Consider the following 144,179-nt stretch of genomic DNA (forward strand, 5'->3'; position numbering starts at 1 on the left):
TTACTCCCTTGGATTAAAAAAAAATCAATTTTTTTCCTTTAGTTATCCGATTATATTTCTTTTAAGCATGTATATAATCAAAAAAATGAAAAAAATATTTTTTTCCCAAGCCAAAAACCAGAGGCAATGTTCCTCAAAATGAGTATAAAAAAAGTAAAAAATAAAAACGTTTTTTTTTCTTTTTGTCGAATGGACAGTCGAACTTAAATTGATTGTAACTTTCTCGTCCGATCTCCGATTAACTATTATAGCATATCGATTTGGGGTAGAACGAAATTTTCTTTCAAATGTAATAAAGTCAGCAAGATTTTGACAAGTCGGAATCGATTTTTGAGTCTGTTTACTATCATTTTCGTTAACATTTCTGTTTGCCTTCTTGTAAGGATACAAAATGAGCAAAAAAAAACATAAGAAAATTTTTGGCCCAAGCCAAAAACCAAAGGCAATGTGCCTCAAAATGAGCACTAACAAAAAAATTATAATAAAAAAAAAAAATTTGTTTGCTCAGTTTGTTCCTTACGTTAGTCTTGGCAACTTTCCTCTTGGACTTCATTTTTTTTTGAGTTTTTAAACTTCAAAAGATCAAATGAATCACTTTTCATTAAACTTAGGGTGTACCGCTCGCCATTTTTTTATTGATTAAAATGAAAATTCAAAGCGATCATCGGTTGGACCATAAAAAAATAAAAATAAGAAGAGAAGTCCTTTTATAATTAGTTCATTCGTAAAAAAGATATATAAAAAAAATATAAAAAAATGAAAAAAAATTGATTGGTCAATGTTTAACTATGAATGTGTTATCCTTGTGGACTAATTATCTGAAAAGTCATGGTTTCTATAGATATATTTTTAACAGGCTTACATGATCTTAATGCAGATGTAATGGATTTTGTATTCTTTGAACTATGTGGCACCCATATAGGAATGGTTTGATTTGGCCCACGGGCCCACTCATCTAAAAAATGCCCCGGGTACACCCTATTCTATTTGCACACACCACTAGCACGTTTACTTCACTGCATTACATGCTTGCATGTCCCTAATAGCCAACGTGGCACTAGTACGTGATCCGGTCTCCTCGGAGATGCAACGTCATTCATGAAAACCACAACTCCAATCACGTACCGTAAGGTATATAAAATGGGGGCATCAGTACCGTTTGATCGGGTGATTCTGAAAGGTATATCGATGCACCCATGTTGGAGCGACCTGAGCCTTTGTCCTATTGTAAGTCATACAGTCACATGTCCCGATTGCAAACGTAGTACTAGTACGTGGTCAGTCCCCTCGCGGGATGCAAAAACCATTTATGAAAGCTACAACCCTAGACTCGTACCTATACGGTATATCAAAATAATATAAGTTCACCAATTGCACTTCTTGGTCAAAATTAGTGCCTAAGAGAAAGCCTGTCCCTCTGTACTATGGTACTAGAGGGATAGACGACGTCTATTCTAGACGAAAAGTGACTTAAGAGTGCCCTTGCTCAGTATCGTGCGCCACTCTCAACTGGGGATTAAACTGGCTGTTTTTTACTTCAGAGATTGTGAGTTGGAACCTTAGATTATCACCTATTCGGTATATCAAACCAAGTCACCGTGTATCGTCTGATTGAGTACGCTCGAGAGGTATATAGGTGCACTTGGGCAAGGGTGGCTAGATAAATTACATTGCACGTAGTAAACCTAGAGTCTAGAAACATTCCTATAGGTCACTACTCGTGGGTGTTCCCGGGTTGCTTTTCGAAAATTGACATTACAAATTATCAGGAAGTTACAATGTTGTCCTCAAGATAATCAAATTATGGGTGCACCAACCCAATAAATAATCCATTTTAAATATGGTAGCGATTTATAAATGACCCAGTTCATCTCGATTTGAACGATCACGATAGGCCGGACCATTTAAGTCGAAATGACATTCAAGTTTTTTTTTGTCCAAACCCATTTCAAAGAAAAATACTTTCCAAAAGAAAAGAAAAGGAAAAATGATTTACAAAAAAAAAAAAAAAAATATGACTTACAATGATATGTTTTGCATGGACCTTGGAAATGTACTGAAATATTCTTTTGTATCAACTCAGGATGTTAGCTGTAGGTAATAACCCAATCGACCAGTTGGTCAAAAAAACTATCACGGGGATGCATACCGTAGAGAAATTCAACTTTGAAAAATTCATGTTGAGGTATGCCTTGTGCTTCCACGAGTTTGAAATAGATTGGAACATTTTGTGCGCTATGGCTAATCGTTGGAACCCTTATCTTCACATTTTCCACATTGGGTATATGCACTTGTGTCCTACTTATGAAGATTATTGCGGCATCATGGGGATATCTAGTTTAGGTCCTCTAGTCAGGCCTTCAATGAAGACAGGATATTCTGGTGACCTCGCCACAGGCTTAAACATTTCAAAAGAAGAAGCCAAGGCTTTAGTCCGTAACGGGAGATTGGATTTAGTACCCTTATTGAATACATACCGCTCCCGCAGTCATCCCATCAATGTAAAACCAGAAGATTGACGAGCCACCAAAGACAACCGGTTGTATTTAGGAATCTTAGCCCAATACATACTGACCTCCAAAAGTGAGGGTCAAATTGTCCCTAAGTCCTTCATAGACATAGCTTCCCAACTCTCAAGGAAAGTCAACCCTATACCTCTCATTCTAGCTGAAACCTTCTCAGGTTTGGATGCCATAAAAAATAGTGAGGGAAAAGGTTTCAAAGGAAGCCCTCACCTACTTTATATGTGGCTTTACGACCGTCTTAAAATTGTGGACATTCCTTCAACTCTCGAGTATAGGCCAGAGCACTTTTCCAAAAGAAACATGTTAATGCGTCACAACTCAATCAAGGCCTCGAGCAAATGGTTGGATTCTCGCCTTGCCCATCATATTGGTTTGAGATGCCGTTGGTGGATGGCTGACTATCCTGTTTTAGGTACTAAAGGATCCTATTATGTTCGCTTGATTGGGCTGAAGAAGACATCTTTTTACCAACTTGCTTTGATCCCAGAACAGTATGGAGTGCCTATAGAGTTTTCGCTGCCTCAACACAAAGAATTATTTCCTCCCGATCCATTGACTGAAAAGTTAGTGCATCTCATTGAGAAGGCTTGGAACAAGCGCACCTTAGGATATCCAGATGGACCAGCAGAGTTCAAAGAGGTAGTCATTAGAGCCAAAAGAAGCAAGCCTAATGATCCTAGCAATCCTAATGAAGATCAAAACAAATCCAAGTATCCATGTAAAAAAATCAAAGTCAGAGTTATTAAAAGTTCTTATTCAATGAAAATCTTATCTGTTAAACAATTTTCAATAGTTCAATAAAATCTCCTTTAGTTTCTTGGTAAATAATCATTGCATAAATGAATTATTTAATGGGTTGGTGTACAATAAATCTCAGGATTCACTAAAGTATTGGCAAGGTGGTAACACTGAAATTGATAATCCACTTCGAAAAGGGTCCATAACTCATATCCATCTCAGATTGGGTCCACGACCTATATCCGATTTCGAATCAAGTCCATGATCCATCAAGGATCTAACAAAGATGACAACCAATCAAACAACTGAAAAGAATTCAATCTTGGTTCAAAAAAAATATATTATTTCGAGAAAAAAATGTTTTTCAACTCAACTTGTTTCAACTAATCTACTTTTACAAAATGTCATACCGACTCTGTGTCGATGCCAGCTCCGTGCTGATGTAATTCTTTTTTCAAAATGATTTATCGACTCCGTGTCAATGCCAGCTCCGTGCTGATGTAATCTCTTTTTAAAAATATTTTACCGACTCTATGTCGATGCCGACTCCATGTCGATGCCAGGTCCGTGCTGATGTAATCATTTTTAATTTTATCAATTTCGTGTCGATGCCAGCTTTTTGCTAATGTAATCATTTTAATTTTATCGGTTCCGTGTCGATGCCAGCTCCGTGCTAATGAAATCGTTTTTAAATTTTACCAACTCTGTGTCGATGCCAGCTCCGTATTGATGTAATCATTTTGATTTTTATCAGTTCCGTGTCGATGCCAACTCCTTGCTGATGAAATCTTTTTTTAATTTTTACTGGCTCCATGTCGATGTCAGCTCCGTGCTAATGAAATTATTTTTAAATTTTACCGACTTCGTGTCGATGCCAGCTCCGTGCTGATGTAATCGTTTTAATTTTTATCGACTCCGTGTCAATGCTAGCTCCGTGCTGATGAAATCTTTTTTTAATTTTTACCAGCTCCGTGTCGATGCCAGCTCTGTGCTAATGAAATCTTTTTTTAATTTTACCTGCTCCGTGTCGATGCCAGCTCCGTACTGATGAAATTTTTTTTTAATTTTCATCGGCTCCGTGTCGATGCCAGTTCCGTGTTGATGAAATCTTTTTTTTTTAATTTTACCAACTCCGTGTCAATGCCAGCTGTGTGTTGATGGAATGCATTTTTAATACCGACTCCGTGTCGATGCCAGCTCTGTACTGATGAAATCATTTTTAAATTTTACCGATTCTGTGTCGATGCCAGCCCCATGTGGATGTAATTCATTTACCGACTCTGTGTCGATGCCAGCCCCGGCTGATGTAATTCTTTTTCAAAAAGTTTTGCCAACCTCGTGCTGATGCCAACTTCACGTTAATGTTGGCTCCGTGCCGAAGAACTCTTTTCTTTAAAACTCGTTTACTTTATCCGACCTAATAAAACGTCATGCATTTTCCTTTTTGTAAATGAGATAGTAATGTTTGGTCTTCTGTACGAACAAGGTGGCCAAACGAAAGAAATATAAACAGCCAGAGGAACCTCTGTATTTTCTTAGATTTTCCACCATCACCATGAGTTCTTTCGAACCGGCACAATCCACAATAGCTAAAACGTCAGAGGTTGATCCCAGAATAGCATCGCTACTAAAAATGATTGAGAGGCAAGAAAAGATGGTAAATGTCATATTAGCCAACGCCAGCATCATACAAGCCCAAACAATGCAGCACCAAGCGTTGGGTTCAAATCAGGATCTACCCGAGTAACCCCCGCAGGGACCCCATACCACTATGCCTCCTACACTACCAGAATACCAAGGACCCCCATTTTATATTCCACAGAATCGATCACCCCCTATGGTCATTCATGATGACGAATGCAAGTATAAGGCCATAGAGGCCAAAAGTGTGACTGATGTAAATTGGCTCAGCAAATCGAGTCTCTACAGGAAGAGATGAGAAGAATGAAAGGTCTCAACACGATGAGCGGGACTCGATTTAAAGACCTCTACTTTTACCCTAATGCACAATTGCCAGCCAAGTTCAAATGTCCAGAGTTTGAGAAGTACAGTGGGGTGTCCGCTGTCATAATTGAAATTATATTGTGGATCTATGTGCCAAAATGGCGAAGATGATAGGCTACTGGTACAGTTATTCCGAAGAAGCTTAACGGGGCCGGCCCTCAAGTGATTTTCAAGATTATATCACACGCTCATCAAGAACTGGCAAGACCTGGCTGAAATATTCTAGCACAATTACTGATTCAACACAGATGTAAGTCTAGACCAGAATGATATGGCTAGAATGACGAGGAAGTAGAGGGAAACAGTTAAAGAATACGCCCAAAGGTGGCAAGAGTCAGCTTCTTAGGTACGACCCTCTATGACCGAACAAGAGATGAACACCACGTTTATCTCTATATTGGGACATTCGTTCTACACCCATCTAGTAAGGCATACCACGGGCACTTTCTCCAATCTTGTTCAAGTGGCAGACCGGGTCGAGGACGAGATTCGAACCGATTTAATATTTGACTTCACAGCCCTGAGTGTTGCAACAGGGACATCGGCACAGAAAAAGTCAATACCTTTTATCAAGAAGAGAGAGGAAACGCAAGTCAATAATGTACAACCTAGTCAACCTCTCTTTATTCAAGCACCAGTTCAGAGGCCACCGGCGCCACACAGCCCACACCACAATATGGATAGAATCAGCAAGCACGGCCTAATAGAGTTAACAGGGTATTTACCAGATTGCCAATATCAGAATTACTCCTGATCTTGTTCAGGGGAGAATATCTCGCTAAAAGGCCACCAAATTCAAAAATTGATAAAAGACCAGGATACAACCCCAACTTGTTTTGTGAATTTCATATGGATGCTCCAGGGCACTCTACAGATCAGTGTTGGCAACTCAAACATCATGTACAAAACCTGATATATAAGAAGGCTCTCATACTGGACGGGCCCGTAAACCCACCTCAACAACAGAATATCAACCAAAACCCCCTACCTACTCACAATGGAGGGGGAAGTGGGCACAGAGTAAATGTCATTCTTGGGGAACCCGATTTTAATCCATCAACTTTGATAGCTCCTATCGGGTCGAAGATTAGAATCCACCTAACAAGGGAGCCAGAGATGTCAACAGTCAGCATCGTCAACCAATACATGACAAACCAGCATCGAAATACAAGACCACCACTCATAATGCCTAACCTCACCATCCATCCCACTCATCAAATTCCCAGTACTGCTTCTTGACCTCCTCTCATTATACCATATACATCGCCAAGTTCTCAATATACGACTCAACCACCCCTTCATATACCTTACACTTCACGACCACCACTAGTCATTCCTTATACTTCACCAATCCCTTAAGTAGCTCCTCCCATCACCACAACAACCAAAACACAACCACCATCCCTCATCCTCAATGTAAAACCTGATCCATTTCCAATAACCATACGCTCACCAAAACCTTTTCCATATAACTCTAACCAAGCAGTCCCCTGGAGTTACGAGACGACCATCACCACATCAACAGGGGTCGAGACGATGAAGAAGGCAATGGTAGTTGACATTGGCCATATGACTAAAACAAGAAGGTAACAAAGAGTGCCAGTAAAAGGGATAAGCATCAGGAAAGAAACAGTGACTGAGGAGAGAAAAGAAAGGAAAAAGGGAAGGACAAGATAAACGAAGAGGGCAAGGAAGAGAAAATGGCGAAAGTGACAGACAGTGAAACAGCAGACTTCATTAAGCTCATTCGCAAGAGTGAAAATAATATCGTGGATCAGCTGAACAAACAGCCGGCTCAGATCAGCATTCTGGGTTTGCTACAAAAGTTAGAAAAACATCAAGAAACACTGCTAAGACTTCTGGAAAAATCACATGTACCTTCGACCATTTCGCCAGCACAGCTAGAACAAACAGTGGGTCAGATCATGGCTCCCAACCCCATCGTTTTCACAGAAAGTGAATTCGTGCCAGAGGGACGGGGGCATGTTGAACCGTTAAATAATATGGTCATGTGCAAGGGCATGATGGTTGCAAGGGTGTTAATCGATAATGGTTCGGCCCTCAATGTCTTTCATCTCGAAACATTTCGCAAACTCAATGTTAACTGGTCACATATCAAACCTAACAATAAGATTGTCCGAGGTTTCAACAGTTCGAGAAGGGACACTCTGGGAGGATAGATTTACCAATCACTATAGGACCTTGTACCTTCGAAGTAACGTTCGAGGTCATGGAGATACCAACGACATTCAATTTACTACTAGGCAGGTCATGGATCCATATTGTTGGGGCAGTGCCTTCCTCTTTGCACCAAAGAGTCAAATTCATCATGGGGCAGAAGATGATATCCATCTTGGCAAAGAACCTAAACCCAGCTGGGAGAGCCCCAGACGTTTTCTTCATTGATATATAAATGACAAAGGACAAGGCACTATACCACTCCTATCAGTTCACTGTCATTAACCATGTCGAAAAAGGGAAAGAGAGGGTAAAGGCAGAATTATCAAAAGCAAACCTGATGATCGGTCGGGTCTTAAAGAACGCGGGTTACCGACCCAAGCAAGGGTTGGGACCGGGAAGAAAAGGGAAAGCCACACCAGTCGAAGCGAAGAAGCACACTCCTTATTTCAATTTGGGGTTCAAACCTACAAAGAAAGACATTGCTGACATGAACGACAAGAAGAGAGAACTTCGACTAGCAAGAAAGTAAAATCGTGAACTAAATGTTTGGAATCTGGACGAGATTCCTCACATCAGCATCAGCTTCCCGAAATCACAAGTTAGACCCGACAGTTTATCAGAACCACTGTCGACAAAACCAGTAAGAAAGCCAAAAGGGGTAAATCTTAAACCTGGGCACATTCAAGAAAACTCAGTTAACTAGTCCCAACCATCCTTCATAGAAGGCATTGATATCCTATTCAATGGGGATTCCGATAAAAGTCTATCAGAGACTACTTTAGAATCCAGCAAAGTAGAAATCACCACAAGCCAGGAGAAAGAATCACCCTTCCCCACTAGCATCGACTGGGAATCAGTCATCATCCCACCAAGTTTGGGGAGAACTATGCCCAACTCTGATAATAATCAACCGGAGATCATGGTCATCTCCGAACCACCGACCAAACTACCCAAAGAACCACCATCTCACCTCATCTACCCCATCAAGGAAGGGGAGATTTTGAACAATTGGGAAGAATTCCCTCTAACCATTAAGGCCTAAAAAAATGCCTTTAGGCAAAATCAATTTGCCCGAGGATCATAACGAGCCCTCGTCCTCGGGTAAAGACTGTTTTGAGGGCTCATTATCTTTACTAATGCATGATTGCTCTTCTTATTTCAGATGTCCGAAAAATAGCACCCAAAATTCAAAAAAATCAAATAGCATTCAAAAATTAAAAAAATAAAAAAGTCTTCAAAAAATTAAAAAAAAATCAAAAAGTTTTCAAAATCTCAAAAAATTAGATATATTCAAAAAATCAAAACAAGAGTTTTCTCAAAATTTAAGGGATTTGTCTCAATCGAATAAACCTTTGGACATGACAGAATATAAAAGGGATGTATATGACTTCGATCTCATGAGAATCGAGAAAGAGTCTGAGGACGAAGTGGAATATCCCCCTAAAGAAATCAAAGACCTTCTAGAACGACATGAAAAAGGTGTTCAGCCAAACATTGAAGTTACAGACTCAGTTAATCTCGGCACTGAAGATGACCCACGTGTTGTAAAAATCGGAGCCTTGTTAACTTCTCAGCAGAAAGAAAAAATGATTGGACTACTACAAGACTACCAAGACATCTTCGCCTAGTCTTACAGAGATATGCCCGGCTTAGACATAGATCTCGTTGTTCATAAGCTGCCGATTGCTCCTAAGAGCAAGTCGATCAAACAAAAATTGAGAAGACTCAAGTCAGAATGGACACTCAAAGTCAAAGATGAAGTGATGAAACAATTCCAAACAGGATTTCTCGCAGTCTCCACGTACCCCGAATGGCTAACCAATGTCGTTTCAGTACCAAAGAAGGACAGGAAAGTACAAATGTGTGTCGATTATCGAGATTTGAACAAAACCAGTCTTAAGGATGATTTTCCACTACCCCACATCGACACTCTAGTCGATAGCACAGCAGGGCATGGTATGTTCTCATTCATGGATGGTTTCTCAGGCTACAATCAAATAAAAAGGCAGAAGAAGACCAGGAAAAAACAACATTCATCACACCCTATGGCACTTTTCATTACAAAGTCATGCCATTCGGACTCAAGAACATTGGGGCAATCTATCAACGCGCAATAACGATTTTATTCCACGATATGATACACAAAGAAATGGAGGTTTATGTGGATGACATGATCGCAAAGTCTAGCTTAGAGGAAGACCATCTGATAAACTTGATAAAGTTGTTCAATCGATTAAGGAAGTACAGTCTGAGGCTCAATCCAGTAAAATGCGTCTTCGGGACAACATCAGGAAAATTGTTAGGCTTTATCGTTAGTAGAAGAGGCATCGAAATAGATCCAACAAAGACCAAGTACATTCTCGAGATGAAAGTGCCAATATCAGAAAGGGACGTTCGAGCATTTATGGACAGAATACAGTATATCAGCAGGTTTATTGCATAACTCACGCCTATTTGTGAACTAGTATTTAAGCTGCTCAGAAAAGATGTACCGAAAGCATGGAACAAAGACTGTCAAGAAGCCTTCGGTAAGATAAAGAAATATCTGTTCAATCCGCCAGTCTTGGTTCCTCCTACACTAGGACGACCCTTACTAATGTATATCTCAGTACAAGAAACGTCTATTGGCTGTGTACTAGGGTAACAAGACGAGTCAGATCGAAAAGAAAAAGTCATTTACTATCTCAACAAGAAGTTCATCGATTATGAGGCAAAATACTCGACACTCGAGAAGACTTGTTGTGCACTGGTCTAGGCATCTCAACAATTGCGCTACTACCTCCTCAGTTACTCAACTATGCTTATCGCTCGAATGGACCCTCTCAAGTATCACTTTGAGAAGCCACGTTGACAGGTCACACTGCAAAATGGCAATTACTATTATCTAAGTTCGACATCACCTATGTCACTCAAAAGGCCATCAAAGGGCAAGCCATTGCCGACCACTTAGCTGAGCATCCCTTACCTGACTATGAGCCATTAAAGACAAATTTTCTAGATGAAGCCATCATGTTAACAGAAGTTGAAGATAGTGACGAAGAACAAGGTTGGAAGATGTATTTCAACGGAGCTGTAAATCAGAAAAGAAATGGAATAGGGGCAGTTTTGATCAAACCAGATGGATCTCATGTTCCGATCGCATCCGATTGAAATTCCAATGTTCCAATAATGAGGCAGAGTATAAAGCATGTATCATAGGGTTAAAAGTAGCAATCAACTTAGAAATTGATGAAATTGATGTATTTGGAGATTCAAGTCTAGTGGTCTATCAGACAACTGGAGAATGGAAGACTCGAGAACAAAGATTAATCCCTTACCATGAGTACTTGGAAGAAATGAGCTCAAACTTTACTAGGATCTCATTTACTTACACTGCGTTTGGATAGAGCTTCTTGACGACTTCTGCTCTTGCGGGGAGCTAGCAAACATTTGGATAGATTTTTGCTTTGGCGTGGAGAGATTTTTGCTCTTGCGGGGAGAGGTTTTTTACTCTTTGTGGAGAAGCTTCAAAGACCTGCTCTTCCGCGGAGATGTTTTTTGCTCTTGCGGGAAGTGATTGAGCTTTTCCTCTTGCACGGAGAGGTGTATCCACACAGGCCCTTATATGCCACGAGCCAAAAATCAGTTTGTAGAAGCATTGACCACGCTTGTTTCCATGATCAGTATTTCAAAGGACCTAGTCATCGATCCTATCGAAATTAGCATCCAAGACGAATCAGCCTATTGTTTACCAGTGGATATAGCAAAGCCCGAGGAAAAATCGTGGTATTCAGACATCAAGGCATACTTAGAAGATCGAACCATCCCGTCAGATATAACGGTAAATGAACGAAGAACCATCCAAAGATTGGTAGGTCAATTCTTCCTAAGTAACGGGACTCTATTCAAAAAATCACATCACGAGGTTCTTCTCCGTTGCGTTACAGAAGTAGAGGCTAAACGATTGATCGAGACTATACATGGTGGAGTTTGTGGACCTTACATGAATGGTCACATGCTTGCCAAGAAAATCATGATAATGGGATATTACTGGACTACAATGGAAAGCGATTGCTATCAGCACGTTCGTAAATGTCATCTCTGCCAGATATATGCCAATATGATTAATGCTCCACCTTCAGAATTACACAGCATGACTACTCTTTGGCCCTTCTCACTCTGGGACATGGACATTATTGGGTAGATTTCCCCAAAAGCTTCAAATGGACATCATTTCATCCTGGTCGCAATTGATTACTTCACAAAATGGGTAGAAGCTGCATCATATGACAATGTCACAAAAAGCAATGTATTGAAGTTTGTCAAGAACAACATCATCTGTCGATATGGGCTTCCCAACGGATTAGTAACAGACAATGCCAAGAACTTCAAGAATAAGGATATGATCAAGATGTGCAAAGACTTCCAGATCACTCATCACAACTCGGTACCTTACAGACCAAAGATGAACAGAGCAGTGGAGGTTGCCAACAAGAACATCAAAAGAATAATCGAGAAGATGGCAGGCACATACAAGGATTGACACGATATATTGCCTTTCGCCCTTCACGCCTATCGGACCTCATTCAGAACCTCAACTGGGGTAACTCCATACTCGTTGGTATATGGAATGGAAGCAGTCTTACCCGTCGAGATTGAGATTCCCTCCCTCAGGATCTTAAAATAAGCAGAGTTAGACGAAACAGAATAGGTTCAAGCCCGGTTTGATCAACTAAATTTGATTAAAGAGAAGCGACTCGCAGCTGTTTGCCACGGACAGATTTATTAACGACGAATAGCTCATGCCTATAACAAAAAGGTCAAACCTAGAGATTTCTCACCAGGAGACCTTATTTTGAAGAAAATTTTACCGATCCAAGAAGACGTTAGGGAAAATTTTTGATCGAACTACGAGGAACCATTTATTGTGAAAAAGGTAATGACGGAAGGAGCTTTGATTCTCACAGAAATGGATAGACAAGTCTTCCCGCAACCGATCAATGCTGACACTGTCAAGAAATATTACGTTTGAGATCCGACCCTGAGATGACGAATGGCCATCTTTACTATCCTGAAAATAACTATCTAACCCTAGTCAACCCTTTTGAGCCATCACGTTCATTTTTTAAATTAAGTTGGGGCAAATCAACAGTACAAAAAAAAATCAGAAAAATCAAAGCATCAAAGTACTCCTGGCCCGCATGAGGATAAACTATGAATGGCTAAAAATACAAAAAAATCAAAAAAGTCAAAAATTGAACACTTGACCTTGAGCTCGATCCAAATCTCCAGTCTAAACAAGTTCAAAAGACACTGGGAGGAGACATAGATCACCTTTTCGAAACAAAAATAAATAAATCCCATGTGTAACCCACTCTAAATAGATCCAGATCTTAAAATTTTTGTATCTTTTCCACTACCCTTAACCTAAGCCAACGTTTTGTCCTACCAAAAGTCCTTTCGAATCAGGAAATGTTCTAAAGGCTTCACAATGACAATGGTAGCACCAATGATCTTGTAACTTGATCTGGACCTCAAGTCTTATTAGTCGTAAAAAGATTTGAGAGTGGAGTCTAGATCGAAAAAAAAAGAGTACTCAAAGTATAGAGTAGCCGATCTCGCGGTTCAACTTGAGTTGCCAACCACGAATAGTCGTTAGCAAACTCGATAGGAGAATCTAGATTGATGACTCAAGAAAGAACACGACTATAAGAGTAGAATCGCCAATCTCGCAGCTCAACTTGAGTCACCAAGTCACAAAGATACAGAGGCTCCAAGCAAGATTTGTAATGTAAAAATTAAAAAATACAAACATAGTCTGAAAGGGCATAGTGAAAACCTGAAAGGGTACTATGAGTAAAAGAATCAGACTATGGCAAGATCAAAGCCACCAGCACGATGAAAACCTAAAAGGGCGTCGATACGCAACAAGGTGAAAACCGGGTCTGGTGAAAATCGTAACTAGCACCAGGGGTAATAAGGGAAAGTAAAAAAAAAAAGATTAACTCCTGGCCCGCATGAGTATAAACTGTGAACGGCAAAAAAAATTTGAAATCTCAAGTCTCACGCTCAATCGATATTCACTTAGTACTGGGGCATTGGGGATGACTCTAAAAAAAGCAAAGAGCTACTGACATTTATATCCTCAGTAGTTGGTAAAAGCACATAAATCATCAAAATAACAAAGGTTTTCTAAAAAATGTTCATATTTTGCATCTTCAATATTTATTCGACAAAGACAAATCATAAAAATTCAAACGTTTTCAAAATTACTATTTTGGTCGAAGATGAAAAATCTAGGACTGATTCAAACTTCATGTTTTCAAAGCAATAGATATACCTGAGGCCAAGTAAGTAAAAAACTTATTTTTTTTTCAGTTCAAAAGTTTCACATTACAAAAAGAAAATACAAAAATATATGGTGCCAATCACACGTTTCGATCAAATCTCTCTTCCAAGGCATGAATTCAGGCAGCTTGCCCCATCATCACCACCTCAACATCTGAAGCATCATGACTCACCAGGTGATATTGCGAGAAAGTAGCATCGATGCAATGGGCTCGTTTGTAGTTTATGTTCCTGTTGATATTTTTGCAATGAATGTGGTTCTAAATAGGGGTGACCCAGACTATATAGCCCTCTTGCCTTCAGATCTTGGTTGATTCAACTCCAATAGCAAAAACTCCATCTTGAATCGGTGGCAACTGCTAACAACCTTATTGCTTGCACCGTTGAAAGGATCAAAGGTGTTATTACAATGGACAATGCATGAATTTGGAGGATTAAGTTATGGTAAAAATAAAGTAAAATAATAAAAAAAACCTTTTCGAGTTGCACTCAACTCCGATCTACCAAAACATGACTGAAGCAACTATTGAATTTTAAAACTCATCAAATCTTAGTCAAATCCAAGATCTCACACGAGCTCCGCGTCATCGAGATCAAAAAATCAATAAGGCAAAACTCTATTAGACCCCGTGCTTGAGTCGCCATTTTCCATAAAATTTATCAATTCAATAGGTAATCCGAAGTCGTGTTTTTACAAAGTTTTTCCGACCCGTACAAATATTGGTTTAGTCTATTCTTTGCACGCAATTCCTGCAAAGAAAGGCAGCTGTAGACATCCCAATTTGAACAGGCCCCCACTCAAAAAGGCCCAAAAATAATAATCTTTCAATAAAATTGGCCAACGGGCCTCAAAAACCCGAATCACTCAAATATAGCATTTTAATCGAATCGAGGCCCTTGAGACCTCCTAGTGGTCTAGTGGGCCTACCAAAAGGACTTGACTTACCCTACACCTCTTCAACTTCCACCGCTTCGCTCTCAAAACAAAAATACTTGATTTTTCGATAAATTCACCAATGGGCCTAAAAAGCCTGATTTGCCAACACGTGGCGTTTTGATCAATCTAATGATCCCCAAAATCCCTAAAAGGATAAATAAATGCAAAATGAGACTTGGGATACCCACCACTCTCCATAACCTTCATCACTCCGCTCCCGAATCAAATTATCTAAAGCCCACGAACCCTCAACACACACACAAAATGCGTTTCTCACCTTAACGTCTAACCTAAGTTTAATCCCACATCACCTAAAACATACCCACCCTTGAAAATTTAATCCAAAATGACTCCAACCAATTCCTAAAATCCAAAACCCTTCCAAAAATCCAAGCCCAATACCCCTAAACCCTTATCCATATCCAACCCATTAACCCTAACCCACAAACCACTACCCACATCAAACCAATCATCACTTTTTCATCAAAAATGACACATGTCATCACCCCATCTCACCTTCCTCATCCCCAAACTCTATAAAACCCCCCTCATCCTCAACTTTGACTACCTAATGAAAATTTGATAAAAATACTCTCTAAAAAAAAAACTCTATACTTACCTCACTATCTCAACTCTCAAATTCTCAATTCTCAACTCACCTCCATTACCTTTAACTCTCAACTCTCAACTTCTTCTCAAGCAAATCCAAGAAGGTCAAAGGGATTCATCAAGAAAAGTCAAAGAAAGTCAACAAAGGAGCAAGGTGGGTTTGGACAAAAGAACACTCCCTCCAACTCTCCTCTTCTACTCATCCCTTTCTATATACCTTCACACACACCACCATGGTTTGAACCATCAAAGAGCCCATTTTTCAATAAGGGTGCCCTCAATGGGTTGAACAAATATCAAAGCCCCTCATACTTTAGGGCACATATCGAATTTTTTGGTTATTTTTCTTATTTTATTTTTATTTTCAAAATAGACTGAATCCAATGTTACCACCATGGTGGATGGAGTAGGATGCCTAACACCTTCCCTACTCCATAAAATGAGCCCCCTTACCTAAAATCAAAAGTTTGACCAAATGAGCCATATCCGTACAAGAGTCATCAAATACCAAAAAATATGATTTTTCAAAAAAATGCAATCCGGGTGACCATTAACACCCATTTCAAATATGAATGGTGGTGACTCCAAAATCCCTCAAAGTGGATGATATATTTAAAAGTGAATAAATCACGTGTCAATAGAGGTCTGATAAGCAAGTGAACAACTAAGTCCAACTTCATGAAGACAACGTTGAGAGTGAAAATGAGAATAAAGGGAAGGCATCCCAAAATATGGGTAAAAAGAAAATAGATTCAGAATTCATCGAAGAGCCCCATGTCCAAACAGACATTCCTAAAGCTCTATTTCCTTAGTGTCTCTAGGACAATAAGGAGAATTAAGGGCGTACACGGTTCAAATTGGGGGAAAAATTGTAATAGAACCGAACATGATTGACTCTACAAATCCAAAATCGAAAACAAACCAACTACTCCCTTATAGTCGAACCAACCCAAACCGACCTTAGTTTGGTTTAGTTCTCCTAAACATATATATCAATGCACCAATTTTGGGGGATTTTTCTTTCAAAATTTATAATTTTTTCTTATTTGGATTATGTTTTTAGATGCCACAAGTTCAACTTAAGGACCCTTAGTGATCTTGGTAACTTGGTAAGGCTAATTAGACTCTTTTATAGCAGTCATCTTCATTGATGTTGAAAAGAACCATTTGATACCTATTTGGCTACTTCAACCATCTCATAGAATGTCTCAAAGCCCTTATCAACAAACCCATTCTACAATGTCTCCCTTGAGAAAGAGATATAAACCAGTCGAGAAAATACCTCTTCAGATTTTTGGCGAGGTAATGAATCTCTAGTTCAAGGGTATGGTTTCAGGTTTTACACAGATGGGGTAACATATAATTGTAGACACCCCATTTTCGTATTCGCCTGATTAATCAACTCGTCAACCTGATTGCAACGGTTCCCAATGATGGATAGTTATTCTAATGTTCTATTTTATTACCAGATATGTTTTAAAAATTCAGATGAGGTATCTCAAACTAACAAAACTGTAGAAACCACGCTATGCTAGGAAAATATAACTTCAAAAACATATAAATCATCTTGTAGACAAAAAGAAATTTCACGATAAAAATCACTAAAAAATGATCAAATTACCAAAATACCCCTAATCTCAAAACATCCTTAGAGCCCACATTACGCTTAGGAAAATCCTTTCAAACATATAAAACAACAAATCGAAACCAAATAAACCATTTTGCCAATTTTCATAAAATTTGACAAAATTATGAAAATACCTCTCATAAAAGTTCACAACCATTTCGCACAAAAATTTTTATAAATGACACAAACCAATATTCCCATTGAATTCCTTACGAAAAATCGATTCTAAAACATCCTGGAACATTGAAAAACAACTTAAAAAGTTAAAAGTCATCTCCGAGGGCAAAACGGTAATTTTACAATTTTAATAATTAAAATTTTCAAAATTAATAATTAAAATATTAATTAATATAAAGTGAAATCCTAATTAAAATTAATTTTTTTAAGTTAAGTCAATCAAGTAAGACTTAAGTCAAAATCCTAAAGTCAAGTCAATCAAGTAAGACTTAAATCAAAATCCTAAAATCTAGTCAACTAAGTAAGACTTAAGTCAAAACCCTAAATTCTAGTCAATTAAGTCAGACTTAAGTCAAAATCTTAATCAATCTAATGAGATCAAAGTTAAAATCCTAATAGAATTCTAATTAAACTCTAAAACTATCTAATAAAATTCTAATTAAACTCTAAAACTATCTAATGTAATTCTAATTAAACACTAACTCTATCTAAAATAATTCTAATTAAAAACTAACTCTATCTAAAAAGCACTTAAAAAATCTATAAATAAGGGTCCCTACAACCTATTTTCATATAAAAAAGAAAACTCTAAGAAAAGTAGGTCAAAAAGCTTCCCTAGCCTCCAATAAACCCTAATTTTGAAGTCCTAACTCCTTACCTAACATCCATACCCCAACTCTTGCTCAAAAAACACCTAGAAATCCTTCTAAAACACCGAAAAATTCATAAAAAAATCAATCTGAAAACTCATAGATCTAATAAGAAGATACTTCATCTTAGAAAATCAGAAGTGGATCTAGTGACGAAAACGAAGCAATGAATCACAATCAATGGATCTCTCTGCCAAATCTTAGGGAACCAAAACCATTGCATTTGTAAAGGTAAATATTTTTATTTTATTTTTAATTATTTAGGTCTTTTTAGCAATGTAGTTTTGTTTGGGAATTAGTATAGACCGGCGTTTGCCGGGCGAGGTTGGTGCCTAACACCTTCCAACCCCGTGACGTGATCCCCGGACTCAGTATTTTTTTAGTAGATTAATTGTTTTTATCAGTTTCGAGTCGATGTTCGATTCCTAGACCGTAATAACTAGGTGGCAACTCCTAAACCTCGAAAATCAAAAGTGGATCCGTACACCCCACGGATCGAGGGCGCTTTCAATAATCGAAAATATTTGTGGGAAAGAAGGAAAAGAAATAAAAAAAATTGGTTATATTTAATTTTCTTTGATAAAAATTGGTTTTATATATATATATATATATATATATAATGAAATTTGGTTATATTCTAGGATTCCCTTGACCCAAGAACCGAATCGAATCAATCAGTTTTTAAATATAATAAACCAAAATCAAACCGATAAATCAAACCAATCCAAAATGACTTTGTTTGGTTCAGTTTGGCCCAATCCAATTTGCACCCCTAAGAAGAATAGTCACTTTTGATGAAATCTTAGAGTTGTTCAAACATGTCCAAATTAACGTTCCACTCTTAAATGTCATCAAACAGATTCCTTCTGTCACGTCCCGAAATTCCAACACAAATCCTTATGATTCATCAGTCAGAATCTCAAGGTGTGAGGTAACTAATTACACAACCTGCTAGAACATTCACAAGCAATAATACTTATGGAAAAAAATATACGCAGCGGAAAAACATTTGACTAATATTAATACAAGAATTTAAAGTAAGCGGAACAATTTTCAAACACTTATATCATCAAAATCCTCAATCTCATAATACATTAGATTACAAAAATTTATAAATTAACATGTTCCTTATCTACAAGCAAAAATCAGTAGGACCCTCTACTAATCCTTAAAGACACAACAGTGGCAAGATATCAATCTAATCCTCTTCAAGGACCTTCTCAAAAGACTCCTTAAAGAACGACTCCTCAGTAATTGAATAATCTGTAAGGGGAAGGATAGTGTGAGTAACAAGGGAATGTTACTCAACAGGATGAACGTCGTTCTAACAGCGAGTCATTCACGCACGAGTAATTAAATGAACAGTTAAATAATGCAAGTTTTTCATAATGTAATCATACAATAAATGTCTAAGCAAACTTAGTAAATAGTTATCGTAATTTCAATCTATCATTTCTATCATTTCTATCATTTAAAGTAACCTATACATATTTCAAATAAAAAATATCTATCAAACATTACAAAATAAGGAAAAAAATACATAATAAGAACACGACGGTGTAGTTAATAAGAGAGTAGAAGAACAAGCCGATATAACTGTATTGGCTAAGGCAATTAGTTATTCCAAATTTCCAATCCGACGTGAAATCTCATCGTTATAATTTGATTTTGTGGCCGGTCTGAAAGCGCCCTCGATCCGTGGGGTACGCGGATCCGTTTTTGACCCTTGAGGTTTTGGAGTCACCACCTAGTTATTACGGTCTAAGAACCGAATACTGACTCTAAACGGATAAAGAGACTAATCTACTAAAGAAAAATTGAATCTAGGGATCACATTACGGGGTTGGAAGGTGTTACGCACCAACCCCGCCCAGCCAATGCTGGTCTCTACTTATCCCAAATAAGATTACATTGCTAAAAAAACCTAGATAAAAAAATAAAAGAGATTTTACTTTCGATACGCAAAGATTATATTCCCTCAAATCTGATAAAACTGCTTCTTGTACCGTACTCCTTGCTTTGTTTTGCCTCCGGATCTGATTTCTGATCTCCGAGGTAAGGTATCTCTTTCTTGGATCTTGATTCTTCGAATTTATTATGGATTTTAGGGTGTTTTTAAAGGCTTCTAAGTGTTTTTCAAGCTAAAATTGAAGTATGGGTGTTAGGTAAAGAGTTGGGACTTCAAAATTAGGGTTTGCGGAAGGGTAGGGAAGCTTTTTGACCTACTTCTCTTAGGGTTTTTCATTTCATACGAAAATAGGGTGTGAGGACTCCTATTTATAGATTTTTTTTAAAGGGTTGATTTAGATACAATTAGTGTTTAATTAGAATTCTTTTAGTTAGAGTTATATTTTAGTTAGAATTGTTTTAGGTAGAGTTGTATTTTAATTAAAATTGTTTTAGGTAGAGTTATATTTTAGTTAGAATTGTATTAAATAGAGTTATTATTTAATTAGAACTCTATTAGGGTTTTGACTTTTGGTCTTATTTGATTGACTTTAAGATTTTGACTTTAGTCTTACTGGATTGACTTTAATATCTTGACTTTAGTCTTGCTTAATTGACTTTAATCTTACTTGATTGACTTTAATACCTTGACTTTAGTCTTGCTTGATTGATTTTAATTTTTTGAAGAACCCCCCTCTATTATATCTTTAATTCTTTGGACCCCCAAATGGAGGGGTCCTTGAAGAAATATCTTGGAAACCCTCAACAATTTTGCTTGAGAGCCTAATTGATCAATTTTTTTAGTTCAAATTTTTAAATTAATTTTATTAATGTTTCACTTTAATTATTTAATATTTTATTTATTAATTTCAAAATTTTTAATTATAAAAATTGTGAAATTACCGTTTTACCCCTAGAGAAGACTTTTCGCGTTTTAAGTCGATTTTTTATGTTCTAAGATGTTTTAGAATCGATTTTTCGTAAGGAATTCAATGGGAATGTTGGTTTGTGTTATTTATGAAATTTTTTGTGTGAAATGGTTGTGAACTTTATGATGGGTATTTTCGTAATTTTGTCAAATTTTGTGAAAATTGGCGAAATGATTTATTTGATTTCGATTTGTTGTTTTATTTGTTCGAATGAGTTTTTCTAAGCGTAATGTAGGCTCTAGGGATGTTTTAAGGTTAGGGGTATTTTGGTAATTTGGTCATTTTTTTGTGATTTTTATCGTGAAGCTTCTTTTTGTCTGAAAAATGATAAGTTCTATGTTTCTGGGGTCATATTTTCCTAGCGTAGCGTGGTTTTAAGTTTTGTCAGTTCGAGATACCTCATCTGGATTTCTGAAACATATCTGGTAACAAAATAAAGTATTGGAATAATCATCCATCATTTGGGAACCGTTGCGATCAGGTTAACGAGTTGATTAATCAGGTGAGTGCAAAAATGGGATGTCTACAAATGCCCCTCTTTGGCAAAGGGTTGAAGCAAACTAGATAGCAAATCTATTTTGGTAGATAGTGCGATATCTGAATGCCAAAGCTAGTGACAGTTCATTTTGCAGCCTGATTTAGCAATTCGTCGGGGTGTTCAGATCCTTGAGGGTAAAACTCTCCCCGAATTGAAAGGTTGCCAGGTCATCAAGTGAGAACTCTCACTGGCAGTGTTAGATCCTTGAATTTTAGAAAATTCTCCTTGACTGATGTAACAACTGTGCAAGTGTGTGACTTAAAATCTGTGATAAATTTCAAAGAGTTTAAGTTGGAACTGAGTAAAATCTGAGCATAAAATGAATTGAGCATAAATTGAGCATAATTCAAGCATAATCTGAGCATAAACTGAGCATAGACTGAGCATAAACTAAGCATAACTGAGCATAATCTGAGCATAATTTGAGCATATACTAAGCATAATCTAAGTATAATTTGAGCATAAAATGAGCATAATTCCAAGATAACCCTTGGCGGCATCTGAGCAAAATCCAAGATAACCTTTGGCGACAACTGAGCAAAATCCAAGTTAACCCTTGGCGGCATCTGAGCAAAATCCAAGATAATCCTTGGCGGCATCTGAGCAAAATCCAAGATAACCCTTGGCGGTAACTGAGCAATATCCAAGTTAATCCTTGGCGGCATTTGAGCAAAATCCAAGATAACCCTTGGCGGCATTTGAGCAAAATCCAAGATAACTCTTGGCGGCAACTGAGCAATATCCAAGTTAACCCTTGGCGACAACTAAGCAAAATCCAAGATAACCCTTGGCGGCATCTGAGCAAAATCCAAGATAACCCTTGGCGGCATCTGAGTAAAATCCAAGATAATCTTTGGCGACAACTGAGCAAAATCCAAGATAACCATTGGCGGCATCTGTGCAAAACTGGTAGAGGAATGAAGGAATTTTGGGAATGAATGAATGAATTTGGAGAAGACAGATTAAAATGAATCGGGGAACGAATAAATCTAGAAGATAATGAATCTGGAAGAAAATGATCAAATCCAAGTATGAATGGATCTGAAAAAAGAATCTAGGAACGAAAGAATGCCATATCTCCTACTCTAGGTAAATAAATTATTAGTTAATCTCTGGGCACAGTCAAATGTGAGATTCGAAGTGCTTTTGTTTGAACCTCAAGATTTTATCCAAAAGTTTTATGAATTTAAAACCTGAGTTTTTATTTCTTTTGAACCACAAGGGTTTTTCGAAAAATTGTTATCAAGAGGTTAACCTTAAGTTTGGGGCTCCCATTATCTTTTAGGATTAACATTGCTCAAAACCAAAATGCCCCTAGTTTGACAATAATCATGGCATTGAAGATAATTGAACACATCAATTAAAAAATGCCCCTGGTACAAAGGGGGAGATTACATACTTAGAGGAAAAAAGAAAATACCCCTTGTATGAAGGATTGAAATATTTGATTACCACAAGCACAATAAAGATCCAACTTTTAATTTTGATTAATTTTATTGAAGATTTTGAGTCAGGCTCAAGAGAACAAAATATTTTCTTTTGAGACTCATCATAGAATTCACCCTTCTCTCTATTGGTTCACTTGGGGAAGTAAAAAATTTTCAGATCGATTGTAGACGAGATACTTGTGGCTGCTGAGTTTGTGCTTGGTTTAAGATAAGTATTGAACTTGATTATTCGGACTTCTGATGTTTCGGCTCGGACTGCTCTTTGTTTTTTTCTTTTACTTTGTTGCTCTAACTTTTGCCTAGATCGTCTTTTCAGGTTTTCAATCTAGCAAGCTTACTCTAACTTTTACCTAGATTGCCTTTTTCGATTTTCAAACTAGCAAGCTTTTTTTTTTCTTTACTCCTATTGTTGCCAAGACCGTCCTTTAGGATTTTCAACCTTGCGAGCTTGCCTTAGTTTTTGCATAAGTTACCATTTTCGGGCTCTCAACCTAGCAGGCTTTTTTCTTTTTCTTTTTTCTTCCTGTTGAATTTCTGGAATTGCTATCTGATTATGCTTTGCTATCTTCCTTGACTTTTCGCACGGTACTTTGGAGGACTTTTATGAGTAAGCTTAGGACTGGATATAAAAAGAAAGGAATTTTGAGGCTCAAAAACCTGAATGGCCCTTTTGTGGCATTTCTTTTTCTTTGAATTTTCTTCCCCATTTTGAAGATATTTCTTTTTTTTCTTTTGAACTTTTTCTAGATTTTTTCCGAGGAATCTATTTTTTTTATGTGATCAGGCCTGAAGTAACTTCTCAGGTTGCCTACGTACCCCAGAATTTTGGGATCAGACCAAGACGTAGTTCGAATTTTTCCCTTCCCTGGGTTAGGTGATCGGGTTCAGAAATAAAAAGGTTTTTTTTTTTAACTTTATTTTTTGAAAAATGCTGCAAAGGACTGATAAAGGAGATATTGAACTTTTGAACTGGGTAATAGGAAATTGATTCGGCCAAAGATGGTCTCCTTAAATGTAGTACCGTTTGATCTGGTCAAGGTTGGTTAGTTCTGGTAATTCGATTCCATCATGATCTTGAACTCTGATAGTTTTTCCCAGTAATATTTTTTTTATGATGAACGGACCTCCCCAATTAGGTTTAAACTTCCCCCTAGGGTCAAAAATAGTACTCGATTCTCTTTGAAATCTGATGATCTTCCAAAGTAGTATTTTCTTGTTGATAGATGAATTTCTCCAATTAAGTTCAGAGTTCCTCCTATAGTCGATGAGGAGTACTTAGTTTTCTTTGAGTCTGATGGTTAAATCCTTGACTTGTAAGTAACGAACTTTAACCTTCTTGTCAAACGTGTGAACGATTCTTCTTTGATAAGTTTGCACCCTAAGTTATTTTTCTTCAATCAAGTTTAGCTCTTCGTACCCAATGGCGAGTCTAGTCTGTTTCTAGCAATTGACTTTCCATCAAGACCTTGAGATACAAGATTCTCTTTCAACTGGTAAGACTGTTTCTGTACCCCTATAATATGAATGGTAGCTTCTCTGACTAATCCTGGTGCGATTGACACATTTTCACAATGGTTATTTTGAGACTCTTATTAGTTGTTTGCTTCAACCGTTTTATTAATCTGAGGACAATAGGGAGATGATGCCAAATCTTGAACTTTGAACATAGATCAGATATCAATTTCTTTTCAACCATTTCATTGGTCTAAGAATGTAATCTATTCTAGGAGCTCTACCATGTTGAGAAGTCTAGCACTGAAACATTTTGTAACATCTTCTTTGATCTCTTTTTATCAAGTCAATATCTAATCTGTGTCAGACAATACCCAAGCTTGCACCTAACATATCCTCATAGGCCGACGCGAATAAGTCTTTTGAAATTTCTGAGAAAATTCATTATCCCCTTGTGTTCCTGTAGGGATAGGATGGTTTCTATTTGAATTTCTTTAGAAATTAATTTCTACTTCAAGGTCAATGACCTTTGTTTTCTTGATTAAACATTGAGCCTGACTCTTATCTTCTTCCTCGGAAAAGAAATCTATCCTTGAAGCCAGATTAGTAGTTAATTTCTTAATGCGCTCGAGGTATTCAGAAATTTCCTTTATCCAATCAAATTCAGATGGGGGCGACAAATACCTCTATGACTCGACAAACTAACTCGACTCAACAGAAAAAAGAGTAGACTCGAAAAGAAGACATAACCTTGTTGGAAAAAAAAAACTCGAACTAACCCAAATGACTCATGAAAACTCAAGACTACCCACAACGGGCTTGATTAGGACTGAGGAATGAGACATTGCTTACAACCAGCATGACTGAGGCACTGTGATCTTCAAAGAACATCTGGGCGATGTAGAAAATTTTGAGGTCATTTCTGACTGTTGACTTGATATTGACATTTACTCTAACTAACCGGATTTACAACCCTAGCTAGACGATGGACGATTGAGCTTAAATACAATGATAAGCTAGTAACCCCATCAAATGTGGATTATCAATTCCAGTGTTACCCCCTTGATAATATTTTAAATGAACCCTGAGATTTTATTGAATTATGTACACCAATCCATTAAACAATCCATCAATGAAAGGAAAATAATTTTATTGCACTCTTGAATAATAATTTTCACAAACATATTTCAATCATTTTTTCTTTGAGAAATATTTTTCTTCCTTTTTCTTTTTTTTTGGAAAACATTTTACTTTTGGAAAGCATTTCTCTTCTAGAAAATATTTTTCTTCTTTTAAAATAGGTTAAAAATCCAAATTAGAAAAAAGTTTGAATTTCATTTTGATTCAAATGACTCAGCCCATAATGATCATTGGATCAAGATGGACTGGGTCAAGTTTAAAATTGATTTTTTATTGGGTTCGTGTACCCAGTGATACTGTAATTTTAAATCAGGTTAAACAACAAAAAATTTATCCTTGAGGACAAATCCGCACATTCCTGATCTCATCATTCACATATATTCATCATTCACAATGTCTCATTCAATGAACAATCTGGGAACACCTACGATAAGTTCGAGTCGTGACCTACAGGGAAGGTTTCTAGACTCTAAGCTTACTACGTGTAATGCATTTTTATCTGGCCACCCTTGCCCAAGCACACCTATATACCTCTCGATACGTGGTGACTTGGTTTGATATACCGTATAGGTGATAATCTAAAACCTCAACTCACTTCTCTGAAGCCAAAAACAGCCAATTTGATCCCCAGTTGAGAGGTGGCGCACGATGTTGAGCAAGGACCTACTTAAATACCTCTCATCTAGAATAGTACAGTAGGGTACAGTGAGGCAAGATCTCACTTAGGCACAGATTTTAACCAAAAAGTACAATTGATGTACTTGGATTATCTTTAATATACCTACGGGTACGAGTCAAGAATTGTAACTTTCATAGATGGTTTGGCATCCCACGAGGGTACCGACCACGTACTAGTACTACGTTGGCAAACGGGACATGTGACTGTGTGACTCACAATAGATCAAAGGCTCAGGTCGTTCCAGCCTGGGTGCATCGATATACCTTTCAGAGTCACCTGATCAAACGGTACTTATGCCCCAGTTTGATATACTCTAAGGTACATGACTGGAGTTGTGGTTTTCATGAATGACGTCGCATCTCCGAAGATACCGGACCACGCACTAGTGCCACGTTGGCTATATGGGACGTGCAAGCGTGCAAAACAGTAAACGTGCTAGTGGTGTGTGCAAAATAGGGTGGAGTGTGCCCGGGGCATTTTTCAAACAAATGGGCATATAGGCCAGATCAGATCATTAAAGGGCCACAATCATATTGAATACAACCATCAAATATTATAAAGATCAAAGTCATGACATGCAAATCAGGAGGAATTAAAATCAACCAATCAGTCAAAACCAATCAATTAATTAAAACCAATCAATCAATATGTTAGAATTAAAGTTCCACCAATCAAGATATCAAAAGGGTATCATCATATCAATCGGGTATCGAAAGGGAAATCATGCACCCTAATTTAGCACATAACCTATTCAAACATGAATTCATCGAGTTAACTCATCTCATAGCATTCAATTCTCATATAACATGGAAATAATATCATCATAACATATCAAGGGAATGTATAAGAACAAGTAACAAATTGCATGAAACCAATAAATTCAAATGAATTGACTCAACTACATTCAAAATTTGGTATCATAGCAACACATTAGGGTGAAATCACTCAAAGAGAATTAGAATAAGTAGCATACAATTAATACCTCAAGTGATGTAAGACGAGTTCAACTGAGTTGACTCACTTAAGAAAATTCACCCCTATAATTGATTTTTGAAATTCATTTTATTTTTTATTTTTACAAGAAAAACTTTTTTCTTTTTTTATGGTCCAATTGAACATCACTTTGGGCGACCCAATATGATTCAAAATTTTCAAAGAATATTGAATTGGGGATTGATCGATAGTTATAGAGATAAGGAGCGATGAACTTTTTGTTTTTTGAAAGACATGCGTGGCAAATTTTTTTTGAGAACATAGGCTAACTTGAATGACTCATAAGGTTTCATGTTTTACTAAGAGTCATCAAGCCAACGTGATCGATAATCCGATGTCACGGCCTTCTAGATCTGATAGAAAATTTTGGATACAAAAGCCAAATTGACATTTTTTTACTTTGATCCAATGCTTTGTGAATGGGCGACTATGAAATCAAACCAAAATTCGAAATGAAATTTAACTTTAAAAAAAAAATTAATAAAATTCTTAGAATTTCATCCGCCATACACACGTGGCATTGGATCATTTTTCGAGTGTCACATGGCGAGGTCAATGACCTTTAGCAAGATTTGAAAATCTTACTAAATTAGTGAGGTTAGCCTTACCTTTACATCATTACTGACAATCAAACCATCCATTCCGCCAGTTGTCAAGATGTGATTGTTCCAATCGAGTGACCCCACTCGTGATCGATGTCCTCCTCGCAATGTTCTTAGTTGTCAATTGGTTGTTGAGTACCATAGCTGAACCTCGGAATTGTTCAAGTTGACAGCACTGTGACGGCCATCAGGAGCCCAACTCACACTCAATAGTGGGTGGCTTGTTCTTGAAAGCTAGGATTTGGGTTCTGTTCATGTTGAATGTCTCGGCAAGTTATTTCCTGTAAGCCTCTTTTGATGGAGAACTCGCGACTGGGTTTTCCTTACCTTTCCTTGCCTCGGTTAGCATGTATTGCGAGTAGTCAAAATCCATTGCAGATCGGTTCGGGATGAATCCGTCCAAATTTTTTCTGGAAGTTTTTCTGTGGTGGATCTATTCTTGAAGAGGGTATCGAGATTGGGTCTTGTTTGAAGAAGTAAATGATCCTCCTGTGTCCATAATGTTAACAAAGAAAAAGAAAACAAACAAACAAACAACCAACCAGCAAAGAAAAGAAGAAGAAAGAAGAAAACCTGCAAAACAGATAAACAGATCAAACAGAAAGAGAAATAAAAATAAAGCAAAACCAGAAATAATTATAGAAGAAAGAGAAAGAAATAGAGATGATTGATGGCATTTGTGAGCTTTGAGCATTGTTGAGAGAGAGAGAGAGATGTCTCTCTGTTGCTGATTTTCATCTTCTTCTTTGTGGAAAAGAAGATAAAAACAGTAAAGACTGTTTTCTGCTAACGGCACACCATGTAAAAATATTTTTTTGATTTTTTTTTCTTGGAATCCTCTCTTCATCACGAACAACATTAAAAAAGCCAATTTTTTATTTTCTTAGTGCATCACTCAAAAATATTTTTTTTTTCACAACTCGCCGCATATGCCTAGTAATGCACTAAAAAAAGTCATCCAATTTTTTTTTCTTTTTAGAAAAAAAATATAAATAAAAATAACTCTCATCCCAACCACCATAATTTCATCCTCAATTTATGTCAATTTGAATTTTTCATTATTTAGGAATCATCAACCACCATAATTCCATCATCAATTTATGTCAATTTGAATCTTTCATTATTTAGGAATCATCAAAAGGTGACCCTTAATTGAATCATAAAAAAAAAGTGCCAAAAGTATCCAAAATTGAACCAAAAAATACTAATAAAGGATAATACAGACCCAAAAATAATTCAAATAAAAAAAATGCGTCATTCCCTATGTCATTAACCTTTGATATCCTGCATTATTTACGGTCATTCTGAACGACCCCAAATTGAACCATAACAAAGATGAGCCAAACAAAAATATTCAATATCCCAATCAATGATCACCAACAGAGCCAAAAGAATGATAAAAATAAAAAATAAAAAAATAATAACTAAAAATAAAATAAAAAACTATGTCCTACTAGCAATGCTCCCATACTTGGGACTTTTCAAGTCTGATCCTCAATAATCCCCAGTGGAGTTGCCACTGAAAGCGTCCTCAATCCGCGGGGTGCGCGGATCCACTTTTGACCCTTGAGGTTTAGGAGTCGTCACCTAGTTATTACGGTCTATAAATCGAATACTGACTCTAAACGGATAAAGAGACTAATCTACTAAAGAAAAATTAAATCCGGGGATCACATTATGGGGTTGGAAGGTGTTAGGGTTTGGGAAGGCTAGGAAAGCTTTTTGACCTACTTCTCTTAGGGTTTATCATTTCATACGAAAATAGGGTGTGAGGACTCCTATTTATAGATTTTTTTTAAGGGTTGATTTAGATAGAATTAGTGTTTAATTAGAATTCTTTTAGTTAGAGTTGTATTTTAGTTAGAATTGTTTTAGGTAGAGTTGTATTTTAATTAGAATTGTTTTAGGTAGAGATATATTTTAGTTAGAATTCTATTAAATAGAGTTATTATTTAATTAGAACTTTATTAGGATTTTGATTTTTGGTCTTATTTGATTGACTTTAAGATTTTGACTTTAGTCTTACTTGATTGACTTTAATATCTTGACTTTAGTCTTGCTTATTTGACTTTAGTATTACTTAATTGACTTTAATACCTTGACTTTAGTCTTGCTTGGTTGACTTTAATTTTTTGGAGAACCCCCTCTATTATATCTTTAATTCTTTGGACCCCTAAATGGAGGGGTCCTTGAAGAAATATCTTGGCAACCTTCAACAATTTTGCCTGAGAGCTTAATTGATCGATTTTTTTGGTTCAAATTTTTAAATTAATTTTATTAATGTTTTACTTTAATTATTTAATATTTTATTTATTAATTTCAAAATTTTTAATTATAAAAATTGTGAAATTACTGTTTTACCCCAAAGAGGACTTTTCGCGTTTTAAGTCAATTTTTGATGTTCTAAGATGTTTTAGAATCGATTTTTCATAAGGAATTCAATGGGAATGTTGGTTTGTATTATTTATGAAATTTTTTGTGTGAAATGGTCGTGAACTTTATGAAGGGTATTTTCGTAATTTTGTCAAATTTTGTGAAATTGGCGAAATGATGTATTTAGTTTTGATGTGTTGTTTTATTTGTTCGAATGAGTTTTCCTAAGTGTAATGTAGGCTCTAGGGATGTTTTAAGGCTAGGAGTACTTTGGTAATTTGGTCATTTTTTAATGATTTTTATCGTGAAGCTTCTTTTTGTTTGAAAAATTATAATTTCTATGTTTCTAAGGTCATATTTTTCTAGCGTAGCGTGGTTTCTAAGTTTTGTCAATTCGAGATACCTTATCTGGATTTCTGAAACATATCTGGTAACAAAATAAAGCATTGAAATAATCATCTATCATTGGGAACCGTTGTGATCGGGTTGAAGAGTTGATTAATCAGGCGAGTGTAAAAATGGGGTGTCTACACGGTCTAGCATATCACAATTGGATGACCATTTATCCAGTTCAAACTGGTCGTTAACTAAGAACTCAATACTGAGTTCAACTAACGGCGAGGTTGACCGTTTGACGAGTACATACTAATAGTGATCACTAACTAGCCCAAGAGACCCATCACATCGAAACTTATTAAGAGGCATTGCATGTGAACCCCGCCTACGTCTACACTATACAGAGACCACATTTACATATAATGTTCATTAGAAAATAAGTAGGAGAAGTTTCTGGATCTCATAAGCTATAATATGCTCTAAGATATCCCATACTATCAAAGAGCATATAACATCTAGCGTTATCCTAGATTGACTCATCGCTTTCAGATACACAGCAACGCTTCACTTTTTATGGGTTTTCTACGAATTTTTTCTAGTAAATAAAATAATTTATTTTATATATAGTATATCATTTCTTTTAATAGAAATACAAACAAGGTCTGGTAATGCCCTCCAGTGACAATCATCTATCATTTCCATCTATCAACCATCCCATCCATCTATCTATCTATCACGTTTTACGTGGCATGACCACTACGTAAAATTGGAGGCATTGTCCCATCAATCAATCGAGAACATACGTTCTCTCTATCCATCCATTAGTCAAATCGATCAATCTATTATCTAATTTCCTATATATCTATCAAAGTAATTTCACCTTTAAAGTAATTCAAAACTCATAAAGCATCAACCAATTCCATTTGATGGCTTTGATTGATTCAAAAGACTCAGAAAACACGATAAAACCATAAGATGTAAAAGCTAAACATCTGTGAAAATTTGGCTAAGTGTTGAAAAAAATGATTTTTCAAAATTGTCGAAATTGTTATCGTTATAGAATTGGAAGCAATCCTCAAAGGTTTAAAGTATCTTAAAATGCAGGGGCACGTATAAATTATCGTGAATTCAAATTCGTTGTTGGCTGTTAATTATATTAAGAAGGAATGAAATATGCCTTGGAAATTGATTAGCATATCCAGAGATATTAGAAGAGAAATGCAGTGGTTCAAGTCAGTTACGATAGAATTTATTTGACGAGAGATAAATACAACAGTTGATTGGATAGCTAAAAGAGGAGTTTTGTATGAGAAATTTTGTATTTTAGATGTTTTAAATGTTCCTATAGACCTTTACCATATCCTTCTTGAGGATATAAATGCTTGTTATTTTCAGCATTAATAGATTTTAATAAACCAGGGTGCGACCCTTTATAGCCTTTAACTTATCGATAAAAAAAAGTTTTTGAAATTGAAAAATGGATTTTTGTACATGAAAGCCCTCGACAACATGAGAAACACCATAAAAATTTTATTACTTAATTCAAAGGAATGTTTAAGATATCACGTTTTGAAAATCAGGTGAAGACATCGAATTTTACGTTTTGTTTTTTAAATCAAAAATCACATTTTGATACGATGAGATTTGGATTTTAAAACCATTTCCAACGTTTCGAAATGGAAGGTAAAACCTTAATATCATTAAAGAACATAAAGTAATTGAAAATTACTTAAATGTTTTTAATGAAATAAAGGTAGGAAATAAGTATACATACTATATGAAAGCAAAAAAAAAATTTAAACTCAACATTTGGATTTATTTATTTTTTTTCGAATTATTGTTTTTTCATCGAAACTTGGACCAAAATCGATCCAAACCTTATACTACTCATAAAATACATAAATAAATAAAAATAAATAAAAAATAACCATGCAAATATGGTCCAATATGTTCAAATATTTATAAATGTAATGAAACAATCAATCTATTAAATATCGCATGAATTTTCTATGAAATTATTGCATAACTAGAAGGTAGAAGGGAAGATAACCTATCTCGAGTTATTCTCTACGGTTCAACGGAGTCTAAGGATTACCTCCTACCGATTTCAAAGATTTTCTTTGACGAAAATCAACGTTTCTAGCGTCCACGCGTAACCTTTGATGAGAGGAACAACTTTCTTTCTTGCAGTAAAGCTCGGATCATTCTCGTTTGGTGTAGATCTGAGTTGCCAATCACGAGGAAAATATGTTTAGTTTTGTTTGGAGAGGAGAATAAAAAAAAAATCATAATTTTTTAATTAGAGACTGATATTTATAACTTAAGTTGGGACATACGTGCCATTTCAGGAATTATTTTTTTCAAATGTTGATTTGGACATTTTTATACTCTATTTTGAGTGATTTTTCGACACGAATCTAATGGTATGATTGGATTCCTCAAATAATATTTCTAAAGTGTCATTTACTAATTTAGTAATTATTTGATGCAAAACTCGAGGATTTAGTAACTTTTTCGATTGACTTCTGATTAAATTATGCTTACAGGCTAAAGTATGTTTCTCGACCATTCTAAATCTATTCGTGAAGTTAATTTTTTTTAAATATTGAAAATTAAGGATCCATACTTTTGAATCAACGTAAAAACTTAAAATTCTTTCCTCGAGATATATATTAAGATTTTTATGTCATTACACTTTCCTAGTCCAAATTTTTTAAGGACCTCACTATGATCAAGAGAAGAACCCATGTCCCTCGAAAAGTTATAATGGCAACTGAAGTCTCATTTTTTTAACTGTATGGTTGTTTTAGTCTTTTGACAGCTAGTTGTCCCCCCAAACATGATCTGCTATTGGTCTCTCATATTATGGACAACAATCAAAATTGATCAATACCATCATTTTTAAAATTTGGTGGGTATCTCTAATATTCATCAAAATGTAGGGGGTATGTAAAAGTCACCTTGGACATTGGTAGGGGTGTCAATGGGTCGATTCCGGTTCGATTCCTATGATATATATTTGGAACCATTACCTTTATATTTTATCGGTTCTGATTTTAAAATAAGTGAAACCAGAATCGGAACCATAAAAAATCATGGGTACCCGTCGGTTCCGATTCTCAATATCGAATGAGAAAAATTATTTCAAAATCATTATAATAAAAAAATTCTTCTAAAAAATAATATATTATTTGTAAAGTATCAACTTAATAATAATTTGTTCTACTAAAATGATGATTTAATGACTTTTATTTTAAAAAGAAATGACTCTTCTTAAACTCAAAAATTTAGTTTATATGAAATTTGAAGAATTGTATATCATATATGTTAATTTTAAAATATAGGATTACCTTGAATCATGTATAATGTAAAAATAAATGACAAAATAAATCGGTTCTGAGTACTCACGGGCACCATCGGATAGAACCTAATGGTTCCGGTTCCTATCAGTTCGGTTCTAATAAAAAGGGAATCGGAATCGGGGTTTTCGATTTCGGTTTCGGTTCGGTTCTGGGTAACTGGTTACCCATTGACACCCCTAGACATTAGACAACAGGTAAGGGGTCATGTCATCCATTTTAAACTTTAGTGGGTACCTCTAATATTCATCAAAATGTAAGGGGGGGTATGTCAAAACCACCCTTTACTTCTTTTGGTACGGACCGAAAATACAAAGTAGTATTTGCTTTTAGAAGGCCAGAGTAGAGGATTAGGAACGAGGAGGGTAAGAGCTTCAGAGAAGGTTGTAGCGGCGGCGGAGGCTAAGGTGATCTCTCTCTCTCTCTTTAAATACCGACAAATAATGAATGTAAATCTCTTTCAGTCATTTTATCAAACAATTTATGGCTAAAGCCTAGCTTAATTTGGTTCCAAGGTGATAGTTGGTGTTGGTTTTGGTGCTGGAGTGGAAGGAAGTTAGGGTTGCTGTTGGTGAAAGAAGGGATTTAGAGGGTTTTCAGAGGATGTTACGAAGAAACGTAAGACTAAGGAGAGAATACCTTTACAGGAAAAGCTTGGAAGGGAAGGAGCGTTTACTCTATGAGAAGAAGCGAAAAATCAAAGAAGCTTTGGAAGGTTAAAAAACAAAAATTCTCAAATTTGTTTACTTTCTCACAGATTTCATTTACACGTTTATCTGGATTTTGTCTTTTCAGAGGGAAAACCAATTCCCACAGAACTCAGAAACGAAGAGGCAGCCTTGCGTCAAGAAATTGATCTCGAAGACGAACAAACCGCGGGTCAGTTTTATTCTGGGATTCCACACACAAAAAGAAAAAAAAAATTGAAACTTTTTACCAATCATTGCCTAGTAGTAGTGTCTTCTAATCAAATTTACACTCACATAAGTACACATTTGATTGGCATAATGGATGATATGGTGTTATTAACTTATTGTTGCTCTGTTTGGATTTAGTACCGAGGAATCACATCGATGATGAGTATGCAAATGCCTCGGAAAGGGATCCTAAAATTTTGATAACCACATCTCGAAATCCAAGCAATCCTCTTACTCAGTTTGTGAAGGTTGATAATCTAACACCCCTTTGTCAATTCTGTTGGCTTTATTGAATTCTTCTGCATGGGTTTCTACTTTTGGTTTTGAGCTTTGATTGTAATTGAGATATTATTGTTATTCATCTCAGGAACTAAAGATTGTCTTTCCTAATGCACAACGGATGAATCGTGGTGGCCAGGTTAGTCTTAGTCATCTTTTCGGTCTGAGTTTTTTGTTAATTTTTTTTTTTTTTTTGTGGATACAAGTTTTAGGTATGATGAATCACTAGATGACATCTTCGCTACCGATCAAAAAAAGACATCTTGACTGAATGCTAACTGATAATTTTTTTTTTTAAAGAAAAACAACTGGTACTTGGATAAGTGTTCAAGCTGATTTGTATGTTGTTTGAGAAGTTAGCTGATTTGTGTGTTCAAAATCTAGGATTGGAATCCAACAACAAAGCCTTATCACAAAGATTTAGGGTTGACTAAATGAATCGCATTCCTGCATGCCACTGTGTCCAAAGCCACAAAATGGAGTCCAAGCTCCATAATTTTGTTATTACTTTGAGGTCTTAGTCTGAAAGAGGCAGCCTAAGTAGTAAGTCAATTTTATGAAAATTGGCTGATGTATTTTGTGCTATTTCATAAAATCAGTAGATTTCTTATTAGTTGCTTGAGTTGAAACCATTTTCACTAGAGAGGGAAACAACTGGGAAAAGAACATAGGAAAATCAACTGCGAAACTGGCCCAATTTTTTTTAACTGATGAAGGAAATGAGATATGTATGACATTATGAAAACATGAAGTTCTGGGGAAATGATAGAGGAGCATGTGTTTCACCCAGCATTTCCTAGACTTTTTTCTTTCCTAACTTCTGGGAAACCAGACCACGCCACTTCCAATATGCTTTTCCCTGGAATCACTGGTTCTAATAGGAAAAACATTTCATAGAAAGTGTTGTTGAAATAGAAAAAATCAAACCAATTCTTAGTCAAGTATGAGTTATATGAATATGCATCTCATGTCATTAGAGAAGGACACTATGATCTTGCTCCGACCAATAAATAGAGCTGGGGTTATAGTTGAAGCTGCCAGTAGAAAACTGAAATTACTCGTTATAGTAGGCATGAAGGAGCTAAATGGGTGGTGGACTATTTAACAAGTCCATACCTTCTAGCGCATTTCCTGACAACTTTGGATGAAATAGAAAGTCAAAGAGTAATAATGAGTCAACTAGAGTTTTGAAACATGTGTCATATCATTGGGGAAGGAAACCATGTGGTGGACCATGTTACAAGTCATAGAGTTGGTTAGACAGTCATGCCCTGATACAACCCAATTGCTAAGGATATGATGCAGCGTGGGTTTTAAAATAAGGATTCTTTTCATGATATCCTATCATTTATAAATCTTGTTGAATCCAAGACAAAGTAACATTTTAATGAAAATTTAATGGATTGGCAGATGGAATGTTAGTATGAAATAAATAGGTTCAAGCAAGCATGAGATTAGTTTTCTGCATATGTTGTACCCTTTGTAAATGAATTGAATGTACCAACATGTTACATCAAATTGTTGGATATTTTTCCACGTCAGCTTGTTCCCTTGAGTATTTTACACAATGTAGCTAGGGGAGAAAAACTATGAATGGTGCTGATTTGCTCATTTGCAGGTTATCTCTGAGATTATTGAAACTTGCCGGGCTCATGATTTTACAGATGTTGTGCTGGTGCATGAGCATCGTGGTCAGCCAGATGGTTTAATTATTTGCCATTTGCCATTCGGTCCAACTGCATACTTTGGGTTACTCAATGTGGTGTGCAATCTGAACCTCTCTTGTTTTTGTTTTGACTTCTTTTTGGCATTATCTTGTTCGGTATTGGAGATTCTGATCTATTATTAATTCGCAGGTCACAAGACATGACATTAAAGACAAGAATTCTGTGGGAACAATGTCTGAGGCTTATCCCCATTTAATTCTTAACAATTTCACTAGCAAGGTAAATGTTATTCTTTGTCTATTGATTGGAAAGAAAAGGTTCAATTCTTATGCTTTATACTTGACAGTCATTCTAGTAGGGTATTAGGGTATTAGGTAGTTTGGAAAGTTTCTTATCTGTGCATGAAGGTGACTTGCATAGTTCATGTCATGGTTCTAACTTCTAAATCTAGGTCTGTCTCAGCCAAGACATCTTGTTACAGTAAGGTACTGGGCTTTACCTTCGGGTGTCTATCCCCTTGTTCCGAAACCTTAAGTATAAAATGGTTTATTATCTTGTTTTTGTAATACTATTGTCTTTTATTTTTTATGATAAGTGTAAATTTTATTGAAGGAAAAGTGGCCAAGGTGGCCCATAGTACAAGAAGATAAAGAAAAGAAAAGGAGATAGACAAAAAACAATAAAAAAACAACTAGCCCAAAGACTTTACTGCACATGGAAAAGATCATCCCTTTAAAAACAAAATCCTCAAAGAAAACCCCTTCAAAATCCTTGCTTAATCTGCTCCAATGAAAAAGCCAGCCCAAAATATCCAGAATGACCTCTTGGATAGTCTCTTCTCTCCATGGAACACCCTTCTATTGTCTTTTTTATAACATAGATAGTAAGCAACTCGTTGTTAGCATAATTAAGTGTTGATAATGATTTAATCTTATTTATCGATAAAAAGAAAAAAAAATGGTTTAATCTTATCAGAACATGAGGTCATTTTTAAATATGCCTTCTTCTTTCTAAACCACGACATTTTTGTTTGTCAGCTTACGAGGTGCAGAAACAAAACAATTCTTTGAACCTTACTTCATGCTAATTACTTCAACTACAATATAGATACAAGGTGTTTGATACGATTCTTTTGATTAGCTCGAAATACATCCTTAGACATGTGTCAAATAATAATATATTAGTAGTATTTAAGGGTATCCTAGATAAAATTAAGTAAAGGAAGAAATATATAAAAGGTAAAATAGAAAAAAACTGTATGTGATAGAGTTATCCATATATGATAAAACACGAGTGTAGGGCCCACTCTAGCGACAATTATGGGGGATAAACGTCCCCTTCAACTAAGTTCTTGAGTGAGGTCCACCTTACTCACTTTATTGCATTTCCTTTTCACCCCTTCAAGTTTGTTGTCTTTCCTCTCCTTCTCCCCAACTTTTCAATAATATCCCTTCAATTTGACTATCGTTCCACTTTTACCCTCTTTTTCAAACACTATTATTTTCCTCTTTTACCGCTTCAACTTTATTGTATTTCGTCTCCTCCCCCCTGTTTTTAATAATATCCTTTCAATTTTACTATCTTTCCTCTTTTATCCCTTTTTCAATCATACTCCTCTAACTTTTCTATCTTTCCTCTTTTACGCCTTTAACCCATTTTATTGGTTTTCCTCTTCTTCCCCTTTCTTAATAATACCCTTCCAACTTTTATTATTTTTCCTCTTTTACTCTCTTAACCTCAAATACCCCTCCAACTATATTATTTTTCCGCTTTTACTCCCTTAACCCCAGAGAGGATGCTTGTGTTGTAGTCATGGGTGAACTCTAGTCCAATAATATAATGGATTGGGATCCGCTGACTCATGGAAAAAACACACGATCCCAACCATGTAAACATAAAATCTAACGATTGGGATATATCATTGAAAAAGCATCCTCGAGATTTGTGTTATTTGGATACTTAAAATTTTTGACCGTTGGATTTCATGTTTACATGGTTGAGATCATGTGTTTTCTCGAGTGTCGTTCTTCATGAGTTACCAGAGCCCCACCCTAATATAATTAATATACAAATATTTACAATAGGGAACCAGCTGACCTCAAATTTCTGGAGTAAGTCTTTGATGATTATGACATTTAAAATGAGTTTATCTAGAGTAAAAAGATAGAAGCCAATGACGGTAGTGGAGTGGGGCAGAGCTTTTTTGTCTTTACTTTTTAAGGGGTTGTGTGTTTTATTGAAGTTGTATAGCTTCGCTTTTTGGATTCACATCATTCATGGAGTTCATTTCTTATTCCAATTAATGGTTTCAACTTCTAACAGATTTCTTTAATTGCTTGATCTTGAATCCTCAAACTGTGGGGCAGTGCATAACATCTGCTTTATGACTTGTGACAAGGACATCCATTTTTATGGGGATTTGTCTTCATTATGTCGTTCTCACATCTTTTCAAGACAATTTTAAATATTTATATTATTTTATTTTTAAGCTATTATTCTATATTATTTCTATGTTTTTAATATATACCAGCTTATTTAAGTTCTTTCAATAATTATTTACGTAACACAAACTAAAGCGTATTTATAAAATGTCTCGATGTGTAGAACAAACTGTGTGGACATAGTGACATATTGGCTTTTTAGGGGTGCTTTTGACACCAAACACATGCCTGTGGCATTTGTTACGGTCTTAAGGCATTGACTCCCCTGATGGAATTATGTTGTTAACTTGATATTTCACGCGTATCTCTATTACTGTATATTTACACGATTATTATACGCTGTAATCCATTTTGTGTTGATTGATGACAGCTGGGTGAGAGGACAGCAAACATTTTAAAGCATCTGTTTCCAGTCCCCAAGCCAGATTCAAAACGCATCATTACATTTGCCAACCAGTCTGATTACGTCTCATTCAGGTTGGTTGATTGCTGTGTGATATTTTTTTTCTTTTGTTAATGTCATTTACAGATTTGAATACGGTTTAATTAATGCGGAATATTCTTTTCTCATTTATCAAATAAATTTGAATATTCTCTCTGTTTATAGTTAGAATGAACCCTATTTTAATGTTTATCCAGTTCAGTAATGGAATTCATGCTTGCATCACCAACCATACATAAAATTATTCCAGGATGCATTTCATCATAACAAATGTGCTACATTGTTCTTGCATGTAATTTTAATGGAGTCATCCATTCCAATGTGTAGCTGTTGGATTTTCAAATTTGACAGTTATAAAATACTTAAACTTCTTGTTGATTGCTTCTGTGTTTTGTCATGTGAAGATATTCTAGGTGCTGCATGAACCACGGTAGCATTCTTGGCATACATTTGGCTCAGGAGCTCAATTATGTCCATAGTTTTAAACTCGTCTGAGATTTGAGACACCTCAGTCGAGTTATCTCGGTCTCGAAATCTTCTGAGCGAGATCGTCAAGGTGAATTGATCATCACATTGACTCATCCAAGATTTGAGTATCTCGGCCGAGATTCTGAAAATCTTGGCTAACTCTTCCTTTTTTCACCCAAGATTTGAAAAAAAAAATGTTCTTGATCTTTCCTGAAACTAACTACTCTATCACTTATAATATATGTTAGGAGCTCCTGTTTTGTGCCATAGCAGCCCCTAGGGCTGTGTTTGTTTTGTGCGACAACAGCAGCCCCTAGGGCATTCGTGGTGGGCGCTTCTTATGTAATGGGCCCCACATACATTTTATTTGGTATTGTTTGATATATAGGAAGAGAGCAATGTTGTCAAATGTGGTCACATATGCTATTTCAAAAACAAAAATCGCATATGTTACCATCGCATATAAAAAAATTTGCTATCTGACAAATATGCGATGGCATATTGCCCAATCTGCTTGAAGGATATTTAACTCGTAAAGACCACTTTATTTTCTATTGAGGAGCAAGTAGATTAGTTTTCTTCATATATATATTTTTTTCCAAATTATTGAAAAAAATAATCACCTTGTTCTAAGGGAAAATGTAACACCCCAGGCATACGATAGTATAATATTGTTCGTTTTAGGCTGAAGCTTGCACGACTTTAAAACACATTGTACTACATAGGTTTTGGTTTGTCCTTATACACCCAGATCTAAATATTCTCTTGTCTGATGTTGGACTAATCGCACTCCCCCCTATTATTTCGTCTTGCCATGTGACGGCTGCACTTTGACCCCTCGGTCTTTGCAATCCTTTTCACGTCCAGCCAATGGCATACTGGTGAGGCCATGACGATCTCCCCACCAAACAAGAAGTGCCATCTTCGGCTTTGATATCATTTGTAATGCCCCAGACCCACAATAGTATAATATTGTCTGTTTTGGGCCGAATTCTACATGACTTTACGTAGGGTTTGGTTTGTCCTTATAGACCAGGATTTGAACGTTCTCTTGTCCGATGTGGGACTAATCGCACTCCTCCTTGCCATTCCACCTTACTATGTGACGACTCCAATTCGACCCCTCGGTCTCCGCATCCCTTTCCACGTCTAGCTAGTGGCGCACTGGTGAGGTCGTGACAAAAAATTATCTTATTTAATTAAAAAAAAAATAACAATTTTTTAAAAATTACCAAAAACAACTCACTAAAATACTGATATCGTCCCTTTACTATTAAGGCTTTTAGGTCATCTTCGTCATTCAAATTCATAAAATACATAAAAAGTTGGATTGTCCAACGATTTAAGTTGTTTTTGGTAATTTAAAAAAAAAAACTATTTTTTTAATAATTAACTAAGACTTTTGACCCTTTTTTTGTTGTTGTAATTTTCCGTCGTTGTAATCGGGTTGTCTCATCCAAGACAGAGATGACTTGTTTGAGTCATCACGTACTCCATGGGATCTGAGATGAGATGGGATATCAAGTTTACAAATACAAATAATTGTATCAAAATTTAAACATGCATATTATTTTCTATACATCAAATTTTTTATTTTAATTTCTTGCATAGGTCTATAATATTATTTCAAAGTTCCTCAATCTCTCTTCTTTTGCCTTTAGATTTCTTTTGTCCTTCCTTTATACTTGTTTTAGGAGTCCTCGTCTCCTTGTACCATATGAACAAGCTGCAACCATTTTTCCCTTTTTGGAAGAAGAATCACATAAAAAGGCATAAGCCAACCCCTAAGATATAATTTAAACCACGTGAATTGTGTATAATACCCACATATTCAGAATGTAGGTCTATTAAGACTTGTAGTTTTTTTTTTCCAATGACTTTGATGTTTACTTCAATGTGCTAAGGAAATTCTTTTAGTTTTATTCTCTGTAGTTTTTGGACTGTAAGATTGGATGGCGATTGAAAATTCTGATTTAGAATGAAGAAGAAGTAACTTGGATTGGCATGTCTGCACTAGAAATATATATAGGCGGATCATGGTACATAAGTAGAAACATATGTAAAAACAATGATTTTTCAAATTATGGGTTAGAAGTTTTGGATTGAGCTGATTTTTTGTGAGGATGATCTTTATGATGAGATCACCCTCACAAAAAATCAGCCGAATCTGAAACTTCTAAATCCATCAAGAGTGGTTTACAAATTATTGGTAAAAAACCGATGATCAACATTCTAAATCACTTTTGATGGGGTTAGAAGTTTCAGATTGGGCTGATTTTTTTTGGATGATCTTTTCATCATAGATGTCATCCTCACAAAAAATCAGCTCAATCATTTTGAAAAATGATTGTTATATTGTTTTTACATATATTTTTACTTATGTCCCATGATCCGTCCCCTTATATAAATAAATATATTTATTTATTTATTTAATTTTAATTTTTTCCTGTTATTTCTTCTGTTGTTGGTGCATGGAAAAGCTAGAAAAGTATTCCTTTCCATTTCTAATGCAAATATGACATCAAAACGGAATGTAAAGTTATGAGGGAGAATGTCCTAATTCTCGGTGGGGCACTTGATATGTGTACCTGCCGTAAATATGGACAGATAGTGATTTTGTTGGCTTTAGGTGGGCATTGGGTGAGTACTACAATGCCCATAAAGGACCCACACACACACACACACACACACACACATATATATATATATATATATATATATATATATATATATATATATATATATATATATATATTATTTTTTTTCCTGTTATTTCTTTTGTTGTTGGTGCATGGGAAAGCTAGAAAAGTATTCCTTTCCATTTCTAATGCAAATATGACATCAAAATGGGATGTAAAATTATGAGGGAGAATGTCCTAATTCTTGGTGGGGCACTTGATATGTGTACCTGCCGTAAATATGGACAGATAGTGATTTCGTTGGCTTTAGGTGGGCATTGGGTGAGTACTACAGTGCCCATAAAGGACCCACATAAATGGAGACACAACTAGAGATGATTATTGATGAAAGTATTTTTTTTATTCATAAGTATCTAAAATTTTATTAATAAAGAAGAAAAAGGGGTCGGGATGACCTACCACCCAAATACAATACAAAGACAACACAAAACAAATATAAAAAAATGTTACAGGGGGCACAAAGCATCCCATTTGAAAACAAACTCCTTGAAAAAGACTCTTTTAAATGCCACATCCACCTTACACTAATAAAACAACCCACCAAGAACCTCCAAAAATCCTCCTGTTCCTTTCCAACCACGTCCCCCAGCAAATTGTGAAAGGGAGAAGAGTCCAAAGAGTTTTCTCCTTCCAAAGAACAGATTTGAATTCTAGCTCTTGAAAAAGAGTAAACAATCATTTGGACAAACTCAATAGAAATTAAACAACTGTAGGACATGATACCAGATTATCAATGGAAGTTTTGAACTTCAAGACTACTTGAGGCACCTGGTATCCATTTAAAATTTAATGGAACAATGACTTAGAGAAGAAACCACTAGCTGCACAAGTGTACTTAAAGCAGGTATACGAGACACAAGATATAAATTTCCCATAACTAGCAACACAAAGAACAATAGGAAACGTGTCTTTACCTCAACTACTTCTTTGGATAGGTGCACAATTTTCTTATGGTTCATTACCCCCCAATGAATTGGCCAAGTGCGATCCATTCAAACCTTGATGAGATAACCGTATTAGCAAATGACCATCATATGAATGATGTTGTTGGTTGCTCCAAGAATTTGCTATGCTTCAAGATATCATACTACCTTCTCTCCTTTGCAAAGGTCATCTGACTCTTCACAAGTCTATTGCTGAAAGAGAGTCTATGCTTGATGAGAAGGCTTGACGGTTTTCCATTGTGTGGGTAGGCTAATTTAATGAATATATATGCCATGTGGATTCACTATGAGTGTAGCACATGCGGATTCACTACGGGGTGAGGTAGCCGGTGTGGGAATCTTGATTCTAAGCAGTTATAGCGGTCCTTATATATCGTATTAACAATCGAAATATGGTCGAAAGAAAAAATCTCTATTTGATGGGGCTTCTTCCTATACCTATGAATTCCATTGGACCCAGAAATGATACATTGGAAGAATCTTTTGGGTCTTCCAATATCAATAGGTTGATTGTTTCGCTCCTGTATCTTCCAAAAGGGAAAAAGATCTCTGAGAGTTGTTTCATGGATCCGAAAGAGAGTACTTGGGTTCTCCCAATAACTAAAAAGTGTATCATGCCTGAATCTAACTGGGGTTCGCGGTGGTGGAGGAACCGGATCGGAAAAAAGAGGGATTCTAGTTGTAAGATATCTAATGAAACCGTAGCTGGAATTGAGATCTCATTCAAAGAGAAAGATATCATCTCAGTTCCCTATAAAATCTTCTTATTTGTTTGGTTGGCTTTCCTTGGGAAAATTCTTACGATGGACAAATTGATTACTCGGGGTTGGATCACTCCTAATTGTTGTCCCCTTTGTCAGAAGGATGGGGAATCTATCGGCCATATTTTAATTCACCTCTCCTTTCTCATCATATTTGATCAACTTTCCTTGGTATTTTCCGTATTCAATGGGTCTTTCCTAGTAAGTTCTCCTCATTGGTAGAAGTTGGCCCATTAATGCTTTCTCGTCCAAAAAAAGACTCCTTCGGGCTATTCTTCCCTCGGCTATTGCTTGGAGGTTGTGGAGCGAGAGAAATAACAGGGTGTTCAATAGTAAGATGAGAACGCTCATGGCGGCTACTTGGAGATCTTGGGCTTGTTATACCTTTGGTCAAAACAACATATAGAGTTCAAGGGAACTATTTTTAATGACTTTGTGTTTAGATGGAACTCTTTGTGTAATCATTGATGCTTTAGCTTTTCTTTGTTTTGTTGTTCTTTGAGAGGCTCCCTCGGCCTCCTTGTACTTTGCTATTCTCTCTTTTTCAATATATTATACTTATAAAAAAAAAAAAGATATCAAATATCTAGAGTTTCTTTTGGTATCCTATACGAATAATCCGATCCGCAAGGACCATGATTGGGAATTATTTGATCGTTTTTCTTCGAGGAAGAAGCAAAACATAATCAATTTGGAATTCAAGACAGCTATTCGAAATCTTAGTAAGACTAGATTTGTTATCTCATGTCTTCAAACAACAAGGAGCTGAGTCAACTATTCAATCAAATGATATTGAGCATGTTTCCCATCTCTTCGCGAGAAACACGTGCGGTATTTCTTTGCAAAATTGTGCTCAATTTCATATGTGGCAATTCCGCCAAGATCTCTTCGTTAGTTGGGGGAAGAATCCGCACGAATCGGATTTTTTTAGGAACGTATCGAGAGAGAATTGGATTTGGTTAGACAATGTGTGGTTGGTAAACAAGGATCGGTTTTTTAGCAAGGTACGGAATGTATCGTCAAATATGCAATATGATTCCACAAGATCTATTTTCGTTCAAGTAACGGATTCTAGCCAATTGAAAGGATCTTCTGATCAATCCAGAGATCATTTCGATTCCATTAGTAATGAAGATTCGGAATATCACACATTGATAAATCAAAGAGAGATTCAACAACTAAAAGAAAGATCGATTCTTTGGGATCCTTCCTTTCTTCAAATGGAACGAACAGAGATAGAATCAGACCGATTCCCGAAATGCCTTTCCGGATATTCCTCAATGTCCCGGCTATTCACGGAACGTGAGAAGCAGATGAATAATCATCTGCTTCCGGAAGAAATCGAAGAATTTCTTGGGAATCCTACAAGATCAATTCATTTTTTTTTCTCAGACAGATGGTCAGAACTTCATCTGGGTTCGAATCCTACTGAGAGGTCCACTAGAGATCAGAAATTGGTGAAGAAACAACAAGATGTTTCTTTTGTCCCTTCCAGGCGATCGGAAAATAAAGAAAGGGTTGATATATTCAAGATAATTACGTATTTACAAAATACCGTCTCAATTCATCCTATTTCATCAGATCCGGGATGTGATATGGTTCCGAAGGATGAACCGGATATGGACAGTTCCAATAAGATTTCATTCTTGAACCAAAATCCATTTTTTGATTTATTTCATCTATTCCATGACCGGAACAGGGGGGGATACACGTTACACCACGATTTTGAATCAGAAGAGAGATTTCACGAAATGGCAGATCCATTCACTCTATCAATAACCGAGCCGGATCTGGTGTATCATAAGGGATTTTCCTTTTCTATTGATTCCTACGGATTGGATCAAAAAAAATTCTTGAATGAGGTATTCAACTCCAGGGATGAATCGAAAAAGAAATCTTTATTGGTTCTACCTCCTATTTTTTATGAAGAGAATGAATCTTTTTATCGAAGGATCAGAAAAAAATCGGTCTGGATCTCCTGCGGGAATGATTTGGAAGATCCAAAACAAAAAAATTATTTTTCCTCTCTGCAGGGACCAAGAGATTGGATCTATGGTAGCTGGTGTGGGATGACAAAGTGGATGTAAGTTTGTAGGCCAAGAGATAACCATGATCCATATTACAACACATTCGACCCGTTTCATCTAGAAGGCATCAACTCTTCTGAGTTGCTGGATGAGAGATGCACATTTTAGTCTTTTACCACTCATCTAGCCTTTAGATAAGGGGCCCTAGTGCACAAAGAAAGTGGACTAATTTTCTTTACAAAAGCGGAGCTCCTCTTAACCTCATTCTCCCTCTAATGGGCCTCTCCCTCCATGACATTCATTCCTTTTCCCATCCAGCCAGTACAACTCCTCAAAGAATCATCTACCTATTTTAGGTGGGAAGATGGAGTCACTTTCCTGCTACTCTTTGACATGCACATGTCCATGCCTTGTATGTGCAACAATATTTGGAATCCACGGGGGAGATCAATACACTGACCACATTGGTAGGCCTTCTACTATTTTACTCCTCCAAGCTAGGTTACCTCAATCACCTTGGTGTTCAATAAATCTTTTCTAGTTCTTTCTCTTTTTATCTATAAGTTTTTTAACTTATTAAGAAAAATATTATAACTTGATTTTACTTATTCAGAATTGAATGAGTTGATTAAATTGCACTCAAAGCATATTCCATTTTATATATTATTTCTGGTTTAAAAATGAAAGATGTAGAATTTAACATATTCGCCAAATAATACTTTTCCTTTTTATGGACAATCAGGAGTTGTTACCTCTTATCATCCTACATGTGATAATAGGTAGAAAATCCGAGATCCATTCTCCCTTCTTTCTTTACTAAATGCTAAATTTCCATGGACTTCACACTGAACCCTAGATTATGGAAATGTTAAGAAAGGGTAACATGTATTTAATTGATGTGGTGCCCTGCAAAAGAATCTAGTTGCTTTTTGTTTTGGTGATATTATTACTGTGTGTAACTTCCCTAACTTCTCATCAAAGGCATCTTCATTTCTACTTTCTGCCTTCCTACTTCCATTTTGGCGGCAGTAGCATTAAAATCTGACTGTTAAATATAGAATCCAAACTGTTGTATTGTACCATGATTTTATTTTTTTCTTGATTGCTTTGACTTTGGTGTACATATTTGTTTGATTTGGTGCAGTATAACTGTTTGCCTTGCTTCAGTTTTAACATTTCTTGAGCATACAGGCATCATGTATATGAGAAACACGGGGGTCCTAAATCAATTGAACTGAAGGAAGTCGGTCCACGTTTCGAATTACGTCTTTATCAGGTGATTATCTGGCTGTTTAGCTTGATTGACGTGTCTTTTGTTTCCTGGTACTTTCTCATCTACTATGTTACTTCTCTGCCCTTGGTAATAGTTTTTTGGTCCAAAAGATCTTTAGAACAAATTGATTCCTGTAGATACGGGTATATTTTCTTATGTTAGTTGTTAGCTTGTTGCTAGCATTGTTAATTGGGTATGTGCCATAGCCACATAGATGCCAAGTTTCAGTGACAATAGGTGTCCACTACATTATTCTTGAGGTAATTATAATGATGTTATCTGTTGAAGTATTATAATAATCTCTATTAGGCTAAGGGCAGGGAGGACCATTGGAAGTTCATAAACCTTATTTTGATAAGTTCATAAGTTGCTCCTTTTTACTGGTTGTATTTTCTTCTCAGTGGGTAATTTTTTTAATGCTTCAGATGTTGATTCTCCAATGCAAATTCCTTCAAATAGGATTATTTGTTTTATGTAAAAGAGGAAAAATAAATGTTTTGTGCTCATATGGTTTCTGAGTTCTACTATTGCTTTTGCAGATTAAATTAGGAACTGTGGATCAGAGTGAAGCCCAAAATGAGTGGGTTATCCGGCCGTACATGAACACTTCCAAGAAACAGAAAGTTCTTGGAGATTGATTGACCCAATCTCAGTAATTTAAAGCTTTTGACATTGAAAATCACATTTTTGAAGTTAATTTTATATATTTTGTGAGGATATGATTTCGTCATAGTTAAATTAATGATTATTGTTGGTTTCTTGACACAATGATTCAGTGTGTGTTGTTAGTGGCTTAGTCAGTTATTGTATTTGCTTAGTTGTTCAGTTATCTTCTTTCACTCATCACCCATTCCTCGAAAGGGAGACTGGTCAATTGCAAGAGGTACCTATCAATTTGGTATTAAAGTCCCTCGTGGAAAGGGAGGTAGCTTGAGTTGCACAGAACCTGAGGCCAATGTAGACACATTGAAAGCTCCCACCAGTGAACAAATCAAACAATTAAAGCTATTTTGCAACAATTAGCAGCTCTCAATGTGAGGTATGACCAAATGCTTCGACAAGTTGTGCAGTCAAAGGAGGGTCTGAGATGTTGATTGCAGATTCACAATCTAGAGTCAAACCCCGTCAAATTAGGCTTCCCTCATTTTGAAGGAGACCCTTCGGGATGGGTCTATTGTGCTGAACAATTTTTTCAATTACTTCTAGACAACATCTGATCAAAAATTCGTCATAACTTCATTCTGTTAGGAAGGGGAAGCATTTCAATGGTACTGTTGATTGGATAAAACCCAAGTAACTCCTTGGGAAGAGTTTGTATCTTCAATTCATGCTCGTTTTGGTCCAATTAAATTTGAGGATTATGCAGGGGGCACAAGCCAAGCTGCGACAAAATGCGTCTGTTAAGGACTATACATTGCAATTTGAACGCTTAGCCAATTGAATTGATGGTTTGGTTGATGCTTTTTTCATTAGCATCCTTGCTTGTGCCTCAAAGAAGAAATTTGGATGATATGTGCAGATTTTCCACCCAACCAATCTAGCCATGGATATTGATCTCGTTAGATTGCAAGAAGAGAAGCTTAATGCCAGACACGTTTGACAAGGCTCAAAGCTAACAAGGTGCCACCTCCACAGCTCAGTATTTCACCTAATTCTGCCAATCAGAAGGGATTGTGGTTTTTTGTTTTAATTGCGATGAAAAGTTCCATCTTGGTCATTGATGTAAAACTAAGACTCTTCCTTATTGATGGGAGTTGGTCAGCTGATGGAGAGGACGGGGGCCTAATGACTTGATGGAAAACAAGGGTAATGAGAATTATGAAAATTTGCTCAAAGGACGTCTAGTTACTATTCTAAGTGATTCAGGGAGTGGCACAACTTTAGTGGACTCTTCGATCCTTAGAAAAATGGGTATGAATTCCCAGTCTGGCGATAAAATTCAAGTAGTTGTAGCCAATGGCGAGATATTGGCAAGTGAAGGAAAGTGTGAAAGTTTAGAAATAACATGCAAGGGATTACTATTATAACTGGAACAAATATTAGATTCGGCCAAGTCTATAGCTCGAGATTCGGAGTTGGGACATTATTCTCCAATGATATCATGAATTTTTTTTCCTCGACCTCAAAGCCCAGACCATAGGTCTTAGCCCAAAGGTTCTCACACTTCTCCAGTTATAATTAGAAGCCCACATGTTCTCACATGTTGAGCAGTTGAGAAACTCCTCACACATGATCTCCTTCGTGTTAATTTGTTTTGTTGCATTTATATATACATACCCAATGAGAATGTAAGTCAGTCCAACAAATCAGAAAGTTCTAAATTCAATACTTTCCTCTACTTTAACTGCCTCCACCTAGAAATCATCTTATCAATAGAAGGCAAACCTGTAATTGTTAGACACTATTGGTATCCATATTATTAAAAAAAAATGAAGTAGAAATGATCTCTCCTCATGTATTACTGGTTTGCAAACATGATGGGTGTTCGTGCTTATGTATCTATTACCATGCCCTTAACGAAAGAGACTGTAAAAGACAAATTTCCGACCAGTAATAAATGAACTAATTGATGAGTTGAATGGAGCACAATATTTGTCTAAAAATTGGACTTGAGATCTTTGGTACCGTTGGGGTCAGGTTAGTGAAGATGTCCCTAAAACTGCATTTCAGAACATGAGGGATACGTTGGATTCTTAGTCATGTCCTTTGGGTTCACTAATGCTCCCTCCACTTTCAAATCTCATGAACACAAATTTTCAACCTTTGCGAAAATTTGTTTAGTATTTTTCAATGACCTTTTGATCTACAATAAGGTCTTGGGAGGATCATCTTAACCAATTAAAGATGGTCTTGGATTTCCTTCAAGCTCACAAACTACTATCCCACAAAATCAAACAATGCAGTGCAGTAGCCTATCAAGCACGATTTGCGAAAGGCTAAAAGTGCACAATTTCGGACTACTGAAATTTTTTGCGATTTACTACAGGCAACTCTCTCAAGAATGGCATCTGTAGAAACTTCAAAATTGTGCATTGGTCTTTGTCAGTACAAAATGACAACACTTTGGCAGGTTCCATCTATCTGGTGAGGACCGAAAGCAGAGAAGAAGTCAAAAACCTACTCCTTGAATCACTTCTTAGAACCCCTAAATCTAACCCTAAAACCTCCTAGAAATCCAGACACCAGAATCCCATCTGAAAGAGAAATCTTAAACCCTACTTGACACACTCTTGACCCTTCTAAAAGCCTGAAAACCCTTCCAGAACCTCAAACTCCCCTCCCACTCCCCTCGAAACCTTAATGGGACAATTGGACCTTTAAAGCCTAGTCCACGCACCAAGTCAACCTTCTACCAACTTGTAATATCGGTTTGGTCAGTCCAGAATGACAGCCCAACCACCCCAAAATGTCCTCAGAGCATACTTTCAAGCAAGGCTAACAAGACAACACACAGACCGAGATTTAAGGTCGGTCTGTGCTATGCCCTATAATAATGACACTTCACCCCTTATTTTCAACACACCTCTCTCACCCTCTCAAGCCTACAACTCACTTGAGCTCCCATTTACTCCCTTGATACTTTTCATTTTTCAATGACTCGACCCGATATCCCGACAAACCAGAAACCCTAATCCCTTTACCTTGACCTTCATTAAAATCTTCCCCCATCACCCACGTAGTCAAAACTCTACCCGAATCGACCAAACTAATTCCCATTTTTCCTGAGAGTATTGATCAGCTGCCCTATTCCTGATCCCACTTTGCCTAACACTGCGGAAGCTCCGCCAAAATCCTGACTCAGATAGAAAATCGCATCGGAGCTCTGCCAGATCATCCGATGAGCGCACGTGTATAAAATTGTAAATAAAGAAGTGGTTTAAATTTATAAATTATAATTCCCAATACGAGTTCCTAGTTTTAGTTCTTACTCTAGCGGAGTAATTTGGAACACTTCCTTATGCATTGTGTACTTGGAAGGACTAAACAAAACAACTAGAGGCCACTCCGAAAAGCGTTTACTTCGCATCAATAAATCAAGATCACTTTAATCATCCCTCTTTCCCTTGCACAAATTATCATTCAATCACACTCGTTCACCAATCAAACTATCAAATCTGCAAAGCAAAACACGAGGCATAAATCAAAGCAAATATAAAGTAGTCATCCCTAAGGACGGGGAATCGGGGTGCCTAACACCTTTCCCTTTCTCAACCGAATTGCTTACCCACATCTCTGAATCATGCAAACCAAATTGAGAGACATCTTAATTGACGAGTGATTATTCACACCCCTTGAACCTAAACAGTGATGACTATCAATTTCATAGTACATCGAGCTCCCCCTCTCCCACCCCCCTTTTCAACTGAACTTTGGGTGGAGTAGGACCCCAACCCAAGGAAGTGTTAGGTCTGGCCGAAATGTCAGATCTGGAAAGAAGAGAAAGAGAGGGTGGGGACCCATCACGAAGGCAGACGCTATAATGTCATTGAAATACCCAAAGTGCCCTTTTCTCATCTTCTTCACATGGTTAAGTTTTCCAACAACAATTGCGATCATTTCCGATGACCTGTGATCATTTTTGACGATCTTTGATCATGAATGACGAATGGAGAATGATATTCTCTTAACATCTAGATGCATTTTTTTTTTTTATAATTTCAATGATTTATAATAATAAAAAATGAAGAACAAAGTTGAGAGTCAAAAAAAAAAAAATATGATTATATGGTAACTTTTGATTTGCGACTATGATTTATGCATTTGGGTATTTTGAGGAGATTTACCAAGTATCGAAGTTGGAAAAATGAAAAATCTAGTTCACATTACAGCGTCAAGTTCACCATTTAATTGTTGTCGAGTTCAACGATTTTTTTCTTATGAAACTATTGTCGAACTCGACAGTAATTAAATAAAAAGATCACTTTTTCACTTAATGTAAGTTTATCACGTTTTAACTTAGGTGGTGTTTGTTTGCGCTATTTTTCAGTGCTTATTGCTGAAAAAAATTAAATTTAGCACTTTTGTCAAAATAGCGCGTTTGTTTACTAGTGCTTATTGCTGAAAATAAGTGGAAAAAATTCAGCACTATTTTGATGCTGAAAAAAAGTGCTGAAGCGGTAAGCACTTCGCTTTTTCAACACGGACAAGTATGCCCTTTGTTTTTTTGAGCATGGACAACTATGCCCTTATTCTTAAAAGGATATTACCTCTTATATCCCATGGATAAGTATATAGACACCCCACAAATTAATAAGCCCACACCATAGCTAAATTATTTTGTCTTATATGGGTTAAAATTTTTGGAATGAGTTGATTTTTGGTGAGGATGATCTCTACAATGAGGAGATCATTCTCACAAAAAATCAGCACATCTTGAAACTTTTAACCCTATCAAAACAAGTTCAAGAATCGTAAATTGTCCATTTTTTTTTTTTTTTGAAAACTATTTTTAACGAGTTAGAAGTTTCAAAATAAACTGATTTTTGGTGAGGATGATCTCTAGACCATATAAATTATCCTCACTAAAAATTTGGTCAATCCAAAAATTTTAATCCATATAAAACAAAACAAAAAAGGCTATAGTGTGGGTTGCCCTTATTAATTCATAGGGTGCTTTTATAATTACACATCCTTCATTTCCATCGAAAATTATTCATAAAAAATTAAGTTCTTTTTAAAGTTGATTTCAAATTTTGGTGACTTGTATGACATTATTATTTTTAATTTGAAATTTTTGGGCTTTTATAAATAGAAATTATTATTTATAAATTGAAGATTTGAGTATTATTTATTATTTAAAAATAAATTGTATTTTAATTTTATAAGAAATAATATATTTTATTGTGTTTGATAATAAATAAGCATTTAAAACATGCAAACAATGTATAATATGATTGTAAGGGTAACAAAGACAATTTATCAGTTTCAGCAATGTGTAACAAACATGATTCAGCATCTAAACAAACAACTTTTTTAGCACTTAAATTCAGCGCTTATAAGTTTCAGCGCTTAATGCTATTCAGCACTTATTTTTTTCAGTTTAACAAACAGCACCTTAGTGTAAAGTTTACCACTTAGTGTCAATTTTACCACTTTTAATTTAATTACTGTTGAATTCGTCAATATTTTCAGAAGAAAAAATAGTCGAACTCAACAGTAATTAAATGGTGAACTCGACACTATAATGTGAACCTGATGTTTCATTATTTTTAGTTTTTCCAACTTCGATACTTGGTAAATCTCCTCGAAATACCTAAAATGCAAAAATCATAGTTTCACATCAAAAGCTACAATGTAATCCTTAAAAAATTAGAATCTCAATTTATTTCTTCATTTTTTTATTATAAATCATCGGAAAAAAAGAAAAAAAGAGAAAAAATCTAGATATTCAAAATTAAGAGAATATTATTCTTCAGTTGTCATTCATGATCAAAGATCGTGAGAAATAATCGCAATTGTCATTGGAAAACCTAATTATGTGAAGAAGATGAGAAAATGGTAGTTTGGATATTTTAAAGACCTTATACAGGTGAGATGAGGTTCAGGGTTAAAAAACAAAAGTTTACTAATTTTGTAAGCGACCGACCAAAACTTAGGGACTAATTTAGAAAAAAAGTCCCTCCGCCAAGGTCATTTTCCCTAATTAATATTATCATGATCATTTTCGACAAAACTAAAATTTTAATCCCACGATCTCAGTAATCACTCTAGTTAGATTTTTTAAATTATAAAAATATCCCTATTTATATTAACTACAAATCCCCTTTATATAAATAAAATTATAAAATTCCCAAATTGGTCCAGGGCCTCCAGGCCCTATCTATGATAGTCTTATTTTAAGCCTTTACTAATCGTCGTTTTGCTCAAATGGATGGCCACATCATCAATCCAACACCACAGTGCTCTAAGTTTCATCGAAAAACTCAGATAAAAAAAATACATATCTTTTGAGCTTGATCCAAGGTTTTAAAAAAGGATGGCTATCAATCCAAACTTAAAATTAAAATTCAACAATGAAAAATAACTTTTTTTTAAAAAATTTTTTTTCAAAGTTCCTAGAATTTTGTCCCCCACAACCCTGAAGCATTGGGTCATGTTTTTGGATGCCACAAGGTGAGTCCAGGACCTTTAGTAAGGGTGAAGACATTACTAACTCAATAAGGATAGTAAGACTCTGATAAACTATAACTCCCACAAACAATCATGAAGTTCATTTCCAAAAGAGTGTTGATAATCTGACTTAGGCACATGGCAACTCAATCAACTTACCTAACATGACAGGCTCAAGAACCATAGATGTGCTCTCTTTGGGATACAAAACTACGATTCCCCATAAAAAGGTGTAATTTCGTATCCCAAGAATAGTAGATCTATGGTTTTTGAGCTTGTCATGTCAGATAAGTCTATTGAGTATACCATGTGCCTAAGTCAAATTATCACGACTCTTTCCAGAATAACTACTTACCTACTCTCAATACTCCCACCTATGTCGAACTAGATTGGTCAGGTCCACTTGATTTTTCTCACATTTATAAAAGGTATTTTTTATATATATTTTTCAATGATTGGAGAAATTTATATCCTAAGGGACAACCATTAACTATGCATTAAAAGCATTTTATCTTATTATTATTTAAAAAAAAAAAAAAATTCCTACAATCATTTGGAGGTGGCACTTAGTCCGTTCGGAATGGAAGTCATTCAAATATTTTGTCATAAACAATCCTACACTTCAAATCTTTTATTTATTTTTGAATAATGTTGAGGTCACATTGAATGACCTCAACATTTTATCTCGTATCGCTCATCCTGACGTGAAAGTGTATGGGAATCATAGATTCTTTTCATCGAGATACAAGTCAAAAAGTATTTTTGGTTCCTACACACTTTCACAACAGGATGTCCAATATGAGGTACAATCTTGAGGTCACTCCAAGAACGGTAGCCCATTCCTATAGCAAAATGCGGTGTTTATGAGACACATGTTTATGGACTGCGTGTCTATTAATAAAAAAATGTGCTAAGCTGTTAAACCAACGACATGATGCCACCTGTATTGAATTGCATCTCCTGATTGATTTAGTTGGAGAGAAAATAACAGGAGAAGTGGTTATGAGTTAAGATTTTATATATCAAACGTGGCATTCTGCGATGGGTTTATTAGTTTAAAACTTTTTCATTAATAGCAAATTCAGATCAAACTCGAGAAAAATGGCTCAATTAGACATGCCATCAAGTTGATGACATATCTCTTCATCAAATACCCTCATATTCAGTCTCTTGCCAAAATTCCAAGATTTTTTTTCCAACATCTCTTCCTCACCTTAGATATTGGAGACAAGATCATCATTAAAGATTGATTAATGGGTCTTGTTAATGTGTGCCCTAAGGGCACACATTAAAGTGCAATAAATATACTTTGGAAATTGAATTTTGCACCGAAAATACCTTTCAAAAAAATGTTTTTTTACCAAAATACCCTCACATTCCAATTTCCAAAGTATATTTATTGCACTTTAACTGCACACATGTTAACAAATCCTTGATTAATTACTAGATTTTTTTCTATTGTTTTATCTTCTAAATCAATGGTAATAAAATAAATAAATCAGTCTAGATGATTTTGTCAAATAAATCAAAATTTATATTCTAACAATTAGAGAAGTTGAAGAACATGGACATTTGGTGAGAAAATTAAGGAGTTTTGCAAGATGTTGTTTAAGTCTTTCTATATTAGTCTCTCATAGAAGACCATGATCAAATGGTATATTCGCAATTTGAAGACATAGCTAATAGAATATCCAATTAAACGTTCCCTGCAATTATTTACTTGCCTCTCTTTAACTTTTTTCCGCACGAACCCATGGAACAACCGTTCCCAAAACCTCTCCGTACCCTAAACTTTAAGGTGATTTAGAGATAACTCCTCCATGTTTATGGAAATATTTGACCTAATTATATTTTCAAACTGATGAGCTGCCCCTTTTACCAAAGTCTACTTAAGAAGAAAAATAAAATAACCTAAAAGCCCCCATCTTCAACCTTTATTCAAAAGTCCTTATTTTCACCCCCAAAACCAATCATCTTCAACTACTATGGTAAAAAGAAATTCTCTCATGTATCTTCAACCTTGAGAACCTACCTCTTCCAACCTTCAAACCTTACCGACAAAATAAGAGTTTTGAAAATGTAGAAGATGATTGATATTTAGTAGAAAAGTCAAAGGTACTCACCAAGAATTTAAAAATGGAAGTTTGAATATGTGGTTCAAATCTCATCCAAGTGTATCATTCATGGATGAGGAATTCAGAATGTAAATCCCATCGCACGATATCTCATTTGAACACCAAGATGATTCAGTCAAGATATTTCAGGTGAGATTTTGAATATCTCGATCGAGTCAGTAAAGTTCAGATGAGACAATTAGGATTTTGTATTTTTTAATTAAATCTTTTATAATTTTAATATTTATTATCTAAATAAAATATAATCTTTCTACTAAATACATCTAATATATTTTTTTTATATAAAAATTATAATTATTTATATATAAATAAAAATTAATTGCAAATTGAATTAAATTGTTTATCTCATCGAGATGAAATGACTAATTTGAGACATGTCAGTCTTGTTCATAAACAAGAGGAAATCTCAAACCCAAATTTGAAATCATGTTTGAATATGAAGTTAAAGAGGCTAAAAATAATTTACTATTGAAGTTGAACAACATGAAGATAGTAGATTTTTTTGGGAGAAAAGTCAGGGAATTTTTTTTCAAGGGGTTGAACATGAGGGTTTTTCGGTCATTTATTAATTTTCCTAAGTTGACTGGGGTCAAGAGGGGCATGCCACCATTCTAAAAGCATAAGTGAAATATCTCAAATATTTACTACATCTCAAATAACCAAAAATATAAGACAAAATTTGGAAACAGTAAGTCCAATTCCGTTCCAAAAATAGCAAAAACTCTCTAAATATGACCAGAACCATTGAATCTCACTTCCATGGCCACACCTTAGTACTTAAACGTATAAAATCCCAACAATTTTTGCTCACAATCTCCAACCTCCAATTTCTTCAACGATGGCACTCTCTGGTTCATGTAATCTCACTCTACCGTCAACCGCCATTAAATCCACCTCAAGAAACCTCTCATCCAAGCCTTCAATCTTCGCAGTTCATGCAGCCGAGCCCACAAAGAAACCCACTTCGTCTCCTCTGTCTGCTTCGCCGAATTGGTCTATCGATAGTTGGAAATCGAAGAAAGCTTTTCAAATCCCTGATTACCCAAACAAGGAAGAACTTGATTTGGTTTTGAAGGAGATTGAGAGGTTCCCGCCATTAGTATTTGCTGGAGAAGCTAGAAAATTGGAGGAGAGACTCGCTGACGCGGCAGTTGGAAAGGCGTTTTTGCTCCAAGGTGGTGATTGTGCTGAGAGTTTCAAGGAATTTAATGCTAATAACATTAGGGATACTTTTAGGGTTTTGTTGCAGATGGGGGTCGTCTTGACCTTCGGAGCTCAGATGCCCATCATCAAGGTTCGATTTTTTTTTCCTTCCATTTTTTAAACTATCTTCTTACTCTGTGCTTGCTAGATTTGAATCTGAAATTAAGTTTGCTTGTTTTGATAGATAGTATGTCTTTGGAGATCCAAATAATCGAAAAATCTTGTTTTGTAGCTTTTGATGGATTTATTTGTCCTTTTTTTCCTCCTAGTTGTGATTGTTGTTTGACTCTTTGATTATAGCTTTAGCATTAGCATTCGGCGTTTTTGTTATGTGTTATTGTGGATTTGAATTTGATTCTTGATTTTTTATTATTTAGAACTCAATTGGGTTATTTAGTTTTTAGATATGTAAATGGTTGTATAGAAGACATGAGTTTAGACAGAATTGAGTGGAGGAACGGAATTCGTGTTGGCCAACACAAAGTTTTGGGACAAGGCTTTGATGATGATGATGATGATACAGAGTTTGGACTGGGAGAAAATAAAAGGAAATCTGTTAATATGTTAGAGAATGTCTGATGTATGTGCCCATGATGTTAAGGTCTTGAATTACACATAGATTGGGCTTGTTACCGCTAGATAACCCACCACCATAATTTCTCAGAATTTTTATCTCGAGATATTCAATGGGTGGGGCCAAGGAAGATTATTAAAACATTTGTGTGAATGAGAAGACTCCTTCCTCCAAACTAGTCGAAATTTTTTTGCTTTTTCTCAACACACTTAGGGAAAATAAAAGGCAGAGTATCTTTAGAACACAGAAGGGAATTTCGTACCATAGCCTTTTCTTTGAAATGAACTTACCTACCCTTTTCTAGATAGATTAGTGATGGTAAATGTGTTGACCTATGGTTGCTTAACTTTTACCTGCACGATGGGCCAGATCACAATTTCTATAGTAAACTATCTCTCTAGTTGGTTTTTGTACGTGTTTGGGGTAAAAGATGAAAGAGTTCTAAAAGGTGTGATGGAGATGGTGTCCGAATCTATAGTACATAGAAATCAAATCCCCCCCCCCCCTTTTTTCCCCTAACCTTCACTTTATAGTCAAGGAAAAGTTTGATCGCTGTGCTGTGCATTTTGAATTTTTGAATCAGTGAAATCTTAACAAACTGTGGCTTCCAATCTTGAATCCAGGATTATGATGAGATGTTGTTTCTTTGACTGAAAAAGAGACGACTCTGCTTCTTGGTGGAATAAATTATTCATTGGTTGTATTTGAATTAGGGGTGCAGTTTGGGCAGGTCAAACCAATGGGTTCAACCCAACCTTGTGCCGCTCTTGGGGTGGAATTTTTGCCTTTTTGTGGTGTTCAGATTGAAATTTCTGGGCCTGACTGAAAATTGGGTTGGCTTTGGCTAAGGCCTCAGCAACCCACCATCTTCAAATTGACCCTTTTGGCCATAAAGGATGAAGATTTAGCAAAAATAGTTGGAGGAGGATTGAAGGGAAGGAATTGTTGGTTAAATTCTATGAATGATAGTTCTATGAGAGGATTAGTTGGGCTTACCTCATCATCAGTTCCAATTGTAACATTCTGCATGTTGATTACATTTTCAATTATGAGAATCATGAAGACTGATCAGTATTAATCGGCAGTCTCTCTAATTAGGCTTTCCTTCTACTGCATAACAGGTAGGACGGATGGCAGGCCAATTCGCAAAACCTAGATCCAGTGCATTTGAGATCAAAGATGGGGTGACGCTTCCCAGTTATCAGGGAGACAATATCAACAGTGAAGCCTTCGACGAGAAATCTAGAACACCAGATCCTCAAAGGCTTCTCGGAGCCTATGCACAGTCTGCATCCACTTTGAATCTTCTTAGATCATTTGCTACTGGTGGATATGCAGCTATGCAGAGAGTGACAAGGTGGAATCTTGATTTTGTAGAACACAGTGAGCAAGGAGACAGGTAAATCAAATGAAAATCACCTAGATTTTTGTTCGTTCACTTGACTGCTTTCGCAATATAGACTCGTTGTTCAACTGTATCTGGTTAAGGACAGGTACATGGAACTTGCACAAAGGGTTGATGAAGCTCTGGGGTTCATGGCTGCCGCTGGACTCACTACCGAGCATCCCATAATGACAACCACCGAGTTCTGGACATCTCATGAATGCCTTCACCTGCCATATGAGCAAGCATTGACGAGGGAGGATTCTACGAGTGGCCTATATTATGATTGTTCTGCTCACATGGTTTGGGTTGGTGAAAGAACTCGGCAATTGGATGGAGCCCATCTTGAGTTCCTCCGTGGCATATCCAATCCTCTAGGAGTAAAGGTAAGTGATTCCTCTTAGAGTCGGGATGATTTGGCTCATCTACATTCACTTAATTTATTTTTTAGGGAGTTTCCAACATGGGCATTGGTGCTTGTGATGCAGGCGAGTGACAAGATGGATCCAATGGAGCTCGTGAAGTTGTGTGAGATTTTAAACCCTCAAAACAAGCCTGGAAGGCTAACAATAATTGTCCGAATGGGAGCTGCGAACATGCGAGTTAAACTCCCCCATCTGATTAAAGCTGTGCGTCAGGCCGGACTCATTGTCACATGGGTGAGTGATCCCATGCATGGGAACACCATCAAGGCTCCGTGTGGCCTCAAGACACGCTCATTTGACTCAATCAGGGTAAGTAAAACCAATCCAACAAACGGTTATTCAAAAACATTTGATTGGGGCTGATTTGTGCTTGAGATCCATGCTAGATCCTCAAGCGCACGGACACCCCATATGACTTCTCTTACACTATACAAGCTTTTTTGTATCATATTCCTTTACACCATTATATATCCCTAGTGGCTGATGTCAGGAGTTTTGTAATTGTCTCAGTCGGAGTTGAGGGCTTTCTTCGATGTTCACGACCAAGAGGGAAGCCACCCGGGAGGAGTTCATTTGGAGATGACTGGGCAGAATGTCACGGAGTGCCTTGGAGGGTCAAGGACGGTGACTTTTGATGATTTGAGCTCTCGGTACCACACACACTGCGACCCCAGACTCAACGCGTCACAGTCTCTGGAGCTTGCTTTCGCCATTGCAGAGAGGCTGAGGAAGAAAAGGATGAGATCTGGTAATGCCTTTCTCAAAGACCAGCAGAGTAATGGTTCTGTTGCCTAAGCATTTTAAACCTTGATTCATTATTTGTTCAGTGTTGTGATGCTAGGCAGCAATTGAATAAACAGTTATGTATTCAATTATGAGGCGCTTTTCATTTTTAGTTGTTCAGAAGTAAGGAACTTTTAGTTTGAAACTCCTTTCTCTCTCTCTCTCCCTCTAAAACTTGAATGAATGAGCCAACTTGAAGGAAAACTTAATGATTAGGGCAAGCATTAATACGTTCAAAAAGACATGGAACATGGGTCTTCATTTGGGTTGGGCCCAAATGATAATTAAGCTCTCTAGTTCAAGGCTTAAATTAGGTTAAAAAAGTTTCAAAAACAATTTAATGGACTACCAAATTAAAAATGAATTTTTTTCCAAATAATTACTGATTTTTTTCATATATAAAGAAAGAAAAAGTGTTGCAAGTGTTTATAGAGATGTTACATATACGAAAGTTCTCTAGAACATTTAGAGAATGATTTGTTAACATTATGTAATAATTCTATCAACATTGTAGTACTTATGGTATTTATGATAATATCGATAATTATTTGAGAAAATTTTCATTTAAAAGGCGTCAATCAACACTGACATTTTTTTTTTTCTGAAGTTATTAAATTTTATGCTTTACATCCATGTGGCATCCCATATAGATAGGTTAGCCATGAATCTCTCTCTCCACAATCACGCACATGCATTGTCCTACAATACGGGCATCATCTTTAGGGTTAAAGACGTAAAAGAGGAAAGATAGTAAAGAGTAGAGATGTATTATTGAAAAAGAAGGGGGGGGGGTGAGAGAGAGAGAGAAAAGATTATAAAGTTGAAGGGAGAAGAGGAAAGTCAATAAAATGAGGTTGTGTGGACACAACCCCACTCCTTTATCTCAATCTTGACATCCACAAAATTATAGCTGACTAGGGTCTATTATTGTGTTTTGTTAAATACTTTGCTCATGCATACAGTACGAACATCCTCTTCGGGGTTTAGGGATAAAATAGGAAAGATAATAAAATTATAGAGTATTCATTGAGGGGGGAGGAGAGGAAAGATAATAAAATTGCATGGAGAGAAAATGAATGGCAATAAAGTGGGATTGTGTAGACCCCACTCCTTTGTATCAATCTTTAGACCCCCCCCCCCTCCCAACCCAAAATTGAAGTAGAGCAAAGTCCACCATTGTGTTTTATTATATAGTAGAGTTCACTTGTACTTATGACACAAGCATCCTCTTTGGGGCTAAGGGATAAAAGAAAAAAAACAAATAATATTAAAGTTGGAAGGTTATTATTAAAAATCTTTGAGGTTAACGGGATAAAAGAAAATAATAATAATAAATTTGAAGAAGAATTATTTAAAAAGGGGAGAAGAGAAGAGACAATAAAATGGGTTAAACGGGTAAAATAGGAAAGATAATAAAGTTAGAGGTGCATTGTTGAAAAAGGGGTAGAAGAGGATATTAAAATTGGAGAGATATTATTAAAAATGAAGAGGGAGACAATAAGGTTGAAGGGGGTGAAGAGGAAATACAATAAAGTGAACCTCACTCCACGAATGCACTATAACTAGAGGGGACATTTATTTCCACACAAAATTGTAGCAAAGTGGGTCTTATAGATTTGTTTTATTATATGTATTAGAGTTCATACATGCCTATGGCACGGGCCTCCTCTTTGGGGGTTAAGGGGGTAAGAGAGGAAAAATAATAAAATTGGAATGATATTATTAAAAAATCTTTGGGGTTAAAAGGGTAAAAGTGGAAAAATAGTGGTTACAGGGATATTATTGAAAAAAATGTTGGAAGAAATGAGAAATGAGAGGAAAGACAATATAATTGAAAGAGGTGAATAGTGAAAGCAATAAAGTGGGGACCACACAAAAGGGGTGGATGGGATGTTTTCCCCCCATAATTATAGCAATCGTGGGCCCTACAATTTTGTTTTATTTTATTTTATATATATAAGGTTGGGTTCAACCGACAAAGTGTTTTGTCCATATGGGCTAAAAGTTCTGGGATGGGCTGACTTTTTATAAGGATGATTTCTATGGTGAGGGGATCATCCTCACAAAAAAATCAGCCCCTTATAAAACTTTTAACCCAAATTTATAAGTTGAAGAATCGTGGATTGTCAATTGTTACCATCAATGTAGCTTTTGATAGGGTTAGAAGTTTCAGAATAAGCTAATTTTTTGTAAGGATGATCTCCTTAACATAGAGATCATCCTCACAAAAATCAGCCCATTCCAAAACTTTTATACCATACAAGACAAAACTTTGTCTCCCATTTTGATAATCGAACATTGTTCACACACACACACACACACATATATATAGGAAAATGTTCGGCACCCTACTATTTGCCCTACGTGTTTTGTCCTACATAGGTTAGAAGTTTTGGAATGAGCTGATTTTTGGTGAGGATGATTTCTATGGTGAGAAGATCATCCTCACCAAAAACTAGTACATTCCGAGACTTCTAGTCCCATGTTTACAAATTAAAGAATCGTGGACTGTCCACTTCTTGGAAATCATTTTTTATGGGGTTAGAAGTTTCGCAATGTGCTGATTTTTGGTGAGAATGATCTCCTCACCATAGAAAACATCCTCACCAAAAATCAGCCCATTCCAAAACTTCTAACTCATGTAGGACAAAACATGTAGAGCAGAACGTAAGTGCCGAACATGCCCTATATATATAGGATCAAGATCCAACGTTTTTTTTTATCGATAAGCATGTTTTTAATGAGTTCAGTAACTCGATGCTTGCAGATTTGAAAAGATCATCCTCACCATAAGAATTATGTTGCTTAGTATAAAAATAAAAGGATCATGGGCTCATGGCTCATTTTAATATTAATTAAAATTTCAATTCATGGCTTATTTGATGTGTTCCATCACTTGTAAGTTATTGTTGATAGCATTATCTTTGAATTTGAGTTGAAGCTGATTTAAGCCAAAGGAGAGATGATGAGTTTCTCGATCTTGGAAAAAGAAGATTTGGAGTTGGAAAAACAATTCAAGAGTCTCAAGAAGCCTCCCATCAAGATCGTTCAGATACATTATTGAAATCGTCTCGACCCGTTTTCACTAAATAGTAAATAGGGTTTAATTGGTAAATTGAGAATTTTTTAAGAACTAGGAGTCGTCACATAGTTTAAGTCTAGGAACCATAGATAACTCCAAAATGGATCGGGTTTGTCCACGAGTAAGAGAAATGGGTAAGGGGTTAGATTACGGGTTTCAGAAGGTGTTAGGCACCGAAACCACCCGATTGAGATGATTGGTTTCTACTACGATGTAAAACTATCTTACGGTCAACGAGTAAATATTAAAGTCAAGCTATGGTCCCATCATCATCAATTTATATCGAATGTGCTAAATGAATCTTACGACCAATATTCTCCCAAATATTACATGATTTCTTGAATTATGTACAAAAATGAAAATATTTGAAAAAACCTTAATTCCAACCTATATTTTAAAATCCACATGGTAATATTTCAATTAAAAATCCATATACCCAAATATTTTCCCAATCAGCAAAAATAGGAAATTGTGAAAATTTTCTAAGTTAAAAAATTGTGAATATGAAATTTCTAATTTGACAATCTATAGAGTTTCTAAACTAGAAACTTAAAATTTCTTAAATTAGAAGTTTATGAATACATGATGATCTCTCAAATTAGAAACTTGAAAAAATAAAATATAAATTTTCAAATGTGACGAGTTCCAAATTAGAAATTTATAAAAATGATTTTCCAAAATAGAAAGTTATGAATATTAGATTTCCTAAATTAACAATTCACAAATATTAATTTTTTAAAATAGAAAATTATGATTTTAGAAAAGTCACCAAATCAACGAAAAATCTGAATCTACATGAATCTCCCAAATTGGCAAACTATGATTTTTTCAAAATTTACTTTTATCTCGTGAATTCTTCGAATTTTGCATAGTGGAATCCCATGATTATCAATGCTTATGTGGCATAAAAATTAAGTGAATTTATTAGGATTTATTTTAATAATAAATCAAATTAATTTTAATCCCTCCATGTGCACAAAAATGAATGACTCAACTCGCTTGCAAGTTCTATAAAGAAAAAAAATCTATTTTAAACTTAATATGTACGTAAAAATTAGTGAGTTGACTCACATGTCAATTTTATCGAAAAAAAATCCGATTTTAAACTTCTTATGTACACAAAAGTTAGTGAGTTGACTCACGTGTCAATTTTATCGAAAAAATCCAATTTTAAACTTCCTATGTACACAAAAATCAGTGAGTCGACACATAATATTCTTCAAAGAAAAGAAATTCTGAAATTTTACTTGGATATTAATGAATCAATTGGGTACTCATGATTGTCATTGTCTTAACTATACCTTAAGTTAACATGAAATAAGAACATCGCTCAATAAGAAACATCCTTCGATATTAAAGACGATACCATGCGTCAAGGATGTGTTATGATAAAAAAGTATGAATGAATGAGAATGACCTTACCTTGTTCACAAACCTTTTGAGATAACATAAAGAGTGCCCCTACAAAAGATCATCTCCTTCAAATCGGAATAAGAAAAATGTGAGGGCTGAACTGGATCCCTTCAAAAATCTTGTGATTGTTGGATCACCAATTTGATCTGATCATGTACAAAGAAAGAATGATGAAGATGGAAGCTAACAGAGAAAATGTATTCCTCTTCCCTAATCCATCCGTGAATAGCAATTACTCTTTCAAAAATCTTTGTTAGATGAAGATCAAAAGGGATAAATAAAAGAGACGTGATAGAGAAGGTTGTTTGAGTAGGAGAGGTCAACCTTCCTAAATGACTGTGAAGAAAAGGAAAAATGAGAGGAGTGCCTCAATTAAAGAGGTGGGGATGAAGGTGGATGAGATGTTGTTGTAGGTGTGAAAGGGTGTGAGAGGAAGATAGAGAAAAGGATTGTTGGAATGTTGTTGTACACGTTAGTGGCTGAAGAAGATGTTACTGTAATGGGCTGTTCTGGGAAAGAAATTAAGCTGTTGTGATGGGGACGTTGAGAAGAGGAAGTAGAGTGAAGAATGGTTACAGGTTTGTGGACGTTGAGAAGAGGGACGAGAGTAAGGAATGGTTGCATGTTTTTTTTTTCTTTGTCACTGTTGTCCCCAAAAGAAGATGATAGGAGAGAACGTCATTTTTTCTTCCTTAGAGAATGACTATAGCCCCCCCCCCCCTCTCTTTAAAGAGTTTAGTTTCTATTTTTTATATTATCAATTTTCCTTTTTATCTTATTTTTCTTTCCTTTTTCTTTGCTTCTTACATTTCCCTTAGAAGAATGGGGGCTGTTGATCTCACGTTACCCACACCTTGATAATCCTCCTTAGTCTAAGTGGCGATTGATCACTTTTTATTATTATTATTTTTCAATTTCTAATGTAATTAAATTTTTATTGTTATTTTCGATTTTGATTGATCGATTAAGTTAAATTTAAATTTAATTGGTTAATTGATTTTAATTTAAGTTTTGATTTTGGTTTTTGACGAAATTTGAATTTGAATTTGATCGTGAATTTTAATTTGGTTGGTTAATTTCAATTTGATTGGCCGATTCAATTAGTCGATTGATTTTAGATTTAATTTGATTAATCAATTTAATTTTAATGTTAATTGGTCGATTTTATTTTTGATTGGTTGATCAATTGGATTTTAAATCCAATTTGATTCAAAATCTTCAAGTTGGTGTTTTGTTAAATAATTTTGATTTCGACTTTCCTCAGAGTCAAGGTCTTTATGTATAAGTCGGATATCGAGAGGCATTTCGGTTATTTTTGTGATTTTTCATAAATTTCTTTGTTTTTGTCGATTTCGATCCCGTTTGACTCGGAATTATATTCTAAAGGCAATGAAGGTACTTTCGAGAGTTTTCGGAGGTCCGAAATTCATGAGAGGTATTTTCATCATTTTGGTGATTTTTATAGATTTTTCTGAATTTTGGCGTGAGATTTCTTTCAGTCCTAACGTGATTATTTCTAAGTCTCAAGGTCATATTTTCCTAGTGTAACGAGGTCTCTAAGTTATCGAAATGTATAGCGAACCTAAACATGCGTGCTTGCTAAATCGGGTATAAGGTGTAGCAATACTAAGCGTGCATAAATTTTATGTCACGTGACAAGAAGAAAGAATAGAGTAGAATTAGAAGAACTGAGAGGAAAATGGAGGGAATTGGAAGAAAGCCTCTCATAAAGTTTTGAGTTCTTTGCGTTCATCATTAGGAATCCACAACAACCTAATGACAGATTGTCAAATCATGCGGATGCAAAAATGGGGTGTCTACAACTATAAAGTTGTTATTTTACAAGTTGAAAGTCATGCTTACACGAAATCCTAACTAGTAGTCAAGATTTATCTTTAGAATACATAATGTATTCATAGATGTATCTTTTATCCCAATATTTAGATTTTATATTCACGGTTGGGATTAACTCTTATTTTTATAAGAAAAAATTCATTGGATTTTGCATTTACATGATTAGATTAATCCTTATTTTAATAAGAAAAAAGTTGTTTTTTTATAATATCCTATACCTCTTTGGTAGGCTTGTGATGTATTATTTCTTACTTTTCCTTATTATTTACTAAATGTTGATGTCTTACTTCTCACAAGAATAATTCATTTGGTCATTTTCCATCCATCCTTAATTTATTGACATTCTTTATGTGGTAAAAATCATTGATTTTGTTGAAATATTTTCCTTTTTATTGCAAACAAAAATAGACATGTTCAATTGTATTGACATAGGCAATCAACATGATCGGACCATCTATTGCTAAATAATCATAAAATCCAAGTTTGTTATTGGCTTTCCTGTATTTCTATCATTAATAATTTTTATTTTTCCTAGATTTTTGTTTTTGAAATCATTTATCAATTATGTTGACTCGATTATGATATTTGTATGTATTTTTGCGTTTTATGATATGTAGAGAACATGAACATCTCATCTAAAATAATTAATAGATGGAGATTCATCCGTAAGAAAATTTCTTAGGACTATGTTAAATAGCATAGATTGCCCATGAGGAATGATTCTAATTTGAATAACTCAAAAGGAAGATCTTGTAGATACGTGATTTTCGTCATTACAACGGTCACATCTACTAAAGATTGGAGTCGTCACCATTCATGTTGTAAGTGAGTGTGAATGGTCACCCAATGTACATTTTTCGAAAAAATGACATTTTTGCATTTTAGTGACTTGCGATGGATAGGAACTAATCAAACCTAGGGATCGAGGTAAACGACTCAATTGGAGAAAAATGGAAGGTGTTAGGCAGCCTTTTCTCCCCGTCAAATAACGGTAACCTCAACGAACTCGGTTATTTTGATTTAAAAACAAAAAACAAAAAATAAAGTGCCACGTGTTATGCATTTGTACCCTAAGTAGGGATTCACTTTCGGCTCGATCATATGATCAAATCATTGATGGATATGATCCTAATAGATCTAAGCCTTAGAGATCATTTATCCTAAGTCCATTTAAAATAAAGTGAAGAGGATAGGAGATAATAGAAGAGGGAGGAAGAGAAGGTTAGAGAGAGAGAGAGAGGGAGGGTGTACTTTGAACCTACCTTGATGCTTCAATATTTTCTTTTCTTTTCTTTTCTTTCCTTCCTTCTTCTTCTTTGAGTCTTCTTAAGTTCTCATTGAGTTCTTAGTAGAATGTGAGTGAAAATTTCTTTTTAAAAGATAATATGAGAGAGTAATAGAGATAAGTTGAGAAAATAGATTTTTTTTTCTTAGTGAAACTTGAAAACCATTTTTGGAGGATGTTTAGGGGTATAATGAGGCAAAGGGTTAGGAAAATGGATAATGGCATTGATTTTAGAAGTGAAGGATATGAAATTTAGAGTGTAAGTGATGGTAGTTGTGTAATGAGGGAAATATGTTGTATTTTAACCCAAATGATTTAGATCCTACCCAAATCCATTTGGGTAGAATGTTTGGTGGGATGAGATGAGTGATGGTTGATGAGAGGAATGGGGTTGTAAGGGAGTTGTCTAGAGAATGAGTGTTAGGTTGGTTGAGGAGGTGAGGTATGTAGATTTAGGAGAATGAGTTATGTAAGAGGTTGGTAGATTAGTTTTTGGGAGAATTAAGGGGGTGAAGACATGTGACAATCATGATGAGAGAGTGAGGTGATGAGATTGGTTGATTGGTTGATGGTGGTTGTTTGATTAGAGAGAATGGTATGGGTTAGTTAGTTGATGATGATGGGGGTATGGGTTGAGATGATTTTATTGGAGTGTTTTAAAGAAAGTGATGGGTATAGATATGAATTATGATGTGGGTGGTTGATGGTGTTAGAGAATGGTGATGAATTAGGGTATGGGAGGTATGGGTTATGATGTGGGTAGTTGTTGATGTTAGAGAATGGAGATAGGTTAGGTTAGGGTAGGGAATGGGTTGAGGTGATTTTAGAGAAAAGTGATGTGGGTTAAATGGATTGTTTAGAGAATGATGATGAGGATAGGTGATTAGATGAGGGAGGTAGAAGGGAGATGATGACATGTGTCACTTTTTTATGTTAGGAGGGTGATTGGTTGATGTGGGTAATGGTTAATGGGTTAGGGTTGTGAGTTGGATAAAAATTTAGATAATATCTTGTGAGCTTTTAATGTATTAGGCTTGGTTGTGGGTTATGTTGATTTGGGTAGGGTTTGTTTTTAGGTTGGATTTTTAAGGGTGGGTTCACTTTAGAGCTTAGGTGATATGGGATCGATTTTAGGTTGAGGGTAAGGTGAGAAATTATTTTAGGAAAGAGTTGGTGGTTCGTGGGCTTTAAACGAACTTAGGGTGTTTGCGGATTCGGAGGCGAAGCGGTGGAAGGTAGAGGAAGGGTATGTATCCCAAGTCTCACATTTTTTCAGTTTATTAATTTTTTTGAGATTTTTTTACAATCGTTGATTTGATCAAAAATGTCACGTGTTGACAAATCGGATTTTTTGGGCCCGTTGGAGAATTTTACCGATTTTTTAGATGCAAGTGTGGCGCGATGAAGATTGGGACAACGTAGGATGAGTATGGTCCCTTTGATGGGTCCCTTAGACCATTGGGTAGTCTTTGGGGCATTGATTTAATAAAAAATTGTCATTTTTAATGTTTTGGGCCTTAGAGGCCCGTTGGCCTATTTTATTGAAAATCTATGTTTCAAGTGAAGCGGGGTAGATGGGAGCATACCGAGTCCTTTTAGTGGGCTCAATAACCTGTTGAGAGGTTTTAGGGGCTTTGATTTTGGCAAAGATGCCATATTTCAATGATTCGGGCTTTTGAGGCCCGTTGGCAAAGTTTATTGAAAAATTACTATTTTTGGGCCCTTTCGAGTGAAGGCCTGTTCAAATTGAGGTGTCTACAGATCTAGTGAAAGCCAAGTATTTCTTTAAATCAATTCCTAGCTACATTTCTCCACAAACGATTAATTTTCTTGATTAACATATAAGCTATGATATAATGTATTTATCAAACACAACATGCGAGAAATCAAAATTACCATTCTATATAAGTTTCAAAAATATTTAGTATATAAGAGATATCCCTTGCTTGGTAATAATTTTTTTATCAAATAAAATGCCTATTATATATACTAGCATTTAACTACTCTTAACATGAGGATTTAATTTGAAGTACAATTTTTTTTTTTTATATAAAAACTATTTCAAATAAATGCAAATACATACAACATGATTTAATTCAAAAAATCACGATTTATTTTTGTTTTTAGCATTTTAAGTATTATTTTTTCCATTTAATGTATAAAACACCTTTTTTTTTTATTTAAACTTGTTTTTTTTTTTTATCTGATGTTTTTCCAATTTAACTGACTTTTGTTGACTTCTTCCGAAGTTTTTTCTTGTAAATCAGTCCTGAACCCCTTTTTCAATATAAATGTATCTTGTTTGATGAGAAAAAAAAATCATATTATCCCCTATCTTCTAAATATTTTAAAAAATGTGTATGATAGTGATTTTGGCTTCTTAGGTCTTGATTTATTATTATTATTATTATTATATTTATCAAATATATTTATGATGCAGCAAGTCATTCTTAGATTGAAAGATATTCATGGTCTATCATATTATGGTGTCCATGGTTGCATCTATATAATAAAACACCACAGTGGACTATAGTCCTTTTATACCCCCCAAAAATGTAGTTCGAGGTTGAGCTACAGTTTTACAAGATATAAAGATTGAGATAAAGAACTTGGATCCACGAAACCCTACTTTATTATCTTTTATCTTCTCTGCTCTTTAAGTTTATTATCTTTGCTCTCTTCCCCCTTTTCAAAAATGGCCATTTAACTTAAATATCTTTCCGTTTTTACTTCTTTGATACCTTACATGTAAATGCTACTTGATCTATATAATGTAATAGTGGTAGTTTTCTTCAATTTAAACGTGACTTGAAAATGGTACAATCGATCAACATAGTAGTTTACAAGCTAAAGGGATGATTAATCTTTTTAGAAAACTTCTATTAAATTTTGTTGATTTAAATTATTTTCACATTGAAATTATTTTTACTTCTCTATTTATTCTTTCAAAATTATAATTGAATATTATTATCTGATTATTTTTTTTATTTTTTGAAAAAATTATCAGATGAGCAATAAATTACAGCACAAAAAATCACAAACCTTTAATCAATCAAAAGTATCAAATAAGTTTAAACATATTTTAAACTTAATTAGGAGATTTTTAACAAAAAAAGGTAATTAATCGCACATGAACATTGAATGATCGTAAATAATCATTCACTAAGCACATATGACCACATATCTATCATTAGTCATAGATTAGTCACAAAATAATCAAAGATCACACATGATTTGGAATTTTAAAAAATATAATATAAAAAAATGTTTCAAGTAATCACATATTAATCAATGATGATTGATCAATCGCAACGCACGTAACGCTAGATGAGTGATTGGCATTGATTAGAGCTTTGATAGATGATCGCTTGATGTTGATTAGAGACAAAGACATTAATCATCACTCATTTTCACGTAAGAAAATAATATTGGTACTTAACCCAATCAAAAACATTGATTAATGATCGACATTTATCAAAAATTTCTATCCACGAAAATGATGGAGTAATGAAGAAGAGGATGTAAAAGGAAAAGCAGAGTTGATAAAGTTTAAAAGTTCGAAGGCAATAATTTACATTTTATAAAACAAACAAAAACCTCTTTTTTAATGATTCATAAAAATCCTCTTCCAACTTATCGTAGTCTTGGGAAGCAAAATCATTTCTTTTTATCAAACTATAATTGGCGAAAGCCAGCTCATTTTCATCGTTTTGTCAAAATGCTCTTTCAGCTTCTCGTACATGTGAAAAGCAATGTTTAATCAAACTATAATTGACAAAACTCATCACATTTTCTCTAAAAATTTTTATAAGAAGTACATCCTTAGCACATGACCAAACATATACTTAGCTTTTACTTCATTGAATATAGCGAAATTTAATTTAGCAATTCGGGAAGATTATTATAATTGATCACTATATAATTATGATTGAAGAGTCCCTTGACCAACTATTCAGGGTTGACTTGCTTGAGTCAAGTTGGAATTCATACACTTAAATGTATTCATAATGAACAAGAAATCAACCTTGTTCTTGAAGGATTTATGAGATGTTTCTCCAACATTTATTTTCAAAAGTTTGTAGTTGAACTAGCAACTCCAAAAATCTTGAAGAATACTTTGGTAAAACGTTCTAAATATGTGTCCAATTTTTTCATGATATAAATTAATCAAAGAGAGATTTAGTAGTACACTTCAGTGTTACATTTATTAAAAAAAAATCCCTTGGAGTTCTCAGTTCTAATAATTCCAAAATAAACTTACTTTATCAAATTTGTTAATCAACAAACCTTGTAAAACCCCAAGTTCTCAATTTGTATCTCGATGAAAAATAAATATTAGAATTTTGAGAAAATCTTGAAAGTGAGACATAAGGATAAAATTTTAAGATGTTTCTAATCATTTTTAATAGAATCTGACCTCACCATTAGATTCAAAATGATCGAAAAACATATTTTAGTCTGTAAGCACACTCAAATGCGAGTCCGAGCATAAAAGTTGCAAAATCTTCGATTTCCGAGTCAGACGAGGCAAAAATAGTAACTTTTTGCTACAGTAAGAATTATTAAGATTTGATTATACCATTGGATTTGTAACAAAATATTATTTAATAAGAACTATTTATTTTTCATTTTTGGAGCACAAAAAGTCGAATTATCGTTAAAAATGAAAATGACGTCAATTTTAAGGGTCACCTCAGGGTAAAAATGTAAATTTTTGTTAAAGACAAAATTTGTAGAAATTGACAATACCATTATATCCGAAACGAAAAATTAAATAAAATAGAGTATCTATTTGTTAGTTTTGGAGTCCGGACGGTCAAGTTATTGTCGATCGAAACAATATGCAAAATACCGATTTCATCCCAAGATATATATAAATAAATTTTTTTTACTATTCACTTTCGTTTAAAACGACCCAAAACCAGCCAACCTATTTAAAAAAAAAATTCATTTTTTCTTCGATTTTCAATCTCGGATTCGTCGCAAACCGTTCGCCATCGATTTTTTACGCAGAAGAAAGAAATGTCCGCAGCCTCGACATCTACAAAACCCACCCAAGATCTCTTTGTTTTATCTTCTCTTTCACCCCGGATCGTAAAAAATCAGTCATATTTATATATGGGAGTTTTGAAACTTCGACCTCGGATTTCATTCGTTTTGGAATCAAATTGTCTTCCGTTGTAGAAGGGAGAAATGACGACGGCATCGAGATCTTTGAAACCACCGAGCCAGATTCAAAAATCAGTCACCTCAAAGTTCGAGTCATCTCGATTTCCACGTTGTTCGCCTTGATTTTTGCGCACGTACTTCAATCCTTTCGCACAGAGATTATAAGGAACTCTCAATTTCTATTAGTAATCGTAGATTGTAAACATTGTATTTAGAATTTTATTAAAAATTTATGATAAGTTTCCAAAAATATAGAATTCAATTGATTATTTCAAATTCACGCTAAAAGTTGCATATTTGATATGTTTAATTGTATTTTATAACAAATTATACGTGGGTAGGATATTTCAACGGGTTATTTCCATTAGTTGGGTCCTATGTTCTGTTCGGACCCCGTTTTGATATAAATTTTGTTCTTTTGCAATATTATTGCTAAAAATAAATTCTATAGTTGGAAAAATAATTTAATACTCAATGAACTCATATTGAGTTGATGAATATAAAAAAGTGGATATTTTATTTGAAAGATTGAAAACTGTAAAAAAAAAATTGAAAAAAAGGAAAAAGGGTATGAAACGGTAAAATGTTAGAGTCACACCCGAGGGGTGATGTCTGCATTTTACATTGTTGTGTTGTGTGTAGGTTGGTGAACGGATATCTAAGGATAATGTTACTGATTGAATGTTTATTTACTTTCTATTAGTGCGATGCGCTATTTACGTTTCCGTTCCGTTATTTATTTTAGGCCGGCTGGCCATAGTTTCATGGTAGGAAACTGGGTATCCATTCTCAACCTTGTATTGTTAATTTCTCTATTATTTTCAAATGAAAATAATATATATATATATATATATATGGGGGTGGTTCAAGGGCCATATATATATATATATGGGGGCGGTTCAAGGGCCATATGAAAAAACTTTCGTTTTTCAAAATAAGGGTTAGATGTTTTGGATTGAGCTGATTTTTTGCAAGGATGGTCACTATGATGAGGAGATCATTCTCACAAAAAATCAGCTCAATCAGAAACTTCTAAATCCATCAAAAGTGATTTACAAATTAGTGATAAAAAATCGACGGTCCACATTCTAAATCACTTTTAATGGGGTTAGAAGTTTCGGATTGGGCTGATTTTTTTTTGATGATCTTCCCATCATAGAGATCATCCTCACAAAAAATCAGCTCAATCCAAAATTTCTAACCCATATTTTAAAATTTTTTGAAAAACGAAAGTTTTCTCATATGTTTTCTCATATGGCCCTTGAACCTGACCCTATCTATATATATATATAGCTATTTTGTGAGCTGTTAAAGAGTCTGTGAATACTTGAACGGATAGTGCGTCATATCATCCGGAGTGGTGTACTATCCTAGTATGTACGGTAGGGACCACCAAGCTCATACGTGGTATGGGACGCGTATGAAAGTGGAGTCACAACTGGAATCCGGGTTATTCATTTCAATTTTTACCAGTGAACTTGTAATGTAAAGGTAGTCGTATACGAATGGTTTGTATATTTGGAAATTACATACACCCCTGATAGGCATAGACGAAGATGATTAGTTAGTGATCACTAACAATCTATAGTAGTCAAACGTTCTGATATATCGAAAAGAGACCCATTGATTATGGTCATGTCAAACGGCCAGCCTGAGCTGGATAAATGGTCAACCAAGCGTGGTAAGTGCATCGATCGGCCACAAAATCAGAAACTAAAAGCCAGAGAAGAATTGTAACATCATGTCCCGACTGTGAGAGATCCAGTCGTGAATCCCATCTTTCTAATTTCAATAGTCTACCATAATGTATTATGTATCTGTTGCTTTTCTTTGATATATAAAATGAAATGCATGTTTAATGTTTCTATTTGGTCAATTAGATTTGTATATAAATAAAATGTTATAGTGAATACTACTGATCGATGTAATGTGAGTTTTAAAACGTTTAGTTGCTCATCCCTAGCTATATGTACCAATTAATCGTAATTTCTTTTGTAAAACTTTGCTTATTTTAAAATGATTTAGTACGTTTATTCGTTTATGTTAGGAGAGGTTATTGACAGAAATTGTTGGCTTTTCTACTGGGTAACTATTGTTACTCACCCTTTCCTTCTCCATTTTTTTAGTTTCAGATTCAGAGCTTTGCGAGGCAGGTATAGAGTACGAGTGATGATCATCTGGTGGGTCAGATAGACAATCAGAGTTCATTACCTGGTAAGTATTGGGGCTATACCCCTTTAGTGGTGTTAACTAGTCTAGGTAGTATTATAGATTTTGGTTTTGAGCGTTAGGAATTTTGTTAGAGTGAGAAATTTTTGTATAATCATGTATATAAATTTATTCTTCTGCACTCTGATTTTTCATACGTTATTAGATGTATACAGGCTTCCGCTAGTATTATATTTTGTATGTATGTATGTAACATTGTATGTTATTTATCAGGTGCAGGTTAAAAGCCTTGGAATGCTAACATAAACAGAGGAGACCATGTCGAAATTTCGAGGTGCCACTTAGTGCCTCGAGATCTGACATGGGGTTTTTAACGTTTGGTGGGGCGCCACAAACCTCATAGTAGAACCCACATTCTTTTAAAATATTAAATACCTAAAATACCATCATTCTTTTAATCAAAATCATCATTGGGTCCACATACTCACATTAGCAATCCAACATCACAATCTTCTAAATTTCATGAAAAAATTCAAATAAAAAAAAAATGGGTTGATTCATGGTTTTGAGAGAGAGAGAGAGAGAGATATGATGATGTAATAGACATTTGATTTAATGAATTGAGGGTATTGTAAGTATTACCTTTTAAAATGATGTGGATCAAAACATATTTGTTTTTTTTTTTTTTTTTTTTGAGAATGAATTTGAAGGACTCTTTATTAAGAATATGTACCGAATAATCCACTAGTAAAGAATACAGACCATTTAAGTCCTCCTTAATAAAATATTAGTTTATTAAGGATCTTGTGAAGATTTTTTAAGTAAAATACCTGGAATACTCTTTTAACAACTTTACAAAGCTTTTGATAAAAAAATATAGGGAGTCAAATAAAAAATTTGACCAATTTATTTAGTTGTTAATATTTTTATGAAAAATAAAAAATAAAAATTTTATTATTAAAAATTAAATTCAATATAATTTTATTTGATTCATTTGTATGGACTTACTAATTTTTAAGTTGAAAAAAATCGATGAACATTCAAGTCGAGTTCTAAAATTACGTTTTAATTATTTAAAATCATTTATATATTTAAATAAATATAATATTCATAGACCACATCAGTTTGATGTTGATCATACTCATCTCCATCATCATCATTGGTGTAGCTGTCATCATTTATGTGATTTAAAGAGTATTATAATTGAATTATAAGAGATGACCATATTTAAAGGACATGTCATTAATTATAAAACATAGGAGTAAGCTAAAATATTCTTAATTAAATAGGTTTGTTTAAACTTCAAAAATCATTGAAAGAGTAATTATGATGTTTTAGTTTAAATTTTTTTTAAATTAATATTTAATAAATTTAGGTACTAAAAGGTCATATATATTTTACATATTTAAAAAAAATAAGGTCTTTCCGGTCATTTTCCTTTTTTTTTTTTTTTTTTTTAAAAGGGTTTGACTCGTTCGAATCGGCAGAATCGAAACGGAGTCGAACTCGATGGGTGACAAGTGACAATCGATCCCGAAACCGGTCTTAAAACATCGCCAGATGCGCGAGGGGAGAGGAGGGGAGAGAGAGAGAGAGAATGGAGAACGAACATGATGAAGAGTACGGAGGAGAAATACCAGAAGAAGGAGATATGTACGGAGATGTCGAAATGTCTAGGGCTGAGGCTGAAGACGATGGTCCTACTTCCAAGGAGGTCTCTGTCTGTCTGTCTGTCTGAAACCCTAGTTTATATTTCTCTCCTTTCGCCCTTTTTATCTTCTCTATTATGGCGGAACAGATCTGAAACCCTAAAAATCTACAGATTATATGTTTTGTACACAGAACTTGGAGGAAATGAAGAGGAGACTGAAGGATATGGAAGAAGAAGCTGGTGCTCTTCGCGAGATGCAGGCCAAAGTTGAGAAGGAAATGAGTTCTGTTCAAGGTCTTCTCTCTCTCCCTCTCTCGGTTTTCCGTGTTTAATTGATGAGTGTTTTATATCTGGGTGATCTGCAGTGAATCTCGGATTTATATGTTGAGTTGGTTCATAAAAAAGTGCAAAAGTTTGTTACAGTCCATGATAAAAGTTGCAAATAAATTAAACAGCTAAATCTATTATTGACTCAACTAACCAACACCAGAATTGAAATTGATTCAATTGCTTTCTCAAGCCAATCTTGATAATACTTACTTCCATTTAAAAACTTTGTTTTTGGTTAATATGATCAGTCTTACATGTAACGATTTCTTTGGACATGATTTATTTAGGTCCACCATTTGTCCGTTGGAATTCCGAATGAACCCTTCAATGAGCTTTACTGATTTAGGACTCTATTGTTTCAATCTTGTTTATTTGTGCGGATTTACCATCAATGGAGGGATAAGAGGTGCCTATTATAGTGCACAAAATGATTTTTTTTTTGTTTTCATGGATGGTTGATGGAGGTTGGTTACCCCCCCATTGACTTTGTCTTGGTGTTCCACATTCTGGTAGATGTTGGAGATGTCATGGACTAATTTTGGTTAAGGCTAACATCCAAACGTTAAATAGTAGATACATTATTGCTACTTTATCACGTTCAGTTTGAGTTCTGTGTACAAAAACTATAATTCAGAATAAAAAAAGTGTGACTCGTATAGACGTTTTGGTGAGGAATTTTTTGTCAACCTCCCCCCCCCCCCCCCTCTTTCTCTCTCTCTTTGATTTTAAATAAGAGGAATATTGATGATAAGAAACACCTATAAAAAAAATGATAAAAAACTAAACATGTTCTCCGATTCTCCCAATTTACTGAAGAGGACTAAGGTTGATACCTTTAGCAGGATGGTCCATTTTCTCATGCTGCTCCCTAGCTTTTGGTTATACAATATATCCGATCTGTGACTCATATCTCTAATGTGATTGAGGTTATTGGCATGCTATAATGGTTCTACAACCTTGTGCACCACCAACGCTAGCGCATTGAGTGAGTTGCCTTTAACAATAATTAACCCCTAAAAGAAACCTTCAAGGCTTGTAAAAGAGCAGTAGCTTCTATCTTATTTGAACCTTTCATCCCAACCCGGCCTGAAAATACCTAGGAGTTCTCCAGCTTAAGACTTCTCAAAATTTTACACCAAATGAAACGAAGACCTACAATGGAAATAATAATATCTTGAACCAAGCTCTCCCTTCCATCAAATGCCCTAGCACTAGCCCTATTTTCCTTCCAAATCCTCCAACAGAGTGCAAAAGGAATAACACGCCACAACTTCCTCTCAAAAGTCGCAAACCCTTAGCCAAGTGCAAGCCAATTTTCAAAAATCATGCGGATAGGAAGCACCAAGAAATACTGAACAATCATGAAATGGGACCAAACCCTCTCTAGTTAATCTGCATGCAGAAGGACATGGTTCACCAACTCTCCATTTGACTTGTACATGCCACAAAAATTTGTTGAAACAATACTTCTCTTAACAATTGCAAAGATCTTACCCAAAATTGTCGTCCAAATGAAAAAAAAAGGCTAATTTGGATGGAACCTCCCCCCCTACTCATATCAATAAAAATCAAATACCTTGCACAAGAGAGTTCATGGTAAAACGATTTCATTGAAAACATTCCCTTACTATCAAAATCCCACCTCTAGGTTTCTTCAAAGTCTAGGTTAAGGGTCACCAAGTCGATGCAACTATTAAGTTTGGCAATGAAATCCAACTCCCAATCATTGAAATCTCTTTTGAAATCAAAGTCACGATCCGTTCGAACAAAGAAGCTAAAAATTGGTGCTTCCTTCTTTAAAGATAATTTTAACAAAACAAGAAAGTAGTCTTTGAGAGGGGAAGCATCAAATCATCGATCCTCCCAAAGTCTCACGTTGCACACCTTCCCAACTTGGAACCCACCTTGTCCCAAAAGGAGGGGAGAATGTTTTGCAAACCTTTCCAAACCCTACAATCATAAGAGGAATGGATCAACCTACTCTTCTTACCAAAATGACTTTCTCCAAACTTTGACAATATAACTTTCCTCCACAAGCTAGTGTGATCACACACAAACTTCCATCACCAGTTACCCAAGAGGGCAAGATTCATATGACGAATAGTCCGAACACCAAGTCTTCCCTACTTTTTGTTGGATAATGTGTATGGAATTGAGAGAAAATTGATGAAGGAAACTGTTGAGATAACTTAGATTTGAAGGCTCGGTTTGAATAATCGCTCTTTTAGACAATTTTCTCCCCTTTCGAATTGGACCTTGAGCACACAACAGGTCTAAAGAAAAATCTCCTTTAAGATACAATGAAGCCTGCATTCAGATTTGTTGAATCAAATTATGTACTATCTAGATTAAACTTTTAACACTCAGAAAATAGAGAACTAATGCCAATCTTTAAAGCTCGGAATCAAGAAAGCACATGATTTTTCGATGGGTCAATTTGATTTCTGGTTGGCTATTTATAGCCAATTCTGTGTCTGTTGACCAAGAGTCATGACTAATATCTCTTAGTTTAGGAGCCATTGGATTGTGTTCGATCTTAGATCTAACAATCCTGATCACACCCCATAGAAGATATGCATCTCGTCATCAATACTTATTAGTTGAATTTGCGAGATCTAATGGTTTTGATTGCGTCTGATCAGACACCACGTGATCCAACGGATCCGATAGAATACAATTACGATCCAACACACTTGATTCGGTACTAACTTGATCCAACACATCTGATCATTCCAAATCGGATACCAATGTGATTGTGTAGTGCAAATCGCACCTGATTCATCAGACGTGACAAATCAACCACAATCGTTGGATGTCTTTAAATCTTAAAAACTTTAAAGCACTCTTGCTCTTTGCTACGATGCGTCCTTGCGAAGTGCGCCACAAAATGCCCAATGCACCCTAAATGCCCAACCGTCCTTTCACACAATGTGCATGTGCGTGGCACCACCTCGAAGCATCGAATCAAATCTCTAAAGGTAATCCATATAACACACGTCTTAATTTTCCCACTCTCCACATTCTCACTTGTGAGCAATGAGGGACTAAACCTTTTACACAAGATTCCCAAATTTCCTAACTTAAGAAAAATTAAAAAAATCATTTTTTATATTTTGAAAATTCGAACAAATCCCCATTATTTTCAAAATATAAATAATATTTGGAAAAATAAATGCATATTATAAAAATTATATGTACCACCGAAATAGTTGCCTACGTACCCACAAAGGGAACAAGCTTCTGTAGTTCCTACAACTAAAGAACAATTATGCAATTACATCAGATTACAAAATGGCATCGTAGAGATCAATACATAGATGAGAGGTATCCTTTGGATTTAAACATTCACTTAGTGTAAACAATCAAAGCTTTGTCAAGGTGTTGTGGTGAACTTGTCTTGAACCGATAATCATTTGAGATGAGCCGGATTTTTCACACATACTTTTCTCTATGAGGTAGAGTGTTTTAACTGCTTTGCACATTATGGCCATGTGCTATATCCTGATTTCATGAGGGATTCTATAAACGGTCTAGTTTTCATAGGAAACAACCTATTTTTCTAACTCATATAGGTAAGTTCACATGAAGTGGTTATGTGAGTCGCTACTTGAAATTTTAGAACTTATTAAGGATTCGTATCCATTCTCTATCTTGTATAAAACCAACACTAGAAATTGAAATGGGGTAAAATTAACTCTATTGTCCACATTATGGCCATATGCTATATCCTGATTTCATGAGGGATTCTATAAACAGTCTAGTTTTCATAGGAAACAGCCTATTTTTCTAACTCATATAGGTAAGTTCACATGAAGTGGTTATGCGAGTCGCTACTTGAAATTTTAGAACTTATTAAAAATTCGTATCCATTCTCTAGCATTTTCAACACATAGGTTGGGTTCTCATCGAAGGTGATTGATTTGTTTTAGAGACCTTAGCCCCATTCCTTTTGAAGTTTTAGATATCACCTCTTGGAAGTCCTTCTGTTAAAGGGTTTGCTAGATTCCTATAGATTCTACGTAGTCGACTATAATTACTCCGCTTTTAAGTAATTGTCTCACAAAATTGTCCCTAAGGCTTATGGGCCTTGATTTTCCATTATATGTTTTGCTTTTAACTTTGTACAATGTTGTTTGGTTGTCACAATTGACCATTATAGCTGAATTGGGATTTTTCTATAAGGGTATATCCAGTAATAGATTCTCAAGTCACTCTAGTTCTTTACATGAATTTGCCAATGCTATCATCTCTGCTATCATGGTAGAATCCAAAATACAAGTTTGCTTCTTGGATGCCAAAAAAATAACAAGACTACATAATCTAAAGAACCAACTAGTTGTAGACTTTAAATTGGACTCTACTTTATTTTAACTTGCATCATTGTACTTTTCTAATACATTTGGATATCATTTGTAATGTAGTCCGTAGTCTAAAGCCCCCTTTGAGTACCTTAATGCTTTAGATAAAACATTATAATGCTCGATACTTGGATTATTAGTAAATTGACATAACTCATCTACAACATGTGCTATGTCTGGTCTTGTGCAATGCATAACATATATAAGATTTCTAATAACACTGACGTATTCTAGTTGAGCTTTAGCACAACCAATGTTCTTCAATAACTTAATTCTTGAACACATAGGGGTAGGGGTTGGTTTATGACCAAAATGACCATATTTCATAAGAATGTCTCAATATAATGAGATTGGAATAAAACCATTGCATTGTCCTTCCTTAGGATTTTAATCTCTAGCATTACGTCAGTCTCCCCTAAATCTTTCATATCAAAGCTAGATGATAGAAATCTTTTGGTTTCTTCCACACAAGCAATATTAGTTCCAAAGTTTAACTTGTCATCAACATAGAGACAAATCAAATATTATTTTCATATTTGCAATAAATGCATTTGTTAGTGTTATTGACTTTGAAATCGTGAGACAACTATTTTGTCAAATTTTTCATGTCACTGAATAGGAACTTGCTTTAAATCGTAAAGAAATTTAATTAATTTTAAACTTTCTTTTCTTGGCCAAGTTTGACAAAATCTTTTGGTTGTTCCATATAAACCTCTTCATCTAAATCACTATTTAGAAATGCTGTTTTTACATCCACTTGATGACCAATCATTTTATGAATGGAAATAAGAAGTCGAATAGAAGATATTTGAGCAATTGGAGAGTACGTGTTAAAATAGTCAATCCCGTGTGGGAAATTTTTCGGATCTCCCACTCATCGAGATCCGTACTACAATTAATGTGTTTCTCTGGTCTTCTTTTCTGGTGATCTTCTAAGTTGATTGTTTTTTTTTTTGGTGAACCTTCTTTTTCTGGACCGTCTTTTTTATTCATCTTAACTTGAAAAGACACCGGTGTGGTGCTGGTCAAGGGGCCTCTGATGATCAAGTTAGTGCTTTATATAAGTTGCAGAGCAAGAAGAAAATAAGAGCAATAGACCTCTGTGTGGCTTGTGCCTTGGGTTTGAATTGGAGAGACTTCTCTATTTATAGGGTAGACTCTTTGATGGGGAACTCAATTGTAACCACTCACCCATGTTCTCTAGCATTTATGGTAATAAAAGCCCATGATGCTTTGATGATAATGAAGACCCATTCCTTATGGTTCTTGTAACCTATATGAGGAGTGACCTTAAATATGTAATAGTTCTAACTCATTCACTATTCAATTCCTCGAGTTGACTCAATCGAGTTATGTGACTGCAACTTTTTTGGGCACCATGTGTGTTTCACCTTGGCGATAGTTGATAGAGTATATTGTAATGACCTTTGCTATTTGGGTAGCTGTATGGTGACTAATTATAGTACTTTGTTAGGTTGCTATTTGGGTAGCTTTACACAATTCCCTTAGTGTATGAATCTCTTTTGAGTAATTCCCAAAAGTAGTAGTAGTAGCAACAACTACTTAGTAGGAGTAGGAGAAGAACTAACGACCAGGAACAAGAGAAGTAGAAGTAATAGCAGCAGTAACTAATGTTGCTGATAGAACTTGGTTGAATCACTTTAGTGTTTGAGAGAAGCGTTGGATGATGTAGCAAAGGGTTGGTTCCTTGGAGAGGTCGAACCTCCTTCGGATGAAATAGCAAGGGGTCAGTTCCTTGAGGAGTTAAAACCTTTTTTTGTATGAATATAGTTAGGGTCGGCTCCCTGAGGATGTCGAATCTTCTGTGGATGAAAATAGTAAGGGGTCGGCTCATATAGAAGGTTGAACCTCCTTCGGATGAAAATAACAAGGGGTTGGCTCCTTGAGGAGGCCTAACCTCCTTTGGATGATATAGCATGGGGTCGGCTCCTTGAGGAGACTGAACCTCCTTTGGATGAAATAGTAAGGTGGGACGGACTAAGAGGCCAAACCTCTTGGTGATGCATTATAAGGGGAGAGACGAACTTAAGAGGCCGAACCTCTTGGTAAATGTCGTAAGGATGGATGGAGGACTATAGGCCAGACCTCTTGGTGTACATTATAAAGAGGGACAGACTAAAGAGGCTAAACTTCTTGGTGTGCATTACAAGGAGGGATGGTCTAAAGAGGCCAAACCTCTTGGTGTACTAGATAGGGGGTTTGGCCAAATTGGTTGAACCTCTACTTGCCTTTTTTGTGGATCAGATCCTTAGGTTGGATTTGATTACCTTGATTTGGTAACTTTGCTAATCCCTAGGAAGGAATATTTTTGGTTCTTAATCCGTGTCTCTGTTTAGAACCCTTAGCAACTAATGTGGTTTTAAATTTATTGATTGATCCATTGCATGCAACGTCTTCGTGAAAATTCATTTACACGCTATAGTTTTGGCTCCCAGGAGTAAGTCTAAGAGAACACAAGTCTAATTTGAGATAATAGAGTTCATCTCTTCACTCCATATTCTGTGGAATTAAGAAGATATATAAAAAGTACACTGGAATGCTGGCTAACGTGCTTTTGATTAGTGGCAACTTCCTTTAGAGGGATAATGAAATTTCCAAAAAGAAAGCCTCTTGCCCTCCCTTTTCCACATCAGTCTCAAATGTCTTAATATTAGGAACCTTAACAACTGATTAGAATTTTGGAAAACATCTCAAAAAAAGACAAGATACCCACCTAATAAACAAATCCGGCGCATTGTGTTCAAGAAAATCAAGGTATCATCCGCAAAACCGGATGTGGGATACCATCATGTTTCCTGCATCAACAACAAAGACTGAAAGATCACAATTTGCCACAACCTTGAAGGTCATCCTCTAAGAGCCTCAACATCTACAAGAAATAGAATTGGAGACATGGGATCCCTTTGCATTAGATAGAGTTCTCGAGCTTTTGAGAAAACCAGCCGGGGATCCATTTACAAGAATAGAGAATGAAGCTGAGGATTACCACTACCAATTTATCTATTTATGACCAAAGTCCATCCGCCTGTCTATATCTCAGACTATTCTTGCTCACATGATCATAAGCTTCTCTAGGTCTACCTTACACAGCCCCTGGTTGATCTGATCTGATCCTCGAATCAATGCACTCATTAGCAATGAGTGCCCCATCCAAGGTTTGCCTTCCTTGGCAAACACACCTTGTGTTTGTCCGATTAAACCATTGATCACCATTTTTAACCTATTAGCCAACAGTTTTGAGATTATCTTGTAGGTTGCTCCATTCAAGTTGATAGGGCTCTCTTAATTCCAACTTCCTTGGTTATTTGCCCAACCATTGAATCAACAGTTCTTTTGGACTAGAACCACTGGCAATGATTTTCATGACACATGATGGTAAATATTATTTCTGGCTTTGTTTCATATAAATTAAATTACAAATGGTTCTTGAATAACATATATGTGTGATTGTGTCTGTTGTAATACCAGAATATTAATGCTCTTTATCTCATATCTACTCTTGTTTTAGTTTTACTTAATTCTTCTTGTCTTTCATTTGATCATTTATGTACTTAATTCAATCAGCCCATGAGCCCAATTCTTTTGGGAATGAGCAATGCAATAGGCATGTGTATCATATTTTTTTCCTGAAACGACTGAGCTTTTCTTGTTACTAAGTTGCATTTTTGTCTTTGTAATTAGCAGCTAAAAGTATTTTGTTGTCATGCATTGTGCCATGAATGATTGCATACCTACCTGTTTAGCTTTTTCCTACACGTGCTTTATACTTCTTAGGGATCAAATGTAAAAGCTAAAGGGTGTATTTTTGTCTTTGTTTTCCTTTCTTTGGTGAGTTTCTCTTTTTTGGTTTCTTTAATCACTAGTTCGGTCACTTGACTTCCAATAATATTAATATATTGGTTATTTTTAAATTTCTAACTTTTTTATTGAACCATGTATAAAGATCCCTCTAGTGCTGCAACCCAAGATGAAAAAGAAGAGGTTGATGCACGCTCGATATATGTTGGTAATGTGAGGATTTGCGATCCTTTCTTGTTGTTTCGATTCATTTTGTAAAGGGTTATTGTCATATATATATATATAGTGGCACTTCTATTTTTAGATTCTCATTATGCATAATTGTTTATTATTCGCTTTTTCAATTGTTACTTGAGGATTTGTATCTCTCTCCTTGTTTCATCATTTCTAGAAAGCAACTTTTTTTTAATGCCTGAGGGAAGCCATTATATGATATGTTTAGTGTCTTTGGGGAATAAACACCAATATACATCTCTATATATAACTTCTTAGAGAATGTTTTTATTCGTGAACCAATTCTTTTTTTTCATGATAAGTCAAATCTATTCTATAAAGAAAAGGAAAAAAAATACAAACCTAAGCTTGGGGGGAGGCCTATCAAGGGGAGCTAAAACCCTTGTAGAAAAGAAGCCGGACACAATGATCCCCTTCTACATTCGAAAAACCAACGTGATAACCAAGAAGTGGCACCTCCATTACAAAATCAAGGAAAATGAAGTTCTCAAGAAATATCCTCTTGAGCTCTTTGTAGATTTTAGAGGAGAGAGAGCATATTAACCTATGTAGCATGGATTGTGTCATTGTCATCCTTTTCCTTCCCATCCCTTCAAAGCTCTAGCATTTCTTTCGTTTTAAATGCCCCATCAAACAATAAATCATAAGATTCCGAAAGACAAATCATATCATGGATTGTGCCATTGGCATTCCTCCCCTTCCTTTTCTTTCGAGGCTCTAGCATTTCTTTCTTTCTAAATACCTCAACAAGCGAAAATCATTTCCCCTTGACTCTGTACAATTTAGAGTAGAGGAACATATTAACTTACATAACATGGATTGTGGCATTGGCATTCCTTTCCTTACCTTCTCGTTAAAGTCTCTAACAATTCGTTCTTTTTAAATATCCCAACAAAGAACAAATCGTAAGACTCTAGAAGATACTACCTTTGCATTAAAAGCATAAGAGGACGAATTGTCAATCAGAGCAGGAATTGAAAAAGGGAGAATCCAACACATATGGAATAACAATAAATAAATAAAAAACAATTGAAGCTCTTGGATAACGAATGTTCTCAACATTTTCTCCATTTTTCTTGCAAATAACATAGAAGTTAGATGGTCAATTGTTAAAACTGTGACTAAGTTTGCCCACCAAGAAAAAAGATTTGCTTTAGATGAGGTTCATGGAAATTGATGGCTGAGATGGTGAACGAGAATGGAATAGAATGATTTTTCCTTGAATTTCCCGTTTCAATACTTTAGCCATTTCCTTTTGTCTTCTGTCTTCAACATAGTCACCAAGTTGGGGTTCGGGAATAATTCAACAAGGAAAAAAATTCGATAGATCAAAAAAGAAAAGAAAATTAAGCTAGGGTTCGGGTTGTGTAATTGCTTTTACCAAGTGATATTCTCATATTATCATCAAGACCATATTAAACTATAACAATAGAACACCGAACCCCATATTGATATCTTCTCTAATGTTTGTTTTATGCAAAAGAAATGCAAAAAATGTCAATGGTCTTTTCCTTAGTTGTGATTTCAATTGGGAGAAGAGTATAATATTGTCATCGTTAGGTGTGCACTACAATTTGCTTGCAAAATTAGTGCTTCCAATCGTAGAGGGAAACCTTTATTGGGAAATTTGATGGAATGGAGCAATTGGGCCTTTGAAGATAAAGAGGCTGTTGTGGAGTTTCTACTCTTGGCAGTGTTGTCTGTAAATTGTTAGAGATTTGAAGATTTTACATTCAAATGTAGGGATATTGTTGTTTGTGTCCCTGCAGACAGACTGTTTGTTTAGTGCTGTTTTGCCGGACCACAAATTTTGAACAATATTAAAAAAAATAAAAAAAATAAAGCTTGGTTCCTTTTAGTAAATGTGTTAGAAAATAGATAACTTGAATGTAACACAAATTCTTTACGTGATATTGACATTCCTTCAAATGGTTTAGCTAGTTTTGATAATTGGAATTTCATAAGGAGATTTGTCCAACTTCAAAGTGTGCCCACTGCAAAATTTTGGAGTAATCCTCTCCGTTACATGACACATGGCCCCTTGTGTTTTCAAACCGATGACATGCCCCTCCAATGGTTTGGTGAATGTTTGTTTACTCCTTAACCTCGGTCTTCTTTTAGACATACAAAAAATGACCTCAATGCCTTAGTCATTTCATTATCTTATCCAATAGGCAAGACCATTGGTTTTGAGGGGGGCAAAAGGGGTTTTGGAAAGAAAAATCATGGGTTTTTGGTCATTTTTTGTTAGTTTTTTAGGGAAGACCAAGGTCAAGGGGCATCTCATCATTTTTATGACATAGGGGTATGCCAAATGTTGACCAAAACATTGAGGGTTCATGGCTTCGTAAAGTAGACTGTTCCTTCAAATCTATGAAGCCTGTTGGTCACTGTAAAGTTTTTTCTGTAGGTGTATTTAGTTCTTTTTCTTCTTCTTTTAATAAGCATATATGATGATTCTTCTTTATTGAATGTTATTGCAACTCATACCATCTCTATTGTTTGTTCGAATCCTCAGGTGGACTATGCATGCACCCCTGAGGAAGTCCAGCAACATTTCCAATCCTGTGGAACAGTGAACAGGGTGACTATTTTGACAGACAAGTTTGGTCAACCAAAAGGATTTGCTTATGTGGAGTTTGTCGAGGTAGATGCTGTCCAGAATGCTCTCATTCTCAACGAATCGGAGTTGCATGGTCGTCAATTGAAGGTCCTTGGTTTTGTTGTATTTTCTCAACATGTTTATTCTGTGATTTTTCTTATTTAATGTAATGCTTGTTTTTGTGCAGGTATCAGCTAAGCGAACCAATGTTCCTGGGTTGAAGCAGTACCGAGGAAGGCGGCCCAGCCCTTACCCTGGTTTTCGAGGCCGAAGACCATTCATGCCAGCCCCCTTCTCTTCTCCATTTGGATATGGGTAAGCATTTGTTTTTTTAATATATAATCTGTGTAGGCTATTTTTTCTCTATTTTGTTGTACATCATTGACAGATACTTGCGAAAGAAAATGAAAAAAAAAAAATCATCTCCAGATATTACAGCCCCCCTAACTATAATCACTTCATGTTATATATTATAGTATTGTAAACATCCAAATTGCTTAAACATCCTTACATATCTTATAAATCACAACAATGTCCATATAGGCCATAAATAGTCCCCACACATTCAAATTGAGCTCATTGGAATGGATGGGAATGGGCCTTGTCCTAACATGTTCGAATGATTCATATTGTTAGGAGATTAGGGTTAACGAGGAGGAAACTAGAGAAGAGAATGAGTAGGTCACTCCCCAATAGGGATCGACCTTTCTTTTATATTAAGAACATGTGGTTACATTAATGAGAGATAAGACTTGGGTTGTGTCGGCTTAAGTATTGGGCCAACACTCCCCCTCAAGCTGAAACATACAAATTTGACATGCCCAGCTTGGTACAAAAAGGAACTTTTAAACAATGATTTTTTGAAAACATCTCCCAACCGATTTTCTGACTTGATATAGAGAGTAGTTATCTTCTTAGCCATCATCATATCACGAATAAAGTGGCAATCAACCTAAATGTGGTTGGTTCTCATGTGGAATACTGGATTACTAGTTATATAACTAGCAGCCTGATTATCACAATATATAGGCATAAGACTAGGAACTTCAATCCCCATCTCCTTTAGAAGACTCTGAACCCAAAGCATCTTTCATGCAGTATGTGTCACCCGTCCTGTATTTTGCTTCAGCACTAGAACTAGTTATAACTTGTTGTTTTTTACTGTGTTAGGTCACCAAATTACCTCCCACGAAGATACAATACCCATAAGTAGATCTACGATCAGTTTGGCTCCCCACCCAATCAACATCTGAGAAGCCAGTAATAGATATAAGAGGTGAATGTTCATATAATAATCATTTGCCTGGTGACCCCTTTAGATACTTTAGTATTCTAAACTCAGTATCACACAATATCTCAATGAGTCTGTCATGGAGCATGCATAATTTGTCTAACTACTCCTACAACAAAGGTAATATTTGGGCGAATGACAGTCAGGTAGATTAGTTTGAACTTACCTACGATAACGCCCTGTATCAGGATAAATCTCCCCCTGTTCAACATCAAGCTTAGTAGTGGGATCCTTAGGAGTATCAATTGGTTTAAAATCCAAAGTGCCAATCTCATATAGCAAATCTAAAACATAATTCCTCTGAGACAAACTAATACCTTCTTTTGAGTGTGCTACTTCAATACCCAAGAAGTAATGAATAAGACCCTAGTCTTTAATGTAAAATTGTTTGGCTAGATTAGACTTTAAATTTGAGATACCACTAGGATCATTTCTAATGATGATGATATCATCCACATAAACTATCAACACAATAATTCCACTAGAACAGTGTCTCACAAACACTGAATGATTAGAAATAGACGCAGTAAATCCATATGCGACACCAACTAGGCTAAATTTATCAAACCAAGTTCTAGGCAACTGTTTCAGCCCATAGATTGCCTTACGTAGGCGACACACAGTTCAGCTTTATCAGAGGCAACATATCCAGGTGGTGCTCCATATATACCTCCTCTTGCAAATCTCCATCTAGAAAGGAATTTTTGATATCCACCTGATACAAGGCCAAGCATAACATACTGTAACAGAAATAAGAACTCTAATAGAGTTCAGGCGAGCCACTAGAGATAAAATCTCACGGTAACCAATCCCATAAGTCAGTGTAACCTTTGGCCACAAGGCGAGCCTTCAACCACTTAACAGATCCATCAGGCATATACTTGAATGTATACACCCATCTACACCCCACAACCTGCTTTCCAAGTGGAAACAGAGATAGATCCGAATTATAATTATGATGAAGTGTTGAATCTCCTCATCCATAGCTGATTTCCACCTAGAGGAGGATAATGTATGCGTATAGGAAGTAGTAACAGAAATAGCAAACAAACAAACTACATATTGGCGAAATAAATGACATTCGATGAAAAGATACGTAATCAGCAATTGAGTGCTCAGTGCATGATCTAGTACCTTTATTTAACTCAATAGGAAGATCACTAGAGGTAGAAGTAGATGTTGGTGGATGTGGATAAACCACAAGTGAAGTTAATGATGGATCTAGGGCTGACAGAGAAGATGAAAGTGCTCGGAAATGAAATGAGTGTGATGATATACTTAAAGAGGCACAATGGAATTGTCAACTACAGGAAGAACTAGAAGCATAGGAATGAGGAAACTATAGGAGACAAATCCCCCTGACAAGAAGACACAAAATCCAAATCAAATAAAGTACTAACAAAAAAATAAGGTGTAGACTCAAAGACTGCCACATCAACACTTACATATTAGCATTGAGTAACATAACAATAACACCTATACCCTTTTTGTGTAAAAGAGTAACCTAGAAAGACACATTTGATGGATCTTAAAGAAAGTTTATCGAGTCCATACTCAAATGAGTGAACAAAGAAAACACAACCAAAGACTCTGGGAGTAAAAGAAAATGATGAACTCCTGGATAAATCAGATAAAATGATGATTGACTATTTAAAATTGATGATGACATGTGATTAATAAGATGACAAGTTGTGTGGACATCTCCCCAATAAGGCTTGGGTACATATATGTGAAACATAATGGTGAGAACAACATCAAGTAAATGACAATTTTTTGTTTAGAAACACTATTCTATTGAAAAGTATGAGTACAACTAGTCTGATGGATAATGCCATTATCTGAACAAAAAGATTCAGTAGAAGATTATATGTATTTTAAGGCATTATCCGTACGGATAATTCTCACAAGTCTGCCAAATTGGATTGGAATTTCTTTATAAAAAATATGCAAAACACAAGATAATTCAGTGCAATCTTTCAATAAAAAGAGTCATGTTATTCCTCAAATAATCATCCACAAACATCACAAAGTAATGAAAATCAGATAAACTTTTTATTCTTGATGAACCTCAAATATCCGTATAAATTACATATAAAAGACTAAATTGACGACTCTCAGTACAAATAGGAAAAAAACTACGTTGATGATTGCCTAAATGGCAAGCCTCACATTCTAAAATTGACACTGAATTCAACTTAGGAATAACACAATGTAAATTAGATGACACATGACACAATCGATAGTACAACTGAAGGGGTGAAATTGAAGCACTCAAGGTAGAAGCAGGTGTATTATGCACTAAATAGTATAATTCATCTTTCTCATACCCCAAATCAATCATCTTCCTCGTCTTGAAATCTTAAAATACATTATAAGAAGGAAATAAGGTTATAGAGCATTGTAATGATTTTGTAAGTTGACTAACGAAAAGTAGATTAAAAGGAAAATCAGGAACCAAATGAGTAGAAGATAAGAGAAGAGATAAGTTTGGACAACCATCACTTTTCCCAATTACATTACGAGTGAATCTATCGGCTAAGACTGTGAGAATTAAGAGAATGAAAATTAGAAAAGAGACGAGATATACCACATGTGGGCACTAGTTCTTGAATCGATGACTCAAAACGAGGGAGACTTGGCAGCTAGAAATGTGGGAATACCTAAATTAGTCATAATAGTTGTGGGTGAAGTCCTGCAGTCAAGTTACTCAACTTCTAAAGAATCTCTCCCAACTGTGTGGTAAGATCAGAAGGTGTAGCTCCAAATGTAGTTTGAGAAGTGGAATCTATGGAAGTCTATTGAGCCCGATTAGCTCAAGTAGGTTTACCCCACTTATCACAACGAGACTACTCAGTGTGGCTAATGTAGGTACAATAAGTATACTTCAAATGACCACCACGACCTCCTCTATCACAACCAAAAGAAGAGTCAGACAAGCCACTAGAAACCAATGTTGATGACTCTTTAAGAGTTGTAGAAGAGACTCTCAAGAGAAGTATGTTGAAGACGCGAGAAGGTATTGGCAGCAGTTGGTAAAGACTCACTAACAAGAATTTGACCCTTCAAAGAAGCATTACTTTGGATTCAAGTTAGAGAGAAACAATGCAACCTGAAATTCTTTTCGCTATCTTTTCCAGGTCTCAAGATCTGTAGTCAAGGGCTGATATTGTTGAAGTTGTTCCCACATACCCTGAAGAGAGCTATAATATTCACTTAATGATTTGTCTCCTTGCTTAGTAGTGAACATGACCTCAAGTAGATCATATACTTTAGAAATGTTCCTTTCTTGGGAGTGTATCTCCGGAATGGCTAGTCAGATCTGTTTTGTTGTATCCAAATACATCACATTGGAGGAAATAGAAGGTTCTATACTATTCCACAGTCACGTCATAACCAAGGAATTATCACTTTGCCAATCTTCATACCATTTGTCATCCCGGGGTGGACGATCTTCAATCAAAAACTTTAATTTCTTCTTAGCACAAAGGAATACTCGCATAGAATGTAACCATGGGAGATAATAAGTGCCATTCAATTTAATTGAAGTGATTTGAGCCCCAACACCATCAGCAAGTCCTATATTTGCCATCTAGAACTTAAAAATAAAAAATAAAAAAAACCAAAGTAGAAGAAAAAAATCTGGTATGAGAGAAATTTGAAAACCCAACGAGACCTGAAAAATAAATTTCGGGAAAATTTGCATTTTCTTATGGAGGAGGTAATGAAGCCCAAAAACAAAATAAAAAACAATTTCAAAATACCTTATGAGAAGAGCAACAAGGGTCCCTATTTCTTCAAACAAACTCTAGAAAAGAAAATTTTGTCGGAAGAGTCGTAAACAAAAAATCTGAACTTTGGGACTTCAAAACTTTCCACCAATTCCTCAATCATTCATAAACACCTTAAACAAACACAAACCAAGCCCTAGACAAACATATAAGTGCAAGTAAACAAACCTCAAACACCTAAATCCATTTTTGGAACCAAGGCCTTAGGGTTTGGAAGTGCCAAATTGAAGAGGGAAGAGAAAAAAATTAAGAAAAGAGAAGAAAAGAAGATAAATCAACAATCTAATGGTAGAAGTGCTCTGATACCATGGTAGAAGATTAGGGTTAAAGAGAGGAGATAACTAGAAAAGAGAATGAGCAGGTCACTCCCTAATAGGGTTCAACCTCTCTTTTATATTAAAAACATGTGGTTACATTATTGAGAAATAAGATATGGGTCATGTGGGCTTAAGTATTGGGCCCACACAACATTAAATAAAGAACTTTAACACAGACCAAGCACTGGGCCGACAAAACCAATGAGATGGACTATGCCATTATCAGGCTTGCAATCTCATAAAAAATGGTTGGCCCAAGAATTAAATAGCATGGTTGTAGGCCCCATGCCCAAGGAAGTAGGTGGGTCCCACCAAAATTCCTTAAAACCACCCAAATTGGAATGTGACCAAATTAACCTTTAGACCACTTGACTAAAAAAAAAAAAAAGACACTCAAGTACCCCCTCTAACTCAAAACAATCAAAATGCCCTCCACTTGATCAAAATTATTGAGCTGGGCAAATAGGCCTTAGTCTAAGTAAATCTTAACCTATTTAATTATATCACCCCAAATAGTCCTTATTCTAATTAAATCCTTAGTCTACTTGCTTATATCACCCTTTGTTGTGTAACCCTTTCTTCCTATCCTGCCACTTTTGGTTGCGGTCAATCAGTCCTTTAGATGCTCTACATTTTCTAGTTGTTTCATCAATGGAGGCTTAGGACCCATATTATATATCTCGACTGCCTTAGTCTAGCTTTGTGAATTATAATTGCTCCTGGAAGCATTATGAGATTCATTTTATAGGTTTCTTTGGACAAGTAATAACTTCAACTATTGATTAGTTCAGAATTTAGATAATAAAACATCATAGAACCATTCGTCATATGGTCTTGCTTGTCCCCCCCCCCCCCCCCCCCCCCCCCCCAAAGAAAAGACATCGCTTAGTTCAATTGTTTATATAACAACTTTCTATTTTAGTTCTTTTAGTATTGAGAGTATTCAATAGTTTGTTAAGTACTAGAGATGTCTTTCGCCTTGATATGATGTTATCGTCTACCTTTTTTTTTCTTCTTCTATATTTTAGTTATCATTTGTTTATTTTTTTCCTTGTTGAAAGTGATTTTGCTTTGCTAGACCAAATATTAAGGCCTAAGACCTTGAGATTGATGGGATTTGGAACCAATTGTCACACCTATATAATACCAATTCTAGAACCTGTTCATATGTTTGAGATGAAATGATTTTCCTTGTCTTCACATTTAGCTCAACCGAGTAGGACCCAAATCCACAACCTCAAGGTTGTATTTGATAGCTATTTATTTAAGTGTACCATGGGCTTTAGAGTTCCCTTTCTCTTTTTGTGTGCATGTGGATAAAACTCTTTACTGAAATTAACAAATTCCTGGAAGTAAGGTATGTTACAACCCTTAATGAGAAATACTCAAGTTTTCACACTAATGTCTTCGAGGTTCTTTTGGTGTATTGGTTAGATTCTTATGAAAAAAGTATCATAATCTAACACCACATTTCAGATTCTTAGTGCCAGAGGAAAGTGATGTAGGATATCTACAATTCTAGTTAAAGTCCTAAGTAATCTCCCAATTCTAGTATGATTTTTTTGTATTTTCTAACTAGTAGTATTTCTATTTTATAGTTAGTTTAAGAAGTTTCTATTTTGTTTAGTTTTTAATTTGTTTAGTCTCTTATTTATTTTTAAGTTTCTATTTTGTTTGAATTTGTTTTTATTCTTTATACTATAATTAGAAGTGTTTAAATTGAGATATAATCGGTTTAGAAAGTTGTTATTATGTTAAAGATAGATTAGAAAGTTACTCTTTAGTATTTTAGGAGGTTTCTAAGTCATTATGATGAAGTTATCCATATAAGGAGCTTCAAAAACGAAATTCAATCAATTCAAAAAAAAACTTATCAATTCAATTATCTTTTACCTCTTAGTTACTTTGTAGCCCGTTGCTTTATTTTCTTCCAAGGTATTGTTTGTTGATTAATTGAATCTATTGATTCACACACTTCCATTACGTCAAGTGGTATCATAGCTTTTATTAAGATGCACCAAAGATGGTTGGTGAAAGTGATTTTGTCACAAAATCTTATCTAGAAGTTCAATTTGAGATTTTTATTGTTAGAATTATAGCTAAGTTGTAGTACCTTGTTCAAGGCATGTATCTCAACATCATTGAGAACGAGAAAGGTAGGAAAACCTTAGGAGATGAAGACCCTAAGGATTCCCACCATCCCTATCTCAATTTCCTTCAAAATTCAGTCCCTAGGGTACCAATTTGTGAGACCGAACCTACTAATTTTCAAAACCCTGCCCTGAATTTTAATCATACCCAAATCGCACCCTCCCAAATTGCGTCCCATGTTACCCTAAACCCTCAAATCTATCCTCCACCACCACCCCATTAAAACCCTTCCAATAATCTCCTTCCCCAACTCTTCCTAGGTGATCTATCAATTAGAATGTCTGTTATGAAAGAAATTCAGCCACGTGCTAATTTTTTCTTGGGTGTTAATTTTCTTAATTATCCACCTCATCGAACAAGCCATAAAGAGATTGTGGACGAGTTGTACCTTGAAGAAATTGTTAAGGAAAGTATGATTGCATACATTATGCCCAGTTTGTTAACGTGTAAGAAAGATGGAATTTGGCTCGTGCGCATTGATAGTTGTGCCATTAAGGAAAGTTTAAAGATCGGATATCGTTGGAAGTGGATTAGAATGAGAGATGAATGGAAAACGAGAAAAAAATGGTCTTCAAGAACAAGTCAATGACGAGTTTTCTCAAAGAAAGATGGCCTGATGTAGGACATCTGCAATTCTAGTTAGAGTCTTAAGTAGTTTTTGAACTTTAGTAGGATTTATTTCTATTTTCTCATTCTAGTAGGATTTCTATTTTATAATTACTTTATGAATTTTTTATTTGTTTAGTCTCCAATTTGTTTTCAAGTTTCTATTTTTGTATAAATTCGTTTTTATTCTTAAATCTATAATTAAAAGTGTCCAAATTGAGTTATTGGTTTTAGAAAGATATTATTATGTTATAGATAGATAAGCAAGTTAGTTTTTTGTATTTTAAAAGGTTTTTAAGTTGTCATGATGAAGTTATCTATATAAGGAATTTCAAAAACGAAATTAAATCAATTAAAAAAACATATCAATTCAATTATCTTCTCTCTCTTAGTTACTTTTTAACTCTTTGCTTTATTTTCTGCTAAGTTTATCAAATCTATTGATTCACACACTTCCGCTACGTTAGAAAGGACTACCTAGGGAACAAAAAAAAAATTGTACCCGAGTGAAAGCTGTCACAAAATGGTAGGCTTGGGCAGGCCAAACCCGAGCCCGATGGGTCCATCCTGACCTGACCTTGGGTCAGGTTTGGGCACAGTTAAGTAGGGTTTGGGTTCGGGTTTGGGCAAGATTTTGATCGAATCAAATCTGGTTGGGCTTAGGCATAGACATTGGGTTGCCTGAAACCGAATTTGATATTTGTTGTAATTTAGAAATATTTTCAAATATCTTTGTTTCTCAATCATTTACAATTCACATTTCAAACTTTAGTCAATTATCATCTTTTTCTTTACATTTGCTTATAATTTCATATATGTGAAACTTGAAATATATTTTTAAGAAAAATAATTTTTTATTTTTTTTACATTCCACTTATCTTTATATAAAGTCATTATCATTAATAAATCTAGTATTAATGAGGGATGAGCCAACTCGACCAAGCCTACATGGGTTGAGCATTTCATGCCCAAGGTCAGATTGGTGTTTTAAGTGTTGGTTGGGCGGCAGTTGATCCCCAATCCACCCAAATTACAGCCCTACAAAGTGGCTCATCATGGACCCTAGTAGAAGGAACTTCCTGGTCCCCAAAAAGAAGGGTACAATAGTGAAAGATTTCATAGGGTGGGCCATCATGGACATCGGCTTCAAAGTGTGGTGGTATATTATGACCTGAAGAGAGGACTTGACTTTCTGCACTATACCAGTAGGATGTTTTTGGTATATTGGTCAGGTTTGTAACATTGTGACCATGTTGGACTTTATTTGGTTTTTAAAATTAATAATAATATTTCATGCTGGTATCTTTCTGAGGTTGGCTTCCCTTTGTTGCCCTTTTTTTGCAGCAAAGCACCACGGTACAGGCGTCCAATGCGGTACAGGCCATACTATTGATGGGTTCTCATTGGTTTGTTGAGGCCACAAAACCGAGACATTATGTGTTGTGGCTATGCATGTTGTATGTATCAGATGACCCATATCTTTAAATGTATAATCGATAGCAAGGGAATCCATTTACTCAACAGCTTGTATTTTCTTACACACTTTGAAGGTGAACTTGATTTTTTCCTTTTCAAAAATTGTTTTTCACTCGAGACATCCAAATCCGTAACACTATAAGTTTGTGGGTCGTGGGTTATGTTCTTGAAATACATGGATTTATGTTGTATGCCATAGAAATGAAAATACATAATGTAGATCTTAATCTTGTTCAGATGATTTTAGTGTGCCTTATTAGTGGCCATTGTGACATGTTGGATTCACTGTTGCAATGTACGTAGACAATACTGAATATGGATGTCCTACTCTTCAACTTGCAATTTGTGATTTTTATCTTAGTGACTGTTCTTCAAGGTTAAATTGCTATTGAGGTGGTTTATTAATTGGTAATTTAATATTCTGTATGGGGTTGATTTCTCCAACATCCTTAAAAAAAAAGACCAAAAAATAAGTGCCCCCACATGCCCTAAATGATTTTGATTTATTTCTATTTCTGGCTTTGGAATAAAATTACAATTTTATCATAATTGAGAACACCTTTAGCCTAGAATTAATGAAAAGTCGATGGTTGCGTATTCGCCAAATTACATGTTAAATGGAAGAAGCTGCAATGATTTCCATTCATTTGGTACTAAGACCAGTGTCTAAGACAATAAAAGTTATTTATGGAAGTCTGGTTTACCTCCATTTGTGAACATGGATACTCTGATTTTTTTTATATATAAAAACAAAGATCGTTGGATTTTGAATGTATCACAATGTTTCGATATTTTTTAGTTAATTTTTTATGAAATATATTATAACTATATGCAGAAATTTGTTCATGGTACGAGTAGGGAAATTTTTATTGATGCATTCCCATTGGGAATAAAGAAAAGAAGTCTGATTAATATTGTAAAATTTTGGTTGCATAGATCTGTTCATTGATTGCTACTTATGAATTTACAATTAAAAAACTCTTGTTGCTTGTAAGATCACAAAGGGAAAAAAAAAAACGAAAAACTTATACTGAATTTCAAATGCTTTGGAACGTTTTGAAAAACACACTTAAATATATTAATTATAATATTTTTATAGTAAATAAATTTTGTAACTTCTAAAATTCATTCAATCAAATAAAAAAGATCTTTTACCATTTTGAGGTTCCCATGTTCGTTTCGGAATGTTTTCAACAATTTATGGTCATATAAATGTAACCATGAGAAATGTGATATCTAAATCTAATTTTTTATCTTGAATATTAAAAACTATGTTTATATTATTTATGAATACAAATTAAAATTTAGTGATTTAAAATGAATATTTCTAACTACATCAAATGTTTTGGAATGTCAATGATCTTTTTCGTTTTGTTCCAATTTTTGGAAGAAACAAACTAATGGCCAGCAAAACTGTGACTACAACCAATCATTTCTCCTCCAAAGATTGATTCAAAAGAAAGTTCTGCCATGCAACATTGATTCCAACATATAATTGGAAAAGCTGATGCAGACTAACGATGATACCAGCAAGTCCACATTATAATTACCAAGGAATTCAGTCGAGGCAAAGGGCTGGATGTTAAAATTCCTTTGGTCCTCAAGGTACCAACCATTACTGAGTTTGATGAAAATTCTAATCCTAACCCTAAGTTCATGAACAATTCTTCGTCAAGGTTGGGTTTCCTTCAGGTTAAGAACAACTCTTCCTTTTTTTCATAGGCAAACAGGTCAGTGGTCAGTAATCAGTGGGTTTTGAACCCAAGTCATGGTGCCTTTGCTTTTGCTTGATCAAACTCATATCATGCTTCACCTTCAATGATCTCAATGTATTTTTTGTATTGATTCAAGTCTTAAGATTTCTTACGAAGAATTTGTTGTGACGAGTTTTTCTACCCAACACCATATCAACTCTAGCTATCTCAAAGATCCTCATCTTTATGAATTTGTCCTAAGGTCCCAAGTTTTGGCTCAAATATACTTGTATCAATCTGGGGCCTGCAAGCTAGGTTTGATATGTTTTGAGGTATATAAGAGAAGAACAAAAATGTTCATTAGTAGAACAGTGACCTATATAAGGAATCCAACAGCAAATCGGTAATGACATTAGCACAATAATTTACCATTTTGCGTAAAAGTGTCCACACACTGCTTTCTTGCCCTAGGAATTTTATTGAAAACCCACCCCACCCAACCCGTGTACATAATTCAAATGATATATATATATAGGTAAGCTGGACTTGAACCCCCAACCTCAAAGTTGCTTTGTAATGTGTCAGTCAAACCAACCAAGTTATGGGTCTAAACCCTTAAAAGTGGTATATAGTTACAATGGATTCCTGTTCACATCCTTGTATAGCAGATATCGTGAACGGCTTTTTCCAAGTGCTGCATACCTGAAAATATTACAAAATATAGAATGGGGTAAACCACTCCAGGCCATTTTTTTTATTGATCATAGTATTCAAGAAAACTTTACACACAACTTACCATTGAGGCACAAATGGTGCCATCCAGATGGCATCACCTGCTTGAACTGGGTACCTATTTCAATAGATAGTAACGAAAAGAACGATTCATAATAAAACATAGATACAAAAGAATTAAACAGACATGCAGCACAAGAATAAAAAGGTAAATCTCAAAATAGTGTTCTTCTTCTAGCACCTTAAGCCTGCCTTGGTGCAATTTGTAGAGCAAAAACAGAAATATCCAAAAAATAGCCTAGTGGCAGGGACAAGATATCATGCATGTCCCCTATCTGAGAAAATAAGAGATAATATGATATGGTGAATTGCCTTTCACCTCGGTCAACTTTTTTCCATGTGTAAATCCAGTGGTGAGTCGATTAGTCATTTTCTAATTCATTGTTATTTCGCAAGGATTATTGGGCCCATTTCATGTCTCTATTTCATAATTATGGGTGTTTTCTAAGTTCTTGTTTGATCCCTGTTTGAGAACTGACAATATAGGGCCTTCCAAGGGGGAGAAAGGATTCTTGGATACTTACTGTTGTAACTTTTGGAAAAATCAGAAGTTTAACAGATAGATTTTCAAAACCGTTTTCCAAAACAATTGTGTTTCAAAGTTTATTATTATTTTTTTATTTTATTATTATTATTATTTTTTATTTTTTATGATTTTAAAAAAACTGAACCATTGGGATGTGTTTGAAAGTTGGGAAAGTTGGGTTTATTCCCAACAGGCACATCTACTCTTTCTTCTTCCTGAACGGGTTTAATGCCCATTCCCATCAAGTGCTTTGGCTAAATAGTGAGTCAAGAAAATCTATAAATTTAGATGCCACAACCCATTGAAAAACTCAGATTCAATCTTTGTTTTTCTATTCAGAAAAATTAACAGTGAATTATCTCTTTCAATTACCCTTCAATCATCAATACTTGATGAAAAGTGCAAATCGATTGAGTTCACTGTAAGCCCATCAATTCTGTGTACACAGTTGTTGGGAAACAGTTCGGTTGCTGAATCCTAGAAGTCAGGCACCGGAAAACTTGTTGCACCAAAGGAAATCATCCTAGTGTCAATGGATTTGGTTAGCGGATGCAAAACACGCCTCAGTCATTCGTTTAAACCGATAAGTCCCTTCACTTTTTTTACTTTATTTGTTTCTACAAACTCTTCTAGATTCTCTAATTTTCTCTTCCAAGGTTGTTGTGCCCATTTTTTTCCAACACTTGCTTTCATTTTTTGTTGGGGGCTATGGAAGGAAATTGCCAATTTTTTGAAGGCCATCACAATGAGAAATTATTTCAAAGGTACACTCACAAGGATCCTCATGGGTATAAAGAAGCCCATTCATCTTATTAATCTTTTCAGGCATATACATTAACTTTCCCTTTTCTCCTAGGATGAAGGAATAGTTAAATTCACAAAGCTGTTGCTTTGGTGTAGCTAAAACGTACTACTTTTTGAAGTCATGTATCACATACAATCTTATAACCAATTAGAATGAAGAAAAAAAGTTCAAAAAATAAAATAAAATGCCAAAGTACGAAACTAGTTCCCATAATTATTTCATAATACTAAGTTTAATGGTAGTAGGAACATGCAAGAATAAGAATCCCATCAAGTCTCAACTATCAAATGACATTCTTACCAGTCGTCTCCCAAGCGATAAATGCCTTGTCCCTCCAAAAGCAACAACCCATGCTGATTATAATGAACCTCCTGCAAAAAACAAGCAAGCAAAACAACACAACTTTCGATTTTCCAGGTTCATATGATCGGAATCCACAAGAATCATGAATCAAACAAGAGAAATTATTTTGGCACCTCAACTTTTATTATTACACCCCAATTTCTTAACTTATTTATCACACCCTAATTAAAGATTAAAACACTCTTCAAACATTACAAAGGTTTGGCTCAAATTATATCTCAACATTACAAAACAATATAACACTCCTCAAACAATTTCAATAGCTATTAACAATTATGATTTGGCTCTAGCGGAAAAATAATAATAATAAGAGAGATTGTATTGGCACCCTAAACTTTTTCTTATTCTCAACCGTTCACTTATTTTATTTATTTTTAATTGGGGTGTAGTACATAAAATTTAGGGTACCAATAGTAGCTCTCATAAATAATTGCCACAATCAAGTATCCAGAGAGTAAAAGAATTGTGAAATGATTCTAAGTACTAGATAAAATTCAATAAAGCTTGACTGAGCAAGAAAAGAAATTCATACCTTCACATTAAGATATTCTCCGGGTTGGAAATCCATGATCTGAAATAATACCATTGAGCTTTGTAAGACAAAGGATGTGGCCCAAGGTCATGGGTCGAAGGCGGCCATACTTCTGATTTTTTGATAATGAAAACATACATTGGAAAGTTGTAAACAGAGAGAACTGGCATCCTTCACCAGTATGCAACCATGTATGTTTAAATGAGCAAGAAGATAGAGCTATGTAAATGAAAACTAGTAGAATTCTGAGTAATACATTGTACATGGAAGTTATACCAATTAAATTGTAATTACTGGAGTCGCTTTTAGCAAATGCACCAATGTCTTCCATTTCAGTTTGAGAATTTGTAAAATAATAGCCAGAAAGTTCCTTACATTGGACCATAAACAATAGGCTATTATAGAATTATCTTAATAATTAATTTCTTTTCTATAGTAATTGTAATGAAAATATGTTTTTGCATTGGAAATTTCTGAACCACCACCTCTATGTGATATTGAATCAAACAGAATAATATTAAAATCGCAAAGAATTTAACCAGTGAATTGCTAAGTACGATCATATTCGAGTAGAGACATTTAAAACAGTAAGGTACTCCTAGGAGGTACAAGATGACTCACATGGACATTGAAGTCATAGGGAGCTGACATAGGGAGAAGTTTCCTAAGTTCAAAAACCTGAACAACAAGTGAAAGAAAAGTTGAGCGGATAATGTTATGAACATTCTCAAAGATATTAACAACAAGAAATGTGACAAACTCGGTAAAATTTAGAAAAAATTAACAATAAAGAAATGATGTATAAAAACAAACAAGTGCAAAAATATCAGCAACATTTGAAAAGATCACAATAATTTTGCTGGATTTTTGAGAAACCATAAAAATTCAATATCTCAGAAGAAATAGAATTTTCCCCAGGAAAGAATACTTCTTTCACATGAAAATATAACCATGAGATTGTCTTTATAGGCAACGTAAACTTCAATATCCCTGCAAAATTGAAGATTTAAAGGGAAATTTTTGAGAATTTAGGAGCATTAAAGAAACATCATATTTCATATTTTACCTCGCCAGGAGTTTCAAGAAGTGGTTGCGCGTCTGTTGAACCAACAATTTGTTCAGGGATATGATTTTTTAGATTGACATACCTAATCAAGAGGAAATAATTTTGGCATTTACACATAGAGAAAGTGTCAAAACAGAAATATATAAGGAAAATTATGGTCAAATACTAGACCTGACACACACAACATCAACAAGTTATCATCTAAAGAAAATTGGAAAATAAGCTGCAAAATAGTAGCACATACCACCACAAAACCAATGACTAATTGAAAATATCATTTGGAGGTCAAGCAGAGTATTATAAGGAATCCAAATCATGTGCTTGGTCTAGTTCCCAAAACCAAGGTAAGTCAAGTAACATTGTCAAAGAAATGATGGTACGTATGAAAGGGATCCATGAAGACATGTTCCAGAAGATTAATGGATCTAATGCTAAATACAAGAAAGCTACCAACACACATCGACAAGTAAAGTGTTAAATAAGGTAAGCAAGTTATGGTCTACCCATGGAAGAACAGTTTCTAACCGGAATATATAATGAATTTCAGATTAAGAAAGTCGGTTGCAAAGTTAAGAAGAAAATTGGTGATATTGCCTATGAGATCCTCAAGACTTGGAACTTGGAAGTTTCCCAAATCTTCAATGCCTCTGATTTGTTTGAGTAGGGAGGCAGCATATAATGATATATGAAAGTGATAGCAACAAAATTGGAGTTTGGTATGATACAAGCAACAAAAAAATATGAACAAGGTGGAGGTGAGAAAGAGTGCTTTGGCACGAGTTGAGGGTTCTACAAGAGAGAGGAAAGTCCAAAATCAAGTGAATTGAGAACATACAAAATGTTATGTAGGCGCATGCCTTGACAAAAGATAAAGCTCTAAATAAAGCTGAATAGGAAAAATCGGACAAGTTTCCAACCCCAAATAGTTGGGATAAGGTGCAAATAATGATATGATGATGAAGACCACCGTGTTTTTATTTATTTATTTATTTTTTTTGAAAGGTAAGCTGGACTTGAACCCACAACCTCGAAGTTGCTTTGCAATGTGTAAAACCAACTGAGCTATGGGTCTAAGCCCAACGACCACCATGTTGAACGTATACTTTCCTCCACTCAGGTGTGTCATACCCCAGTTAAGCACCGTGATCCTCTTACATTAATAGTTCTCCCCCTCTCCAACAGATCGGTCATTTGGAGTAGTTGGTTGGTTAACATGTTATCAGAGCACTAGGTTAGTATAGGTCATGGGTTCGATTCTTTCCACCCTTACAGATGAGAGGGAGTGTTGAGTATATATTTTCCTCCACTCTCGGGTGTGCCATACACCAGTTAAGCCCCTGACCCTCTTATATTAATACTTTTCCCCCTCTCCAACAGATCCGTCTTTTGGAGTAGTTGGTTGGTTGACACACCACAACAAAGAGTTCATGCTCATCCTTGATCAACATGTTATTTTCATTCCTAATGGATGACTAATTCAACACTGTTCGCTAATGGAAACAATGTGCGTTAGCAAATAGGAATCGGGGAAGGTAGATCGAAGGCTCAGTTTGTGTATAAGATTTGTACACAGGGACAAGTTTTCCACAGAAAGGGGACTGTTGCAGGCTGTCATGCACAAAAACCTCTTCTGTTGTACCATTTCTGGGAAGTTGAAAAACTAAGCATGAAATATGAGCTGAAAACAATTACCCCCAAACGAGGTCTGTGAATAAGTGATTATCGGATGATGAGCAAGGAATATCCATTTTTCAGCTAGACATGATTATTGAGACTCCATAAACAAAAAGAAGAGGTCAAGCTTGCTTGTTGTACATCAATTGATATTGAAACACCTAATATTTAACTCTTTAATATTTAAAAGAGAAAGCCCAAATGCCTCATTACAAGAAATCAAATAAGGGAAATGAGTGCAGAAACCTGGCACAATAAGAACCATTTAATGGTACCAACATATCTATTCACGATGAATTGAAGAACACGTTCTATATCTGAATACCTTACCTTATTTAGAATCTCTGGTGCTTCTCTTATTATTATCTAAAAATTGTTTTGAACATTTCAGTAAGTGTTGTTTTATGGAACTCTTTTAAAAGACAGGTCACAAACTTGACTTCTAAGTAGTTATTAGAAGTGTTTTCTTTTTTTGGGTCAGTAAAAAACGAAATATATTAATAAAGGAGAAAGGGAAGTTTACTTGGAGTAGATCGTTTCTTTAGACGTTTTTTTGAAAGAGACTGACTAGTTGCATATCACCTAGTACTCATTGCACTCCAACTTTATAACAAATGCTAACTTTTGGCTTTTGTTTTTTAAATTTCCGTCCCATCCCTACTTGTTACATTCCACAAAAAGATATTTACAACAATATTGAAGATAAAAAACCCATCATTAGGAGTACCTGCAAGTCTTACACTAAACTTATCGATACTTGGTACCAAGAGCTCCTCTAAAATTTTACACTACTTGTAAATCATGAAGTTTTGAAAATTGAATCTAAAATTTATAAAGCTTTGATGTTGCGATTCCTCTCTGATTTTCAAGAAAAAGAAGAAAAGTAGTGCAACTTGTTATTTTTAGAGTCTAATCATACTAGTGGAGTGTTTTTATTTGAAGTGATGGACTGCAACCAATACTAGGTGGTGTGCAACTAGTCAGCCCCTTTTTGAAATTAGAAGGTAGTCTTGGAAAAGGAACCTTTTATAGGCATTTCTTATAGGTTCCATTTAAGTATTTTTAAAATACATCTCTTTTTTCAAATTTTTTTTTTTAATAAGTCCTTTATAAGTATTTTATAAAACATCTTTTTTCACTTATGAGTTTGTTTCCTTAGGTAATGTATGTAGGGGATGAAAAAACAATCCAAATAGCACTTTTGCTTAATCATAGCAATGCTTGAAGCCTACTGACAATCCTTATTAAATGTTTGCATAAAATATGCGCCTTGTATCATGAACGAAAAAAAATGAAAAAAGAAAAGAAAAGGAAACATTCACAAAATGTGAGTGAAACCACGAAGTCAGACTTATTGAATATGAGAAAATAAACCAAACCTTCGTTCGAACACAACAAGAGTGGCTGATGAGTCACACTTCACAGAATGTTCAAAATTAGCAGGTAGATACGCAAATGAATCCACCTGTATTGAAAACATTAATGACATCAAAACATCTTCTGCTTTCTTAGAAAATACAAAATAATTTCAATTTATGGACCATACAAAAATAGACTGCGAAACCTTTCTAGGAAAAAAAAGCTATAGGTAACCTTTGAAGGATATACATAAAGTGGCAATATTTCACATGGTTACAAGGCTCGTCAACAAAATGTATAATTTTCATATAAATTCATAAAAAAATTAACTACTTCCCAAGAGATCTTACAAGCAATTTATGACTAACTCCAGACACATTTGTCAGTGTCACGGTACCCTGAATCACAAACACGAACCTGGAGTGATCATAAGATAGACAAGAAGAATAAGGCGAGGAAAAACATAGAAAGAGATGGTTGCAAGTGAAACTGCCCAAAATATTTAAGGAATGAAAACAAATGTAAAATCAAGGTTTTCACTGGAACATATTGCAAGAAGTGTCCACACCTTTCAACATCTTGTGGAGGTAGTGCTGACTTTGAACTCACTGCACTGAGAGAAGCACAAATCATACACATACAACCAAAAGGAAACAACAATAAGTTATTAGTTTTCTAGCTGCCACAAGACCAAATAAAGTTCTCTTCTTCTTTTTTGATACATGGGTATCTAGACTTAGTCCGACTATTCCCATGGACGTGTGAATCACCCCTTTCAAATAAAGTTCCAAGTGTACAGGCCTCTGAAAGCACCAGGGGGATGGCCAATGAGGGGTTTTGAACTCAAGACCTCTTCCTTTTGGAGGGAGACCCTGGCCACTACAACCAACACTCTTTGGTTAAATAAAGCTCTTGATGTTGACTCAATCAGTTTCTTGGTCCGGCACCACAAGAAGCGTTGCTAGCAGAATTCTAGCGTGAAAATCAACTTGGTCACATGATCTTAAACTCTAATCTTGCATTCTTTTGAAATGCAGAAGAGTGATTGGGGCAAAAAGACATTGAGGGATCCCATCCCTCATTTCATTAGTCATGACTTCATGTTCTGCAACAATCAGGTGACCACTCATCACACAATCGAACACAAATATTATGAGAAGATACACTAAGAATAATTGTTATAAAAAATGAAAATACAAGATATGACACTATTTTGGTGAAGAACTATTAACTTCATCAATGCACGTGAAGAAGTGTTCAAATGTGTTCTAACATGGATATAAGAATAACCCAATAAAGTATGAATTGTGTGAAATAAACTTCTACCTGACACCAAGAACAATGCATCTATCACAACTTTGTGAATCACACTTTCTAGCCAAAGGGTTATGGTTGCTAATTATAATAATGACACTGGATATATTAAATCACCAACAGTCCATATCTTAGTCCAAAATGCCGAAACCAACCCAATTCCAACTGAATGAACTTTAAGACAAAATTGGAAGGTGGCATGTGCCAACACACATGTATTTCAAGGGGCTTATTTGTATGGCCATTCAAATTTTGGTATCAAACCACTTTTACTCCACCTTCTCATTATAATGGTAAAGATAGGCATAAAACAGCTTTCATTGCGAGTTCCTAACGATGGTATTTGAAAAAATTACATGAAACACATATTGAGGCTCAGTTCAGTACAAAATTTCCATCAAGCATGTTCTCTAAATTCCAGAATTATATAACAAAAATAACAGACCTTGCATCTTGGCAAGATACATTACAAAGTGCGAACCCATGGCCGGAGAAATTAAATATGCACCCAATGTATTAGTCCTGCCAAAACAATTATAAATTGTTACATCAATGAACAACTTCTCTTCCAACTCTCTCGCCATCTTCCATGAACAAATTTATTCCTAAAGAAATGTACCAGTCAGGTAGAGGGCTGAATACGTGACTTTCTGGTGTAATTACAGCATGATCCCGTTTATAAACACTACGAGTGAAACCTGGTAAGTCTGCAAATAATAAATACAGCAAACGTATACTTTGAGTGGATATTCAGTGATAGAAATGTTGAGATAATTAGTGTGGTCCAATTACTTAGAGGATGGAAAGTTTCGGGCCTCACACCACGAGACGTGAATAACCATATATGCAATTTTCATGTAACAAAAATGCCACATAGACCAATCAAATCAAGCCATATGGCACACTATGGAAATTACCAAGTATGTTGATCTTGTTGTGTATGAGATGTCTTGTATTATGTTGGCGCTAAACAGAGTTGCGGGGGTGTGGGGCCGGAATCCCCGGCCCAAATTTTTTGGGGGCATTTATGTTTTTGGGAGCTGCTAAACGCGTTTTAGCAACTCCCGATTTTATAAATAGAGATCTCTAGGAATGTAAAAATTAAGAGAAAATAATGATTGTTCTTGATCTGATATGTGGACGCAGACACACTACTGAACCACATGAAATCCTTGTGTTTTGTGTCATCTAACTTTCACATATCTAACATAAGATACAAACCTCAGCATATCTCCACATTATCACATGCAATAATATGCACCCTACACCAAATTAGTCATGGAGGACAGGACGCATGCCAAATTGTCACATGACGAGCCTTACCTACGTAGGATTTTGCCGAACATGTCCATCAATGCGTGGGGAAAACGAAGGGTAAGGTTCGGTGATTGGTGAGGAAACCCAATATGAGTACCAAGCATTACCAGCAAACTCATTTTGCTATCGAAAAAACTACCCATTCAAGGTAACATATGGAAATGGAGACAAAGTTGTACAGACTTGGGTGAGACAAGGCCACTACATTTTTCAGGGTTTACTAAGAGTAGGGTGACTTCCTTGATAACTATAACTCTCTCCTTAAGGCCGCCCTCAAGCTAGTCTCACCCCTCCCCCCTTCTAATTAGTTTTCTCTCCCCAATCCCTCTCCCTCTCTCCATCCCTCATTGACACAACACTATGTTATGACACCAACGGGATATGCCCTTAACTTTCCAAACCATTGACACCTAGGTAGTTTTTGTATATTGATTGGGTTCTCATCTGGTATAAGAGCCAACACCACATCTCAAGTGGGCCTTAAAATGGGTCAGTTCAAGCCAGATCTGAGTATATCCATATTCCAATCCGAATTTTTTACTCAGATTCTAATAGCTAAAATCATATTTGAATCATTTTGCTTTCACTAAATCCATATCCGATCTATATTTCTTTTCTAATTGTTATACTATTCTATTTTACCCTTATAATTCTTTTACTTTATAAGAATTCATATTATATTAAAGTAGTAAAAACAAAAAGATATTTTAAAAAATATAATTTTCAAATCAACATATAGGGATAGATCTGTATCTGACTAGGATCCAACTCGGGCCAAAGTACATCAACCCATATTGAACCCATTTTTTTATTTGGATCTATTCCAAGGTCCAAACCCACTAAATTTGAATCACTCGGATTTCAGATAAAATTCGATCCATTTTATGCCATGCTCCCATGGTTTTCAAACCACAGGAGCGGCTTAGGGAAAGACCATGGTACCAGCCTCCTTTTTATCCTTTCTTTTTATTGAAATTTTACACTTATCAAAAAAGAAAAAAAAAACCATCAGGGCCGACTCAGATGTCGACCACAGAGAGTGGTGGTATGTTACTACCCAAAAGAGATATGAGCTTAACCTATTCTTGATACGTTGGTTGTGTTCTCATCACCCAACCAGTCAATTGACATGTACCCCTGCCCTCCAACCGCTTAAAACCTTCCCACCATCTTACAATTATGTTTGGGCGTATATAGCAATAAGTGTAAATATATTTGCATTTTTAGAATATTGATTGGAATATGAGTACCAAGCATTACCAACAAACTCACTTTGCTATCGAAAAAATTACCCATTCAAGGTAACATATGGAAATGGAGACAAAGTTGTACAGACTTGGGTGAGACAAGGCCACTATATTTTTCATGTGACACCAAGCCCCTATACATGCCCAAAGGCATCAATCTTTTCATATCTCGTACTTCTATAAATAAGGCTCCTGGGTTTACTAAGAGTAGGGTGACTTCCTTGATAACTATAACTCTCTCCTTAAAGCCGCCCTCAAGCTAGTCTCACCCCCCCCCCCCCCTCCCCCTCCCCCTTTCTAATTAGTTTTCTCTCCCCAACCCCTCTCCCTCTCCCTCTCCCTCTCTCCATCCCTCATTGACACAACATTATGTTATGACACCAATGGGATATGCCCTTAACTTTCCAAACCATTGACACCTAGGTAGTTTTTGTATATTGATTGGGTTCTCATCTGGTATAAGAGCCAACACCACATCTCAAGTGGGCCTTAAAATGGGTCAGTTCAAGCCAGATCTGAGTATATCCATATTCCAATCCGAATTTTTTACTCAGATTCTAATAGCTAAAATCATATTTGAATCATTTTGCTTTCACTAAATCCATATCCGATCTATATTTCTTTTCTAATTGTTATATTATTCTATTTTACCCTCATAATTCTTTTACTTTATAAGAATTCATATTATATTAAAGTAGTAAAAACAAAAAGATATTTCAAAAAATATAATTTTCAAATCAACATATAGGGATAGATCCATATCTGACCCAGATCCAACTCGGGCCAAAGTACATCAACCCGTATTGAACCCATTTTTTTATTCGGATCTATTCCAAGGTCCAAACCCACTAAATTTGAATCACTTGGATTTCAGATAAAATTCGATCCATTTTATGCCATGCTCCCATGGTTTTCAAACCACAGGAGCGGCTTAGGGAAAAAGACCATGGTACCAGCCTCCTTTTTATCCTTTCTTTTTATTGAAATTTTACACTTATCATAAAAAATAAAAAAAAAAAAAAAAATCAGGGCCGACTCAGATGTCGACCACAGAGCGTGGTGGTATGTTACTACCCAAAAGAGATATGAGCTTAACCTATTCTTGATACGTTGGTTGCGTTCTTATCACCCAACCTGTCAATTGACATGTACCATCCGCACTCCAACCGCTTAAAACCTTCCCACCATCTTACAATTATGTTTGGGCGTATAGCAATAAGTGTAAATATATTTGCATTTTTAGAATATTAGTTTGAAAAATTACAGACCTTGAAGATGTTGAGGGGAAAGTGTGGGATTGGTGACTTTCCAATAAAGAGGTTGCGAGCTTGAATCGATGTTGTACGCAGAAGATTCAGAACAGATTCCTTCTTCGCCAACTGCGCATTTTAGCACGTCTGTGTGGAATCATGATGAAGAAAAACTGAGTTAGAGTCCCTCGAAAAAAATTATTAACTTTAGGAAAAACAAATTGAGTAGAGAGAAGATGAAAAGTATATTTGTACTAAGTGTGATGATCAACACAAGTGCTAAGGATTTCTGCATTTTTTTTTCCTCCTAATTTGCGCCGCTGTCACTCTCACTCTCACTCTCCCACTGAGGATTTGCTGTGTTTGGCAATGGAGGCTATAATTAACACTAAATAACGCTCTTCGCGTCCACAGTCCACTTGAATAAATCTTTTTTTTTTTTTCAAATTACATAAATACCCTTAAATTATTACTCAAAGCACCCACCTGTTTCTCTTTGAGGGAAAAGCGCCTCCAATAATCAACTTTGTGTTCATTCCACCGATTCCCAAATCCTAAAAATGAACCGAACCAGATTTGGAGCACTCCACCAAAGGAAGAATTCATTAATTTTCTTGGTTTTTTGATTGAGATTTTTCAAAATCATCATAATCTTCTAATCTCTTTTTGAAATGGAGGTTTGTTTTTATTCTTACCTTGGATTTAGCTTTCCAACATTAAATTTATTTGTTCTTCTATTGAAATTATATTGGATTTATCTCTTTTTGAGGTTCTATTTGGATTTATCTTCTCATCATTGCTAATTGATGTCTAGAATTTTGTTTGGATGTCATGAATTGATTTATTATTAATTTTTCAACATTTTTTTGTATGATTCATCGAAGGATGTCATTGAACATTGCACCCAACACAAAGACCAACATGACTTTGTTGGGGAATTGTTTGAATTACCAGATCTCACACATGCATTTGTTACTAAAATTATTTTTTTCTATATATTGTAGATCTTTCATAGCCTTGATGAACTTCACAAAGGGTGCCCATTTGCTTTGAGAGGTATGAAAATGTTACAAAAGATAATGAATAGAAGTTTAAAGTGGATTGTGGTACCCACCACCATCCTATTGCACAATATTTTTTTTGTGGAAGCTCACTCCAAATGAAAAAGTATTCATAACAAAAATGTCTAAGACAAATATCAAACCAAGAGAAGTCCTCTAAGAAATTAAGAAAAGAGATGGGCATAATGCATCTACTATGAAGATCATTTATAATGCTCGTGCAAGAGTAAGGATGACAGAAAAGGCTGAAAGATCTCAAATGCAAATTTTATTTTAAGTTGTATAATTCTTCATATGTGGAGTGGCACAGGGCATATGAGGGTACAGACAGGGTTCAAGATTTATTATGGGCTCATCCGGAGTCCAGCCAATTTAGCAAGTGCTTCCTTGACATTTTTCTTATGAATTATACTTACAAAACAAACAAATATAAGATGTCATTGCTAGAGATTGTTAGTGTTACCTATACGAAAATGGCTTCCCCTTTGCATTTGTGTATTTGGACGTTGAAAAAGAAGATAAATATGTATGTGTGTTGGAAAGTATGAAATCATTATTGGATCTGAATGTGCTTACTCCAATCATTATGACACACCGAGAACTTGCCTTAATGAATGAGGTCAAAAGAGTTTTTTCAAGTACATGAAATTTCTTATGTTGATGCCATATAAAGAGTCATTTGTAGCAACATGGATTGACCAAAGCTTCCACTTTGGGAACACTACGACTAATAGAGCATAAAGTTCACATGCAAGATTGAAGAGACAACTCAAATCATCAAAAGGTACATTGTGACATTATGGGGTGTAATCGACTCATTACTCTTATTGCAATTTATTGAATTTAAAACATCATTCGAGATAAATTTAAATATAATTATGCATGATTATAGACTGATATTATACAAGGAACTAAGAGGTTTTATATTAAAAGGCACTTAACATTATACTTAGTGATGAAAAATGATCTTTATATATTGGGATAGAAGATGAATTTACTTATGGGTGCATCCTATGTCATACACATGGGATTCCATACGCCTATGAGATCTCATTATACAAGCTCGAGGGTCGTACGATTCATATTAAGTGCATTCACTGATATTCAAAGGAATTATCTAATGTCCCCACCACAATTGATGTAGATGAACTTGAGTGCTTTCAGGACGTGTTGAAGTTCATGAAATCATATAAAGGTGTTATTGAGACATTAAAAAAACCCCTTTTGCAAAAATTAAAAAAACTTCATTAGCCACAATCAAATAATTGGAAGAGGACATATTAAAGAAAAACATTATAGGAATACCTCATTCATCCGTCAATAAGAAACGTACGACGTTTGATTCATCTACAAAGAGAGATTTTTCTAAATGTGAACATGTCGAACTTGCCATTTCCTTAAAAGACAAATTATTTCAAAATCAGTTTTATAGTTTGAATCAAAGTTCTCAAAAGCTCATTCCATCGAAAAATATAAATTCATTGCACGAGTTCCAATGTATTTGAGAATTATTTATTATGCCTTCCTTCTGCGATAATACCTTATAGTATATATGTGAAGGATGCTCGTGGTGATGGTCATTGTGGGTATAGAGCAATGATTGGTCTTCTTAGTATGACTTCGGATCTACCATAGTCTTATGTTGGACCTGTCACGCCCTCGATTTAGGATTTAAATTTTTTCCAATATCGAGGGTGAAACGAAAAACAAAAAACATTAACATCTTCAAATCTTAAATACAATGTAAGTTTCTTCCAAATAATTTCGATAGAATTTTTCCTAAAAAATGGATTTATAAAAAAATTCACACGTATAAACATACATTTATAATCAAAATTCATATACTTAATTGCATTCCAACCACCATATCATATCGAATACATATATCATTCCTAAAAAAATATAATTATAAATACAATCCAAAAGTTTTACATATATCAATTATACATCTCACATTGATCGACAGTTATAACACCATAAACAATAACTCTCACCTCTGGATATATACATATAAGAAAATACAATACAAATGATGCTAATATATACAAGAAAATTCAAATGAACACAAAACTAGTTCTACTAAACTCAAGTTTCAACTCACATATAACAATAATAGTATGCATCATCATAATCATGCGATCCCTCAAATAATGTTTCTTGTCAGGAATATGCATCTTAGAAGTTGAGACATCTGTAATGTTTTGCTAGTAAGGTGAGTAATGAGAAAGTTACTTAATAGTAAACTCACATTTTAAATTAATAATCCTAACATTAATTAATAACACAAGCTAATTTATTATAAATAATATGTATTTTTAAATAAGTAAATAAAACGAATAAAACTATAAACATGTTAATAATTAATAACGTAGCAATTAAATATCTTCATCTCATAATAAAATAAAATAAATATAAATATGTCATAAAAATATCAATCTTGATGGTTTATTTGATAAGAATGACGAGGTACATAGTCAATACAAAAGTACCAATTTATATGTAACACCCCGTATTTTTAACTCGTATCTCGAGGAGATCAGATAGTATTTATTTGAAGAATATTTTAGAAAGGAAACTTAGAGTCAAGTACCCGGATTATGCTATGTTCATTTTTATTGAAGATCGATTTCGCCATTAGTTTCAAAACGATCGAAATATATACTTTAGCCTATAAGCAAGCTTGAATTCAAGTTCGTGTAGAAAAGTTGACAAATCCTCGAATTTCGCGTTAAGTGGGACCCCAAAATAGTGGAATTTTGTTAGAGTGAGAATCAAGAAGATTCGACCACACCATTAGGACCACAACGAAAAATTATTCGAAACGGTATACTCGTTTGTCATTTTTTGAGTCCGGATAGTCAAGTTACGGTCAAAACTAGAAATAATAGGAAAATTACAAGAATGCCCTCGCCCTTGTTATAAAAGAAAATTTATTTTCTTTTAAATCACTTTCTTTCTTCTCCAAAGCACCCAAACTCAGATTTTTCTTAAATCTAGGGTTTCTCTTCTCTTCTCCTCAAGATCCGTTAAGGACCGTTAAACTTCGACGAAGAAGACAAAGTTGTCGGCTACGACGATAACTACAACCTCACCCTCCTTGTTAACCCATTCTCATTTGTTTTTCCCATCCTCCATCAAAACCCAGCCGTGTGGTTCGAGTGAATCTTAACACATCTTCATCGAGGGTTCCATCGAGTGAGAGTTAGGTCCACCATTCATTGTGGAAGCAAAGGAGTGCCGTCGTCAAAGGGGTTGCAAACCCTAGCTCACTTTGCATCAAACTCAACTCAACACCAACTCCTTCACCACCAACCTTGATCATTGAGCAAGTTTATCACCTTTGGCGTCTACAAATAAGTAGGGGACTTTCAATTCCTATTGGTAACTTTAGATTTATGAAAATGTGCATTTAGGTTGTTTCCATAAAACTTATTGTTTGTTTTAAATCGTAAAAATCCTTGTTTGAATTGAAATTCATTCTAGAAATAGGGATTTGATGTGTTTTATCTATGTTTTTGATGTTGAATTCGTGGGTGGGTTGAAAGGTTTGAGGAACGGAACAAAAATCCAAAGAAGGGATCGAAAAACTCAAAAATCGCGAGTGAGGTTCAGGCTGTAGGCGGGAAGGGTTGGTGCCACCGGCACTTGCCGAAGGCATTATGTCAGTCCCACCGACAGAATGAGATTTCTGCCACCGAAGAAATCAAATAACGCGATAAAATTTTGTTCTGTCGGCAAGACCGTCGGTCCCACCGACATCTGTCGATGACCAATCTGTCGGTTCCACCGACAGAATCCTGGTTCTGCCACCGACAGACACAGTTTTCTTCATCTTTAATTTTTATTTTCCATTTACTTTAAGTTCTTTAATGAAATTAAGGTTTTACCCCCCATTTCGGAACAATGGAAATGATTTTAAGATCCAAATCTCAAAGGATCCAAATCTGAATTTTGGTTTTAAGAACAAAACGTATTTTTCGACGTTTTCGGCAAGTTTTCAAAATGTAATAACTTTCGCATAACTTTGAATTAGATTACAAAAACTATATGGTGTCAAATCTCGTGATCGAGACTTTCATTTCGAAAAATCCGTTTTCAATTTCGAGAACTTTGAAAATTTGAGTTTCCGACACTTATCCGTTTTCATTTTACATTGTATGTTGTATATAGGTTGGTGAAAGGATATCCAGGTTATTAATGAAATAGTTGCATGTTTATTTTCGATTATGTTAGCGCGTGCGCTGAATACTGTTGTTTATTTTTAGGCCGGGTGGCCACAGTTGCATGGTAGGAACTGGATATCCATTCTCAACCATGTTCTGTTAATTTCTCTTTTGTTTTAAATGAAAAATTATACATATACGTAACTATTTTGTGAGCTGTTAAAGGATTTGTGAATGCTTAAAGGGATAGTGTGTCACATCATCCGGAGGGGTGTACTATCCTGGGATGTACGGTAGGGACCACCAAGCTCATACGTGGTATGAGACGCGTATGAGAGTGGGGTTACAACTGGAATCTGGGTCCATTCCTTTCTTATCTTTACCAGTGAACGTGTTTTGTAAAGGTGGTCGTATACGAGTGGAGTGTCTTTTGGGAATCACATGCACGCCTGATAGGCTTAGACGAAGATGATTGGTCAGTGATCACTAATAATCTAGTAGTAGTCGAACGTTCTGACACATCGAAAAGAGACCCATTACTTACGGTCACGTCAAACAGCCAGCCTGAGCTGGATAAATGGTCACCAGTGTGGTAAGTGCAGCGACCGGCCACAAAATCAGGAACTAAAAGTCAGATTTATGTTGTAACATCATGTCCCGACTGGGAGCGATCCAGTCGTGAATGCCAACGCTCAAATTCCATTACTCCACCACTTGTATTATGTATCTGCTGTTATATTTTGAACTACAAACTGAAAAGCATATTTATTATTTTAATGTTGCCAACTGTATTTGCATAAAATAAAATTTGTATAATGAGTATAGATGATTGATGCTATGTGTTACTTTTAAATTATTTAGTTGCTCATCCCTGGCTATATGTACCAGTTAAATCGTAGTTTCTATTGTAAAACTTGCATGTTTTGAAATAATGCAGTATGATTATTCGATCACGTTAGGTGAGGTTATTAGTAGGAATTATTTGTGGACCTATTGGATAATCCTTGTTACTCACCCTTTCCTTCCATTTTTTTTAGTTGTAAAGCCTGTGCTTGGGGAGGCGAGTGTTGAGCCATCCGCCGAGGAGCATCTGGTTGGTCAGATCGACGACCAGTGTCCCTTACCCGGTGAGCGTCATGACTACTTCTACTAGGAGTCTTTTCGTCCTAGGAAAGCTCTATGTTTTTGGGCCGAGTGATAGGGCTATGTTAAAATGAGGATAGACTTTGTAATCCTGTATAACTTTATACCTTTTTGCGCAACTCTGATCTTGCTTCTTTTGTTATTTATAAAATCTATTGTCTTTTGTTCTTTAGTCATTGTGGATTCGTTGCTTTATACAGGATTGTTTGGTGTTGTTTATCAGGTTTGAGTTCCGTGAAACGCTAACATAAACAGAGGAGACCATGCCGAAATTTCGAGGTACCACCTAGTGCCTCGAGGCGATCTTGGGATTTGTGTTAGCGTTTGGCGGGGCGTCACATTATATATCGATACTTCAGTACTTAACTAATATAGAACTCATCGTTAGTTTTTTATTTTGTGGTCGGTTTGAAATTTACCATGATTGATTAATCATATTTTTCGACTTAGGTTGACCATGATATCTAATAGAGATCACTCGTTTAACTACAATATACTATAAATACTCATTTAACAAGCTAGCTTCATTATACCTTTGTAGGATGCATGTGTTCTCAATCAATCTAATAATGGATAAACCATCTTTAAATTACAATTTGTTATTTTCAACAAAAATAAGATATAAATTTTCTAAATGTTAGGTATAAAGGTATTCTCGAGTGATATCTCATATTATTAAAGAGAATATCTAATCTCTATTATTCTGAATTAATTTGTTGTTTAAAAAAAAACTATTTATTAATCATATAGACATTCATTATTCCTTTAATGAATAACAAAAATAATAATTTATACTTTCTAAAATTCCTTTGAAATCAATTTTCATATGTAATGACATTCCCAAGTATTATAAATTTATAAACATTCAGCAATATATAAAAAATAATATATCATAAAGTAGTAAACATGTATGTACACTATCCCACAATTACTATCTTAATTATTTTTCATGCATTTATTATACAATGCTCAAAAACATTATAAATCTAAAAATTACATAACACAAATACATATAACTGAAAATCTCATTTTCGATTATAACCAATCGAAATTCTCATTCACGATTCAAATTTAAGCTTAAATATATATATTCTATGAAAATACACTTTCAAAATAATATATCTTAACAATTTTTTAAACGAATATTCTATGAAAATTATTATAAAAATTAATTTATTTTAAATTAATTTTTTAATTAAACTCATCCAAATTCCTTTATTTTTGTTCCATAACAAATAAATTGATTTTCATGTTGAACTCACCCAATTTCATTTCTTTTTTGTTTCACAATATTAAAATATCATAAAATATATATAAGTGAGTTATTCTACAATTTTATGTACAAATTTTAAATTTAAATCATAATAAATTTAAAATTAATTATTAAAATATAAATAAAATAGATTTCATTGAAAACTATACTACAAATTTGAAATTATAAGTTTCCTACCTTTACAGTTAAATTTTATATGTCTCTATGATATTAAAATAATTTTTTTCAACTAATTTTCTCAACAATTTGATAATATATTTTAGTGATTATATAAATCTCGATGTTATAGATATTTTATTTTTAGTGTCGGATCTTAATTCACATTTTAAATATGTTTAAATCACAATAAAAGATTATGTATATGAACCCACTATTAAAATCGACTCGTCTTTATTTTTTGTTTCTTTCGCATAAATGAATTGAACACCAAGATATTTTATAATATATTAATATATTATATTATATTTTAATATATAAAAGATATACAGATACACCTGGGTATCTAAGTTCTAAACAAATTTATAATTTATCATATAATATAATACAATTAATAATTATACCTAATCCATTTAATAATTCAATAATAATATAATAATATTAATATTAATTATACCTAACCCATTTAATAATTCAATAATAATATAATAATATTAATATTAATATTAATATTAATTATACCTAATCTCTTTAATGATTCAATAATTTCAAATCAACCCATTTTTTTATAAATAAATATTATTTTAATAAAAAATAATTAAATAATATTTTTTCTCTATTACGTCGGCTGCATTAGACTAATTCGAATTGTGTCTCGAATTTTTGAAATTTCTCACTGATTTTTTTATTGATCAAAATACCCATTAAGTCGTAAGTTCTCTTGATAAAAGTAATATTTTCATAATTTATCCTACTAAATTTATATTTAAGCATGCTTACAGTCTAAATTATATTTTTTTAGTGCGTTTGAACTCAACAGTAATGTCCATTTGACCAATATAATTTCTTATAAAATTTTGAATTCTATCTACTTTAACTAAATGTTCTAATTATATGATTACAATTATGGTAAGATTCCTAATATTAAACATTTCATTTATCAAATTCTCCTTCTAGTAAATCTTTATTTTATATCAACAATGTTATGACTTATTTTTAATATTTCTATTTTAAAACTAATAGGAAAGCACGTCAATATAATTGATTTAATTTTTTGATATACGTAATAAATTTTCATTGCGTTATAAGACCTAAGTTGATGAATGAGCTAAGTCTTTCTTTATAAGAAAATAACAAAGTGTATAATTATCTTTCATAGGTCGATGAACTCTTTTGATCTTTAAATTTCTTTGAATAATTTATCCCGTTTGATAATTTGTTTATTATGTCCGACATGGACCATTTTATAGCATAACGTTATAACGTAGTATTCGTTCACATCTATTTGCATCAATGTTTAACCTTTTTTCCGTTAAGATCGTCATCAATACCAAAGATTATTTAGAAGCTTATAGCTATTGTGTTCGTTGGCGACCATTTTATTCAACTAGTAATGTTGAAAGGATATCAATACCCCCATCATCGAGGTATGAAAAACTCAACGAAGTAGCATTATCTCAATTTGGAAAGCATTTTACAATAACAATTTGAATTATTTAAAAATATTATTGGACACAGTATTGTATTATGAGAAAGTCTATTAGATATATATTTAAAAATCTTTTATGATCATATATCCATACTTTATATATAGATGATATGTGAAAATATTTTTGTGATTGTATGTCCATAGTTGAAAATTTGTATGCATTTTCATATAAATGATATGTCGATGAAATTTTTTGTATTTACATATAAATTAATGAATTTTTTTTTTTTTTTTGGTATTTATATATGGATGATGTGTACAATGATGTTTTGACATAAATTATAAAATATTAGTATTATTTATAGTTTCTTAAATAACAAGTTAATCAAATCTAGATAAAATATTTTAATGTAAAAATATTGTTCGATATATTCCTACCAACGTTGTAAACAAAATCACGATAAGTAGATATGTAACTGGGTCGATAAATTTTGGTATAAACATATCAAATAAAGATTTTTAATAAATACATTTATTTGGGTAGCTTCTCATTATTTTTTTTAATACACTCGGTATGATTCTACTGAGCATGAATACAAAATATTGATAGAAAGATATTAAGCATCAATGTTTAAATTACAAGATATTTTTTTTACTATTCGATATGTTCCTACCGAATTTGTAAATCAAACTACAGTATATATACAATCAAAAAAGGGATGAAAAAAGATGTTCTACCCAATGCGTTTGGTCTGCTCAACGGGATGGCGTCTATTTTTACCATCCTAATGGGGGAGGAGCTGAATTGATGTATAAATGGCCAAAGTGTGTGTGTGTGTGTGTGTGTGTGTTGAGAGAGAGAGATCATAAAATCCATAAATAAAGGAAGTTCTAGTAGATTTATGTTCTTGATTTCCAAATGTAATAAAAATCCGTAAATTATGAAAGTCGGTAAAACCAATGGTTCACTAACTGAATCAATAAAAAATCCAATTGGATCGGGTTGGCATCCAGTTTGGTTCGAATTTTAACACTCTTTAGAAGGGGTATAAAATAAGCAAAATATTAGAGCACATGAATCCATGGTTTTTAAACTCGTCCGAGACGTATCACCCGAATTAACTTGGTATCGGAGCTGAATGAGACCAACTCACAAAGTCATTTTTTGACTGAGATTTAGGACTCATGTTGAATATTTTGATTTGTCTCACGAGAAGTCTCAAACGTATCGAAAAACTCGTCCGAGATGACTCGGTATCGAGCCTGGACGAGAAGCGATGCAAAATCGAGTTTAAAAACCATACCTTAGTCCCCACCTTTTGACCAACAAGGCCCACATTGGGATCCTCAATTCCCACTCATTCTTTTAAGGAAAAAAAAATCTCATCAAAGTACGATTAAGATATGGAATCTATCAAAATAAGAAATATATTTAACAATTTCCTAGAAAGATATATCCTCTAGATATTTTCTTTTATCTCTAAAAAAACCTATGTTTTTCCTTCCATCTCAACCGTACATTCGGGGTTACAAAAGTCCCTTACCATTTATATTATTGCCAAAATAATAAAACCTCTTGACCACAATCAAACAATGCTGAGTAGGACCTTTAAATAAATTAAATGTTATCTTCATTAATTCATTATATAAGGACCAAAAATAAGAAACCACAACAAGAACAACAGCAACAATGGATAGTAGTCATGGCTTCAAGCTTGCTCTTCTCATATTCGCATTTTGTGAATGCTTGTCTCTCGTCTGCAGTATCAGCGTCTATCAAAAAGTACATATATATGTGACAAATAACATAGGCAATAATACCCCGTTGGTCATCCATTCCAAATCAAAGGACAATGATCTCGGGGAGCACACGTGTTTCAGACTCAAAATTACAACTGGGCTTTCCGCCCCAATTTTTGGGGAACTACATTATTCTGGTGTGCAATGAGTTTTGTTGAAAACGGCCATGAGACAAGTGGAAGTTTTAAAATGTTCAGTGTCGGTAGGGATTATGATAAGTGTAGAAACTGCATTTGGTCTGTAAGAAGGGATGGGATATATTATGTCTTTGCAGACACTCGATCAGCCGAGAAGGTTTATGACTGGACAAACAAAGAATTAGAGTAAACCTAAACCCAAATGTAGGCAGACTCTTTCCCTGTTGGTTTGGTAAATTTATTAATAAATAAAGTTTGTTAGTTTGATGTTTGTCTTGTTTTTCTTTTCTTAAATGTAAAATAACAAGAATGTAGAAGTAACCTCAGCCTGTAACCTAATACCGCACTTATTGATTCGAAAGTGTAGGGGAACCATACAGATGCATTTCATTGAGATACCAGTGAAAAAACATCTATGATTCCTATCCACTTTCAAGTCAAGAAGTGCGATATGAGGTTCCCGGCTGAGGTCACTCCAGCACAACTCAAAAAATAAATATATTTAGTTTGTTTTGCTTTTTTTTTTTTTCTTTCTAAAAAAATTGACCTATCTTTTAGAGCACCCGATTAATCCCGGGACGCACAGCAGTACCAACAAACATGTACCCATATGCGTTGAATGGCATTCCTAATTTACAAAAGTTCCATTATTGGTTACAAAACTACCCTCGTATGCTTGACATGTTAAGCACTGAGAAGTCGATTGGGACAAGTTCAATATCTAAACCTTTGATCAAATCCAAAAGTTATTTTTTTTTAAATACTACAAGATCAATTTTTATTTTATTTCTTTTAAAGGTGAAACTAGACTATCTCAAATTAAGACCAAAATGCATGGACCTCAAAAATCAAGTTGGGGTAATCCCACGCATATCAGCACACCTAAACATATCCCTTTTTTAGCCTTGTACATTTTCTTGAGAGAATTACTAAAACGGCACAGTAATATTAAAAAATTACCAAAACATCGTACTATTCATTTAATTCTGAAATAGATAATTTACCATTTTCAGAAATAAAACTTTTCGCTGAAATGATAAATTTGTGAAAATAAATAGCAAATTTATTTTACTATTCTTTAAACAGCAAAATATATAACTGGGTCGACGAATTTTGATATAAACCTATCAAATACAAATTTTCAATAAATGCATTTATTGCGATAGATTCTCACTATTTCCTTTCACACAAAATCAATATGATTCTATTAACCATGAATTGTAAACAATCATTACAAAAGTAGTGAGCATAGATATTTAGATTATAAAATATATGATTTTGCCAAACATAAATTGTGACAAATCGGTAGGAAATTACTGAGTATAGACCTTCAAATTACAAAATATATTATTTATTATTTTATATGATCCCAACGACTATAGAGGCATACATTTGGTTGTGTCACTGACTGGTACATATAAAGATCGGTGGCTACGTACTGAGCATAAATTTTTAATGACTACGTTGAGTTAGATATGTTTCTACTGAATAATTTGAATCAAATTTGATTTTTTGATACCACAATAAACCACTAGTCATCGGTGTATAGATACTAAATAAATTTTTTTAATGAATATGTTTTGTACATAGATTCTTATAGACTTTGTATATTTTATCTTGGTTGGTTCTTATCGAGTTAAAAAACGATATCTTTTAAGTACATACCGATCTTATAATAAAAATAAACAAATACTAATCGATAAATTCATATTGAAATTTAAATTTTATCTTTAGTGGAGCTGTACCGAATCTGACTTGTAGAAAATGAGAAATTCAATTCGTTAGGTTTATATTAAAATGTTAATGCTAAGTTCAATGATAAAGTACCAAATGAACATCAATAGGTTCGATATATACTTATCAATCAGAAACTTTCTATGAATAGAAAACCTATTAAATAATATATATATATATATTATATATATATATATATAATCGCATATCTGAACTTATTAAAAAATAAATATTTGCCATGCATACCACATATGTGAACTTGTTGAAAAACATTAAATTAACCTAAGTTAGAGTTCGTTTGGATACGAGTAAATAAATATTTTTTTTTAACTTTTAAAAGTAAAAAAAAAAAACATGTTTGGATTCACTTAAAAATTTACTTTTAAAAAATAAAAGCTTTAACTTTTTTAAAAATAATAAAAAGTTAATTTTTTTTTTACTTTTAAAAATAAAAAAACTCTCAATCTCTTCTCTAGTTCTCATAATCATCTCTTTCGCACTCTTACAGATCGTTCTCACTACTATTATTAGCTCTCGTTCATGGTGCTTCAATTGAACAATAAGAGAAACATATCACTTTTATTTCATCATTTTCTCAATCGATCTAGAAGAGAATCCTAACTTTAGAGAATTTCTTTCATATCATATGGTAAGTTCTCTCTAATATATCTTTTGGATTCATTGATGCAATCTCAAATCTATCTTATATTGAAAGAAATCTAGATTGGTTGAATTAAAATTCACAGGTTTTGATTATTTTAATTGATTGATTCTTCAATTTATTAACGAATTTTATTTGGAATATTATCAAATTCTAATTTAAGCTATGAAAGGTTGGGATTGAATTTAAAAATATTTAATGTTTAATTTGTTCATTTGTGGAAAAACTTTGAATTTATTTAGGTTGGATGTTTGAAAAATTATCTACTTTTAAGAAGGTAAATATCTTATAGATTTTCAATTAAATACTTGAAGGAAGAAAACTTTTTTATGCGACTTTTGTGAGTTTTTTTCTTGATTTTTTACAAAATTAAAGGTGACAAAAATACACATTTGAGGAATTTGAGTTTTTTTTTCATAGTGGAGTGATCTTGATAAATTGTCAAAAAAATATAAATATTGTAGATGATCTAATAATGAGAACTTTAAATTTCACACTAACTTGTATGTGTTGTTATGATTTGACTTCTTGTTTTAGCATCTTAAAAAAATGCTTGATTTGTTTGTGATTTTTCAATAGGTTTCGTTTTCTTTATAAGTCTTCTTAATATTAGAAAAATGATTCTTAGAATATCTTTCTTAGTTTTATGATGCATCTTTTTTACTTAAAAAATTAGGTTGTATGGGTTGTTACTAATCTTGGATTGGGTTATTACATTTATAGTCTTTGGGTCAATATTTTAATTGAATTTAACATTGTTTATTACATATGAGTACTATAGAAACCACACCATATACTTGGATAAGGGATTCACATTGATTTGGGAGCTTTTCTCACATTTTGATTAAAAATGTGACTGTATAATGTAGATATGTGAGTTTCAAAATCTTTGGGACTTTGAGCTCATCTACACGAATGTAGGAGTGATCACCATTCAATTAAAGTGTGAATGTGCATCTTAAAAGAGTTTTGAAATGTCATTTTTGTTAGCTTGTAGTGACTCTCATATCTAAAGGACAAGGGGATAATGTCTACTTAGAGAACTAAGGTATGAATATTCGGTTGAGGAATAAGGAAGGTGTTAGGCACCTTGTCCTTTCCATTCTAAGATGGTTGCCATTGATTGACTAAAGATAATATAAGAAACTCATTTTTTTTATTATTTTAAAAGTATAGGAAGTTATAGAAAAGAGTTAAGAAGAAAAAAAAACTATAGTTTGATTTACAAAATAAAGAAAATAATATAATAAACAAGCTAAAAAGACAAATGATTGCATATTGGAAATTTTTTTGTGATTGGGATTTTGGTGGGAATCCACTTGGATTCTACCGTTTTGATCCCCAAAGCATTTTAAAAAGTTATGTGCTCACTAGAAAATATATTTTTGTTGGTTTAGCCCTTACAAGGCATCTATGGATAAAACATTACCATAAGAGAACTAAGGATTTTCTATGCATGAATTGTGTCCACTTTGAGACTATTTTGTTGGTTCTAAAGGTTGAATATAAATCCAAAGGGACTTACACTTTTGTTTGTAGCATTTTTTAAAGTGGGTGTGTCCAAAGTTTATACATGGGATGGACTTAACAAGAGAAAATTACCTCCTAAGAAGGTTTACTCTCTAGTTCTATTGTCATTTAAGGAAAAATTAAACAAATAATTAGTATTCTAAAAAACTTAAAATACAAGAAAAGTAAAGAAAGTAAAGTATCTACATTATAAAATTTAAATTGCATGAAAATAAAGAATGTAAAGCTACCTAATATAATGCTCTCAAGGAGCTTATTGAAGATTTATTTGGGGAAGATTGCCTCAAAGAGTTATTACTTTCTCTCTCTCTCTCTCCAAGCCTCTAACTAAGGAAATGTAAATCTACATTACTAAATTAGGAAGCATATAAATAAACTCAAATTGCTTAATTTTTTTTATAAAAAAAAAAGTAGTAAGAAGGGAAAGATTAAATAGGGGAATGGACGATTTAACTCCACATTAGTCCTCTTTTTCTTCTCGGGTTTCTCTTCTAGGGATTTTGAGATAGGTCTTAAAAGAATAAAAAGGTTTAGAGAGATTTGAGAAAGATTTGGACAGAATTTTGGATCACCAAATGAGCTTTTTGCGTGTTTAAGAAAGGATATGAACAGAGTTTAGGTAGGCTAGAGGGTTTTGAGGAGAGGAAATTATAGAATTTTGGATTACTTGAATTCCTCCTTTTTGTCTTTGAAGAGTCTCTTACTTATTAGATTTTGGGAGTTCTTGGGGGTAAACTTGTCATAAAATCTTGATTATCCAAATATTCTAGGAAAATCCTTCTTAAAAAGTATCAGTTCCACCTTCTAAATATGACCTTGATTGTCTTTAACCTCTTGTAGAGTCACACCAATCTTGATCATCAAGAGTTAAGATAGGTTTTACACCTAAAACTCTAGATAATTCTTTATGGAGGGTAGAATGGTCCTAGACCTTAGGTTTTAGGTCAATTGAGAAAAAACTAAGCTAAATTACATGTAAATAAGTGAAGACTTTTTGGTCTCTTTGATCACAAACTTGGATTATGGAGGTAATTATCCTTAAGTGGGGACCAAACAAGACTAAAAGTCATTGTTAGAAAATTTGAGAAATTACAAAAAGATCAAAGTAGTGGAATTATTAGAGAATTGAAATGGGTAAATAAGTAAAAGAAAAAAGATTTTTTTAAGGAAAAACTATTAAAAAGAGGGATTATGGGGCATTTTCCCTAAAAAAAATTATAGCACACATCGGTCTTAACTATTTTACAGAATTGACTGAACCTAAGGGTCGACCAAGTCAAATTTAACCAAAATTCAGTCTTGGCCGAACCTAAGAGGTGTCTTGTTAGAGAAGTAACATTAAGTTATTCGAGCCATCTTGTCACTTTTGCTTTGTACATTCTAAAAATCAATACAAGAATCATAGATTATCATTGTTTGCAGATTACTATTTCATGTATCATGTACAGTTAGTTAATATCATCGTTGAAAATCAAAAGTAGATTCTATTAACATGTCTTTATTAAAATTTATTTATATGTTTATTTGCTTTAAAAATGTGATTTATGGACATATTTAGATTCACTTTTGATGGGATTTGGTTCATTCTTTTAGTTAGATGACTTCATTATCGACTAGCAAGTAAGATTTCAACCATCTGATTACCAACACATATGATTTATTTCATAGATCTTATGGTGGAAAAGGTCATTATGCATGGAGACAAAAGAATGATTGACACATTCTCAAAAATGAGTGGTACGATGTTCAAAGAAAATTCTATTAACGTTTTTGTTAAAACATGAATTGAAAATTTCAAAAATAAGTTCTCCCTTCTCAAGGAACGTTATAAGGAATTTAAAAAATTGAAGAATGGAAGCAATGGATTAGGTAGAGATCATGTACAAAATACTGACAATACTACCAAAAATTTGTGATATAACTACATAATGGTAAATATAATTATTTTATTTTATTTTATAGTTGATTCGTAACTACAATTATTTTTTTTGTATGTCATATATCAGGACCACTTAAAGGCAAAGAGATTCGAGATTCAAGGTTTTTTCGAAGTATAATTCGTTAGGCATAATTTTTTGAGACTAGGCAACAATTGAAAATTTGCAGGCCACAACGGACCATGATTTTAACTTGTATAAATGAGAAAAATGATTTGAATGTAGGGATGTCCAATAATATTTGCGTTATTATTTTTTTCCTTCAACACCAATAAAAGGAATGTTAACTTCAGTGGAGCTTGATAAGCAAGATGTTTGATAAATCCAATCTCAAATCCACTCACACTCACAATGAAATTTTTTGACATCATGCAAGGAGTACTAGTTAATCAATTGATTTATCAAATGAGAAATTATAAAAAAAAAACCTAATAAAAAAATATTTCGCAAAAAAATAACAATTTTGTGAAAATTACTGAAAGTAACCTATTTTAACCCTATAAGGGTCGAAATTTTTTTTATTTTAAAAAATCAAACTTTCAATGCTTAAAAGGCCAAAATTTTTATTTTTTAATTTAACTTATTTTTTATTTTTTCGACTATTATTTAACTTTTTTTTCCAATCGTTGGACTATATGTATATATATACATATCGTACACTTTTATTTTTTCATTATTTTGATTCTCTCATAATCCTTACTATTTTGATTCTCTCACAATTACATCGAAGATATTTTTAATACTAATTATTTGTCGATATAGAGGTTATGTTGCAGGTATTACATATAATGGTGAAAATACGCGACTTTTATCGATTACATCAGAAATTATATATGAGGAGTTAAAAGTTTTATTATTTCAATCTACAATATTCAACGATAATTTTCAATAAGGTGAATTATCAATTTAAATAATGAAAAATTTTAATTGATATTTTTTATAAAGGAACTTGAGAATATATATTAAATTATAATTAAAATTTTCAAAGTATAATTATTTTTGTGATACAACATGAAAATTTTATAATGTATCAATCAAATTATTGTCAAAGTGAGTCTAGCTCATCAAATCAATATCAAATACTAATATAGACCATAATATTATGTACAGTACAACACAATCTAATGTTCTAACACAATTAATTCTAATAGGATTGTAGATGAATATGTTGATAAAAATTTGAGTTCGTTATTAGACGATGATGAAAATATATTCGATATTTATATTGGTAAAATTTTTAATAATGTAATTGAATTAAGATAAAAAATAATTTCTTTAACTATTACAAATAATTTTTCAATAAAATATTTTACTAATAATAAATAAAAAATTATAGTTAAATGCGATGTTCCAAATTGTGATTAACATATATATGTAATTTTTTTTTTGTTGCAAATGGTGATTTATTTACTATACGTAAATTTCACACAACCCACCTATGTATGGGTATAATGGACTCACAACATCATACTCAAGTCAATAGTAATTCGATAAAAGATAAAATGTTAACTTGCGTAAGAAATAATCAATTTTATTCTCCTCAATTTATAATGATTGATATTACAGATTAGTATAATGTATCCATCACATATTTAAAAGCTTGGAAAACAAGAAAAAAAGTCAATCGTGAAATACATGGTTGTGAAGTTGAGGTATATAAAAATATGAGAAAATTATAATAAAAAAAAATTAATAAAAAAGTATTTCTCAAAAAAATAACAACTTTGTGAAATTATAGAAAGGAATCTATTTTGACCTTTTAAGGGTCAATTTTTTTTTTTTAAATTAAAATTTTGGTCCTTCAAATGTCGAATTTCCTTTTTATCATAATATTCATAATTTCAGCCCTTTAAGGCCGAATTTTTTTTAAATACACAATTTCGACTTTTTAAGGGTCAAAATTTAAACCATTTTTTTTAATTCAAACTTTCAATCTTTTAAGGGTTAAAATTTTGTTTTTTCACAATTTTTTTCTTTTCTCGATTATTTTTCTATCTTTTCACTAATTTTTTTCAGTTCTTTCTCGAGTCTCCGACACTTTCATCATCTTCTTCTTTCTTCTCTCAACTTATTTTTCTTAGTCTAATATTTTACATTCTTAATAAGTTTTTCCTACCAAGATCAAAGTAATTTTCTCATTTATTTTAATCCATTCATAATAAAGATCAAGATAGTGATCTTGATCTTAATCAACGTGAAATAAGTTCTTTTCAAAAAATTTCACAAAGTTGTTATTTTTTTGTGAAAATTTTTTTTATTAGATTTTTTTATATTTTTTTCTAAGAATATTATATATTATTGTAAAACTATTTTAAAAATAAATCCAAAAGGTTTTTATTTTCCTAAAATTAGTCCAAATAGTCATTTCAACGTATTTTTATATTTTTTAAAGTATGTATAGATGATTTTAAAAGTAGATTTTTACAAATTGTAAGATTAGATGATATATTTTTAAAAGATAAATATTAATGTATACTGATTGTTGCAGTTGTTTACGACCCAAATTATTGTATTTTTCTACTTATATATGCAATAGTTGAATAAGAAAATAAAGATACATGAGAATGATTTTTAAAGTATTTTGAATGTTGTTTAAATCTTATGATTTTAACAAAATTTCATTTATTTCAGATAAACAAAAAAGAATAATATTTACAATTGATAAATATTTTTGTTCATCATTTCATTTTTTTACATTCAACATTTTCAAACAATTTAAAAAGAATTTATAAATCAGATTTATTTTGTAAATTTTTATAAAAAGTAAGTAAAACTTATATTGAAATTGAATATAAAATAAAATTAGAATTAATTAAGAAAGAAAATATTGAAATATATAATTAGATAATATTAGAAGAAGATCTGACACATGCTTTAGTCCATTGGACAGTAAATCATTCTCCAATACCTCATTTTAGAATAATAAAATCTAATGGAAATAAAAATTTTAATTCATTGATATTGAAATTGCGTATGAAATAAATAAAGAGTTTTAATAGGGATTCTTAATTAATTTTAAGGATATAAAATAAAATTCGAAAAAGAATACAAAAGACATAGTAGTGAACTTTTAATTATTTATGATATGAAATTTGAAGTATATGATCGCGCAAAATAAAAAATGCATGCACTTCAAATTGATAATAGATATTGTACGTGTGGAAAATGGACTCAAACACTTATTCCTAGTCAACATGTAATCAAAGTATGCGATATGAAAAGATATGATAAATATTTATTTTATCTTAACGAAATTCGACGTTGACCTACAGTAGAAAGATTGACTGATCAAGGTCTAAAAAGTTGTTTCTAGAGCCCTAATTACATAGACTTTATCAGTAAATCATACACTAAACCTTCTAATTGCATATAATTTTTAGCTGTTTTATTTGAAATTATTTCAAGCTTTTGTTTTGGAGTTTATGTTGCTCGAAGGGACTTGTTTTCCAAGATATGTAAGTTGTATATCACGTAAAAGTTCGTCACCAATTGAACATTTTTACCTGTTAACTATGTCTAATTTTATAATCTGGGTACTCTCAAGTATTTTGCTGATAAAGATGGTTTAACTTTTCAATTTACCATATTAATTCTATATTTAGAACGAATATGTCTAGATCATATATTTTCTTTTTTTCTTATTGGAAAGTAATAGATTTGTGGATGCCCTCAATACAACGTGGGTAATTTTAGTAATTAATTATGATGGATATTAATGGTGTTTGGTAATTACTTATGTGATCAATAATTGTAAAGTAAATTTTTTAAGGAAAAAAAAAGTAGTCTATGTGTTATTTGGACACTTCTCTTACTTATTTTGATTAAGAATGTATAGATCAAATAATTGTATGGGCATGTTGATGAAACAATTGTCTTTAGAGGTGTCATGTAACTTATCCACTAATAATAAGTTATTTTAATCTTACTAGTATAACTTATTTCATTAGTCATTTAAAATATTATATTTTTTCAAGTATTTGTATACTTTTTACAGGTATTTAGGATGACAAAGTTTTTTGTCGTTTTTGTTAGGAGTAGACCTATGATGTACACAATGTGGGAAGAATGTTATAAGTATACAAATGGATATACGGGTAATTGTTTTAAAGCATTTCACACATTTAAATAAGTTGAGAGGCATCTATTGGATTTCAATCAACTGCACTATGAAAACCCAACATTGTTCCCTATAGCAAGGCAAGCGTTAAAGCAGAAGTCACAAATCCTTGAAGAAAGTCAAGGGCCTACAAAATTCGCATAACTGCAAATGTTCATTGGTTTACATAATTTTTCTTTTTTGCTGTGTTTATATTTGTGTTAATGATGTATATGTTGTAATGGAAATTCTTAATTCGTAGGTGTTTCTAACTTTTGAGTTTGGACTCTTGTTAAATGTGTAAGATTTGGATTTGCATTCCCTTGTCATGAAACATTCTATCAAGTTAACTCTGTACATATATTTTTAGCGTGAATGCACATTTCTCTTTAAGTACCACCTCCTTTCATATTTCTTTATTACAACTTAAAAAAATTATCTTCTCTACAGGTATAAAGTCAATAAAATATATCCTACTTGCAACAATTTCATGTTGCAAGTTAGAAAATTTCAATTTCTTCTCCTATAGTTACATCCATCTCCTTAGGAACTCGACGAGAAACAGACATTGCAGCCACTCTACATAGCTGAGTGTAGACAACCATCATTGTAAAATCCTGAGTTTTCAATTCGTATCTCGAGGAAAAATAAATAGTGAAATTTTAAGAAAATCTTGAAAGTGGGACTTAAGGGTAAAACTTTAGGATATTTCTGATCATTTTTAATGGAATCTGACCTCACCATTGGATTCAAAATGATCAAAAAATATATTTTAGCCTGTAAAAATGCTCAAATGCGATATCGAACATAAAAGTTGTAAAATCCTCGATTACCGGATCAGACCAGTCTAAAATAGTGACTTTTTACTAGAGCAAGAATTATTAAGATTTAATTATACCATTGGGTTCGTAACGAAAAATGATTGAATATGAACTATTTATTTGTCATTTTTGGAGTACAGAAAGTCGAATTATCGTCAAAAACGAAAATGACGTCAATTTTAGGGGTCACCTCAGGTTAAAAATGTAAACTTTTGTTAGAGACATAATTTATAGAAATTGATTATACCATTAGATCTGGAATGAAAAATTAGGCGAAATAGAGTATTCATTCGTCACTTTTGAAGTCCGGATGGTCAAGTTATCATCGATCGAAACAATAGGCAAAATACCGATTTCGTCCCAAATTTTATATAAATAAATTTTTTAATATTTTTTTTTAATTTATTATCATCCCCAACCGTCCAAAATCAGCCAACTCGTTTTTTTTTTTAATTTTTTTTTCTTCGAATTTCAACCTCAGATCTCTCACAAACAACTCGCTATTGACTTCCGACGTAGAAGGGAGAAATGTCCGCAGCCTCGACATCTATAAAACCCACCCAAATTCCTTTTGTTTTCTTTTCTTTTTCGTCCCATATAGTCAAAAAATAGTCGTATATATATACGGGAGTTTCGTAACTTCGACCCCAGATTTCATTCGTTTCGGGGTCAAACTGTCCTCCGCCTTAGAAGGGAGAAATGACGACCACATCAAGATCTTCGAAACCATCGGGTCGATTTCGAAAATCAATCGTCTCGAAGTACGAGTCACCTCGATTTCTACACATGTACTTCAATTCCGTCGCCTAGTAATTGTAAGGAACTCTCAACCTTTATTAATAATCGTAGATTGTGAAAATTACATTTAGAATTTTATTAAAAATTTATGGTGAGTTTCCAAAAATATAGAATTTAATCGGTTATTTTAAATTTATGACAGAACTTGCATATTTGATATGTTTAATTGTATTTTTTAACATATTATACGTGGGTAGGATATTTCAACGGGCTATTTCTATCAGTTGGGTCTTGTGCACCGCTCGGACCCCGTTTTGATCTAAGTGTTGTACTTTTTCAATGTTATTGATAAAAATAAATTTCATAGTTAAAAAAATTATTTTAATATTCAATGAACTCAAATTGAGTTGATGAATATCAGAAAATGGATATTTTGTTTGAAAGATTGAAAATGGTAAAAATAAAAAAAAAATAAAAAGAATATGAAACGGTAAAATGTCATAGTCACACCCGAGAGGTGATGTCTGCATTTTACATTGTTGTTTGTGTGTAGGTTGGTGAACGGATATCTAGGGATAATGTTACTGGTTGCATGTTTATTTACTTTTTGTTAGCGCGAGGCGCTGTTTACTTTTTCATTATGTTATTTATTTTAGGCCGGTTGGTCATATTTGCATTGTAGGAAATTGGATATCCATTCTCAACCTTGTATTGTTAATTTCTCTTTTGTTTTCAAATGAAATTAATATATATATGTAACTATTTTGTGAACTGTTAAAGAGTCTGTGAATGCCTGAAAGGATAATGCGTCATATCATCCGGAGTGGTGTACTATCCTGGGATGTACGGTAGGGACCACCAAGCTCATACGTGGTATGGGACGCGTATGAGAGTAGAGTTACAACTGGAATCCGGGTTTATTTCTTTCTATCTTTACCAGTGAACTTGTACTGTAAAGGTGGTCGTATACGAATGGTTTATATATTTGGGAATCACATGTACGCCTGATAGGCGTAGACGAAGATGATTAGTCAGTGATCACTAACAATCTATAGTAGTCGAACGTTTTGACACATCGAAAAGAAACTCATTGCTTACGGTCACGTCAAACGGCCAGCTTGTGCCTGATAAATGGTTAACCAAGCGTGGTAAGTGCAACGACCGACCACAAAATCAGGAACTAAAAGTCAGAGAAGAATTGTAACATCATGTCCCAACTGGGAACGATCCAGTCGTGAATCCCAACTCTCTAATTCTAATACTTCACTATAATGTATTATGTATTTGTTACTTTATTTTGATATATAAAATGAAATGCATGTTTAATATTTCTATTTGGTCAATTAGATTTGTATATAAAAAAAATGATATAGTGAATACTGTTGATTGATGTAATGTCAGTTTTAAAATGTTTAGTTGCTCATCCCTAGCTATATGTACTAGTTAATCGTAGTTTATTTTGTAAAACTTTACATATTTTTAAATGATTTAATATGTTTATTCGTTAATGTTAGGAGAGGTTATTGACAGAAATTGTTTTTTTTCCTTACTGGGTAACCATTGTTACTCATCCGTTCCTTCCTATTTTTTTTTAGCTTCAGAGCCTGCAGTTGGCGAGACGGGCATAGAACCAGCAAGTGGGGACCATCTGGTGGGTCAGATAAACGACCAGAGTCCATTACCTGGTGAGTACTAGGGTTATTACCCCTAGTGGTGTCGATTTGTCTAAGAGTAATATAGATTTTGCTTTTGAGCGTTAAGAATTTTATTAGAGTCTGGAATTCTTGTATAATCGTGTATATAAACTTCTTCTTATGCACTCTGATTTTTGTACGTTATTAGATGTATATAAGCTTCTGCTAGTATTATATTTTGAATGTATATATGCAGGAATGTATGTCGTTTATCAGGTGCAGGTTGAACGCCTTGAAATGTTAAAATAAACAAAGGAGACCATGTCGAAATTTCGAGGTGCCACCTAGTACCTCGAGTTTTGACATGGGGATTTGTGTTAGTGTTTGGTAGGGCGCCACAATCATCATCTTGCTTTTGTCTATAGTTTCTTTGTCAACAGCTTCAAGAACAAACTGGGGTATCTGTGGAACATGAATGCTCAATTTGTCAAATATTTAGAGCCAAGCATTTTTTTTAAAAATGATTTTTGACTAGGAGAGCCAACCATATGGCACAAATACTGTTGTCATTCCACTTCCAGTATTTAAATTACTTTTCTGAACTAGGTTGTTCCAAGGAACCTCCCACACATTTCATGTACTTCACTGATTAATTAAAGAAGGAATAAATTCAAAAAGCCCAACCATATGCAGAGAACCATGCAATTGAGTATTTGATCATATCTTTTTCCCTCAAGATATGTGAAAAATGGTATAATATGTAAACACCCCATTTTTGCATTCGCCTAATTAATCAACTCGTCAACCCGATCGCAATGATTCCCAATGATGGATGTGTATTCCATTGCTTTATTTTGTTACCAGATATGTTTCAGAAATCCGGATGAGGTATCTCGAACTGACAAAACTTAGAAACCACGCTACGCTAGGAAAATACGACCCCAGAAACATAGAAATCATCATCTTGCAAACCAAAAAGAAGCTTCACGATAAAAATCACTAAAACTGACTAAATTATCAAAATACCCCTAACATCAAAACAACCCTAGAGCCTGCATTACGCTTAGGAAAACCCACTCAAACACATAAAACAACAAATCGAAACTAAGTAAACCACTTCGCCAATTTTCACAAAATTTGACAAAATTACGAAAATACCTCTCATAAAGTTCACGACCATTTCATACAAAAAAAAAACTTCATAAATGAAAAAACCAACATTCCCATTGAATTCCTTACAAAAAACTGATTCCAAAACATCCTAGAACATTGAAAAATAACTTAAAACGTAAAAAATCCTCTCCGAGGGCAAAATGGTAATTTCACAAATTTAATAATTAAAATTTTCAAAATTAATAAATAAATCATTAAGCAATGTAAAGTGAAACATTAATAAAATTAATTATAAAATTTAAACTAAAAAATTGATCAATCAGACTTTCAAGAAAAATTGTTGATGGTTCGCAAGATATTTCTTTAAGGACCCCTCCATTTGGGGGTCCAAAGAATCAAAGATATAATAGAAGGGGGTTCTCCAAAAATTTAAAGTCAATCAAGACTAAAGTCAAGATATTAAAGTCAATCAAATAAGACTAAAGTCAAAATTAAAGTCAATTAAGTAAGACTAGAGTCAAGTATTAAAGTCAATCTCATAAGACTATAGTCAAAATTCTAAATCAAAACCCTGATCTAAACTAATCGAGTCAATCTCATAAGACTAAGGTCAAAACCCTAAATTAAAACCCTAATCTAAACTAATCAAGTCAATCTCATAAGACTAAGGTCAAAACCCTAAATCAAAACCCTAATTTAAACTAATCAAGTCAATCTCATAAGACTAAAGTCAAAATCCTAAAATCCTAAAGACTAAGTCAAAATCCTAATTGAAACCCTAAAAGAAATCCTAATCAAACTCTAATGTTTCTAAAAACTTTATAAATAGGAGCCTCCACACCCTATTTTCGTATCAAAGAAAAAATCCTAGGAAAAGTAGGTGAAGAAGCATCCACAACCTCTCCAAAATCCTAATTTTGGAGCCTCAACTCCTTACCTAACACCCCTGCTTTGATTTTAGCCTAAAAAACACCCAAAAACCTCTCAAAAACATCACAAAAATCCACAGAAAATTCGAAGCACCCAGATCCAAGAAGGAGATACCTTACCTCGTAAGTCAGAAATCAGATCCGGAGATAGAACGAAGTAAGGAACACGGTACAAGGAGCCGTTTTCACCAGATCTGAGGGAATAACACTTTTACAGATCGAAGGTAAGCTTTTTTATTATTTTTTTTTAATCTAGGTTTGACATTAGTGATGTAGATTTATTTGGGATAAGTAGAGACCGGCAATGGCCGGGCGGGGTTGGTGCCTAACACCTTCCAACCCCGTAACATGATCCCCGGATTCAGATTTTCTGTAGTAGATTAGTTTTTATCCGTTTTAGAGTCAGTTTGGTTCCTAGACCATAATAACTAGGTGGCGACTCCCAAACCTCAAGGGTCAAAAGTGGATCCGCGCACCCCGCGGATCGAGGGCGCTTTCACTGGCGACTCCACTGGGGACTACTGAGGATCAAACTTGAAAAATCCCAAGTATGGGAGCATTGCCAAGATGACCTAGTTTTTTTTTTATTTAGTTGGATTTATTTTATTTATTTTTTCTGTTTATTTATTTTTTTGTCTTGATTGTAGATGATTTTGGGTATTGCGTTTTTTTTTCCAATTAAGGATCACTTTTTGATGACCTTAAATAATGAAAGATCCAAATTGATATATGAAAATGATGGAATGATGAAGGTTGGGACAGTAATGTTAAAAACGTTTTTACATAACATTCTAGTGAAAATTAAGTCTAGGAACCTTTATAAAATGTAGATCTCATCGAGTAGATTAATTTAGAATCTGAGTTCACTTAATTTCATTATCGGAAGCCTTAGATATCATCGATGCAAGTTCAATCTGTAAATCTGGAATTGTTGCTGAATGAAGGTTGGGACAGTAATGTTAAAATATTTTCACAGAATATTCTAGAGAGAATTAAGTCTGGGAACCTATTAGTAAAACGTAGATCTCATCGAGTAGATTAATTTAGAACCTGAGTTCACTCGATTTTGTTATCAGAAGCCTTAGATATCATTGATGCAAGTTCAATCTGTAAATCTGGAATTGTTTCTGAATGAAGGTTGGGACAGCAACGTTAAAACGTTTTTACAGAACATTTTGTTGAGAATTAAGTCTAGGCACCTTTAATAAAATTTAGATCTCATCGAGTAGATTAATTTAAAACTTAAGTTCACTCAATTTCGTTATCGGGAGCCTTAGATATTATCGATGTAAGTTTGGATTGTATTTTCCAAATTCACAGAAAATTCAAATTTATCTAATGTTAACACAATTAATGTTCCTGAGAGTGAGCTCATCTCAACCATTGTCATTCTATCATCAATGTAACATCTATTGGAATCTCGATTTATTTTGGATCACCCAAAAATAACCCTTGATCAGACCATAGACAATAAATTTATGGGCTTTTTTAATGTTGGATCAGATTAATTATTATTTGTGTTATATGCCCATATAATGTGCCATGATCTATACAGATATATTTGTGATGTGTTTGCTTTCATCTTAATTTCGATGTGATGGGTTTTGTATTATTTTCTTGATCAATATTCATTTGATATCCATATGTGATGACATAATCTTGCTCTACGTAGGAGACAATTTAAATCATTAAAAGACTGTCCTCAAAAGAAAAGAGGGAATTAACCAAGAAAATATGAGAATCAGCATGAGTCAAAACCCACAACTTCGTGAATAAACATGGAGGAGAACAATAAAAAAATGCATTAGAAGCCTGAGACCCAACAAAGAAGAATAACCTAGACAAACACCCAACAATATCCAATATTAGAAAGTAGTAAGAGGTCATCAAAAAATTATAAGTTAGTTTCATGCCAACTAACAAGTCACAAAGCACAGTCAAATTGCCTTCCCTAGCAAGAGAAATCCTTTGATACTTTCATAAAATCGAGTATATACAAATGGTACACATGAAATTTAAGTAATGATAGCAACATGCAACAACATTGAAAGAATTGATGCATACGCACAATGCTGCAAAACAAAGGCGAAGTTGTTATTGGCATACCCTAAGCGCTCTTGAGTCTTATGCTTCCAGTACTCGGCTGTTGTATATGAATCAATCATAGCACTATAAATAAAAGGGAGGTGCTTAACATACTTCAGTTTGAAGTAATGCCCTCGCATTTCATAAATCCACCACTAAACTTTTTGAAGGACACAAGGAACATCTTCCTTAAGAACAGCAATCAACCATTTCCTAGCAACAACAGTGTTAAAAATAACCAAATCAGCTTTAAGAGTTATATCTACAGCTTCTTGGCTCTCTGCAAAAAAGACCTAACAATGCCTGAAAACCTGTAATTAGAAGGGTATATGGCATATTAACAAAGCAAAATCCATTTAAATTTATGGGAAGAGAGAATAAATTTGGTAGTTCTCCCCAACCTAATAAATAATAAATACTACCTGAACTCCTCTGTCAAACATCTTTTGTACCAAACTGTATATCACTTCATCTCTTTCAGTTGGTTTTTTGGTAGGTAATCTAGTTTTTACTTGAAATTTTGAAACTTGATCAAGTTTACTACATAGTTGGCAACCCATTCTGAGCCAGCCGTAGAGCATTAAAAAGAATGAGTGTGGCCCTCATTTTCAATTGATAAAGCAACACTTGTAACCTGCTTGGAAATTTGCAAATGCACGAGAAAATAAATAATTAAAAATTAAAAAAATCAGTGGGAACTGGGAAGGCAACTCAAATTCAAACAAGCTTTGTGGTCATGATGTTGAACATGCCTAGAGTTGTGTTTTGGGTTCATATATTAGATTTGTACAAATCCCCATCTTTTATGTGATTAGTAAAGTACAATGTCACATGATTGGAATTTATTAATCATACAAGTGATAGCTCATTTCATTGATACGGATTATATACCAATAAATGAATATTTGTTGTTTTAACAGTGCACAACAATTTGGAAACCTTTTTTTTTATTGGTAACAAACCAAAGTTTATTAAAGAGAAAGATTAAATAGAAATTTACAGTATGAGCTAAATCTTGTTTCCCTTCTCTATTTAACCCATAGAAAATAGTTTGAAAATTTACAGTACTAGGACAAATCCCATTATCCAACATTTCATAGAGAAGCTGAAGTGCTTCTTCAGACCAGTCCATCTTACATAGACTAGTTATGAACATTGAATAAGTCTTAAAATCAAGAAATTTCCAAAGTTTTTTTAATCTTTTTCTCCTTAAAAAAATGGATCATCAAATATGTATATATATGGACTGTTAGATTGATACCTTCATGTTTCATTGCCTCCACCTAATGACCAAGGAATAACTAAGCGGAATCCCAAATCTACCTAACTAATCCAGATAGCATATTAGGAATATGTACAGAAATCAATACATGATAAACCATACCTTCTTGTAAATATCACAAGCAAATGTTGCACACAATTGAGGATCATTGTGATTGTTGTCAACATCAACAATTTTGTCATTTCTTTCCATCTTCATTATTATATATCTCTTATAGATATTTCTTGAAAATAAAACACCAGCAAAAACAAAAATGAGGGATCCAATATGAATTTCACCAATACCGATTAAGTTTTGTTGAATTTCACAAAAATAAGACAACTATATTTTGTTGTTGTAGTTTATGTTTTTCGTATTTATTCACCAATACCTATTAAGTTTTGTTGATATTCAAAGAGATCCTTCAAAAGATACCTGAAGATGTGCAGATTTGGGTAGTGGTGGTTGGATTGATATAGTAGCAATGCCTTGAAGTAAGAAATATCCGCTAGAAGGCCATTGATGTAAAAGTCTTGCAAAAGTAAAAAAGTAAGATAGTATATTTACTTTCCTAACAGCTTTAGAATCTTATTATGATATGATCAGAAGCCAAATATTATTAGCTTCCGAACTCCCTAGTTTTAGTGTTGTTTGTGCCACTATAGCTAGAGAAGAAACTCATAGGAAAATTATGAATAACACACCCAAAGAGTTTCCTGAAGTTGCTGAAAATACAGTCTTCAAAAGTAAGTAAAGTAATGAAGCTCTTGTTGTTAATAATGCTAAAAGAGATCGTGGTAAATGACGTGGAATTGTGTGCCCTTGCTTATGAGACTGAAACTATAAAAAAAACATAAACTTTCAAAAAGAAATATAATTCTATTGAAACTACCATGAGTTCAAAATTCATGATAGATTAATTCTTAAAAAGATACAAAAATGTGGCAATTACAAAAGATGAACTAGAATCATTGCATTACTGGCCCCCTCAACAGACCTGTCAAAGTGTCTAACTCAATGGAGATGCCTCATGATTGCTTTCCATTTCTTAACCCAATTCTTGAATATCATCATTATCTGTTAAAAAAGAAAAATTATAAATAAGACTGTACAATAAAAATAAATGTTTTTAAGTGATTTTTTTCTTACAAAGATAATTTCACTTACCTTGGGTTGTAGAACATGTTTGTTTTTTATATGGATTTATAAGACATATTTGTTTGTCGTGTTCGAATATTTTACATGATGCACACTTTCGTTTATTTTTTTGTTGGCTCAACTCGATACTACTTTTTAATCTACTTGTACATTGAACCTTTCCTTTGTCCTTCTCATCTTTTTTCCTACCTTTTGTTTGCGAGACATTCGAGTTCAAAAGTAACAATTGTTATATGTTATTACTGCATTTTATGTCTAAAGCTGGGGATGCATCAATTACAACTTCATGTTCTAACATTTCATTGAGTCGACCTTCGAAAATTTGTTTGGATAATTCATTTAAGGTATTCGAGAAGATTTCGTATACCTTCATTGAAGATAATGCAAAACTAGCCAATGTACTAGCTTGTTTACACATATTGTCAAATCTCAATGTAATTGGCAGTTCTTTTCTATCGATCATTATTTGTGAATCCATCACCTTAAATCTGTTTGTCCATTTCCTCCATCTTCCTAGAATGAAGTGTGATGGTATACTATCAATGTCAAAACGAAAAAATACTTTTAGAAAATGCCGACATATTATTCCAACAAACTCAAATTTCTTACATTCACATGCACCTTTGTAAGTATCCAAATTTAACTTCAATACAAACTCCTTGGACTTACCAAACTTAGTTGTC

General features: G+C 34.2%; 4 protein-coding genes and 2 non-coding genes across 7 annotated transcripts; 5 read left to right on the top strand and 1 right to left on the bottom strand.

Moving 5' to 3' along the window:
* The first annotated feature begins 33,823 nt into the window (after window positions 1–33,823).
* Window positions 33,824–48,257, top strand: IMP4 (Ribosomal RNA processing Brix domain protein). Of its 2 annotated transcripts, none has more exons than XM_086455511.1 (10): window positions 33,824–33,978; window positions 34,087–34,286; window positions 34,367–34,450; window positions 34,627–34,736; window positions 34,856–34,906; window positions 36,386–36,529; window positions 36,624–36,713; window positions 39,246–39,352; window positions 47,408–47,492; window positions 48,029–48,257. In XM_086455511.1, the coding sequence occupies exons 2-10, from the start codon at window positions 34,175–34,177 to the stop codon at window positions 48,125–48,127; spliced, it is 882 nt and encodes a 293-aa protein (XP_086311637.1). In that variant the 5' UTR covers window positions 33,824–33,978; window positions 34,087–34,174; the 3' UTR covers window positions 48,128–48,257. The 2 variants fall into 2 exon arrangements, with proteins under 2 accessions (XP_086311637.1, XP_086311638.1); XM_086455512.1 differs by having other exon boundaries at window positions 33,838–33,978; window positions 34,094–34,286.
* LOC147393304 (small nucleolar RNA snoR103) lies at window positions 42,359–42,464 on the top strand. Its single transcript, XR_015182474.1, has one exon. It is a non-coding gene; the product is annotated as a small nucleolar RNA snoR103 (small nucleolar RNA).
* LOC147393305 (small nucleolar RNA snoR103) lies at window positions 42,679–42,784 on the top strand. Its single transcript, XR_015182475.1, has one exon. It is a non-coding gene; the product is annotated as a small nucleolar RNA snoR103 (small nucleolar RNA).
* A 9,197-nt stretch (window positions 48,258–57,454) lies between the features above and the next one.
* LOC147393306 (phospho-2-dehydro-3-deoxyheptonate aldolase 2, chloroplastic-like) lies at window positions 57,455–61,248 on the top strand. Its single transcript, XM_086456193.1, has 5 exons — window positions 57,455–58,028; window positions 59,633–59,910; window positions 60,005–60,281; window positions 60,384–60,629; window positions 60,831–61,248. Exons 1-5 carry the CDS (start codon window positions 57,573–57,575, stop codon window positions 61,113–61,115), a joined length of 1,542 nt encoding a protein of 513 aa, XP_086312319.1. The 5' UTR covers window positions 57,455–57,572; the 3' UTR covers window positions 61,116–61,248.
* Window positions 61,249–77,619: 16,371 nt separating this feature from the next.
* On the top strand, window positions 77,620–98,934 carry LOC147393307 (polyadenylate-binding protein 2-like). The gene is made up of 6 exons (XM_086455623.1): window positions 77,620–77,789; window positions 77,918–78,020; window positions 86,379–86,446; window positions 88,986–89,177; window positions 89,257–89,384; window positions 98,567–98,934. Exons 1-6 carry the CDS (start codon window positions 77,673–77,675, stop codon window positions 98,613–98,615), a joined length of 657 nt encoding a protein of 218 aa, XP_086311749.1. The 5' UTR covers window positions 77,620–77,672; the 3' UTR covers window positions 98,616–98,934.
* Window positions 98,935–100,896: 1,962 nt separating this feature from the next.
* Window positions 100,897–113,040, bottom strand: UGLYAH (ureidoglycine aminohydrolase). Its single transcript, XM_086455622.1, has 13 exons — window positions 112,893–113,040; window positions 112,656–112,784; window positions 109,443–109,530; window positions 109,269–109,345; window positions 108,078–108,117; window positions 107,860–107,926; window positions 107,530–107,615; window positions 104,477–104,558; window positions 104,032–104,088; window positions 103,411–103,449; window positions 102,816–102,886; window positions 101,189–101,242; window positions 100,897–101,094 (listed from the first exon to the last, which is right to left on the bottom strand). The coding sequence occupies exons 1-13, from the start codon at window positions 112,930–112,932 to the stop codon at window positions 101,025–101,027; spliced, it is 900 nt and encodes a 299-aa protein (XP_086311748.1). The 5' UTR covers window positions 112,933–113,040; the 3' UTR covers window positions 100,897–101,024.
* Window positions 113,041–144,179: the final 31,139 nt, after the last annotated feature.

The sequence above is a fragment of the Akebia trifoliata genome, chromosome 10 (assembly GCF_017979445.1).
Source record: "Akebia trifoliata isolate Shusen 1 chromosome 10, ASM1797944v1, whole genome shotgun sequence".
Taxonomy (NCBI): domain Eukaryota; kingdom Viridiplantae; phylum Streptophyta; class Magnoliopsida; order Ranunculales; family Lardizabalaceae; genus Akebia; species Akebia trifoliata.

What these genes read in the sequence shown, in the direction of transcription:
- IMP4 (XM_086455511.1), top strand. Translation starts at nt 34,175, where the DNA reads ATGTTACGAAGAAACGTAAGACTAAGGAGAGAATACCTTTACAGGAAA. An exon ending in AATCAAAGAAGCTTTGGAAG is followed by an intron (nt 34,287 to 34,366) that starts GTTAAAAAACAA and finishes TTGTCTTTTCAG; the next exon opens with AGGGAAAACCAATTCCCACA. An exon ending in ACTTTGGGTTACTCAATGTG is followed by an intron (nt 36,530 to 36,623) that starts GTGTGCAATCTG and finishes ATTAATTCGCAG; the next exon opens with GTCACAAGACATGACATTAA.
- LOC147393306 (XM_086456193.1), top strand. Translation starts at nt 57,573, where the DNA reads ATGGCACTCTCTGGTTCATGTAATCTCACTCTACCGTCAACCGCCATT. An exon ending in CACAGTGAGCAAGGAGACAG is followed by an intron (nt 59,911 to 60,004) that starts GTAAATCAAATG and finishes GGTTAAGGACAG; the next exon opens with GTACATGGAACTTGCACAAA. An exon ending in CCAATCCTCTAGGAGTAAAG is followed by an intron (nt 60,282 to 60,383) that starts GTAAGTGATTCC and finishes CTTGTGATGCAG; the next exon opens with GCGAGTGACAAGATGGATCC.
- LOC147393307 (XM_086455623.1), top strand. Translation starts at nt 77,673, where the DNA reads ATGGAGAACGAACATGATGAAGAGTACGGAGGAGAAATACCAGAAGAA. An exon ending in GCTCGATATATGTTGGTAAT is followed by an intron (nt 86,447 to 88,985) that starts GTGAGGATTTGC and finishes TCGAATCCTCAG; the next exon opens with GTGGACTATGCATGCACCCC. An exon ending in TCTTCTCCATTTGGATATGG is followed by an intron (nt 89,385 to 98,566) that starts GTAAGCATTTGT and finishes CTTTTTTTGCAG; the next exon opens with CAAAGCACCACGGTACAGGC.
- UGLYAH (XM_086455622.1), bottom strand. Translation starts at nt 112,932, where the DNA reads ATGCAGAAATCCTTAGCACTTGTGTTGATCATCACACTTA. An exon ending in CTTGTTGTGTTCGAACGAAG is followed by an intron (nt 104,559 to 107,529) that starts GTTTGGTTTATT and finishes CCTCTTGATTAG; the next exon opens with GTATGTCAATCTAAAAAATC. An exon ending in TTCTTGAAACTCCTGGCGAG is followed by an intron (nt 104,089 to 104,476) that starts GTAAAATATGAA and finishes CTTGTTGTTCAG; the next exon opens with GTTTTTGAACTTAGGAAACT.